The 119770-nt window shown below is 39.0% G+C and overlaps 2 protein-coding genes across 3 annotated transcripts; both read right to left on the reverse strand.

Moving 5' to 3' along the window:
* Window positions 1-10260: 10260 nt before the first annotated feature.
* On the reverse strand, window positions 10261-42874 carry rad18 (RAD18 E3 ubiquitin protein ligase). Of its 2 annotated transcripts, XM_014968036.2 has the most exons (13): window positions 42672-42869; window positions 40244-40322; window positions 39163-39224; window positions 38317-38387; window positions 33537-33943; window positions 32087-32186; window positions 30706-30893; window positions 28570-28640; window positions 28190-28250; window positions 19822-19953; window positions 19022-19148; window positions 16238-16282; window positions 10261-10488 (listed from the first exon to the last, which is right to left on the reverse strand). In XM_014968036.2, the coding sequence occupies exons 1-13, from the start codon at window positions 42720-42722 to the stop codon at window positions 10401-10403; spliced, it is 1482 nt and encodes a 493-aa protein (XP_014823522.2). In that variant the 5' UTR covers window positions 42723-42869; the 3' UTR covers window positions 10261-10400. The 2 variants fall into 2 exon arrangements, with proteins under 2 accessions (XP_014823522.2, XP_087861718.1); XM_088005592.1 differs by lacking the exon at window positions 16238-16282 and having other exon boundaries at window positions 42672-42874.
* Window positions 42875-51957: 9083 nt separating this feature from the next.
* srgap3 (SLIT-ROBO Rho GTPase activating protein 3) lies at window positions 51958-115804 on the reverse strand. Its single transcript, XM_014968034.2, has 22 exons — window positions 115164-115804; window positions 97613-97808; window positions 86533-86695; window positions 82372-82434; window positions 75189-75374; window positions 73633-73761; window positions 69663-69884; window positions 69457-69558; window positions 68696-68893; window positions 68403-68487; window positions 65950-65977; window positions 64995-65097; window positions 63312-63372; window positions 62682-62759; window positions 62444-62578; window positions 61795-61900; window positions 60729-60956; window positions 60497-60570; window positions 58228-58408; window positions 57981-58124; window positions 57570-57888; window positions 51958-57255 (listed from the first exon to the last, which is right to left on the reverse strand). Exons 1-22 carry the CDS (start codon window positions 115225-115227, stop codon window positions 56809-56811), a joined length of 3312 nt encoding a protein of 1103 aa, XP_014823520.2. The 5' UTR covers window positions 115228-115804; the 3' UTR covers window positions 51958-56808.
* Window positions 115805-119770: the final 3966 nt, after the last annotated feature.

Below are 119770 nucleotides of genomic sequence, written 5' to 3' on the forward strand. Positions count from 1 at the left end.
CACCAGCAAGTCGAGAACCACCAAAAAGTGGAGAACCACCAAAAAGTGGGGAGCCACCAGACAGTCGAGAGCCACCAGACAGTCGGGAGCCACCAGACAGTCGGGAGCCACCAGAATGTCGGGAGCAACCAGACAGTCGGGAGCCACAAGACAGTCGGGAGCCACCAGACAGTCGGGTGCCACCAGACAGTCGGGTGCCACCAGACAGTCGAGATCCACCAGACAGTCAGGAGCAATGAGACAGTCGGGAGCCACCAGACAGACGGGAGCCACCAGAGAGTCGGGTGCCACCAGAGAGTTGAGGGCCACCAGAGAATCAAGGGCCACCAGTGAGCCACCAACGAGTCAAGAGCCACTAGCGACTTAAGAGCCACCAGCGAGCCACCAGTGACTCAAGAGTCACCAGTGAGTCGGGAGCCACCAGAGAGTCGGGAGCCACCAGAGAGTCGAGAGCCACAAGAGTCGAGAGCCACCAGAGAGTCATTAGTCAGCAGCAAAGCGTTAGTAAGCAGCAAGGCGTTAGTCAGCAGCAAGGCGTTAGCCAGCACCAATTCAAGAGTAACCAAAAAATCGGGAACCACCGGCGAGTCGGGAACCACAGACGAGTCGAGAGTCACCAGACAGTCAAGAGTCACTAAAAGGTCGAGAGTCACCAAAAGGTCGAGAGTCACCAAAAGGTCGAGAACCTCCAAAATGTCGAGAACCACCAAAAAGTCAAGAACAACCAAAAAGTCGAGAACCAACACAGACGGGAGCCACCAGACAGTCGAGAACCACCAGACAGTGAGAGCCACCAGACAGTCGGGAGCCAACAGACAATCGGGAGCCACCGGCGAGTCGGGAACCACCCGCGAGTCGGGAACCACCAATGAGTCTTAGCCAGCAGCAAGTCAAGAACCACCAGAAAGTCAAGAGCCACCAATGAGTGAAGAGCCAGCAGCAAGTCGTTAGCCACCAGACAGTCGAGAACCACCAGACAGTGAGAACCACCAGATAGTGAGAACCACCAGCGAGTGGGGAGCCAGCAGCGACTCGGGAAGCCAGCAGCGACTCGGGAAGCCAGCAGCGACTCGAGAAGCCAGCAGCGACTCGGGAAGCCAGCAGCGACTCGGGAAGCCAGCAGCGACTCGAGAAGCCAGCAGCGACTCGGGAAGCCAGCAGCGACTCGAGAAGCCAGCAGCGAGTCGAGAAGCCAGCAGCGACTCGTGAAGCCAGCAGCGACTCGGGAAGCCAGCAGCGACTCGGGAAGCCAGCAGCGACTCGAGAAGCCAGCAGCGACTCGGGAAGCCAGCAGCGACTCGTGAAGCCAGTAGCGAGTCGAGAAGCCAGCAGCGACTCGTGAAGCCAGCAGCGACTCGTGAAGCCAGCAGCAAGTCGTGAAGCCAGCAGCGAGTCGTGAGCCAGCAGCGACTCGGGAAGCCAGCAGCGACTCGTAAAGCCAGCAGCGACTCGTGAAGCCAGCAGCGAGTCGAGAAGCCAACAGCGAGTCGAGAAGCCAGCATCGAGTCGAGAAGCCAGCAGCGACTCGTGAAGCCAGCAGCGAGTCGGGAAGCCAGCAGCGAGTCGGGAAGCCAGCAGCGAGTCAGGAAGCCACCAGAGAGTCGGGAGCCACCAGAGAGTCATTAGTCAGCAGCATGGCGTTAGCCAGCACCAAGTCAAGAGTAACCAAAAAATCGGGAACCACCGGTGAGTCGGAAACCACAGACGAGTCGAGAGTCACTAAAAGGTCGAGAGTCACCAAAAGGTCGAGAGTCACCAAAAGGCCGAGAACCACCAAAAAGTCAAGAACCACCAAAAAGTTGAGAACCAACACAGCCTGGAGCCACCAGACAGTCGAGAACCACCAGACAGTGAGAGCCACCAGACAGTGAGAGCCACCAGACAGTCGGGAGCCACCAGACAGTCGGGAGCCACCGGCGAGTCGGGAACCACCCGCGAGTCGGGAACCACCCGTGAGTCAAGAGCCACCAATGAGTCTTAGCCAGCAGCAAGTCAAGAAACACCAGAAAGTCAAGAGCCACCAATGAGTGAAGAGCCAGCAGCAAGTCGTTAGCCAGCAGCAAGTCGAGAACCACCAGACAGTGAGAACCACCAGACAGTGAGAACCACCAGCGAGTCGGGAGCCAGCAGCAACTCGGGAAGCCAGCAGCGACTCGGGAAGCCAGCAGCGACTCGAGAAGCCAGCAGCGACTCGGGAAGCCAGCAGCGACTCGTGAAGCCAGCAGCGACTCGTGAAGCCAGCAGTGAGTCGAGAAGCCAGCAGCGACTCGTGAAGCCAGCAGCGAGTCGAGAAGCCAGCAGCAAGTCGAGAAGCCAGCAGCGACTCGTGAAGCCAGCAGCGACTCATGAAGCCAGCAGCGACTCGGCAGCCAGCAGCGAGTCGGGAAGCCAGCAGCGAGTCGGGAAGCCAGCAGCGACTCGTGAAGCCAGCAGCGACTCGTGAAGCCAGCAGCGACACTGGAGCCAGCAGCGAGTCGGGAAGCCAGCAGCAAGTCGGGAGCCACCAGACAGTCGGGAGCAACCAGACAGTCGGGAGCCACCAGACAGTCGAGAGTCACCAGACAGTCAAGGGCCACCAGAGAGTCGAGGGCCACCATAGAGTCGAGGGCCACCAGAGAGCCACCAACGAGTCAAGAGCCACTAGCAACTTGAGAGCCACCAGCGAGCCACCAGTGACTCAAGAGTCACCAGCGAGTCGGGAGCCACCAGAGAGTCGGGAGCCACCAGAGAGTCGAGAGCCACCAGAGTCGAGAGCCACCAAAGAGTCGTTAGTCAGCAGCAAGGCGTTAGTCAGCAGCAAGGCGTTAGCCAGCGCCAAGTAAAGAGTAACCAAAAAATCGGGAACCACCGGCGAGTCGGGAACCACAGGCGAGTCGAGAGTCACCAGACAGTCGAGAGTCACCAAAAGGTCGAGAACCACCAAAAAGTCGAGAACCACCAGACAGTCGAAAACCACCAGTCGAGAGCCACCAGACAGTCGAGAGCCACCAGACAGTCGAGAGCCACCAGACAGTCGAGAACCACCAGACAGATGGGAGCCACCAGACAATCGGGAGCCACCGGCGAGTCGGGAGCCACCCGTGAGTCGGGAGCCACCAATGAGTCAAGAGCCACCAGCAAGTCGAGAACCACCAGAAAGTCGAGAGCCACCAATGAGTCAAGAGCCAGCAGCAAGTCGTTAGCCAGCAGCAAGTCGAGAACCACCAGACAGTCGAGGACCACCAGACAGTCGAGAACCACCAGAAAGTGAGAACCACCAGCGAGTGGGGAGCCAGCAGCGACTCGGGAAGCCAGCAGCGACTTGGGAAGCCAGCAGCGACTCGGGAAGCCAGCAGCGACTCGGGAAGCCAGCAGAGAGTCGAGAGCCAGCAAAGAGTCGAGAGCCAGCACCAGTTTTGTAGACCAATCCAGTGGAACTAGAATATCCAGTCTGGCAGAAAATATCTGAGAGTTCCCGACTGGTACATGGTCCATAAAACTGTACCTGCCCACTTACCTACTCTCAGAAGTGATGCTGGCTCCTGGCTCTCCTGTTCTGCCAGCCTTTCCTGAAGCAGAGCATTTTCATTCAGCAGCTCTGCATTCTGCTTGGTCACGTTCTTGATGTTTTGACGATTGCTCTGCTGTGTGCTGCGCAGATTGTCCAGCTCTGCCCAAAGATCGTCTAGCTCTCTAGCCTGATGATGTACCGTCTCCTCTGCCGTTTTCAGCTCCGTCCTTAGATCCTGGACTTCTTCTCTCAGACGTCCTTGGGCCTGTTCTAATGCCTGCGTTTCTTTTCTGTTGTCCTGATATTGGCGCTCTTTCTGATCCAGCTCTCGACAAATGGACACCAGCTGCCCACGGAGAGCGTTGTTCTGGCTTTCCAGTATGTCATATTGTGCTTGCAGGCGACTAGGCCTGCAAGCCCGAGACTTTAAGTCCTCGATTTTTCTCCGGAGGTTTTCAACGGTTTGTTTGAGTTCCTGGTTTTCCTTTTCTAGTGTTCTCTCCATCTTTTTCATAAATGTTTTTCTGAGCAATGCTGTCAAAGTCTTCACTGAAAGTAAGTGTTCTTCTGACAAATACAGCAACTGAGTTGGCATAAAGGGAGTCATCAGTGATGTCACAGAGCATGAGTGACATCACTGGTACATCAAAGCCACTAGAAGCCTGTTGTGTGTGGGTGTGTGTTCTGTATTTGATGCCTTGTGGGACCATTTTACTGGCATACAGGGGCGCGGGCTGTCTGTTCCTCTTCCGTGCATCAGAGCTCACTCTGCAGCCATGTAGTGATGGCTTATTTTGACACAGACGAACAAAACTACTACAAACACTGCACACACGCTCACGAACTCCAACTAATACACTTATCGTCTAAAAAACTCATCCGAAACACTCCTAGTAAAATCCAAAGCGTCACTGCACTATTCCATATTTTTCTTCCGTTACCGTTAATGCGGCTCGTACCGCTGCGTGCCCACCCACAAAAGTGGTATCAAAATGTGTGTCGTAATCCCGGCATTGGAGCTATTATTTTTATTGTGGATCGGAGTTACGATGGCGACGTAAAAAGCTAAAAACGAGCGGAATTTCCAACTGCCGAAACGCAGAGTGTAACTGACACCAACTGCCGCTTTTTTAGAGTGAGAAACAGGGTGGAATTTTGACCCCAAAATAATCGTTCTCATGCATGCAAAAATTGCTCTATTTGTATGAAAGTCGGTCATGACATTGATACGAATGCCTGCTCTGGTAAAATGTTGAGCAGCAAGGCAGTTCATTAACATCAGCACAAACATTAGCATTTCACTGCCACCCACTAGTGCACTTCCTTGCACACATTAGCATTTTACCTAAAATAAGCTTTTAGCCAATTTATTTACTTATTAGCCATGTTTAGAATACTGATTGGACTGAGTCAATGGGTGACAACATGGTAGTGATACCCCACACTACCATGTGGTATCACTACCACATGGTAGTGATACCACATGGTATCACTACCACTGTGGTATCACTACCATGATACCACAGTGATATGTGGTATCATATATCACTGGGTGTCATATATGATGTCAATGGGTGTTGTCACCCATTGACAACACCCATGTTGTCAATGGGTGACAACATGGTAGTGATACCCCACATTCTACTGATACCATTCATGCTATTATTAGCATTTTGGCTAATTTTACCGTATGCAACATACTGAATGGTACAAGTACAGCTTAGTCCACATGCTTCTGACTCTCCACAGGTTATTGACTACATTGAAGCTTTATTTAGCATTAAGGCTAATTTTTAGCATCGGAACGCTGGGTCCAAACCGACGGGCACACTTTGGCAGGCCCCTTAAAATTTCTGCAGGAATTTTCTAGTTTTTATTTAGTGTGCTTTCCCACAGACAAAATCTCTACATGCTGCATATTGAACAGTGCACTATTCAATGGCCTTTTAATTTTTCTTCTCAAACAGATACTAACATATAATAGAGCATGTGGTTTACAGGTCTAACATTTTCTTGAGCCAACGTTAGGCTGTGTAGGAGCCACAGAAAATACAAAGGAAAATGTTTGGGTCTTTTTAACTTTTGTAAAAAAAAAATTTAAAAAAAGGCAAAAAAACCTAACATGTTAAATAATACACTAAAGAATTTAAATTCCAAAAGAGTGGCAGTTGTAATTGCTGTGAAAAGCATTTTCACAAACAAATCACAGGGCTGATTTTGATTTTTCCATCAAAATTTTAGATCTTTGTTTGTTAAAAACTTTTGTTAAAAATGTTTTCTTTCAACTTCAGCAATATGCTGTGCTTTGTGTTAGTCTACCAGAATAAAACTGAGATCTAAGGTTATAAGGTTACAAAAGCTCATGGATTGTAAGTGTTGTTGCCAGGCTGTGTCAGATTAACCACCATGCTGCAGATTTCTGCAGCTCTTTTCATGTGTTCATTTGTACTCAGCTGCACATCCCTCAGATCATGAACACAATATTTCAAATCTAATAACCGCACATAAATGTTTCTATTAAAATCATAGCAATGTAGCATTGTTAATATAGTTAATCTTGCTTTTTATATTTAGTTTTTTACATTTTGGAACCTTAGTGTGTACTTAAATATATCTGGTGCTGCTGTTGCACCTGAATTTTCCCTCTGTGGGACAATAAAGCTGCTTTCTATTCTATCTTTATTGAAAGGTTCTGCTTCAGCTTGTGTCTCTTAATGGATGGACAAACAGCATGTAATTATGGGATGCCTTTGTGACCAAGATGCAGCCATCAAATGGTGGCCTTTGATTGCATTGTGAGTGAAGTTCAAAGGATGCTGCAGCATTATTGTAAGTAAATGGGATCTGCATCGTGCGGTACGACTGCTGGTACCGTCCATGTCTACCAGACAACAAACATATAGGTAGTAGGAAGTGGTCCACTGACCAATCAGTGCAGCACTTGTACTCTTGTGGAAAAAAGTAAAAGGAATAACAAATAAAACCAAACACATTAGAATGATCAGAAAACAAGCAAATTGAAATGTTTTGTTAAAAATGAAAATACTTCAAGAAATTATAGGCAGCAAGAAAAAACACCAGATAGCAGATTGTCATAATCAAACATTATAGAGACAAAGTGTTTTGCATATGTTTACAGAGTTTTTGTTGTGGTCTGCAAAAAAGGCCCAGTCTGCACTTCATAGATTACACGCCTGCACTGATTATCCAGCTGATTGGTTTGAAATGGAGGCTTGTATTTGAGACAGATGCTCAGACTTGTTTTGAGATAAGCCAAATATGCTACAAGGTAAACATAATGCAAATGTGTTTATGGTGATGCAGATAAATTAGAGACCAAGCCTGCACAATGAACAAGTCCTACAGTTTTTCTTTCCCAGAAAGAAAATATCTCTCTTCAGGTTGGACTTTGGGTCTTAACTATGCTTAGAAGTTCAGTGTACAACACATAAAATACAAAGTTTAGGTTAACTTTTTATTTTTACACTATTTTAAGAAATTTTTTTATTTTTTATTTGCATTTGCTTTCATTTTTATGCAAACTTAGCTCTTTGCACTCATGAGATTTTCCCAAAAGTAAAATTATTTACAGTTAAAAATTAACATTGTGCCATTACCAATAAAGTTTTTTTTTTTTTTTTTCCAGTTACCAGGCAACCCAGCAGTGTGGCCATTTGAGATTTTATCTCTGTATTAGTATAAATAATTTGACTGAACATTTATTCCATGCTATATTCAAAACTTGGAAATAATTTTACTTTTGAGAAAAGAAAATGAAAAGTCCTAATTTCGTTTTTATGACCTTTAAAAGCTTGAGCCATGACAAGCCAAGCTCATACAGTTATACTGTTTAAATCTTTGTTTATGAATGAATTACTTAATGTCATATTTTGGAGTTGGGAGTGTTAGTTTTTTGTCATCTTTAAATATTAATTTAAACTGTGTGGACTGTTTTAAAAACAAGGCTCATTTTATTGTGAATATCTTTAGAAAGGGTCAAACTTTCACATACAAGGTGAAACGTTAACATCTTAACGTGGCTCCCGCTCTTAATCCGCACACAGCCAGACCCGTACATGTAATTCAAATTGCTGACAGGTAACAGTAAATGAAAAATAAAATAAAAATCATGGGCCAGAAGTTTTCAACAAAAGTTGTGGTCAAGCAAAGCTGTCCATCAAATTAGCTGTGATGTGCGTTTTGGATCATTGTGCAGCTGGAACAACCAGTTGTGTCAATACTTTTACTGTTGATTTGATGTGTGTAAACCAACCAGTCTCACTAATTCTGCCAATTATTGTGATTTAAAAAAAGGCAGCCAAGATTATTACAGACACTTGCTTTTTGAATTCTTGTTTTTAGATAAAAAAAAAAAGTTGTGTAATTGTTCCAAATTAGAAAAAAAGATAAATGAAATAAATCATTACAAAGCCCCTAAATGATCAAATATATGCCCTTAATGGATGGATTTAAACTTCTCTGCAGTAAGAATTCACACAGAGGGGTTCATCGGGGTCATCATAAGAAATATTTTTTCTTTTCCAAACATTTTTGCAAGAGGGTGAAAGCAGAAATTCCTGTTTTGCTTCAAGCTGTCAAAACGTATGTATATATACAGATTTGGACAGTGTGCAATTTGTTGTTTCCAACTATGACATAAAATGATATCTTGGAGGTTTAATTTCACATTTCAAGCCAAAGTAAACACAGCGCAAAAGAGAATAGTCAGCACAACAAAGAAAACATCTACCTCATTCCAATTCCAGAGGGAAAACATATTCATGTCCAACTGAAGGGAAAAAAAGCAGCCGTGTCCTTCCTTTTTTCTTTCCTCAAGGAAATTATAAACCCGTAAACCAGGTTTACTGTGTGCAGAAAGCAGCTGTTTTCTATGAAGATGGGTGGGTTAAAAATGCCTCCACAGTGCTGTAAAAGACTAATTGATCAGTTATCACCGAGTTCCTTTAAATCAAGATTAAAAACCCATTTGTTTAGTTACTTGTGGACCATAATAAATGAAACATTGACCAACATATGTATTGACCATTTCAACAATGGCACTTGATAAAATGTCTGTTACTGGTTTTCACTGTTGAAGGTATGATGCGTTTATGATGTTTTTATGTTTTCATGATGTAAAACACTTAACTTCCTTTTTGCTGAAATGTGCAATATTATCTCAAAGACTTGACTGCGGCTGTTACTTTAAGGTGTGACTAAACCAGTTCCCAGGTTACGGGCAATTGCTTTTTCCAGACGGTTCCATATAGATTTGGATTTTACCTCCTCCATACTAAACACCTTAATTTAAACAATGGATTTCGTATGAACTTACATCATCTTTGTCTGGTGTTTACATTTGTTTGAGGATCTTATACTCTTAGGTGAGACAAACATACAAAAAAAAAAAAAAACAGAAATCACAAAAGGGGCATGCACTTATTATCACCCGTTTACAGTCTGAGTTTAAAGAAAGATCTTGCAGATGAGTGAAGGAACACTCTGCTCCGAGGATTAATGATCTCCCGAATCACACCGAATCCTCACCAAGACAAAGATTGGTCACCCTTTCTTTGAAAGTAACGGAGGGGGGTCAAGGTTCTCACGAAAAGCTGAAGTTTGAGTGAATATAATGCATGTTTAGACACTGTAAACCAGAGATTTATGAGACTCATGTTGGACGAGTGATAAGATGTCCTCTTCACCAATACCACCCAGACGCAGACAGATAAGGTGACTTTGACACAGATGCACTCTATGGATCTCTCCCAAACAGTGAGCCATGTTGGATTGATGAGATCTCCTCCTGCTGCACAGCTGGTCAAATCGAACCTTTATCAAAAGCAATTTAGTCTCGTCTTGTGGATTTCACTGAAGAGTTACAGTGCGTCTTAAAACGGCAAAGACAAAATGTGCCACAGTGCAGGAAGAAACGACTCACTAGCAATAGGAATGAGGAGTGTGGGGTTTGTTCCTTGTTCATATTAAGAGTCCACAGATATTTTCGTGTCTGCTTTATCTGAGGAGAATCACAGCAGTCTGATCGGCCATACGCCTGACTGCAGGCTAGCTCTGTTTTCAATCAGGGTCGGCTCCCAGAAGACTTCCTGCCAAATCTCCTGTGCACGCACTCATAAACACTCCCTCCGCTTCTTAAGTGTTTACACTCTGCCTTGTCCTAACTTGGGGTTTCCACAAGCGTGGGGTTTATTGAATTAAACCAACCCTAGTTTCTTCCTGTTCAATAAAAACAATCAATTTCAAAAGGTGCAGATTTGCTGTAAACTTTCAAATTGCAGATGGCACTGAAACTGCGTTCGGCGCAGCTCCTCTGTGGAGACATAGAAGATGGAGGTCAAAGATTAGCAAACAGACTGACATTCAGCAATTCAGTGCAAGAAAGAAAAAAAAATGGAAATGTGCCTTTTGGAAAAATACTTGGTGTTCCTTCAGTTTTATTTGGGTTTAGGCTGCAATTTACAGTGGTATAAACTATGGATTAAATGGGGGAAGAAAAAGACAACTTCAGTGGAATAAAACTTCACCAGAAATCTTTTTTTTTTTTCCCCCCAGAGGAAAGCTGGGAGTAGAAACGTCTTAAATTTGCATGAGTCTAATCTTTAACCAGCGTTGCGTCGATTTGAAGCAACAAACTAAACCTGCAGCACGTAAAAAGTATTTCCACTTCAAGTGCTGTTTCCACAGTTCCCGGTTTTGAATAAACAGTGAAATACAAATATTACCTCAATACTGAACACATGACAACAAAATATGATAAAATGCGATAGAATTTATTTCAAAGTAATTACAAAGTAAACCATAACATATGAACAGGAAGGAAATCTTTGAAATGTGCTAATCCTTTCAAATGAATGAGAACCTCACTAACACTGCGTCTTGGCCTGACCCTTCATGTTTTACGCTGCCGTTTTCCCGTGTCGGGTGACATTTCGGTGTTGCTGGACGGTCGCTTCTTTGCTGAAGACGTCACCGTGTCTCTGTGAAAGAACACAATCGGAGAGGGACAGGTTGTTTTATTTAAAAAAGACAAAAGTGAAATGATATACAGCAGCACAAACTTTAATGTGTTTCATTTGGGGTTCAGGGTAAATAGCCACGCAAAGTAGTTTAGAAATGTGAAGAAAATAAAAATGATTTAAAAAAATGACAGTTTTCAAAATGTTTAATGAAAGAAAGAAAACCTTAAAGTATTGTTATTTGTACTTTGTCTTTGAGTAAATATTTTGGAGGAACCCTTTTCGTTGCCATTACAGCTTTGCGTTTTTTAGGGCATCTTTGTTTTCAAGGCACTAACATTTCCCCCCATTTGTCTTTGCTAAATAGCTCAAGCTCATTCAAGATTATCAAGCAGTGCATAAAAGCCACAATATTACAGTTTCACAAATCCCAACCCCGTCAATTGATTAAAATAATTCATCAAAATTAACTATGTTTTGCAGCTGTAGCGCCAACATTTCATTGATGCAAACTAAATAAATGTACAGAAAAGCACATTTTTGATGTGACTTTTGACTTTTTAAAATAAATTGTAAAATATTAGAGAGCCTAAACAAGAACAATTTGTTCTATCTTTATAGTGAGGCATGTTTCCTGTTCACTAACTGTGCACCTCAATGAACACTTGCCTCTTAGCCTTTGAACACAATCAGTACCACAAAAGCTCAAGGCAATAGATTTCCTGGTAGCCCTTCTTATCGGTTGTCAGGGTTCAGAACTTAATGGCTGTGATTTAAGTTAGCTCAATAAAAAAGGCAGTAAGAGACTTTCTAAATCTGTCATTTGCTTTTCTCGCATTTTAATCACTTCAGAGAATCAGTTTTTCTCTGCAGACCATTGCCTTTTCAATAGTTTAGGTTTAACAAGCGTATCAACGTAATTAGGATGCAAAGCAGATGGACAAGTGGAAGACAAATAAAGGTTCTGCCTTCAGTCTCCCCCATGTTCATTTAGTTAATTAATGCTAGAAGCTCATTTACTTTGATTAAATATAGTACAGATTCTGCAGACTGTTTGACTACAGGAAAAACAAAGGAATATGGAAAGCCTGTTCAACAAATGACTCGGCTGCAAAAGACATGAACATTAAGTTTTCTTCAACAGCTGACAACTCTCCGCTATGCTTCCTCACACCATCACCTTTTTTTAAATTGCTGTGCATGTGAAGCAATTAACCCTGAACATATTTAGCACGTTTTGTGGATTATGATGTCATGTAACGTATGTGTCTTTGGCTTTTGATGTACCACTGTTGCTTGTAGTGCATTTATTTTTGGCTGAAATTTTAAACGTTACCACATGTTACTGCATTAAGGTAGAGTAAGTACATTCTTGGCATGAGCCGCAGTTTCATTTATTTCAATCAACAGGTAATGATTGCCCGATCGTTTAGGGCTGATGGTTAACATTCTCGCCACGAAGAAGCAAAAGGATAATGACTGGAAGGGCGCCCGCTTTCAAAACAATACGGAAATTGGCACTTCGCCAAGCAACAACAGAATCATGTGAGTGTGTGTTGAAATTCATAGAGGTAAACCAGTCTCAGTTCAGGTGACAGAAGTAAAAAAACAATACTCTTCAGCAAGACATGATGGTGGCTCCTGAGTTCAAAACCACTGCTCTAGGCAGCACACCTGAGTGATGAAATAATTAGCCAAATTAATCATTAAGTGGATCCGACTATCCTTCCATTGGACCCATTTCAAGCATTCTGCATACAGTGGTGAGAGAACCTTCATCCCTGTAGAATGAGTGTCTGCATAGTAAGCAATGAAGAAATGTTATAATAGACTCTGCAGTGATATTATAGTAGACCGTAGCTAATTGTGTCATGTTATCAGGCATAACATGATAACACCTCGATCATTGGACATCTTAATGGGTTTCAAATATTAAGTAGCAAGTGAACATTATGTCCCTAATGTTTATCTGTAAGAAGTGGAAATGAGCAAACGTATGAGTGAATCTAATGAGGGGCTACTTGTGATCGGTTACTGAGTAGTCAGAACATCTACAAAGTGACAGCTCTAGTGGGGTGTTCAAAATCTTTCAAAAGTGGTGCAAGGAAAGGCTTGTGGTAAACTAGTGACAGGCTGATCAATACACATGAAGCAGTGAAGACTGATCTACTCCAATTCACCACACGAGCTGCTATTGCTTAAACTGCTGAATCAATCAATCAAAGTTTATTGTATAGCACATTTCAGCAGCAACGCAGTTCAAAGTGCCTAACATCATGAAGTTAAAGTTGGTTTGTCAGAATGCACAGAGCATCACATCTGGTTTCACTCAAACTGGACTCTTTGACTCCCCCGGCCCAAAACGCAACATTCAACACGTTTTAGAAAAGGTAACATAAAATTTCCGTGTCTGAATAATAATTTTGCCGGTGAATGTAAGATTTTTGCAAAGTCTAACTAATCAAGCCACAAAACAACAAGTAAAACTGATTATGGTTACATAGAGAAGTGAAGTTTACAACACTGGGAATCTTAAAACAACCAACCTTCATATTTCTTTGCTAAAATAAAAGAAATTAGGGATTTTATAAGAATACAACTATTTTCCAGTGGCATAACATGTACACTGTGAGAAAATCTTAAGAGTTAATTGCCTAACTTGCTTTTATGCACTCTTACCTGCTCAATCAAATTCTATTGTCAGAAGACACATGTGGACCTGGCATACATTGCCTTTAAATAAAAGACTTTTTCTGATTTTCCTTACCAGGTCCATGCAAAGAGGGACGCCGGTGGGCTCCGAAGCCCAGTGGCTGCGTCAAGTTACAGATCTATTACTAGCTCAACTTCGACTTTCACCAATCTTCTCCTAAAATAAATCTTCAGATAACATGGCATAGAAAACCACAAGGGACCCATAAAAGCAGTGTTTCACTTGTTGAGTCCCTTTCAGCTGCACATGAGGGGTTCTCTGTGCAGCTGATTCTATTATAGATGTATACAGAACCCCCCAGCCTTATGTAATGTATTTAAACCCTTTTCTTTCAGTTCTCTGGATGGGAAAAACAATTCCGGCAAAGGAATTTTCGTCAGAACACCAGGTGTTAGCGGTAAAAGTTCGGTTAGGCATCCAAGTGGGGAGCGTTACTGGTGGGTCAAAGGCAGAGGACGGAGCTAAAGCTGTATTTCATAAAAAGAAAATTCATTTTCCGGATGGTTTCAAAAGTACTCTTTAAATCACGAGTCTATAAAACTGATGAGGCATTCCAAGACCCACAGTACTGGTCAATTATGAGTGCTTTCTGGTCATATGGGAACTCGTTGAAACAAACCTAAAATCCACGAAACAGCTTTGCTACCTCAACATCGGTAGGAAACTGCGAAAAATAAAAGTCAGATTTCAAAACGTCTTTGTCCTGTTTGTGTTTTGCCCACTTCATTTTAGATAAGTGTCAAACAGCAGCACAGCCAACCCCAAAGAAGACGTGACGGAACCGTGTGTGTGCGCTGAAAACAACACCTCCCCGCTAATACGAGGATATGATTCAGTGTCCTTGATCGTGGTTCGCAAGCGAATGAGCTCCAGGTCGGCGCAGTTATTTATTTGTGTCCTTTGGGGGTGAGCAGATGTGTGACGGTCTTATTGCACTGTCAAAATCCTTTGATTGAAATGACAGCAGTCTAGCAGGAATATAAATGATAAAAAAAAATACATATCAATGTATTGAGAGGAATAAACAAAGCTCGGTGATTATTTGACCATGAAGACACATGATTTCTTTTTTTTTACATGTATCATCAACATAACTTAAAGTAGATAAATGAATAAAATAATGTTTTAAAAAATGGCTGTCACAAGAAAATGAATATGGAGACTGAAAACCTGTCCAATATTTTTCAACAACCTGTTGACAGGTGTGGCTTGTCAGGTTATAGTGAAGCTCGAGGACTCTGTATGGGAAGCTGGGGATCTACAAAGCTTTCACTCTGCAAGGCTCCGAGTGGGCCGCAAATCAGTTGGGCTGCAAAGGGGCAACATGCATTCAATGACTGAAGCTACTGAAAAAGCCACAAGGCAGACTTGACTCATGGCTTCTTGCTGCTGGACAGGGTTTTCAATCTCCCTTTGTCAGGTCACCTTGGACAGAACAGCCCGATACGAAGAAGCCAAAAAAAAAAAAAAAAACATGACCCAGGAAGATTACTGATGGCATCAGGGTGTGTTTCACACATGCCTCTAGTCTAACAAGAAGATTTTTCTGTAGAAAAAACACCAACAGAAATGATAGATGTCATATATGTATATCCCTGTTCACTTAAGTGGCATTAAATCAAGTGTGTTGGTTTAAAATCCACACTGTGATCAGTAAAATGCAGAGGTGCTAACATTGATTTCTGCTCCATCATGCCATCATATTCAGTATTCTCTTCAGAGTTTTGGCTGCCATCATGCCAACAGCTGATATTGAGTTTCACTTAATAAAAAAAAAAAAAACTGTTTCAAAGATAGACAGCATTAATTTCCTACTGTTGAACTCGGTGATTTAGCTCCACAAATTATACTAGAATATATTGCTAATAAAATGGTATCCTTTAAAATGATCATTTCATTTATTGCACAAACTCGATTGCACACTGAAAATTGGAAAAAGGTGGATTTCTGTGTATGGTGAAACGATGCTGTGGTGCTTTTGTACACGTTTTGCATTATTACCGTGTTTGAAGACACACCAAAAAGTAATTTTCAGTTTTCAGGCAGAAGACAAAATAGTTGCTTTTCACTACTTCAGAGAGTTCAAGATCCCATTCTGATCAAACTGAGGTCCGAAATCATAGGACGTGCCCAGGACACCAAGGAGGCGTCAAGGTACCAATATGAAAAGTAAAGTCTAAATTTTAAAGACACTGTGAGTGGAGATCAGCAACAGTTACAGAAAAGCTTTATTGGCAAGGTCTGCGATATTGTACTCCTCTATTGTGGTTGGAAAGGCATTTTTCTAATTCTCTAAGTCAAAAATCTGAATTTGATCTATGCTTTAGAGGTTTTAAACCATTTTCTGCAACTGCAGAACACATAAATGCATGCCAAGTTAAATTAAAAGCACAGAGATTTGATTTAGTGTGGAGCATTTAAGATAACTGACAGTCTGGAGATGTGCTGCATACCCTGAGAGAATTCACTTCACCATCTCCATGCTGAGGAGCAAACAAGACAGACATTTATCCCATATAGGCTTTGTTTTTATTCAATAAATGCCAACAAGCAAGAAACAAGAATGCTACGTAGACGGCAAAATTTCAAGAACTCAATGTGAAAATTTTCTAAAACAGTAGCATTATTCAAATGTAGTATGTTCTCTCTCCCCCCCTGCCCCCCCTGAGAAGGAAAAGTACATCAGACTTTAACGCATTATTACAACAAGGTTGACATGGATTTCATAAAAGTGAAACTTTTTTTTTTTGGTTAAAAGAATATTATTTGCACATTAATTTCAACTGAAAATGCCTATTTAACCCATCAATTGTTTCTATGAGTAGAAAGATTTCAAAACATCCAAAAGTTGCAGCAACCAATGCTCAGGCACTGCTTTTGCTTTCTGTGAAGCGAAGGAGCTCGCTTTGGGTGAAATTCTGCTCCAACATTTATGCTTTCCAAATGCTAGACTGAAAAGCAAAGTCACAGGCAGCAGCAAGCGTTTCTCAGCAACTATCCTGCTGAAACATGTCTACATTTATTAAAGAAAGATGAATAACTAAAGGAGCCACTTACTCAATGTTTATGGAAGATTCTGGGCCGAAAATATCTGAAATAGAACTGAGAAGGGAGAAAGAGGAAAGAGAGACAGAGAACAATATGATTTAATTTACCAGCTCTCACTTGCTGCCTTGGAACAGAAAAAAAATAATGATCCGACTTCCACCTAAATCGCTCTAATCTATGAATCATAGCAAATCTTTTTACACCCAGGTGGGTTTTTGTCCCCCCACCGAGGGTCTGACGTGTCCAACTGACCTATTCATCACAGGCAACGCCATATTACCCACAGTCTGTGCAAAACGTCAGAAAGAACTTGCAGTGATATGAAAAGGAAAACCTTGTCATGGCCTTGTTCTAATCTGCTCTTTGGGGTGACTTTGTTCCATCACACACACATCTCCAAAGTCAGCCAAGTGTCGTGTTAATGCCTGTTTTCACAACTGTTGACAGCACAGCTCAAGTACAGGAGATGGGCCTGAGGACTAGACTGTCTTAATTAGAGGTGGAACCATATGTCACAAATGTATCATTATTACTATAACGCTCTACAACATATTCATCTCAAAGAACTTCCAGGACTGTATTAAGTGCAGCTTAGCTTCACTTAGGCGCTCTATACTTCGTCTTTAATATAGTTAGTGGCACTTACTGAAAGTGAAAGTGGTCAAGTCATAAAGTAACTACGACAGAGTAGTTTCAACACCACAACAGCAGATGTCAGGAAGAAGCAACTTTTTCAATGAGATCTTTTTGAGATGAAAATATATATATTTTTGTCTGTTTCCAATAGCTGGACAAACTAATGATCATCACCTAAGTTTGCAATGAACTGAAAGCAGATAGCATTAACCCCTTATTATTTATCTCAAATCATATAGTTATTGTTACATATTTTTGCATATTTTCCCCATTATCAATCAAGCCCTAGTGTCGTCCAGTTTTAAGCAGAAAAGGTGTGTTGGTCACAATATTATTTTTAATAATGACAGAATATTTCTAGCTGATGATTATATTTTGAACAAAATTAATTAATAATTTAACCTATCATGGAGTAAGACTTTAATTTTGAAGTCTCATCTGGTCAATGAGAGATTCTGACTTTTAATTTGAAAAATATTTAAACCGTTTATCTGAAAGGCCAACATAATCCCTTATTCATGACTGGTTTAGTTCCTTTGGTAATAGGGAACCTACTATTAATCTATTATTATCTAACCTATAAAAGACTTTGACTTTTTTTTTTTTTTTTAAAGTAGCAAGAACTTTTTTTGAAAGCCCAAATAAATATTTTGTTGGTCTGGGCTCAATAGGATTGTAACACCACCCAAAATGTCTGGCTCAAACAATCATAAGACGGATTATTATTTTGAAGTGTATTTTCCAACTCTGCTTTTTAAAGATACATTAATCCTATTTTCATCATAATTGGTTTAAGTCCTTAGGGAATTTTAATTCTAACGTAACATGTCCTTTTAGATTTAACCGCTGCAGTTTATTTATTTGTTTTTATAGCTTTACATGACCTCGCCCCTTCCTCCCTGTCCAACGTGCTGCTGCACCATTACATTAATGGCAAATGGCCTGGACTCGTACGGTTCTTAATCAAGTCCAGAGGACCCCAAAGAACTTCACGCTCCGTTCAGTGATTCACCCATTCACACACTGATTATATATCCTGGTGCCACAACTTGCTCACTCAGGTCAGCTGACCAGCTGCTCCTGACAGCATCTAAAACAAAACTGAGTCTTGGGGGTGAGGGGTGTGCTTCTGCAGTGACCGTTCCTAAAATGAGGAATGACTTACTGCTGCACATCAGAGAGGATAAATCACTGTTATTAAATCACTTCTTACAACGCATTGCTTTGCCTTGGCTTTTGAGAACCAACGAGATCTTGATTTTAGTTTGTTCTTAGTTTATTACAATATTTATTGCATATCTTGCTATATCTTTTTTTCTATTTTAGTATTCTGCTTCTGTGTCTTTATAATGGCATCTTATTTCTATTATGTATTCTGTACAGAACATTTCTCCTCCTTATGTAGTAGAAAGTGTTTTATAAATAAAGTTCAATGGACTTTAAGGACATTTAAGGTAAACTTTAAATAGCAGATTTGTTTAATTGCTGCAGCACTTAGTTGAAACAAGAGGCAATAACTATTAGTTGAATAGTTTGGTACATGCTGATCTGGTCTGTAAATTGGGGCTTTAATTATCTTTGATTATTGTGATTACCTTCTGAGTTCAGATGAAATAATTGCATTGCTTCACTGTAGCACTTTGCATTGCTGATTAGAGAACAAATGATGGAGCTAATTGGTTCAGACGTCTAGAACTTGTCTGTACATCTTGCCTTTGCCTTAAATTAACTGTAAAGTGGTTGATAAGCAGAAACACACAAGGTTTGCTGTTTTTCAAAACCATAATCTTACAGTCCAACGCTTTAAGTGGAAATATTTGCACACAGACTAGACATGATTTATTTTACTTATAATAATGAGTCTGTAAAGTAGTACAGTGTATGCATGAATAATTCTAATTAAACACCACAATTCTTATAAGAGCAATAACAGTAATTAATTTGATTTTTATAATTTGTAGTATTTCTGTTTTGAAATAAAAGTAATCTGATTATGGGATAGATCATACGATTTGTCTGTTTTTATAACAAAATACCCTGAAACAATGCTAATTTTGTTTAGACTCATCAAACCATGAGAATCATAAATAAGCAACGGAAACAGTTAAGTCAAGTTAGGATATCAAAATGTATTCTAATTATTAAGTGATTTCTCACCTGCTGATGGACACGTCGCTAAAGCTGGGGCTGGATGGCAACTCCATTCCTCTTGCAAACGAATCCTCATCATTTTCTTCATCTTCAACCTTTATCACTACAGAATTGTTTGTGTCTCCAACGTGAACTGCACAAAATAGAAAACACACATTTTCATTACATATTTTCAGGTATGTAACTCATGATCTAGCATGTTTTTTATTTTGGCCACAAAAAGGTCAGTTTTAATGTTGACTTATTTATCCAGGGTTCCACTAAGTGAAGTTGTTCACAGAACTTACGGTGATTTCTGATCTGGCATGTGAGTCAACTGTTTTTGTGCTTGAATATTATTCTTTCTTTATTTCCATTAGCAACAGGTTTTAGCAAGTCTGTGTGTTTTAAGACCAATTTTACTATACAAGCATTCTCCTGACGGAGCTGGTACAGGATAAGGTCAAAGGAGCAGACAGGTGGACAGATCTCTATTGCGGATTTGTAAGAAAGACTGAATAAATACTCTAAAATGTTTTTATTAGGCTGTTCTGAACTAGAACAGCCTGCCAGCACATTTCCAGAACATGAGTTATAACAGCAACAATCTGGAGTTTTAGGACCTTTTAAGACCCAGTAAAAATCCTGTGGATGTTGTGTTGGGAACAGGGCTTTGTTATTTAAGAGAGTGCACTTATGCTTTCCATTGCTTGTCTCAAAGCGAAAAATTATGTAAGAGGTGTTTTTGTAATTAGTAAGTTTCAACTGGAATAAGCCAACTGCTAGCTGACGGTTCAAAGGATCAATATTTATCACTGATGTAATACCAGAAGAATGTGAAGCTTGGGTCTCTCCTTTCTCCACCTTCACTTCCTGCTTCACATGGGCTTGTTTGGCGGTCTGCAGTCGGCCTCGGACCTGTGCAATTAGCCGGAAGAAGTCACCACTGTGCTGCTTCCCTGTGGACAAAGGATATACAGGTGCTGGTCATAAAATTAGAATATTGTGATAAAGTTCATTATTTTCCATAATGTCATGATAAAAATTAAATTGTCATATATTTTAGATTCATTGCACACCAACTGAAATATTTCTGGTCTTTTATTGTTTTAATTTTGATGATTTTGGCAAACAGCTCATGAAAACCCAAAATCCCTGTCTCAAAAAATTAGAATATTATGAAAAGGTTCTCTGAACGAGCAATAAAAATAATCATCTGAATCAACAAAGTAACTCTAAACACCTGAAAAAGATTCCTGAGGCCTTTAAAAACTCCCAGCCTGGTTCATTACTCAAAACCGCAATCATGGGTCAGACTGCTGACCTGACTGCTGTCCAGAAGGCCATCACTGACATCCTCAAGCAAGAGGGTGAGAAACGGAAAGAAATTTCTGAACGAATCGGCTGTTTGCAGAGTGTTATATCAAGGCACCTCAGTGGGAAGTCAGTAGGAAGGAAAAAGTGTGGAAGAAAACGCTGCACAACGAGAAGAGGTGACCGGACCCTGAGGAAGATTGTGGAGAAGGGCCGATTCCAGACCAAATTAAATTTTCATCTCCATAAAACTTTTCAGCAGATGGAAGCATGAAGTGCTCCAAAATCTTCTGATAGCTGCTGCATTGATCCTGCCCTTGATAAAACCCAGTGGACCAACACCAGCAGCTGACATGGCACCCAGACCATCACTGACTGTGGGTACTTGACACTGGACTTCTGGCATTTTGGAATTTCCTTCTCCCCAGTCTTCCTCCAGAGTCTGGCACTTTGATTTCCGAATGACATGCAAAGTTTGCTTTCATCCAAAAAAAGTACTTTGGACCACTGAACAACAGTGGTCCAAAGTGCTGCTTCTCTGTAGCCCAGGTCAGGCGCTTCTGCCGCTGTTTCTGGTTCAAAAGTGGCTTGACCTTTGACCTGGGGAATGCGGCACCTGTAGCCCATTTCCTGCACACGCCTGTGCACAGTGGCTCTGGATGTTTCTACTCCAGACTCAGTCCACTGCTTCCCCCAAGGTCTGGAATCGGCCCTTCTCCACAATCTTCCTCAGGGTCCGGTCACCTCTTCTCGTTGTGTAGCGTTTTCTGCCACACTTTTTCCTTCCTACTGACTTCCCACTGAGGTGCCTTGATATAACACTCTGCAAACAGCCGATTCGTTCAGAAATTTCTTTCCGTTTCTCACCCTCTTGCTTGAGGATGTCAGTGATGGCCTTCTGGACAGCAGTCAGGTCAGCAGTCTGACCCATGATTGCGGTTTTGAGTAATGAACCAGGCTGGGAGTTTTTAAAGGCCTCAGGAATCTTTTTCAGGTGTTTAGAGTTACTTTGTTGATTCAGATGATTATTTTTATTGCTCGTTCAGAGAACCTTTTCATAATATTCTAATTTTTTGAGACAGGGATTTTGGGTTTTCATGAGCTGTTTGCCAAAATCATCAAAATTAAAACAATAAAAGACCTGAAATATTTCAGTTGGTGTGCAATGAATCTAAAATATATGACAATTTAATTTTTATCATGACATTATGGAAAATAATGAACTTTATCACAATATTCTAATTTTATGACCAGCACCTGTATTAAAGAGCCACATAAATACCTGTGAGCATTATGTTACAGTAACATGCCTTGTCTTTGTGTGCTATAAACTTAATGGATTTCAATAATTGAAGTGGAAGCCATGTGGCTGAGTTGCACCGCCTGGTAAAGAGTGGACTAAAACCGCACACCAAGGTGCATTAAAGAAAATAATACATTGTAGCAGACAACTGTAAAACTTAAACTAATACAGAGTACCGTATTTTCCGCACTATAAGGCGCACCGGATTATAAGGCGCACCTTCAATGAATGGCCTATTTTAGGACTTTTTTCATACATTAGGCGCACCGCATTATAAGGCGCATAGAATAGACGCTTCATACTCTATTATTACACATCCACATTAATAAAGAAATGGTCCCCGAGTACTTTATATAGTAGGCTGGCCCAGTCGTTGTTTCACTCACGGTGTTGGTGTTGCGATATTGTGCCCAACTGCTTTCTGGGTAACACAGACCAACCGACACGCTGCCGCTGCAGTCTCTGTCTCTCTTCCCCTGCCCCTCCCCCCCTTTAAATGTATTATCAAACTTTATTAACAAACCAGTGTTCTGACAACTATCCCAGCATGCACCGCGCACTACTTCTTCTACGGGGGAAAAAGAAGTTGGCGGCTGCTTACCGTAGTGGACCAACTACGTAAGCAGCCTACTGCATGTCTGTGTAAACATGACGTCTTTCATTTCGATCTGAGTTAATTAGCGTAGCATTTCTGCCGGATTTTCACAACATATCAGCCACGACAATGGACAGGGGAACCAACAAGTTCATGTCATCTTTTTTGGACGACATCAAGGTGTTTGAGCCACTGGATGCCTCCAACATTGTGCGCGTCACAGCTAAAAGCTACCGATAGATGAGGAAAACAGCAGATCCTCACACCCTCAGCATAAATATAGCTGTGGACAAGATCACTGATGCCTATTGTTCTTGCAAGGCTGGGTAAGTCGGCATTCATGGTTTTGATGGTCCACAATGTACATTAGCATATGTTTACTACTGTAGCTTGTGTTTGTGAGACGGTCACGCACGTGGTAGCTGCACTGTGACCTAAAATGGGCATTAGCCAATGAAACGCGGCCCCTGTGGTAAGGTCCGTTGCTGGACCTGTTGTGGCTCAATATTGGTCCATATATAAGGCGCACCGGATTATAAGGCGCACTGTTGGCTTTTGAGGAAATTGAAGGTTTTTAGGTGCGTCTTATAGTGCGGAAAATACGGTAATATAAATGTGGACTCATATTTCAATGCGAGACTACTATCTGCAAAACATCAGTTCAGTTGGATTAATATTGATTTTCTTTTTTTTTAATATTCAAAGGGTTGGAAAGGTAGAAAGATTGATTTTTCTTCAATTTCAGACAGAAAATACTGATGCAAATCACAACAGAGCATTGTGGAAGATTTCTTCCACTTTTGCATTTTTGTCCAAAGTAAACGTTTCACATTAGACTAATTTGAACATAAGACAAACGTAACCTGAGAAAATACAAAAGTTTAATAGATGATTTAAACAAACGTTTTTAAGATGATTTCAACTATTAAGGGAAAAAGCTGTCCAAACCAATCTATGCCTGTGCAAAACGGTAACTAGCTGTTAAACCTGATTTTACTGAAATGATGTGTGAGCTTCATGCCAGGTGCAATGGTGCACATACATTTCAGAAAGTTCCAATTTTGTCTCAATATTTTCAAAAGGGTCTCTCCCATGAATGCCATCTTGCCATCCCCTGCCTAGTTTTAAATCACTGACCTTAGACAAATGAGGCCTACAGCGTTTAGATGATTGTCTGGTTTACTTTGCGATCTCTTGGATGCGTCATTAAGCCTCTCTTGGAGTAAGTTTGATAGGTCAGCCACTCCTGAGAAGGTTTACCACCGTTTTATGTTTTGTGTATAAAGGCTCTCAAGGTGTTTCATTCGGGTTCAAAAGCTTCAGTAGTGTGTCTATTACCCTTTCCAGACAAACTGATATAAATGACTTTGTTTTTATTCATTTCATGGCATGGCGTGTGGCTTTTTGTGATCTTTTAATCTACTTTATAGGTTTTTTTTTTTCCAAGTGATATCATCACTTTACAGGTCTGACAGTGATCAGGTGTAAGTGTGGCTCGTGAAATCCATCTCAGTTTTGCAAAAATAGATAAATAATGAGTTTTTAAAAAATAGTGATTTAAGACCAAAATTATTACTTTTTCACCGGAAGCCAGGGTGGTTTCGATCACTTTTGTCCTAATAAATTAAATCCTCATTTGAAAGCCACTTTCTATTTTTCACTGATTATTGAATATAAAAATTGTTTCATGATTTGAAACATTTAAGTGTGACAAAAAATAGAATAAATATGTAATGTGGAAAATACTTTTTCAAAGTGCTGTATACAGTGTCAGGATACTTTCTTTTTCATGGTGTAGGGAAAACAACTTCCCCAAATGGAGAATGAAGGCAATTGATGCTATACAGGCATCTGTCAAAGATGCCTCTGTGATGCTTTCCAAATAAGTTATTCCGGTCATGTTTCACCAGGAAAAGACCCTGGGGCAAAACAACAACACACTATGAGATTAGGTCTCACCGGCTGGGGAGTGTCATGATTTCCTCTGCTGGAGAAGCCCGAGTCCGTCTGCAGGATCCATATAATGCTCGTTCAAGTTCAATTATATCAGATTTGACCACTGGCATAAAACCTTTTCCTTTTAATTAAATGTATTTTTATACACTGTTGGTAAACTAATGTTTAAATAAATTAAAATAAACAGATTTGTATATTTTTTTTTATTTTATAAGTTCTAAAGTGACAAGATAGAGCAGCATTTCTATGAACAGACTGAATCTCTCTGGCCTGTCACAGTAGAAGACTACATGGCAGCATGGGTAAAAGGGAAGTACTACAGCTGTCTAAACTACTTAAGCATTTATAAGTCACATTCTTCATTTTTTTTTACGTGTACTTTCTGACCTTCCAGTGCAGCCTTTGGAAACTCATCAACACTGACATCTGATGTGAGAGGAAGGTCTAGAAACAGCAGCTGTTGGGCGCTTTTCTAGCTAGAATTAGTTGTGGAAAGTTGATCAAATGACGACTGCTGGCTGTGATATGCAGGGAAGCATGCCAATTAGCAACACATCATCCTTACAGAACGGTTACTGGATTAAATGATTTACTGGGGGAATGGTGTCTTTGTGCCCCAGTGCTGCCAAAACAACCATGATCAGTCAAAGAAATGGACCCGCGAAGATATTGTGACTCCACAACTGCAGAGCAAGAGACAGTAACAGAGAGCTAGCCATACAGTAGCTGCGCTGATACAAAGAGCGAGAAAGACGTGGTTTTGAGTTGTTTCTCCCTGTGCTGTGGAGCACAGCACTAAATTAATAATATCTTTATGTCTAAGTTTGATTGAGATAACGGAATTATTCTGTGGCGGCGGCGCGTCTATGGATGGCATGTAAAGTAATAATAGCCTTTTTGCCCTCCAGCATTGTACGCATGCGCGAAATTTCCTTACGTAAACAATAACATGCAGGGGGTCTAGATTTATAAATCCGATTATAATTAAGTGGGTGCCTCACCAGCCATGAATCTCACCGCACGTCACTGATATTTGTATTTGGTTTTCGTTGTAAGATAATTTTCTCCAAAAATAAGCAGGTCAGACTAAAAAAAGTCTGCAACGTCCTGATGGGTTTTGTGTTTGCATGAGTATATGCTACTTTCACATTCTTATTTGCTCGCTCACCGTTCCCCACGCCAGGAGAGTGACTCATCCACATCCTCCTCTGATAAATCAAGAGGTTATCACACCAGAGCAGCTATAAATAGAACCCACCTCCTGTGAGTCACATTCATTTCTCAAACACTTTTAAAGTTAGCTCTATAAAATTATTTTCAACAAGCTCTTTATCCAACTATGTCAACATGACTTGAACTGTGATTAGGATTATGTCCTCTGATACGGAACAAAAAAATCTGTCATTACATGTGGTTTAAGCCAGTAATCTAGACATGCATGGTCACAAAAACGTAGGAAACACACTTTCTATTTCATCACCTCTAGATGTCAAATAATACCTATTCATCTGCAGTACCGAGTTTGGTACTGCACTGATAAAGGGTATCGCTCCAGACAGAGGCTTTCTACACTGATTAAAAGTTTGGATACGGTTGTGTTACAATGGTTCCCGTCTCAGACGTGAAATGATTTTATATCAGGAACAAGCACGCATTCAAAGGAACAGCGTACATCTCTGCTGTATTAATATGCTGCACTTTATTCCACACAAAACAGCACCCTGCTGATTACGAGAATCTTTTTGTGCTACAACGGATGAGGGAGGGGTTTGTTTTCCAGATGAACAAGCCGACTGGACAAGCACTGACACTTATAAAAGCTTAGACTTTCAGGAAACTGTCAAAGAACGATTCGATGTTGAAATACAGCAGATCTCCTCGACCACTTTGGCCCAGTCCGGTGCCCTGACAACAAACTAACAGCTTGCAACCAAAGTAATATCACCTAATGGCATTTTTCAGAAGTAGCTTCTACAAATAAGATGAACATGACATTTTATGATCAATTTTTGACGATCAATTCTCAACGTAGAAAGTTTGAATATCAGACCCGTAACAATAAAAAAAAAACACAAAAAGGAGAGCGTACCTGAAGTGACCAAAATTGAATCCCAGCTCATTTTGACTCTTGAGCCATTAGATGGTAAATAACCAGGTTTTAAAAAGTCTGTTTAGTCCTGTGATTCTCAAAGAGTAAGGTGTCACAACAAGAGGAGTTAACAAGCCTTCTGGATATTTACTTTTTTTCCCTCTGATTTTTTTCTTCAAATGTGTCAACCCGAATTTGTTTTAGAAATATACATTCACCAAATTAGTGTTTCCACGGTGACAGGCACAACCTGGAAAAGCTCAAGTACCTAGCAGAGCCTTTGTCCAGCCACAGCGCAGGAGGAGTTTATTTTCTTGACAGTATTGGAGCAAACATTGCTATCTCTCATGAAAGGGCTCAGGTACCTGGTCTTTCTGTGTGATGATCACAGTGTATTGTTGTGTGACGCAGTATAAATGTCATGAATGCACAGAGAGACATTTGCATCAGTGTAGTGAAATCGTGGGTTTCATTCGTTTCTTTGCACAAATAAATCACATTAATTGTAATGTTTTTAAGATACAACACATTTTTTACCTCTGGTTTTTAATACGTAGAGGCTCGTTTGCTTCTTCATTTCAAAGAGAAGAATTTTAAAACACCACTTCTTATTTTCTGAAATAAAACTTATTTTTTCCAAGATCACTGATAGTGTTTCAAACCTATGCTAATTTAGTTAAGTTCTTAATTAATCTCACACATTTTTCAGATAGACTCACTTTATGCCAAAATAGAGGCACTTCAAATGAATACCGCATTGCTCAGCACTGATTTCCTCCCCCTTTTTTCTGTAAAAAGAAAAAGATTTTTCTGTTTTTGTTTGTTGGAGGGCTTGGAAAAAAGAAAACTGTCCTGTGGCCCCAACCAATAAAGTTTGAGAACTAATGTTTAAGACGAATATTCATCATAAGGACAGTTGGGGCATTTTATGGAATTATTTGTCTGTATTTCTAATGAAAGTGTATTTACTAGCTTTACCCATTTATCCAAATTGATTCACAGAATATGTGTACTGCCTGTTGCTGGCTGAGGTATAATCCAGTTCTCGAGATAAGTCAAGAGTCTCGTCTATGCCAATGTGTAATAGGGTTTTCCAACCCAAGTCAAATGAGTTGGTAACGCTACTTGTCGTCCCTTGCAGACAGAAAGTTGATGTCGGCAAGCAGCACTGCATAAATATAATAAAAGTAGGGCCTAAATTAAGAAAAACACAAGTACATGTATCCCTGTACTTTTTCTTAATGTTACTGATTACAAAGCTTGTTAAAAGAAAACCAGAATCCACTTAAATCTATATTGACAGGTCAAATCTTTCAATAAATTTGAAGGCTGAAAATTTGCCACAAAACCACTGATTGATGAAAGTCTGGTTCACGCCGTCTCCACACTTTTTGAATGAGACTGACTGAGAATGTAAAACCTGCATTGACATTTTAACAAAGAAGACAGCAGCTCCTCATCCCTCAAGATGTTCTCACAGCCACCTGTGTACTCTCCACCATTTCTTGAGTCACTTTGTCTTTATAGAATCACCCAAAGGCTGCAGCGTTTCCCATGGTGTTTGAAGACGACAAATTGAAAACAAAAAGACAAAACTGGTTGATTTACGTAGCTGCTGGCAGCTCGCTCTCACAGAAGGGCTTTAGGGAACCAAAATTAATAAACGCTAAATATCTCAAAAAGACATGCTTATCAGGAACTGTGGCACGCGGCAGCCTGCAGGTTACTATTATACCATCCACATCCATAGCTCACAGCCTCCTGTGAGATAGAAGTGGAGGGTAAACTCCACAGCTGGTAAAAGAAAAGGATGCAACAGGCTTGTATAAGTAGGTGCAGCAGTATTTAAAATCTTCAGTTTAAAAGAAACTACTTGGGTGTAAAACTAGCCAAAGGCGTCACAACAGAGAGAAAAAGAAAAAAAAAAACAGCACTTACTATAATTTGAATGCATCTCCTCAATCTCTTCCTCAGACTGATTCTTTGTGAAAACCATGACCTGCGAATCAATAAGGTGACAGGAACGTTTATGAAAACAAAGTGGAAGGCAAAGTCTTTGTAAAATGTTAAAACTGTCAGTAACGGCAAACTTTTAATTACACCTTTTAAGGTATAAAAGGGTTTGTTTTTTTTCTGAAATGGGAACAAATAAATGTTTCACAAATTCTGAATTTGCAACTAAAATGCCATGTTTTTCTTCAGTGATAAAAACACTCAATTGCCTTTACAGCTAGGATTACCAACTCTTATGAAAAAAGTAAGAAAACCCGCAAAATGAATAACAGATCTTCAGCTCTCTTTGGTAAATAAATACTTACAGGTTTAGATTTCTCCTGCATCTGACTTCTCATCTTCTCATTGGCCTCCACCTCTCTAGCAATCTCTTCAACTGTTGACAGCACAGAAAAAAATCTTTGAATCACCAGTATTATAAAATGCAGGGGTGATCAATGATGTTACAGTGCAAACAAAAGAAACAACCAGTGGGAGCAGTGCCTTGCAAAATAATTCGTATTCCATTTGGTACAATAACAAACTTCACAATGTTTTAAAGGGATTTTATTAAACAGACTCAAAGAAATAAAAAAAAAAATTGAAATGGCAAGAGAAGATTTTTTCTGTTATTGAGCATCTGAAAGGTGTGGCATGCATACCATCTTTAAACCTAACCACTGGAGAAGGTTGAGTTTCTAGATTAGAGTTCAAAACCAAGAATTCACCGTCTCTCAACCAATCAATGCTCTGAGAAAATAAAAATGCAAACAAGAAGGCGGGGCCATGACCAGCGTCTCATCGTTTTCTCCTCCTCAACAGGCAACATCCCTTATGTCCAACTGTGAGCAGAAAACATTTTAGAGTAATCGCAGAATTGATACTTAGCTTAAATAGAGACAAATTACTCTAGGATGCGTCTGTCAGAAGAAGGCTATAAATTAATGTCAACTGCGTCTCTGAATTAAAACTTACTACCTCTGAAATGATCTCATCCTCTAAGAAGAATGTCTGATCACAATGCATACCGTAGTACCCTCAAACTGCTACACACCGAGTCTGGACAGCAGAAAATGACATTTACAATATCAACCTACTGAAGTGAATCCTTTTTATCTTTGTAAGTTAATTAATGCAAAAAAAAAAAAAAAAAAAAGAATTCATAACAGCTGGAATTCTTGCAAATGGTAGGTGCTTTCATGGTCTAATACTTTAATTGATATTCATAACCATATTAATATATTCAATCACTGTTTCTTTTTTTTAATTACAGCCATCCTTTCTTCCTGCCTTACTGTGGTTAGTCCTCTGATTCTATTTGCACCTTTTTTGCAGGTATACAAAGTGACTTCAGGTTGACCACCTTCACAGAATGAATTAAGCTTCTTCCTCCACATCACAGCCACTAAAGCCACAGCTCTCAAGGAAATGCTTGAAACGTCAAACTTGTGTGTTTTAGTTCATTTTTATTCAGTACCTCCTGGAGAGAAACAAAAACGAAAATGGTGCTCATGACTGAAACGTAAGACCTACACAAAAGTAAAACAATCACTTCAACAAATGATGACTCCCCGGAGAAAATGTTCTCATCGTTTTTAAACAATATTCTTCAAGTGCATTCCCATGTCTTTGGAAGTAGCGCCCTTTAAACAAGTATTCCAGGCATTCCTGGTTGATCTGTTCAAACAATTACATACAAATATAGACAAAATATGAAAGTGGAGTCATCAAACTGTTCATTAAGGGATAGAGAGGTAAAAGCAAAAGACCCCGTGATGATGCAGGCTGAGCCTAGAGTGTAATTATCCACAGTGAAATAAGACCTGTACTGACGGGGGCTGGAAGGGAACTCAGTGAGGAAGAAGTTATTACTCCAACAGCAGCAGAAAAAAAGGCCAATTTACAGTTTGTAGTTAAGGACAAAGTTCTTATTATTTGGAGACACTTCCTGTGGTCTAATGAAACCAACACTGCAGTGTTTGGCCATAATGAATATTTGGAGAACAAAGGGGGGAATGTTGCCAGCATGAGCACACCTACTCAGTTGTGAAGTGCAGAGGTGGCAGCTGCCTACCGACCTGACTCAACAAAGTGCAAATGCAGTACAAGCGAATATTAAGCAAATTTATTTCTCATTTTTGTTATTGTATTTTAGATCTTGTGAATCTGCAGGCTTTGAACTTGTCTGTCACTTTGCTGTTGGCACACCTGCATTTCCCCACTGAGGGACAATAAAGGATATTTCTATTATGTTGTAAAAAAAAAACAAAAAGGATCTTGCTCATCATTCTGCCATTTTGCAAATAGAAATAATTTTTATAATCCTAACTGACCTAATGTAAAAAATTTTATTATTTGATGTCAAAGGACAAAAAAAAAGAAATGTCAATGTGTATTTTCATACATACAGTACTTGTAATTATCTGGTTTCAGATGTATTTACAAAGACAAGGCTGTCTCACCTGATTTAGGCTTCAGGGAGTCGCACTGCGAGTTGTACAAGTGGACAAACTCTTTGTGTCTTTTGATCAGCTGGTCCCGAGAACCCTGCATTGACAGATGGCAGTCCTTCAACCTCCTCTTCAGATCCTGCACTGAAAGGAGATTGTACACCAGCTTTGCCATCGGACGCATGGTCGTGCCTTGAGAGCTGCAGGAGACAAATGAACAGTTTATGCACAGGAATAAAAAGTTATTATGCAGTTCTTCCTAGGATGGACAAGTTAATTACTGATATTAGAACAACAATGAAAATGCAAGGTTAATCAAATACACCACATATATTAAAATTATATTGTCGAATGATTATAGATAAATAAGACACCTGCCGTTAGTTATGATAAAGCAGTGGGTACACTGCTGCACTAACCGAAGCACATTGATGCCTTACAAATCAACAATCAAAATGGTTTCAAGGGCAGCTTTGAAAAAGATCAATCACTTTAATAAAGTCACACATTGCATATCGATGCAGCCTGCAGCCAAGATGAGGTCCGTGACATTAAATGCTTTTTACAGGCAGAGACGGTTTGCAAATATAAGATAATCATTTACCCTAACATCACCCAGAACAAAGAGACACTAAAGGGACAGAAGAGATTTAAAGCAGAACTCCAGCAAGAATGAAAATGAGAGCCCAGAAGTTTTGACTCATTTGTTGCCAAAGTCAGACAGGTGACATTAGTAACCACTGGTTCAAAATCAATAAGAGTGCTTTACAACTGAGGCCAATGCAGGTGGGACAAAAATGCTATTTTATTCCATCATAATAAAATAGGTTGATCATAATTTCAACCTTTAATGTCACTAATAAGGCAGAAAACACAACATGATTCAGCACATTAAAGCACACAGCAGGTTTTTATCAGGTAACCTTAGCTTTAAATGTCGTTTTGTTATCCAACTTATATCGAGTTCAAGTAAATACAGAAATAAAGCAGTATTGTTCACAAATAAGTCTTTTAAAATTAATGAATCTTAGCCTTATTTTTATTAAAAAGTATGTTTCTACAGAATTTGGTTTGTCATTTTTTGTCAAATCCTGCCGTTTCATCTATATTTTTGCTTAGGAATTTGCATCAAATTCAAAATAAAGGTAAATAAATGTTTTAAGGTAACTTTTTTTATATATATAATTATTAATAATTATTTTAGGAATTGACAAACTTCTACCGACAGGCTGCATCACAGTGTGGTACTGGAACAGCACCAGTCAGAGCCGGAAAGCACAACAGAATGTCGTGAGATGGGTAGAGGACATCAGCAGTTAAAAAGGAGCCGTCATCCGTTTTGCTTCCATTAAGTTTATGAAATTATTAAAGTATAATAACTTGACTCCTTTACCTCCTTAGGCTTTCCTTCTTTTCCCCGCTGGAAAGACACGTGTCCAGATGTTTGTTGATAAAGTGCTGCGTCACACTAACAGAGCACACAGGACACTCAACTGGAAAACAAAATAAAAAAAAGGTTAGGATGAAGGCTTTGTTAGCATCTTAATCGACACTCAACACTAATTAATCATTTTAGATTCTTTACTGCCAGGCTTAATGTGACTGCAGAGCATAATGAATCTTAACTCGGTGCCAGCCTATTATGTTGTCACAGCAAACTGCATTGCTGACCATACTCATTCAAAAGGGTTAATACGTGAAATTACTTATCATAACCACCAGAGAACCGTGATTAATGATTCTAATCATCAACTACACGTCAGAAAAACAGCAATACTTACAGGGGAACAGTAAATAATAAGATGTCTCCTTAATTACAAGACGTTATATTTTCACTTAGCAAAAGCATATAACCACTTAAAAACTCACAACTCATGAAAATTCATACATCACATCTAAAGTCAAAAGAATAAAACTGCAATCAGCTTGACTGAAATTTCTGAAATATAGCAGAAATAGGAATTTACATTTAGAGCTGCACAACACACTGAACTGCACTCATGGAGATGAAATGAATGCAATATTTGGTAAGTTTCAGTGTCTTGGGCCGTGAATTCAAACTATTTATTTACCATCATTATATTGGTACCTTTTGAATGGTCATTATCTTTCCATGCCATGCCTGCTTTTCTAAAACTGTGCAGGAATATTCATGATCATGTGAAATTTGATTCATCACTGCAAAGCTTAAACAGCAAAGCTGACATCAGCTCAACATGGCAAGAAAACCAGTTTAGAAATCATCTAAAGTAGGACTGTTCAAACCTGAAAGATTGTTTAAAAGAAATCATCAAATCAGTCAAAGATCAGGATTGGGGAATCTGACTGACATTGCTGCATTTTTAGTAAAAACAAAAACAAAACATCTACCAACACAGTATACCTTGATGCACTGTTTTTAATTGTGCTTTGATGCATAAATGCAAATAATCTTAAAACTCAAATTTTCTATTATATTTAAAACTATGTTCTATATTAAAAAGACTGCTGCACATTTTCTCTTGGATGCCTTATGTTTAGGAACAAAAGAGAAAATACAATCTGCAGGAAACTGGTATTGACCAGAAAAAGCCTGATCAGTACATCTTTAAAAAAAAAATGAATAAAGTGTAATCATCTTCTTTCCTGGAAGTTTAAAGACCTGTAGCTTCTCTCTCGTCCTCAGGGCTACGCATGGGATCATTATGTGCTGCTGTATCACAGCTCCAAATGTGCCTTTCCATTCCTCGTTTTTTCCTCATTTCATTCAGTGGCAAGAGAGGCAGAAAATGATATAAAAAGGAGCAAAAAAAAAAAAAAGCAGCTAAAAAGGGCAACATGCTCCAAAGCTAAAATGGCTGCACCTTTGATTACGGGCTTTCCATCTTTTGATGGCGATGAGGAATGTGCCATCTCCAACCCAGGAGTCAGACAAGACGTGACCTGCTGTTTCAGGGACATCAGGACCTTGATGGACGGTTCCTCCACATCCACCGGTTCCTCCTTCACAACCGCTGACATTTGAGCTTTTCCAGAATGTAGGTCAGAGCCCTTTGCTCTACAGCTCGGTGTTCTCTGCACTTCTCCCCGATGAACATCCTGATGAGTTTCTTTACCGTGAGGTGTTCTGGCCTTCTTTTGGAAAAAGTGACTTAAAATGGAACTGCCAGACCTCTGGCTGTTCTCCCTGGGAGTTTTGCATTTGGTAGCGGAAGCTGGGGTCGTTGGCGATATTGGAGGAGATTCAAAGTTAGCTTTTAACAACTGCTCCCTAGGGGGAAAAAAATAACAAAAGCAAAGCAAATAAAAAGTTAAATATTAAACAAAAAATAGATATACATATGTATAGTTCATGCAGGGAAACAAACATACATTAAGCATATTGAGCACATCTAAAAGAACCTATATCCACCAGTACCTGCTTGTGTGACATTTGAGAGCACTTTAAGGAAATCTGCCGGAGCTCAGTTATTCTATGGCTCGTCTGCAGAGCTAAAAAAGGAGACACTTTGGCCACCGTCTTGGAAAAGTGGAAAGCAAACAAACTGCAGCGGGGCCATCGCTTGGCAATAAAACGAACTCAATGAGGTGTGTGATGTTCTGCTTTCCATATCTAAAACTCCTTGGTGCTTACTGTTTCCATTAGGGCAGGTTCATGCTCACGCATGTGTGTTACCAGAGACAGGCGCACACACACACACACACACACACACACACACACACACACACAACCAGTGTGATGGGGGGAACAGGCTCCTCCCCTGACACTTTTCCTGGTAGCATTCATCCTTAACACTTCACACACACAGACAGGTAGAGTCTACAACAGTCACAACAGAAACCAAAATCAAAATGAGTGATTAGTTGTTAATCTTATAAATTCCTTTCATACCTCCCTGCAGTACATCTAATGATGAATTCACTGTTACCAGTTGTGTTTTTAACCATAAAAACTATAAATCACTTAAAAGTTATGCAGCATTGTATTTACTCAGTTTAGTGCTCAAACACCAAAGGCTGTTCCTTCGTAGCGTCAGAAAACATCAGTTCGTTAAACTACAGTCTCAATGACACTTAAAGGCCGATGATGTTATTGCTGATGTGTCGTTAAGGGCACAAACAACTACAATCCATTTTTAAACATGTAAAACTAAAAAGAACAAACAATTTACTGTCTTCAAAATTGATACCGCTTTTAGCTTTATATTTTCAGAGATAGGCGTCTCATCAGTAAAAATTCCTGTTGGAATAAAAATAATTTTAAATCAAAATCTACCAGAGGCATCACATTTTCACTTTATTTGCTAAACTTTAATTTTTTTTTTTTAAATAAACACAACTTCAATTACATTATTTTGCTACTGTGAAGACTGAAGACAAATTAATACATTTTACAACTTTTTGGAATTTTTAACAAGGTAGTATGTTTTTTTTGTTTTTTTCATTTATTAATATGACTGTGGTGGAGACCAGGTAATCCATGTTTTTTTGAAATAAATGATCTTAAATATGATGTGAACTTATTAAAAATGTAATCTATGTTTAGATCAGCCTCAACTCATTTCTTTCCTGATAAAATATGACCACATCTATAATTCATTAGTGAGCAGCAGAAAGGAGAGCATGAAGCTCAGAAGTATCTGCAGTGTCTGCAACCTGCTGTTAAATTATACAATTGCCCTTATAGGGGCAGAAATCAAAAATCAAAAAAAGAAAGAAAACAAGTCAAATTGTCAGACGTGAATCAAGTTTTCCCTCGACAGCAACAACTGAACATTTAAGTTTTTCACTCACAACCAAACCGATTCTTCTGAGTGTGCAGTGCGGAATAATTGCCGTAAATTACAAGTGCATCATGAACGTTTCAGAAAAATATGTTTTATAAAATGCATTTGAGAAAACCTCATCTCTTAGCGAGCAGAAACTTGCACAATTCTGATTTAAAAAATGGCAACTTCAGAGCAAATTGGCCGACTGTCTGCTCTAGTCCTTTCATTTCTATTAGGAATCTCTATACGGATGCAAAAATAGATGTAAAAAAAAAAAATTAATCGATAAAACTTCAACTCAACTTAAACTGTCTACACATTGGTAAGTGTGTAGAGACAGTAGGCTTAAATACATCTTAAAAGTGCCTCAATTAGTTAAGTTTGGTGGAAATTAAACACATTTACCAGCAAAGTTCAAAACCAGTTTACAAGTAAACTAATATGAGGAGAGACTGTATGATGAGTGGTAGCTATAGCTATGTATTAATGAACCACTGTGGTAGCCGCTGACTGTTCGGCTTCTGCTTTAATGCCAGTAAATTATGGTCATCATCCAAAAACTACCTAATGCAGTATTTTCACACTGAGAGGCCGATCCCTGAACATATACAACTCCACAAAACAGGTGTTTGAAATAATTGTCCTAAAACATGTTCTGCACTGATGGGTTCCTACTGCAGGCAAAAACTAGAACCCATAGAAAGGGCAGTGTGGCCCCAAACCGTGTACGCTTTCAGCACCTGGCGTTCCCACATGGTCTAATGTTCAAGCATTTAAAAAAAGAAGTCAGACTCTGCTTAGCTTGCGAGGTTAGATGAGATCGGACGCTCTGAATAGGTGAGAAACCCGCCGACTTTCCCACTTGGAGTTGTTACTTTTCAGGATCTTTCTGTACATTTTAACTTTTGACTAAAATAATACAGATAATAACTCTGTTTGAATCAATTATGCTGTACCAATGGAGAGATTTTGTTATTATTTATTTATCGTTTTTATGATGTTCAGGGTGTACCCAGTCTCTTGCCCGATGACCACAAGAGGTATCTACAAGCCCCACCAAAATCCAGGAAGGAAGAAAGGATGGATGAACACTTTTCCTCTTTTTTTTTTTTAAGTTTTGAATATTTTGGTGCCATTACATTATTTTCAGTTTTGTCTTTTGTCTCTTTTCCTCAAACATAAGAATGAGGAGAATGAAATAAATAAAAGCGCTCTCGGTTACAGGGTCTGAAAGCCACATCATATTATAATACCGATCTAGAACTATGTCTACATAAAAACAGCACTTTATTACGACTGGGCCACTTACAAGAAATTTCCCCTCGCAGATGCCCAGAGCCGGACAACAGGAAATTAAACTCTGGAGCAAAGAACGGCAGCGTAACCCACTTATTCATAACAGCGATGACGATCAGAGGTTCTGCTGTTGGCGGTGAAACCCTTCATCGCGTCGATGGTGTGACATGATTGATGGAGGAGACGAATATTGCAGCTTATTGACAGATAATAGCACTCAAGCGTTCTGTCAGCCGTTCAGCCAAAACAGTGAAGACAATATTAAAGACACAGTTTCAAAGATCAGTATGAGAATTCCTCCCCCTCAAGAGAGAAGAGCTCATTTGTGAGCTCATCCAGTCGAAATAAGACGAGTCATTTGTTTTATTTCTAGTAAAAAATAATTTATGATCTTAAACCTGAAGAATAACATCAACATCAGGCCTTATGTTGCTGGAAACAACTTTACTTTTGTGCTCATAATGTCACACTGCATGTAAGCAGGCCAGCATTTATCAGTTTGTCCATGACAGGCAGTGAATGAAAGCAGGTGGAAAGCTGCACCCATGAGGCAGGTGTCAACTATAACAAGACGATCTGGTCTCAGGCTATTTTTTTTCTTTCTCCTTACACCGTCTACACACCACTTGGGAAAAACTCGACTTTAAAAGAACTGCAGAGCTTCCTGTAACCCAGCTCGGACACTGCTACCACTGTTTGTACCCTGATGTAATAAAAAACAAAAATAAATCTACAAAACACTCAAGTGTGTGTAAAGGTATATTACACAGAACATGACAACATGACCTCAGCTGAGGGGAACAAATTCCCAATGGATTTACAAACAAATTACAAAGATTACACAAAACCAATAACAGCTTTTATTTCCTAAAGTGCTGGTACCTTGGGGAGACACCGAGACATCCCATCAATAACTGTGTAATTCCATGAAATCACCATGGCAATCATTTTTCCTCCCAGGTTTTAGAAGCATTAAAAACAAATAGAAGACATATTGAGGCAATGCATTCACGTTGGCAGTAAAGTCAGCCTGATTTCCTGCTCTGCTGCTGGTATTTCTGCTAGCTTGCCTCTAAAGAAGTGACTCTTGACACACACCGACTCCACAAACATTTTGAATGACGGGAACTGATGACAGGGGAATTTTAAAGCAAATTTATATTTATATATATATATATATATATATATATATATATATATATATATATATATATATATATATATATATATATATAGTTGAATAAGCTTAGCTTTGCTCCATTGTTCTCTCCTCCCATCCAGTGGGTGAGTGTCCCCTAATCTGAGCTAGCCCACCGGTTACCCACCCCTCCGAAGGAAGAAGTAAAATAAATCTCTCCAGAAATAAAGAACTAAGCCACGTCTGGCTGAAACAATATGCATTGTTTTGATCCTTGCTCCCTAACTGAGCAGGCTCTGTCAGAGAAAAAAACACTAAAAAAAACAGGAAAGAATAATTTACTTTGACGATGCTGTGTGCAACCCTGCAGTTTTAGTTGCAAAGAAAGCTTCATCTTTCTCTAGACGTGACAGTTACTATTTGACACAAGCGGTTCCTCACCTCGCAGCTTGAAAGTTAACGACCAAGTCATCCAACAGGCGGTTGTTTCGTAAGTCCTGTTCTGTCATTTGCTAAAAGAGAGATGAAAAATGCAGCATTAAAAACACGTCATTATTGGAGTTACAATTTTGATATTTCACTCATAGAAAATTAGGACAACTTAAAAGTTGCATTTATTTCTTTAATTTAAATCAAAAAAGTGAAACTCATTATATGGATTCATTACACAGAGTGATATACGTCAAGTCCTTTTCTTTTCCATCATTTTGATGCTCATTATGATCACTGTGGAAGCTACGCGCTGAACCTCAAACAACGAGGATTCAGGGTCTCTCCATCCTACCTTCCACCTCTGAGACCTTGATTCCAAATGAAATGCAAATTTACTTTCATCTAGTGGCTCCTGAAGCGCTGTCTCCACGTTGTGAATCTTCTTCACATTTTTTTTTTTTTTGAACAAGCTTTGCATCGCAATCTTCTCAAGGCTGTAGTTATTCCTCATGCTTGTGCATTTTTTCCTACCACGTTTTCCCCTCAGTTCAACTTTCCATTAATATGTCTGCATGCAGCACTCTGAACAGTGCACTTCATTAGCGTTCGCATTCTGTGGCGTACCCTTCATTCAACGGGTCTCAAAGACTGTTGATTGAACAAACTAGAAATCCCCCGTAACGACAAGATTAAGAGAAAGAAGTGATTGAAATGAGTGACTGTCGAATAAATCTGGGTTATTACTCAGTTTCACTTCCTGAATCAAATTAATGAATTAAATGAAGTATTCGAATATATTTAAATTTATTGCGATGCACGTAACTGACAAAATGTCTAATTCGTGTCGATACTTACCGAGTTGCAAACTGGACAGAGCAGCTTGTAGGACAAAAACTTTCTGATGCACAAAGAGCAAACTGGAAAATGAAAAACAAACAGACCTGTACTTATTCTAAAAGCAAATAGATCCACTTTTGTTTAAATTGTTTCAATTAATATAGGTAAAAGAAAAATTATATATATATATATATATATATATATATATATATATATATATATATAGTTTTTTGTTCTGTTTGAGTCGTTTTCTCTGTGTTGTTGTGCAACACAGAGACTCAAACATTTCAGCACAGTAGCTGAGGAAAGTAGCATAGCAGCATAGCATTCAGCATAGTAGCTGAATTTGTTGCAGAAAAGGACTTTCTGATTTGGACAATAAACATCTGGTCACCTGTCTGTTTTTCCCAGACAGCAAACCCTCCTGTCCTGTTGTGCTTTTCCAACTCTGGTTTTGTCTGACCTTTGTCAGACAAGATGCTAGAAAATGGGAGCATCTCTATGACAGACAGTGACGTGTCTCCCCCTTCAGCGTTTGGTGCTTCAAACCTAATTATAGTGCAGTGAGTCATTCAGATAAAAAGTGTGTCACAGCATGAGCAGGAGCTGCTGGGAGACGGAGCATAGAGGAATGGTCAATGAGCCCCATCTTTGTTTGCTCCACAGTTATAGCAGAAGACTGAATGCAGCTGCATCTGCAAAAGGCGAGCTGTACAGCAGGACTGCCGACAAGTGTATCACCGGTGATGTTTTATGTCACTTTTTCCCCACTGTGCAAATACAGTCAAATGAAAGGTTGCTTTATGTTCAAAATTATGATAGTGAACTTATAGATTGTTTATATTAGGACTTTATAAACATTTTCACTATGAATGCCAGTGTTTTGTGGGCAACAATAATAACAAAGGTAAACCAGAAGTGACTGATTTGACTTATTGTCGTGAAGTGAAACTAAATGAACAAAGTAAGGCTACTCCCTTCCAATTTACTTCTCTAAGCCAGTGCTCCAAAAAAGGCCCAAGGATCCAATTAAAATGCTATTAAGAATGTTTCAAGTTGCACTAATATCCACATTTTTCAGATTCGGCATAAGACTTACAATTGTGCGAGCACTTAGTCATCATTGTAATGTTGAGGAAATCAAAGCAAATTGGACAACGTAGCAGGGTATCAACCGTCTGTGGACAAAAACATCAAAGTCGTGATTAATGGGGTAAATAAGATGAAGCATTTTCCAGGCAGATAAAGTCATTGCATAACACAGTCAAGTAACTATGTTACCTTCAGTTGTTATATCCTACACACATCAAACGTAACTTGGAAGACATTAGATTTCACAATTTGATGTTTTTAAATTGGCCTCGGTTTGCTTAAGAAGCTCCGACTCTTTCTGACATGTCATCACAACAACCATTACGCTGTGTATAACTGTTCTTAAGAGGGTTGGATTGAGAAATACTTTGTTTTTTAACATAAACAGGCGCACAGTTCCACCAGGTGTTTGCCAATTGCTGCTGCTGCTGCAGCTGCATATAAACAATCATGCCTGTAATAAACACCCTTGAAAAGTTAAACCCTGCTTCAAGCTCTTGTCAGGCCAATATTGATTTGCTGATGTGTTAGCGACTGAAAAAGGCGGAAGATTTGAGTTTCGATAAACTTAATGAGCAGAGAAAAATATTCGGACTGTGTGGGACCCTTTCTGTCACTACAAGATGGATTTATACATTTTTATGTAAATGTCGAAAAGGTATTACTTTACTTGATGGCTAATTTAATGTATAATAAATCACTAATATTTACTTAAAAATTAAAACCGTTTCAGTTCACGCAAAAACAGCTGTATGAAATCAAAACATCCTCCTGTGGAGTAACTTGAAGTTAGTGATGGATTAAGAGAATTAATTCAAATAATTAACAAATTAAAAACCACAACTTAGATTTATTTACATAGCGTACAATTACAAGAGATGACATCTCAACTCAAACCACTTCACCTGGCAAACACATCCAATGCACGTCCAGTTATACAACATGAACACTGGTCCAAATTTGGGTTAAAAAAATCAATCCGGCTGATTTTATTAAATCCATTCACATAATTGCATTCAGATCCAACCACATCCTAATTACTGTACAGTAAAATCAGATTGTTTTATCACACAGTGCAAATTGATTAAATGTTATCTGGAAGAGGGTCAAGTTGATTGCCTTAAGTCACTGACTGTGCAGCAATTCAGCATCAGGTGCATGAGACACCAGTGGGGAGGAGGCACTGCCTTTCAACTGGAAGAAATCTCCAACAAAACACAAGCTCACTGTGCCTCGTTTACCAAAAGCTGGTGGAGCTCTAGATGCATAACTCATCATAGGAAAACCTCCACTTCTTATCAGTTAAGATTCAGAGTGCGAACAAAAAGGTTTTGATAAATGTGGCTGATGGAAAACAGTCATAAATTAAAGCCCCAAACCCTATTTATTCGTAGGTTCAATGGCCATCCCAAACTTTTTTACACTAAAAACTCTGAAAATGTTATGAAATTATTTGTTCTTTTCAAAGCATACTTGCAAAAACAATAAGCATTTTAGAGTTACACATTGCAAGGTGGCTGAAATCCTTAAGGCAGCTCATCAAGTGCACCAAATTGAAACATCCAATTTCTGTCAAATAGCATTTTTTTTTTTTTACAGTTCCACAACTGAATAAAGTATTTTTGTCCTTAGGCTGACAATCAACAAGACACGTTTTGGCTCATATAACAATATTTAAAATTATTAAATTTAACATTGAACTGTTTGAAACTAAAATATAAAATGTCAGCAGTAATTGACATCAGAGTTTCACAAATGAAACAAAACCTCTTCAAAAATGTTACCGGGCTCACATGCTTTTTGTGTTTTTTCTGTAATTCCAGTGTTTTTAATGGGTGGGAATTGCCATAAAAATCACTTTTTTAAATCATGGTTTGACTGTATTATGTAAAAACTTGGGTAGAAGTGAACTATATGGAAATGGTGCTGAATCTTATTATAAGGCTGCATTGGAATGAAACGAGTGGATCTGAATTCAATTACATTATAAGATTTGTTTGTTTCATCGGCGTTTGTTGTGAAATAACCTAAATTGAAAAACATCGATCGTTAGCATTCTCTTGATAACTGTTCAGTCACGTCAGCGTTAGGTTTTATGCTGTTTCAAAAATGAACGTTAATAGCCGTTAAAGTAAATACATGAACTGTGATTTATGTCAACATTAACGCGCTGTCGTTATGAATATAGGCTAACAAAATATCAATTATTACTGATTGGTTACTTCTAGAACCAAACATCTGAGCGGAAATGTTTTGGAGATTTTTAATGTTTTTTTTGTTGTTGTTTGTTTTGTTTGTTTATTAGTTGGTTTTTTTCTTCTTCTTCTTCGTCGAATTGCTTAATAAACCTAACGTTCTGAGAGGGTACACAGCTAATACGGCTAGTTTTGAAATCAAAACACGAATATATCAGCACAGACAACGCCTTGACTTACTTTTAAACACGCAAGACTGAGCGGCAAATCCTCTTCAATGTGCTGGGCCATCTCTCTGTGAGAAATTATATAGTTCTCGGGAAAGATTTAAGAAAGTTAGCTCTTCTACTGTTTTCGTTCGACAAGCTCCCGCCCTGAGAGACGCAAACTGACGTCAATAAACAACTTCCGCCACTGGTGCTACATTCACGGCCAGTGGGGCATCTCAAATTCACAGAAAAACGCCACACACCCAGTTGATACTCATCAAACTCAGTTTTATATTTTACACGTTTTTGTATTTCGGAACGGGCTCCCTGGGTTAACATATTATTCAATATCTTAATGCAAGATTTGAACACGAGATCAGCAGTTCAATTATAGGACTGTGAAAGTGCAATTTACGTTGCCTATTCTATAAATTTAGCTATTGTAATGTTGGTATCACTTGCTGTGACAATTAACTCACCTGCCGAAGCCAGTGCCATAGAGTGTTATGCATCAACATAGCATAACATGAGTTTAGGATGATTAGTAATGTGAAATTTTCCCTGCGACGAGTTTGAGGTTTGTAGTTCTTTAATTGTTATTTAAGAATCTGCTATTATTACTGATTTTTTTACTCAGTTTCACTAGTCATAATGGAGAACCATTATGACTTTTCTTTTTACCCATTTTACCTTGATAATATCCTTTTTCTTTTTTTTTTTCTTTTTTATGAGGGATTGTTATATGAGCCATTCATCATAATGCTCTAACAGCAAAACTTCATTGATTCTGTTGGGTTAAAAAACAGAAGGGATGTCATTTCCGAGCCCAATCTGAATGTCTGAGGATGGAAATGTTGTATTCCAGAGCCACTGAATTTGATTGCTGGCCATGTTGTGACAGCATTCATACTCTCATTTGATTTGTTAAAGAGACAGCTGAACCTGGATGACATTAAAATGAAATAGAAGTATAAAGCATGTGATGAAACAAGTTCCAAGCTGACCATCAAAAACATATTCTATGCTTCCATGACTTTAGGAGTTGTCTCAAGTTCCCCTTTCTGGATCTGGAAAAGTCATTAAATCAGTTTCTCTCTTAACCTGTAAAATGCTCTAGCAAATTTAAATAAACCAACTTTTTGCTAACATAAAAAACTGGAGTTGAGTTGGATCTTAGTTTTTTTGGTGGATTCCTACATGCCTTATTGAACTGAGACATCCTGGTAGTTCTCAACAAAGTGTGAAACTGCCAGGGTAAAAAATCCCCTCCTAAGACTGATAACTCAGCCATGGTTTATGACTGAGCTGCTGACCGAAGTGGGAGACAGATTTCCAAGCATTTTGGGGTCTCATTCACGAATGAGGTTAGACAACATGATAAATCCAAATGATCTATGCAGATATCTTTGACTGTTTGACTGTGAAGTTTGTTTCCAGCTGCAAAACCCCTCCTCCGACCAGTGCGAGAACAAACTCGTAGCCCCTGAGCCACCGTTAAGGAGCAGCTGGGAAACCAGTATTTGCCTGATGGTCATTCTTACTGGTGAGGTCAAGCCAAGAGATTTTCGGTTAGTCAGTGCACTACATGGTTATTTTTGCGAGACTAATTCTTGATTCACTGTCTGAGTTCACTGTGTCCTTGGTTATTGAAGTCATTGCTTTAATCAGTCATCTCTGATTCCAATCATCAAGATCTTCTGAGGAAGTCATCCTCACATGTGATTGGACCTCCAGTGCTGCTCTATTATCTAAAAACAACTACCTGCCTGCTTGTTCTCTTATGACATCTCTTAAGTCATCTTCCTCTCACACCTCGCTCAACCAGTAATTGTCAGGAATCTCCACCCTCCTTTTCTCCAGAGACCTATCCTAGAAACTAAGCTCTCCAACTTAATTAGTTAAAACTTTCATCCATTCATCTGCTTCCTGACTCTAATCTGTCCTCTTCAGATGTCACAGAAGCCTGGATCCAGAAGCGCCTCTTAATATCTACCAATCTCTAAATAAACTTCCCAGCTTCTTAATTCTGGGTCGTGAGTGTAGTTCTCCATTTGGGTCAAAACTTTCAGCATCATGACATCAGGGTTGAGCCATGCGTACAACTCTGATGTTTATACATCATTATAAATACATCACCCTGACCTGATGTTTCAGTCTAAAATATCTTCTTTTTTTCTTCAGTCACGTACAGCGCTGAAAGGCATTAAATCATTTCTATAAAAATAATGAGACTTTTTAAGATAAGCTTAAGTGGACTTTGCAGAACGGCTAGATTAAGTTTATTGCTTTGTAAGTACTGAGCCATCAGATAAAATGCTGACCTTGACTGTGAAATCCCTGCATCGGTTCTTTGATTTCACCAATTAGCTGTGAGGGGAAAAAAGAGCCGATGTGGTCCAACTGCTTACTGACACTTTTTAGCTTGTGTTGGCCTTACTGACTCCACTTTCATTGATCATGTATCCTTAACAAGGCACTTAGACTTTCTCTGTTTGATTTATGGAGTCAGTTGTTTTCAATGCTTGAGTTGGATTTAAAGTGGCTTTTTAATTCTCAGTGTCCTTCATGAGAATGACTGTGAAGAACTATGAATCACCTGTAAAATCTTGTCACCATTGTTATTTGTAGTTCAATGTTTCCGTGCTTCTGCTTGTGAGGTGAGCATATTTTTGGATGGTGTAGACATTTACCAGAAGGTACATTTATAAAACCTTAGAATAGACCAAAAGTAAAGTGTTTGAGTGAGAGGTAGCATTTGGTTTTACAGTAACAGTTGTCTGTGAAAACATAAAAATATATTCTGTTTCTCATTAATACTTACATAAAGCAGAATTAAAATACTTATAAAACTCCTAACTTCCTGTAAAAATACTTGAGAATTTTAGGCATCATGTTAAACTAAATAGCTCAAATAAGAAACTAAACACACAAAAACACCACTAAGCATTAGGATGTAAACCTCTTCATATGTCAGTCACTTTTCATGAAGGAAAGCACTCTCACTCCTGCACATCCCCTTCATAGTCAGACCTACAAGATCTCTGTCACGCTGTCAGCACTGAGGAATACGCCTGCAGCAACTCTGAACCAATTATTTAGCCTTCAGGGAGAAGCACTGCATCACTCACTGACCGTTGGTACAGTTGTTCGGCATTTATCAGACAAAATGGGACTGAAAGTGGTGAATGGATACAATAACGTGCTGTCTTTTACTAAATACACATTATTATTATTATTATTATTATTATTATTATTATTATTATTATTATTATTATTATTATTATTATTATTATTATTATTATTATATTTAATACTATGCATTATTTTTCTTTATGTAGAATTACAGTACGACAGCAATGTAAAAAAAAAAATAAAATTCCAGCATTAGTCTACTTTCAGGGCAGCTTCATCATTTCAACTGACCTTAGACTGGATGGAAATTTTATCATTCAGATTTTTCTTTCCTTTATGTGATTATGTCTAACTTCCATTTTCTTTTATAAGATGCTTTGTTTTTAATGCGCATAACATGCTTTACATCTATTTCGTGTGTGTTTGGGTGTATGTGGGGAGGGCAGGGGAGGTTGTTTTGTCTGTCCATTGTGTTTTTTTTTCCATTAAAAAGCTTTCAGTTACTCTGTATGCGAATCCAGCCGAACTTGCCTTCCCTTCCCTGACTTTCAAGTAAAACTGAAATGTACAGCTATGACCATAGAAATGTCACTTGTATTCTGGAAAAGCACTTCATGGAGGAGACAAAGACTCTTCTAACTATAACCATGATTCAATTTTAAATGTATCCATCCAAGTCTCTTCCAAGCTTTTGTGATGAGACAAAGGCTTGCGGAAGTCAAATTAAAGCTTTAAAAACGCCATATTCAGTCACATCACATAAACTCAGCAAAAAACCGCTTTGCTTCAGCGTTTGAGCTGGAGTCTGACCAGCCTCTGTTTATTTTCATTGGCCTGTAGAGACACTGATGGGTTTGGACAATAGGAGTGTTTATCCATTGGTTACTCAGCCAAGCAGACTTATATTAGCTAGATGACATAATGTGTTGAATTCCTGTGTGATTAGACTCCAGGTTGCAAATTTACTGGTATTGTGTTACAGATTAAACCCATTTCCAAGTATTCTTCAATAAATTTGCCAGTCCAGAGTTTCCAAACAGTTTTTGTAGCGTTGACCCTGTGTGTTTACCAGTTCAAAATGCCTCATTTAATGTCTTTTGGTATTTTGATGATTTTATTATTATACCTTTTTTTGTTTGTTTTCAAGTCTCTGTTTATTCAATTGGAAAATAAGATTACAATGATCCAGACCAGTGACTGTGTGGTTGGATAATGCACTTTCCAAAAAAAAAAAGAAAAAAAAAAAGACTGTAGAGTGGAATCCTTTTGGTCTATGTGGAGGTCAATCCTTAAAAAGGGAAACTGGCGGAGTGCTTAATCTGATCGGGATATAAATTTTATGCTTACTTTTTATTTTAATTTATTAAACCTGTGACTCCTTGAAGCATTTTCTTTAAATTGTGGCATTCATGCAAACTTAGACAAAGTCTAAAACCAATCCAGTGGATTTTTAAAAGTTTGTACTTATAAAGAATAGATGATGAATAAAAATAAAGACCACCTTTAATTCCAAATGCACGGTGTGTGTGTACGTTCAGTAGTTTTGTACCTGAGTCACAACTTTTTTAAGTCTATATACTATGTCCTTACTTTTTTCTTTTTGTCTGATGTGATATATGTTCACAGATCACATCTTTGTACAACTCTATCATTAGCACACAGAAAACAAAATTCTCATGCATAACAAATCAAGCCAGTAAAATAAGTGATTCATCACAAACTGTCCGATCAGTATGAGCGCTGTGTGGATCACAGAGGAGCCCTCTTATCCCCTCCATCACTCAGTCTCCTCCCATCAGACAGGAGATACAAAGTCCCACTGGCAAGAAACGTGATATACAAAAAAAAAAAAAAAAAAAATCATTCATTCAATTGCATTACTCTTACTATAAGTGCATATGTTTGTTTGTTTTTTGTTTTTGTTTTTTTTCCTTCTATTTATTCTGGAAGATTTATTGACCAATTGTCCAATTTCTGTTACGTTTGTTGCCAGACATTTGTTCTTTATTCTATCTACGAACAAGGCATGACTGAGATATTAATAAGAAACCTTGTTAAGGTTTTCTACACCCACGTGTATTATCTTGATGTGGAGCCAACCATCCATAAGAATATAACATGGAATGTTTTTTGCACAGCATTGGTTTTTTTTTTTCTTTTTTTTTTACCTGACCATGTAGCTGCTGTGCAACAGCATTTGTGCTGATTTTTAGATATGGGAAAGTAACTCTGTCGAATCACAACACAGGCAGCAAAACATTAAGAATTTATCAGAACTGCAAACATGGATACTAAAAAGCTGAAATGTGGTATTGTCATGCTTCAAATTCAGTCCATGATTTAATAGTCGAGTTTGCTTGACAAGGTGTCACAGTCCGGTACCGTGCTTGGCCTTATCAGCGGTATGCTATTGTTTCTTCCCGACTGGTCTGTCTGTATCTAATGAGACCCTTAGCACTGAGTCATCTAACCCTGTGTTGCCCAGTGCACAAGGCCAAACCTGCTTGGCATCTTAACAATGGTGGCCAACATGGAGAATTAGAGAAAACAGATGAAGTCAGAAGTAAGAAATAGTAGCATTGCAGCCTTGTATTTAAAGATGCTGTGGAATGAGAACTATACACGTTCCTTTTCCTTAGTTTGTCATGTTATATGACTTTTTATTTTATAGTCATATTCAATAGAAGTACCTTTTGAAAATAGCCTTCGGGCAGGTAGTAAACATACTTTTCATTAAGCTCACCTGTCTTTATGGTGAGTGTTATTGTTTTTATTGGTCTGATGTTATATTTTTATTTCAGATTAACTGAAATAAAGACTTGAAACAAGTCTGTCAAATGAATCTGATTTGTTACACTTTGTGAAATAAGTTACTGAAATACATGAACTCTGGAATTCATTTATGACTACAACTGAAGTATGAAAGTTGGATAAATATATATATATATATATATATATATATATATATATATATATATATTAGGTCTGAAAGAGCTTGATGACGTTTGCAAGGTTCTGATCTTATATTCCAATTGGCCATGAAGATTTAGCCGTGCTGAACCAAATGAAGCTTGTCAGCTGCCACATCAGTGAATTCTGAGAAAATGATTATGCTGCTTGAGTTTTTTTCTTCTTTATACAAAAGCTCTGCCCACCGCTTGAAGGTTAGGAAAGTTTGAACATTACAAGAATAAAGCAAGAGTTGAAATAAGTCCTAAAGGAAAACAGTTACGAAACAGAATAAAATGTATAATTTTATCATCATGGCCAAAAATCTGTGCCTCAGTCCAGCTGTGTCATGATGTCACACAGTGTTTCTGTATTCTGCGCTGCCTATACACCATGAGTGTCTTCCATGCAGTTTAATCCTTATAAATATTTGAGCTCATCTTGTGCCGTACGTAGCATATTGTATGTTTCCTTCTCTGGCTGAAAGTTTGCACAACAGTGACGACACACGCCAACTTGTCTGTGACTTACTGTCCTCAAGCTTAGTTTATTATGCATGCAGTATGAACAGGACCTGCTGCACCGCTGCACTTCAAAGATTCAGGCATGACTGGAAATGTCACAGAATTTGGAGCTTTTGCCATTCTTCAGTGACCTTGAAAACCTTTTGATGGAGTTTGGCTAAATGCATTGCCACGGAGCAATTTGATTCAAATATGCGCATAAACAGAAGCTTAACATTGGAACACATCAAAGATACGTCCATTGTTCTCAGTGCAGCGTCTGCTGGACTGGATTCCACTCAGATCTTTGTTTGATACCCCGAGACTTCTAAATATGAGAAAAAAAATCTAATTTTGACTTTTTTTACCTAGACTATCGTCTGGAGAGTCTCTGCTTTGATCCCAGCATGTCAAGTATCCAATGAAAACAAGTAATTTCAGTCCAAACTCTGAAAAAAACGATAGTTTTCTAAAAAGTACAAGTTTCTAAATTAAGAGAGAACCATTTGCATCATTGTAACTCTGAATAATAAAAAATTCTAATAAATCTTCCAAGGTTTAATATTAGTCCTCAAGATATTTAAACCGGAGAGGAACAAAGAGCCACTGAAGGCTCAAACAAGAAGCTATAATAATTTTGCTGGTTCTTTGACTCTTGGAAAGCGTTAACGTGTTATTGATGTCCTGACTTTCCTTTGTGCATTAATTACAATGAAATATATCCTCAATTAAGCCATCAGAGAGAACTTTGTAACTTATTTTTCTTATTTCTCACTTTTTCTGGTTGACCACAAGAACAATTAAAAACATTTGTGAAAATAATTGCATCAAAATAAGTTCTTCTAGTGTTTATCTAAGCTAATATGTTTCTGTTATAAAAATGAGACTTTTGAGGCAGTTCCACTTTAATAGGAAAGCACAACAATTTGTTGATGAACACCTGTAACAGCACCGTCTAGAAATATCTGACAAAAAAACAACACAGATTGGATTGTTTTCCTGATAAAAAAACAAAAAAAACATTTTAACTGCGAATCTGTGTGTGTGGGTGCAACCTCTTTAACACACTGATATAATATTAAAGTCTGACTCTACAATTTCACATATATTTAATGCACAGGACTTTTGAGAATATGATTGCGTAAGACCCTTCAGTGAAATACCTTCCAGGCTGATGAAAAATGTGAACCCAGATGCTTGTTTTACATGTTCCTGTTGAGCAGCTGTTTCTCAGGTGGAACAAATTGAATTTTGTTTATGCCCTGCTCTGCTGGTGTGAGGCTCTTTTCCAATAGATTAGAAAGCCAATTCCACACAGAGATGTAATCAGTTAATTTATGCAAATGCTGTTGCAAAACTGAAGGTATAGCCATATCCACCTCGCTTTCAGCGAACCTTTAAAGAGTAAAATGAAAAGTGACGAGCAGTTTAACGCTGATAGTCACGAACCATTTCTCTGTTGCAGTTTCTCCATCATGTGGCCAAAGGATGAACTACAAAACATAGTTTTGAACATAAATATAATGAGAATTTTAGACAAGAGTGATCACAGTTTCTGAAAAAAAAAAAAAAAAAAAAAAAAACTCTTGCAATGTGGTTTCATCTCTCTTTAGGGTGATATTAAAAATACATCAGAGGAGAATGAAAAAAAAAAGTTTGACTTGTCTGAATTTTCCAAAGACACAAAACTCTGCAGAGGCAACATGAAAAAAAATTAAATGTGATCGTTACTTTAGAACTTTTAATAAGCTACTTGTAATCACATGTTCAGCGAATGAGATGAGTTTGGAAATGTGGAGACGCCTCTATGCTGAAGTTATATAAAGAATTCAGGTTGTGTGCCATCTTCAGCTGTAATGTGTATTCACTTAGGAAATGCATTACACAGAAGACCAAAGCTTGAAAAGGGAGAACAAAAAGCATTTCTAATGAGAGTTTATTAAAGTTTAATAACTTAGAAAAAGAAAAGAAAAGAAAACACAGTTATGTCAGTAGAGTTAGCTGGGAGATCCTGCAGATATTAGACCAAGACTAAAAAATGTTATCCTGAAAGAGGCTTTAAGAAAGACAATAATAGATGGAAAAAAATGACTAAAAGCATTCCTAGTGAATTAGATGGAAGACATCGGAGTCTTAAAAAAAGTAAAAGTCTGCCTGGATACTTTACCAAAGACCTGGCACAACTTTGCTCTTTTTAAAGGATAATGTCCCCTCTATCAATGTGAAGATCTCGTGTGAAGAATATAGAGGGAAGACGCATTTTATGGATCTGATTGGAAACTTGAAGGCTGAAGTCTTTCATGACCACTTTTGAAAAAGAGGAATTGAAAATGGTCACAAAATTGCTAAAAGAGCAAATGGCTATTCTTAATTTAGGAGAGATGACTAATGTGAGATGCACCAGAGTTCAAAGACATTTATATCTAACTTCCCTTAAATGTAGCAATTAATAAATAATTCATTTTACCTTTGCCATAATCTAAATGTTAATGGTGAAAGTGATAAAAAACTAAACTTAGAAGTACAATAAAATATAGTAATTTGTTTTAATAATTCAATTCAAAAGGTGAAACTATATAATGTACATTTAACGTGTGTATTTTTATTTTTTTTGAACATTTTGTTGTTTTTTTGTTTGACAACTGAACATAACTTTTAAGCACTAGGACTTTTGGCACCCAATTAATTTTCTAGATCCACAAAAAAAAGAAAAGACCCTCAGTCAGAAACAGATCACAGAGGTTTATGGTTTTATTTCGACACAGGAGTTTTCAACATCCGGTCAGTGGGATCAAGTACACTACGTTACAGGTTTCAACCAACCAGACACTCATCAACAAACAGCATCACCAGACAAACAGGTAAAGGAGAAGGTAAAACAGTGTGACAGTAGTTCACACACCAGTCCCATACGGGGCCTCGCTCTGCTCTTTGACTCTGATGCCCATCTTTTTGAACCACAGGTACATCACATCACATGTATAGGGAAAATGAGAGCCTTGTAGCGAACGCACAACAGAAGTCTGAATCGTTTCAGCCGTTGCCAACAACACCACAACAACTTATCTTTAAAAGGACAGGAGCTAATGGCTCAACTTCAGCACAGCCAGATCACAGAGTAAATAATAGTAGAAAAAAAAAAGAAACATTCAAGATTAATCTTTTAATTTTTACTGGTAGTTCATGTTTACAGCAGTTATTTTTTTCAGCTTACCCTGGATTCACACAAGTCTAGATGAGCTTTTTTTGTTTGTTTTGTTTTGTTTTTTAATGAATCCTCCATGATTCATTGTGGCTTGATAGCTGAGTAGCAATAAGAAGTAGGACAAAAGAAAACGTCACTTTGAAATAACATGGCAACCAATAGGCAACGTATTACAGTATAAAAGTAAAAAAAGGAATAAAAAGCTGAATTCTAATAAAAAAATTATATTGTGCACAAAAGGCACTCAAATGTTGTGTTCTACTTACACATAAATAAAGACAAAGTGTTAAATATGCTTCATTCATGTAATCATATACTTTAAGAAACTTCTCCTCATGGATTTAAAAAGATCTGAAATACAATATTAAATGAAAACAATAAAAACATCTTGGATCAGTTTAAGCGTCATATTAGATTCAGATAATTCCCACCATGCCCTTGATGACTTGACAGCTGGTTTACTACACAGAGTGATACCAGTAAGAACCAGAAGAGGGCGCTTTGTGTCTTTGAAACACCATTGAGTTTAGCTTTAGAAGATCATTCTTCTTGACAACAACGCCACAGAAACACCAATACATCCTGTTATGAGAGTTGAAAAGTGAAATTTACATCCAGCAAATATTTTCAGTCTGCATGGTGTATCTGTGGTCGAACTGTGAAATAACTACCCAGTTTAGGATCTGAGTTAGGTGTAATCATCACCCAAATCTATGGAAAGCTAAAAGTGCCAAAATCCAACAAGTAAATCATTTGTGAATCAAATATGTATGTATGTATGAATGTGTAAAAAGCATTTAAAAAACAATTAATTAATGAATTTATATAATAAGTAAACTGTGCATCTGAACTCATAATCCATATTTCCTGTTCTACAGTTTCTAATGAAATAATTAAAATCATTATCTGGGCTCTTCAAATAGACAATAACATTTAATTGATTAGCCTACAGACCAATTTCATTGCAGGTCAATCACCTTGTCCATAACACTGAAATAATTAAATTAGCTTTAAATATCTTACTTAATGATTAGCACAACTACATCATTATTTCATAAAAATTAATGAACATTTAGTCATCTACTCTGTATAGTTTAGTCTAAATGATTACAATGATATATATCTCTTTTATGACTTACTTTTTGAATTGTGGCACTTTTAGGACTGTTTCCCATTCACTAAAGCAACTGCAGCAACATTTTATTCAACTGAATATTTTCAACCCTGCAAAAAAAAAGGAACTTTTTAGTCCAGATGGACTCAATCTGTGCATTTCACCATGAAAGGGCACCACAACACAGTCACTGAGTCTGATATCATGAGCATTACAGCGCAAAACATGCAGAACTGAGCAGGCTCTTTGGGTTGCAGGTTACAAGGTCTCTGGACTACATGAGTCAAAAGACAGAAGTTACAGCAGATATAAACACTGAAATATTGTGATGTGGATCAAATCCAGCAATAGAAAAATTGGAGTGGCGTTAACTCTGAGCATTACTGTCAGGAATAATAAACACAAGGCTTGAAGTAAATAGCATAGTCTGCTAACACCAGACTATGCTATTTATAAAAAAATAGAAACTTCTCACATTTATCAGGATTATGGAGGTCCAAAATGCTATAAAGTAGTAAATAAATAAATCATTAGATGTTTTTGTAATATATAGGTTATAGCTGAAAACATAACATTGGAAATGATTACATGTAATACATGAATAAATGTGTCTACAAATATTTAAAAGGCAGTAATTAATACCAAATAAAATACCATTTTAAAGAAAATCACACACACACACGCGCGCGCACACACACGCACACACATATATATATGATTGGTGAGCCTGCAGAGTAAGTCCTTTTTAATTAGTTTAACAGGACCAATGGTAGCTCTGACCACTACAGCAAATAGCCATGAAAAAACAATAAATAGTGAGATAGTTATTTTATTTTATAAAATACATATATTTGGGACACTCTTAATTACACATGTTTAAAATGATCAATGTAGCTCTTTCCATTTTTTTAATTTACTATTGATACAATTCTGAAACAATTTAATGATTTATTTATTTAATCAATTTTGGCAAATTTTGACCTCCATACTAGATTTTACTGTAGAAATTTAAATTTGAAAAAGAACCTTAAAAAAAGATGTGGTAACTAAAAACATAAAATAAAATAAGCTTTTAATATGTAACAATCTAGATGAAAATGGTGTCAAGATAGAAAATATTTTAAGCAACATAAACAACAAAAAAAATCCTTTATTCAGCCGTTGCTCTTTAATGCTATTTCCAAACACACTCTAATTACAGAGTACATTGTAGAAGACCTAAACTGTATTTTACTATCAAATAATTTCCTTGTGATTTACTGAAAATAATACAAATGTCTTTTTAAGATCTAAGCGCAGGTCACCCCATCTTTGTTTTGTTTTGTTTTAACCTGTACACGATAAAACACAAATCACTAGCTCTATATTCTGTACAAGTTCCCTACAGGATTCCTTCATTAGGTGGTTTGTTCATTTTCTGGATTTCATATACATCAAATGAGAACAAACCGTGGACAGGGCCGTGTTCAGTCTGCTCTGTCCAACCATGCATTATGGGGGGAAAATATTTTGTTCTAGTACCATGGCACTGATTTGTCAAGTTTCTTCATGCCAAGATGCTTCATCTGCTGCAGTGTTGCCACACTCATGCCAATTTTTAAATCCAACCTATAAAAATAACAAGGCTTCCCCCCCCCCTAGAAATGTTGGATACTTTAAGCTTGTTGTATTTTTTCCATCATAGTGATTAGTATATAGAAGTTTCTACAATGGTTAACAAGCTCCATCCAAAGTTTCCCCTTTGTTCTCCTTTCCACGCATGCAGAAATAAATGTCACCCTGGTGTCACATTGTTCTTGTACTAAAACCAGAAAACATAACGATGTTAGGTAGGTTTGTACAAGTGCATCTCAATAACTAAGAACATCATTGAAAAGAAAATATATTAATTGAATTTCATTTGAGAATTGAAAGTACAACAGACGTTCATTACGCACAAAGTTATACATTTGAAATGTTAATTTTTTATCATTTTGAAAATTATGGTTTACAGCTAGTAAAAACCTGAACTTTAGTTTCTCAAAAAAATTTTATATTACATGTGAAGCATAAAATGTTTTTAACAATGTGTTCAATCCTTTAAAATCAAGCTTCAGATTAATATCTTGGACAGTTTGGCAACAGGCAGTGCAGCCAGCCTTCAGAAGGAGGGAATGCAATACCATTTAATTAATACAGAAGATAAAGGTATCCAAGCATATTATTAGAAAGTTAAGTGGAAGGAAAAGGTAATGGAAGGAAACATACTAAGTTATTTGAGGCCCAGTGTGAGGTTTTGTCAGTCAGTGGTGATAAGTGGATAAGTGACGCAGTTTGGAGCACATCACGTTTCTCTCTGCTGAGAAACTTTATAGATCTGATTATTCAAATTGCAAGCAGGACTGGAAACCTGCCGAAAGTATGGATACCTGCTTTGATAGTCCAGGCACCACTTGCTTGATTAGCCAACTAATTCTTCAGGCCCAAATGCTACAATGAATATCAAGAAGAATGAGGGATCCAAAATGGATATTCACTAACTTTATAGCAGGATAATATTCCTGGATTAAAATATATATCTTTTTTCCAAAGGTGATGTTGTAATTTGTGAGAAACTGAACATTGGGGTTTTTATGAGCTGTATGTCACAACCACGCTAAGAAATGAACAGAAACAAACAACTGTGTGTGATGAATTCATCCCTCTGTGTGTAATGAATTAATACGATTCAGTTTTTCAAACGATTATTAAGATAAATTGCATTTTTAAAGATACTCTAATTTATCAAGATGCACCTGTCAGCAGAGACATAAGGTCTGAGCCCTGGACGGTAAACAAAGGATGTGTTTTAGTGGTTTGACACTCGTCCACGTGACGTGTTTTCATACAGGAGAGATGGAAAACATCAGCTGGACTGGATGTCACGAGTGGAAATCATATATATATATATATATATATATATATATATATATATTTTTTTTTTTTTTTTTTTTTTCCACTCAAGTATTGCTTCAATGGCCTTCAACAAATCTCTGAAACGAGAGCATGGCCATAGATTTCTGTTGAAGCTGAGGTATAACTGAAGTTTACAGAGTCTTTTACACAGTAGGTCAAGTTTCAAAGAGCTGTACGACATTAAACCCCTACAGCATCGTCTGCTGCTTTGTCACCATGGTAACCCGGAGACTCCTGTACAGTGAGGACAATACTTTTCTCTACTTTAAGGAATATTTTTCTTGTTTTGATCATCATCTTTTTCTCCCTTTTAGAACAGATTCCACCTCTGCTACATGCCGCCAGTCTTGTCCCCGGCGTCACCTGAAACATTCACATTGGACCCTGAAGCTGAGCTGTTACTGGGAAACAGTTTTTCAGTGGGAGTCACGGCGGGACTGCCAACCCCCGAAGAGCTGGAGCTGCTCGAGCGGTGCTGCGTCGGAGCGGAGCGTGCCGGTCTCATGGCCGGCGGGCGCAGCTGGGCCCCGGCCAGCCGGGCGGACAGGGCGGGCTTGAAGGTGGTCATCATCTCAGAGGTGGAGCTGCTGCTGCGCCGCATGGCTGCGTCCGGGTCACGGATCATGATGGTGTGAAGCGGGCTGCCGGGCTCTGAGCTCGCCGGGTTCTTCATTGGCTCCAGGGTGTCCAGGACCACATCGGGGGCCTGCTTCACGGTGTTCTGGCGCTCCAGCTCCCGCAGCTCGTGGAGTGCAGTGCTCATGGTCTTCTCAATGTCCTGAAAAAGAGACAGAGAGAAAATTTGATATTCAAGACGGTTTTAAAGCCCCTTAAAAACAGAAGGACTCTGTTAAGTTTAATTTATGTACTGCAGGTCATATTCACACTACTTACATTAAAACAACAAAGGTTTACTACAGTGTCCAGAAAAGTATTCATACCCCTTGATTTCTCTTTTTTTAAGAGAGACCCCAGGTGCACGCCATCCTTCCAGATTTTGATTTGTTAACGTCATGTACAAACACTAATAAGCTACTGAAGATGAAAGTTTGTTGCTACAAGGTAAAAAATGTGTTACGGACAAAGTCTTACCTCAGCCAGGGCCTCGGTCTCCAGTGTTTTGTGGTCCCCCAGGCTGCTGTGGCGGGTGGCCCCTGGCACTGGTCTCAGTGGGTGGCCCTCTGGATAGGCCTTCCTATCTGGATAGTTAATACTACCTGCACTACCAAAAGTGCCAAGACGCCGTTTTTCTGGACTTTCCATGCGAGCCTTGCTAATGGATATTTTATGAGGACTGCTGGGACAGGCGGCGGCACGCGGCGGAGTGTCGGGCACTCTGGTCGGGCTGTGGGTCTCCGCTCCGCCGCTACGACGGCGCGGGACTGCAGCGCCGTCTGACCGTAGCCTGACCCTGGAGAGGAGAAGCCAGACAAATCAATTAGAAACACTGCAGCATATTTCAGACCGTTAGAACTTAAAAAGTGGCTTTTATATTTTTGTCACCTCCCCATGACTCCTCCGAAGTTGTAATCTGCCGGCTGCTCACACGGCGATGGGATGTCATTTTTGGAGGAACCCTCCAGTAACGGTCCACTGCTGGCTTCACTGTCTGCTTTCTGGCTGAGATTATCGGAGAAGGCATCGTCCCTGAAACAGCAGAGTCAGATCTGTTCAGCGGACCTTCGTCAACGCCCTGCAAAATCCCTTTTCAAACATAACCACTGCTAAAACCGATGACGTTGTTACGTACAAGTCTTGCACAACAATATACTGATGGGGGATGAGTCCGTCCACGCCGTTGTGACGACCCTCCCACCAGTCCTCAGAGGCCCTGTGATACAGAAGCAGAGACGCTCCCTTCTTGAAGGACAGCTCCCGGGGACTGCGTCCTGTGTAGTCGAACTTGGCAATGGCTTCAATTTGTTCGACCTCTGAAAACACACACGAGCAAAATTACATGAGATATTTTTCAGAAAATGAAGCAACATGATTAGAGACATACTGGCTTTTTTTTTTTTTTAAGCCAAGAGGCAAAAATTGGCCTATGTGTACCATTCATAGTTCTGCCCCATTTTGGTTCTTTTCTCTGTTTTCAAACCAATCGTACTCTGTTATCACAGCCAAGAGTCTTCTTACTGCTCAAGGAGCAATTTATAATTTCAAAATGAAAATCACGGCATGTTCAGGACATCTATTCTTCAAAGTCTTCCATGCAAACAAAGACAAAAACACAACAGTTCTATTTTTCTAGTGTGCACTCCTGTCTCCTTTCATGGGGCATGTATGGTCCAGGCTTTATGCTGAAAATCTGGATTATTATAAGGAGGAATCCATGGCAGAGTGAGGTGCATTGACTCTAATGAAATAGTTACACATTTGTAAAAGCACTGACATTGGTGAGCAATATCCAAGTTTTTCTTCACTTCAGTTTGTGTGCAATTTAGTTATCAGACCACAATTACTGAACAAGCGAATTTGCTTTTTTTTTCCACATTTGTGTTCCTTTAATCCAACATATTTGTCTATATTGTTTTACAAACATAAGAAAGTCTGATAAAATTGCACAATTTACTTCATATTGCAGAAAATATGTGTCTATTTTGATCTTATTTTTAATTATTATATGATATAACACTGTTAATTTACCCACAGAGGGAATAATAATCTAAAAAAGTGCCCTGCAGTGTCTTAAACAGGCCAGCAGGGGTCAGTCAAGGGGAACTGTTCAACAGCGGTCATATGTGAGCAGGAAAAACACAATTTATGAGGAAAACGCCCAGAAAGTTTGATGTTCTTAACCCACCAGAGATGGATGTTTGAGCTGCCATTTGAGGCAAAATGGAACAGAGCTATAGTTCAAATGCAACCTAAATTAAAAGACTGAGGCTACCCTCATCACTGCCGGGGATTCGCTCCCAATTAACATGAGCCTGTTTTGCTTTCATGAAAAATGAGCTACTGCCAGAGGACACTAAAAACTGTTATGTATGAAGGGCAACCAGAAAAACTTTGCTTCCTTTTTTCAAGTGAGAACAAGAAAAAAAAAACTGCATAGGGTCAGCACTTTCTAACACCCTCACAAAAAAAAAAAAACCCGGCATCTACAAAGCTGAAATTTTAAGAGACAGCACTGAGGGAGAGATCCCTCGGTGTATAAGCAACACTGTGGCTCCTGTGCCTGCCCCGGTTATGTATTCAAAGCTCAGAGGACGAGCGAGGAAACACTATACAAAGGAGAATGTCCCGAGAGAATCGCTGAATAACACCGAACAAAGAGTCGGCGCAGAGAGGGGGGAGGCACGCGCTCACATACACACAGCAACACAGATCAAAAAGACTACACTGCATGCCAGCACTGTTTACTCAAGTTGCTGTTAGCTTCAAACATCACCTTAAGCCTTTTTGCCTTCAGAAGCTGCTGCAGCTCAGACTGCACATACTCAAGAGTGGAAATATAGTCGATGCAACCAGCCTGTCTGCACTTTGAGGTATTTTGAGCCAAAAAGTCTGTAAGGGTGTTCTCTCGTCTAAAATAAATGTGTGTACAGTGCCTCCCGCATTTATTGGCCCCACTGGTAAATATGTGTAAAACACATTATAACAAACTCATCTTTTATTGCAGTAGCAGAGCGTCACATGGGAAGAATCAGTTGTTTTTTTTTGTTTTGTTTTGTAGTTTAATTTTTTGTTTTATTATTATTTTCTTTTTGCAAATTTACTAGGGTTAGTCATTTGTTTAACCCTTATTTGCCAAAAAAAAATAAAAAATACAGCACTCAGGATTCTACAGCATTTCACAGGTTTGGAAAAGACAGTGAGAGGAAACTGTGACCATTTTCCCTCTTGGCCTTTTCTCAATGTTTCTTCACTCCACATGTTTTCTACTGGATTTAGGTCGAAGGACTGAGATCGGCTCATTGTATTGTAGAGGCTTTTGTTTCAAATGCCATTAAAACTGAAAGGACTCACATTCAATAATGCTAATGCTTTGCTATTTAACACCTCAACAGTGTGTTTACCTTCATCACTAGTGTGTGGCTCAGTCCCATTATCAGCTTCATCGATGGTCCCTGGCTCACTGTGAGGACTGTCACTACACAAAGAAATGTGAAGTGAAATTTCATCACTAGTTACACAGCAAAAACTATTTCCATGCACCAACTGAAATAATAAATCTTGCTCACAAATAGGAGAATAGGAAAATTACTCTAATTTTCAATGGGTTTATCCCCGGGTCACGGCGCCACTCACCAGTACTCTTCCCCGCCCGTCATGCACTTCTCGTAGACCGGCCCGTCCAGCTCACGCTGATTTGGGAAGATGACTTCATTGTTGATGATGATGGTCTTGATGACTTCGTTGACATGCGCCTGACACGCCACGGGGTCCTGGCCGTCCGGGATGGGCATCAGAGTGGGGCCGAAGCAGATGGCTAAATTGTAGGGATCCATCATGTTTTCATCGCTGTACTGGGAAAGACTGAGGAGCAAGAAAGCAGAGGTTGTTGATCCCGCCTGCATGTGGCTGATTTGTGATATTGTTGAAGAGAGCAGCACTTTATTTTTTAAACATATAGCAAGAGAGATTGCTATAAGTGGATGAAAAGAATCTGCTGAAAGAAGAAAGAAATGTCTGTAAATTGAGGATAATGTTTAATTTGGAGTTGTTGGGAAAGATCAGAAATTTTCTATGAAAGGGACAGTGATAAAAGATAAATCTTGCAACGGGACTTTGTTTCAAAGGAACACAGTTTAACATGCTTCATTCCACAGCCGTGACATTTGCTTTAAAAGCGTTTGCAATCACCCAACATATTGAAATCCACTTATACATCTTCCACTGCAGAGTAACCCTGTTTAACCAAATCTTTCAGTGGAGCAACAGGAAACCATAATCAGTCTTTGCACATTGTTAGCAGGCTAAGTGTGGGCAGAAACAGTGCAGCTGGAATCGCTCCAACAGAGCATAATATAAAGTCAGTGTCTTTGATCTGCAGGCAGCAAGTAAAGGTAGCATTAATAACATCCGTTATTAGAGGAATATTACCCCGCTGCAGACAGATATGAGTTTTCAGAGCTGTACATAACTTCTCAAACACATGTAAGATTGCATATCTAGCATATCAAGTCTCCTTCCTTTACTTGCAATCTATTTGGTGTTTGCGCATCACAGAGGAGAATTACATTTGCATGCAAAATAAGGCACAAGATTCAGTGTGGTCTCCTCTGTAGAGATTATGCGAAGCACAGACTCATCTTTGCATGCTGTTTGTTACAGAGGAGGAGGTGTGAGTTGAGGTTTAAGGACTAGAACTCACTGATTGAGAAATGCAAAAAGGTATCTCATGACGATTATGACTGTCCGAGGAAGAGTGACGACTATCTGCTGGATGTGATGGGCTCTCTCCGCTTCTGACTCCAGCTCTGAAACAGCAGAAAGTAAAAAAAAAAAGATGGCAAACATCAATTAAAAATAATTTGACTTTGACATGGCCACTTGCTGAGAAAAAGCACATTGAATGATTTTCCAGAAACATGTAATTACTACAAATGTTTATGTTAAAACTATAGAGATTTTTTTTTAGTTCCCAGTTCTTATTTATTAATTAATTAATTGATTATTATTATTTTTTAAATGATCAGCCCTGTCAGTGTAGTCTGGAAATAATCTAAGATCAGAAGTGAATGATGGGATTGGAAATAGAGTATATAAATGTGAATATTTCCCACATATTTTTTCATTTCTTTTTTCATGTTTACCCAGACCTGGAAATACTTCTGGTAAATGTGTATCAAGCTATTCTTATCAGCCTGGTTGTCTGAGGCACATCACAGACACACGGTGGTATGATTAGGTCCATGTCGGGTACGGCACAGTCTTATTTCTAAGAAAACGTAAGGTGTCAATTTTCCTTTTTTCCATCTTGTGAAAATCCCATCTTGTTTAAGTCTTTTCTGCTGACTCACTGATGGTGGAAATGAAATCCAGGAAACGCTCCTTCGGGAAGAGTGGGTTCTCCAGCCCTCTGAAATACAGCTTCAGCACTCCTGCCACTGAGTTAATATCGTGGTCATTCTGGTCGTCAATCAGTGGGTCCTCACCTAAAAGAGAACAAAATCTGATGAGCCATACTTCGGACTGAATTGGTTTGTCCCATTTAAGTGCTCTGGACATAGACACTGGGAACGCAGAAGATGGACTCACCTCTTTCAAATGAGTTTTTGATGTCGTTGACTTCCACCTGTGATCCTGGCACGCGAAATATCCCCTGCTGCTGCAACCCTGGGAGAAATCCAAACCAGATTCCACTGATTTAGAACTAGGCTGGCTGTCACTATCTTGAAACCACATCGCCAGCTTCATGACAGAGCTTTGGAAACGTATAACACGGGGCAGGAAATGTAATCTAGTCGTAAAGAGAGAGATACGTATTTTTTCCAGGCAAGGGCCCCCTCAGTGAGCCGGCAGCATGTGGTTTTAGTTAGAGGCTTCTAATCAGTTTTCTGTAGTTTCATTAGGTCCAGATCCAGAGCAGAGGCCTGCAGGCCACAGCAACGAGCTGAAGACAGATGTGAAGGTAGACAGGGAGGAAGTCTAAAGAGGTTAGGGGGGCGGACCGAACCCGACGAAACGAAGACCAGTTGGAGACTCGAAACTCTGTGTGTGATCTGTTGTCAAGTTGCAGTCAGCCAGCTGAGAGCTTCAAAGAGCGTGCCAGTCAGTTCTTGTCCGTTGTAAAAGTTAAACAGGAGCACAACGAACTTATTTTATAGTTTCGTTTTACTGCCTTTTTGCTCTGAGGAAACGGCGATAAAAGCACAAAGCGAAACTTACCGTACAGGTTGATGTATCTGACGCAGCTTTCAACAACTAGCGGAATCGGTTGGCCCGAGTCCTGAAACGTCGTGAGACAAAAGATAAATATATGCATATAAAAGACACGTTCAATCTTATGAACAATGTAAATAATGATTCTTGTTGCATGTGCAGTGGCGTGCAAAAGCTTTCATTCCCCTTGGCCATCGCAAAGTCGTCCTCAATTGGGAAGCAGAAGTAAGAGGATATGTGGTTTTAATTTGTTTTTACAAATACAAATTTTAAAAGGTGTGGTACACGTAAGCATTCAGCGCCCTGAGCCAATACTTGCATCTTATTTGACCCAGAGAGCTTTTTACACATGTTGGCAAACTGCAAACAGAATTTCTTGCATGTTTCTTTCAACAAGGACTTTCTTCTTGCCTCTATTTCAAAAAGGCCAAATGTGTGGAGAGCTAAGCTACAAGTTATTCTTTTTCACTTCTGGTTAACGCTCTGCTTGCTTGACTTGTTGGATGCTGATGTGTTGGTAGGTTTGCTGGTATACTCTTTTGTCTTTCAAACAATAGAATGCATGGCGCTTTGTAAGATATTAAAACCTAAGTTATTGTTTTATAACCCTACTTTCTCCCTGTGTTCCTTCAAGATTCTGTTTGTTCACTAATGTTCTTGAATAAATCACAGAGTTCTTTAACAATTAGGTGATTTCTGAGTGTAACTGACTGCATTTAGGAGCACCACAGTAAAGGGGCTAAGTTCATGTATGACAGACTGGATGTTTATTTGAAAAGAAATTAGAAAACCTCTTATGGTTTTTTTCTCCATCTCTATTCGTTCAATCACATCAAATCTGTATAAAATGCATTCATGTTTTTGGCTGTGGCATAAAAATGTAAGTGAGTTCAAGGGGCATGAGAGGGATATGAAAACTTTGGCAAGCACTGTACCAGAGCCATCTGGCATGCATATCAATCTCTAACTGTGCAATATGTAAATCACAACAAGTAGAACATGTTTTATTAGATAACAGAAGGAAAGCAACAAAAAAAACAAAAAAAAACTGAAGTTGTACTAAATATTTTTCAAGTGCAGCACAGCAGAGGAATGTGAGTAAGTACTATAAGTACAGCATTAGTCTGGTGTCCCTTGCAGCCAGAACTACATTCTCTAATAACAGTGATACCTGAATACGAGTTCGGGCATTCCTTCTTCCTCTGGGAAAGAAAGCAGCAAAGCAGAGGAAGAAGAGACACAGAAACCACAGGGTTAGAAGAAAAGCTCAGATTGTTATTGACCCTGCTGCGGGTAAAGGGCGGTTAAACACAGGGAGTCACAATGGGACGCTACAGAGTGCAGTCAGGACTGGGTGCAGAAAGGGGACAGAGCAAAGATGCTGTTCTCTCCTGTATCTCAGTCATCACAGGCTGACTGGGTTTAGACAGGAAGCTGAAGACTCTAAATTGTTCTGCAGGGAAATAAAGGGACGATTGATAGCCGGTGTGTCCATATATACCAGCAGGACTATGGAAGGAAGGAGCAATTAGAGGTTAAACCAGGGTGTTATGACCAAAAGGCAGCTGGAAAAGGGAGGAGCGGAAAGCTACATTTTGTGAGAGAATAACAGTGAAGGTTCTGGCTGCGTTCCCTCAGATCCTGCAGGGTTGCTCAGTCATACAACACCACCACCACCACCAGGGGTACCTTGATGAAGGTCTCCATATTGCCGTTAAACAGTTTATGGTTAAACATGGAGCGTGGCCTAGGTTTCCGCATTTTCTGTGGTTTAGGGGGGAGGGTGGGCGGCCTAGGAATAATTGACAAGGGGGACAAAAATACCACAATGTGAAAAGGTAGAAAGCATAATAAAAACATGCAGACATAATTGCTAATCAAAAGCTATAAACATATAAAACTTTCACTTAAATTTGACCTTTAAACTGAAAAAAACAAAAACAAAAACAAGAATTTGGCTTAGCAAAATACTTTAAAACAATTACATTACAATTATATAACATAGATATTTTACAGTTGATTCTGTACATTGTGATTAAAAATTAAAACTTCAAATTAGGAAGATAAATAATAAATAAGGTTGTCATATCACTGTTAGAATTATAGGGTTCATACACATTTCCTCATCAAATTTCCAAAAAAATCTCCATTCGATGGATGGATGGATGGATGGATGGATGGATGGATGGATGGATGGATGGATGGATGGATGGATGGATGGATGGATGGATGGATGGATGGATGGATGGATGGATGGATGGATGGATGGATGGATGGAAACACACAAATGGTTTCATAGATGGTATTTCAATTTTGGTAAAAAAGGAAAATCTTTTAGGGAAGGGATACAAGGTAAAATGCCTAAAAACAAAATTGTTTTTAAAGTAATTAAATAATCACATCTTTGTAGGGACCCAAAGATGTGAAAAATAGTCTTGAATGAGTTGGAACCTTTTATTATTATTATTATTAATTGAGTGAAATCCAGAAAAAAAAATTAAATGTGTAAAAATATCACAAGCAAAAAAAGACAAAAAGACAGTAAATTAAACATTTTGAGAAAAAAATGGTTTAAACCACTTGTTTTTGTACAGGAGCACAGCAGTTCACAGCAGTAAAGCTGAGACTGGGACCAACATCTTACCTCGTCGTTCCACACTCGGCTCTTTCCCCTGAGGAAGAAACAAAGGAGGAACTTGTCATATTCTTGTGTCTTTATGTTACACATTATGCAGAGTCCAATCAGTGTACACTGTCCCACTAACGGATTTCAAAACAGACAGAATCACCGCTGAAGACAAGATAAATAGAGCTGCGCTAACACCATCCAAGGGACAAAGCCGGTAAACAGTCGTCGGGCCCCAGGGGACACAAGAGGCCCCCCTAAAACTGTCTCTGACGACACAGGGGTGGCTGCAGTGTGTGCAGGCTGTGGAGGGAGGGGTCCATCTGCGGTGACATTGAATCATGTCTGTACTGCTTCACCGAGCCTTTTGTTGTGGCTTTCCAGCAGCACAGGCACAGATTGATTCCCCACAAATAACCTCGCTTCATTCATTTGACAAAAGATTGGAACAGAAATGTGTTTTAGAAGTGAGGAGAACATTATGACACCCCAGCCCTCATAGCTGGGGACTCCCTTTAGGCAAAACAACTTCTGTGAGATGGTTCTTGTTGCGCTACACCAGCATCTGACATCAGCCTGAGAAAAGTCTGATCCTCATTTCAGCCATGAGACGTTTCAGTGGTTCCTTACTTTCAAGTCGACCGACATTTTAGAAGGATAAAGGTCTGGACTTGCCCCAGGACTTTTCATTTCAGATCAAAATGAAGCGAAACCGGACCTTTCAACATGACGATGACATAAAACAGCATCAAATCTATCAAAGAGTAACAGAGAATTAAACTACGTTTCAGCTTCAACTGTTTTACAGGCGGTTTTATATTTTATTCAAGCTGCATGTGATACGCGGTAGATTTCCATGTTGTTTGGAGAGACTCAAATAATATTTGAGTCTCTCCACCTCCATGCTTCACTGTGAGGTTCTTCTCCTGGATTTCTGCAGTCGGTCTAAGCCAAACATGTTTCCTGTTATCTATCCTGGTGTCTTGATGATTCAACTTTAGACTCCTCTCTCCAAATAACGTTAATTCAGAAGTCCTGGTCTTTGCCCATGTTCCAAGTGGCACTTTGTTTTTCTTAGAGAGCAAAGGTAAACTTAAACCTGATGCTTTTCTAATCAAGAGCCTGCTGACATTTTACCATTTTTGGAGACTTATTTTAGCATCGTAAGGTCTGCTTTCAACATGAACGTGTCTGAAATGTTTGGAAGAGTCGGTAGCCTTCAAAACTTTAAACTTCGACACACACAAACATCCACGAAGAGAAAGCCGTCTCCACTTTTAAACAGCTCACCTCAAAATTAAAGACCTGTTCAAGCGTTAGAAATAGTAATCAACTTTTGACAAGACAAAAACAGACGCTGAATGACCACTTGCGAAACTTAGGTTGAGATAAATACATGCATATATATATTTAGGAACAGAACGACTTGGTGCCAGACCTTGATATTATGTTTTTATTAACACACACAGCAAGATGTAAACGCCATGTGGCACTAACCAGTTTCATCCCGTTCCCTCTGTCATCCTGACACCACCCACGCACAATCACAAACACCCTGTTCTGAGCGCGAGGCAGCCAGCTAATGAGCACGACTCGACCGTGATTTATCGACTAAATAATTAAACATGGGTTGTACCTTTTTGGGCACCATATGGTCTGCTCCTGCGCTCTCTCAGCTGCTCCACTGTGGACACTTGACCACAGAATAAAGTGTTTATGAGTGTAAAAGAGACTATGATATTTTTGCTAGCATGGAACCAACCAACGGGCAATTTGAGGTCATAAATGAACAGGTCCTGAGTGTGAAACACATGAGAAATATGTGTGAGTTCGTGTGAGCAATTCGAGATCTCAGCTGGTCATTTTCGTATTAGGCGCACCCCTGATGGAGGAGCAGCTGCAGAAACGGGCCCCCAGTTTGATCCGGCTGATTGATTGGGTGTAAAGCTGTTCATCACGACTGAGGTGACAAGGAGGCCCCGGGGGAAATAGGTGGAGCCAAGGTAATCTCTTCGCCTTACAGCCTGGAAATGGAAACCCTCGCAGTGACTAGCGAGTATATTCACTAAACGGATAACACTCTAACCAGCAGAGATAGCACAACGAGGAATGAACACCTCAAGGTAAGTGTGGTCTGTTTCCTGAGTGACATAAGTCCCTTTGAAACTCACTTCTCTTTTCTGTTCCCTGCTGCCTTTCAAAGAATGTCTTTTGTGGAAATGCAAACAAACAAGTTGATTGGCCTCCATGTTAACGAAGAGTAGAAAGACCTCAGATAAATCAGCATAATCTCACAGCAAAAACCTGAATATATTTATGCAGTGGAGAAAAACCCTTGTTTTTAAAATTAATGTGGGTATAATTATATGTACCCCTCAATGAATGTAACCAAAATGTTTTTTATCTTTTTTTTTAAAAAAAATAAATAAATAAATAAACAAACAAGTTTGATAAATAAAAAGTCTATTTACCTTCTCCCAGCGTCTGCTTCAGTAAGTCATGCTTCGCCTGCAGTTTGATGATGAGGTTACTGCCATTCAGGTACTCCTTAAATTTCTAGGAGGGGAGAGACGGAAGCGAAATGAGTTAAAGGAGTCAAACGGAGTTAATCTATCATAAAAGTTAAACAGTTCAGGATCAAAGAAACGGCAGAAATGTCATTTATTGCAGCTCCAAGTCTATTTTCAGAGCATGTGGAAGAGCAGAGTGACGCTCACAGCGGGCCGACGCTCATTAGGAAGCAGACGGCTCGACACAGACTCACCGAAAAGTAGAAGGTTTCGGTCTCTTGCTGATTTGACCTCCTCTTGGCTATGTTGAGCTTGCTCATGTATGACTCAGAGGCCACAGACTTGATGGACTCAGTGGAGCGACTGTGCTGAAAGGCATCTGACACGTCAAAGTCCTCCACTGTCAGCATGTCCTGGAGCGTTTGCATGGTTGCATCCAAGGTCTTCCTCACCTGGATACCAGCAGAGTGTGGGAAGGAGTGAAGATAACAAAATGTCTTTTGTTTTTTTTTGTTTTTTTAAATCAGCGGTTCAAGTAACTGTTTTGAATTCTGATTTGATGATAACAAATCAGCCTAGAGTGACCTGAATTAGGTAGATTAGAACATAATCAAGGCATAAATTGAGAGCATCCTGCAGGCCCATATTAGACTATGATGAACCACAATGTTTTTGACATGACGAAGAGGCTTTTTGATTAATAAATGTCGTTCCCAGTAATGGCGCGGCTGTTCAATTTTCTCTGTTAATACAACATGAGAAGATGAGGCTCCAGAGTCATTAGCACCTCTGTTTACATCGCTCTGCTCTTTATAAAAGAAAACCTTGGCTTCTTGACAAAACAGCCAGTCTCAGGGACATATAGGGCTCGACTCCTGCAGAGCTGAGGGAACTGGGGAGTAATTGCAAAGAGAACAGATGGCGATGTAGATATTCTGCTTGGTGTTTTACCCTTCAGCGGTGTGACAGTCTAGGGAAAATCAGAAGCATTCACACAAATCTCATAAATCCTTACTTCTTCGTTCTCGATCTTCAGTGTTGCTAACCGAGACTGCAGCTGGTGGTAGCGCATCAGGAGCTCGGTTTGCACCGGCTGCTGGGCGCTGACCTGGCACACCTGAGGAGGACAAACGGGTTGGGTTACGCAGAACAACCTGAAGTGTTCAGAGTTACCTTAGAAAAAGCCAGATCCAGGGAATGAAAGCGTTTACATCCTCTCACCTCATCCCCCATGTGCGGCAGGTATTCAAAGCGCATCGGGGGGCAGAACACCTGGTTATGCATATCCATGATCTTGTGCTTATCGCTGCGAGAGTCCAGGTTGTCCACCGCATTCTCAATGATATCCAGTCCCTCGTGGCGCGACGTCTCCAGGTTGTACTCTGCCGACAAGTATGTCCTGAAGGTGCGCGCCAAGCTGGCATGGTAGCCAAGATCACAGCACTTTGAAAGAAAAAATATAAAGGACAAATGGCAATAAAAATTACAATTAGCCATCTTTAAGAGGGACTGCAAAGGAATAGCTTCTTAGCAGAGTTTCAACAACGTGAGAAGTTAAAATGCTGTGTCTTCAGCTTGTTTAGGTGTTTAGGCAGGAACAGATTGGTCGCTGTAATGATATATGCAGTTACATTCTCAAAAGCACTAGGATTTTCTGTTGTAAGGATTCTTAAGGTTTATTGCAATGAACTGCGTTATTCCCATAAGAACAGAATAAAACAAAGTCATAATGTTGTGTATATATAGCAGATACTTAAACACTTCTATTCTGTTTAGACAAAAATGATTTAGAACCATGTACTTTTTTCCGAAATTGTAATATTTTAATCACACAATGATAATCTCATAATGCAAAAATACATTAAAGGCTTCCTCCCTATGACAGCATAGAAAGCCCTTGTGCAGTGCTGTACATTACTCAGAGCACCTCAGAGTGTATGTTCGAGCCCCTTTAATTGACTAAATGCCTAATCATGCCCTGCTACATGGTAATGCTTAAAAATAGAAGAATTACAGGAGCTGGCACTGCGCTACACGAGGGATAATTACAGAGTCTTATCACACAGAGCTGTATGAAGTAACCTAATTAGGCAGAGGATGCTACTGACGACGGTTAAAGGGAGCTAGGGGCAGCTGACAGCACTGTAAATCACCAAGTAAACACTCTTTAAAACTCTTTAGCGCTGAGGAAGTTGTCTCGCCCCCTTCTGCACAAGCATCATTTCGACTCTCTGTCAAGTCGACTCAGTAGACCCAACTCTAAGGGGAGTAAATTGGCCGTTTTTCTTAAAACAAGCAAACACACTGAGAATGTGTGCATACAAATCCAGAAGCAGCTGGGAGCAGAAGACGACTGAGGAAGCTTAAACACCGTGGAACATTCGAGCCGCATTTAGTTGTGTCTACGGTCTTTAAGTTGAATGAATTTAGCGGGTTTTAGATTTTGAACCTAAAATGTATGAGTTTGCGAAAGATAAATTCAGTTGTGTTAACTTGTTATTAATTTTGTCAAACCTCCAAGAGTTGAATAAACTAGAGTTTCTAGGTTAGCAAATAAAAAAAGGCAATTTTTGTGTCCTGAGATGGGAGTGCATTACGTTGATCTGACTCTTGACTTTTATTAAGGCAAATGTTTATTTTAATCCAATTTTCAGTTTGGAAAAGCTTGAGGACAACGTCCTGTTCACACTAAATGAGCCGAATTCATTGTGATGTTAAATAAAATTCATTATCAGATCAGAAATGTTGATTGCGTATTTTGAAACAAGAATTTTGAAACAAGAATTTAAATTATGTAAAATAAGTACTTATTTTAGCTTGATAATGTGAGTAAAAAATAACACAGAAATGTGTAAACTTTAACTAGGGTGAGGGCAGTTTTTTTTTTTTCCTTTCATATTGTGAAATGATTATTTGGTTTAAATTGCAACACTAAGTTAAAACTCACAATTCAAGATTAATGAGCTAGCAGAAGTCAAAACTTGCTTCTTGTTGTTAAATCAACTTCATGAACTTTAATTTACGAGTTAAAGCAAAATCAAATTTCTTTGACTGAAATTGCATTTTCAATGCAGCAGGTCGACTTTCATTTTCAAGTTAAACCACCTTCAAATGTCTCACAGTGAATCCAAGCCCTGTCGGTGTCTCTCGTTCTCATCACTGTTTTACATGCAAAGCAATTTAAGCTCGTTTGATTTACAACATTAATTTTCAAGATATTCTGATACCCACATCTGCTACTCATCAGCTGAATTTGAACAACCTATATTTCCTGTAACAAAATTTTGCCTCCATGAGGTAAATAACCAAGTCCAAGTGAACAATGTCTCGCTGTGACTGAGATATGACAAACAATGCATTTTTTTTCTCACTTACTGTGGTGGAAAGATAAGTGAGGATTAGTTTAAATAGATGCACTTCACCAGGATTTGCAATGTCATGGACCATTTAGTGTCCAGAAACCAGATCCACAGCAGCAGCCACACAATGAGGCAAAAGGGCAAACGCTCTCAAAATGTTCATCTATCATCTTTAGATTATTAAGTGACTGCAAATAGCTTCCTGCAAGTTTTTTTAATAAGATGTGCTCACTGAAACATGGCAAACTAAACTGATTGGACTGTAAGCTGACTTGAAATATGAGGAGCTGCAGTACTGGGAAAAATATTTCATCTGATTGAAATTTCATTTTTTTTTTTGTTGCACATAAATGTTTAAAATAATGAAACAAATGTCAGCGTCAGGCAAAAATGTACCAGTGTAACCACAAAAAGAAGAGTTCAAATGATGTGGTTAATCAGTGATGATATGCAGAGGGGCAGTTCTACTTTCAACGCAGCCCAACGTTGTTTTAGACAGATTTCTTACTTTGGAGACTAATTTTTTTTTCTTTTTTTGTTGTTCTGGTTGTCTTTGTCTGATTAAAAAGAAATTGTTTGACAGTGTGAAATAGTTTAGTGTGACAAAAAAGTAAAAACTGAAACTTTTGCAGAACTGTATGCAAAAATGATATGTGGAAAAACAAAAACAACCTTTCTACAATATATCATATCATCATATCATAGTTTTAAATGAATAAACTGCCACATAACATCAAATCAAAGCCCATATATGATAGTTTTAAATTTTCCTTATCAGATGTAATCCCAGACTCTTTACATTGATCAGCTCTACGTCTGCTTGTTTTTTTCATTTCTGCTAAACCAATATTTTCTTTTTACTCAAGGAAAGAGTTCATCAAGAACCCTTTTCAGTTTTCATCTTCCATTTTCTTTTCCAGTCAGATCTCCAAAACATAATCGCGTACTCATTTTATTGAAGCAATCAAAAGCAAAATTAGTTTAAACAAATTATCCATTGTAATAAGTACCGCATAACAGAACAAAGTGGCAGACAATAAACAGTTTCACTCACTTCCTTATGACTGTTGTGAAACAAATTAAGACTGTGGCAAAAGGCCACAAACTCTGTAATTGAAGGGGAAACTTTGATAAGTAATGGAATTAATGAATCCATTTTGCACCTCACTGCAAAAAGGTGCACTGTGTGCAAAGACAAAGTAAGAATGTGTTCATTAAAAAGGAATGTTTTTCTTTTTCAATTCCCATTAATGTTCCTCTGGTCCCTCAGCGCCGAGCAACCGGAGCCAATCAGACGAACAGCTTCAAGCATACATTAAGAGCTGAGCGGCCATTTTGAACACTGGTGAAGAGTTTATTACAGCGCTGTTACCTTACGGTTAAGACACCTCTGCATCAAATCTGCCTCTGAATCATTTGTATGTCCCTGAATTTTACTCTGCAAGAACTCCTAGAAGCAACTAATGAACAACATGACAGAGACAGACAGAACAAATAACATTTTGTCGACACCGACGAAGCCTCATTAATCTATCAGTGAGAAACACGCTTACACACCACTGTCGAAGTAGAACAAATGCATTGCGTCAACTGTCGACAGCCACCGAAAGTTAGTGTCAAGGATTGTTACGCAGCAATTAATATTGAAGAAATGGCAGCATCTTCGTTTACCGAGGCCAGCAGAGCAGCTTGGAAAAAACAAACAGCAAACAGGCTGAGAGGGAATGAGACATGAGAGCAGATGGCGAGAAAAGTGACAGTGCTGCAGAGAAAAATCAACACCAGAGGTCCCGGCTGAGAGAGACAAACACATGCTCCGAGCGCATACTTACGTCAATCATGTCGGAGACGTCGTGGATGTAATATTTTGCCACCACCGCATTGGTTGCTGCCAGGTTCAACAAATAGTCATTCCTGGCTTTTGTGCATTTCAGCTTATTCTCTGAGTACTTGGCTTGCCTCTGAGGAGGAGAGAAGAGAAACAAGAGGGGCAGGTGAATGGAAAGTGCAGCTAAGTTGAGCCATGGAGGAGTCTTCCTGTACACCAAGGAAACAGTGGCCTCTGGATGAAGAGACAGGTAGCGATGGCCTAGAAATTTTGAAGGAAGGCTAAAAAGAATCTGCCTCCAGACAGTATTATGTTTAGGAAAACCGAGCTGGATTTGCATTTTGTTAATATTATTCCTCTCTACAGGTTTCCCACTGAAGGGATTCCTGTGGTTGCACCGAACCGGTAAAGGAACTTGGCTTGGCAACTTATCACAGTTGTCAATTTTAAATATTACTGAACAGCTTTATAAATCCCTGCATGACAGAAGTGTTGACATTTTGAGATTTGCTTTCTAGAATTTCACTGAATGGTAACCTGAGATAGCAATGGGAAACTTTATCTCGCAACAGAGCTGCACAACTGTGTGGCTCAAACAATGCATCATTTTTCTCTGTTCTACTTTGTGCTGCTCCATCACCTAAAATCTTAATAAAACACCTTGATATTTGAGGATGCAATGTGGCTAAAAGTAGGGTGTGTTTTTTTTCATGGCACTCTAGCTGAATATTTATCAAGTATATTTGTTTACCAACTGATTGGACTTTCAGTGCTTTAATTGTTTGGCAGATTAAAGTTACGCACTTCTCAATCAAATCAGAAAAAAGAAAAAAGCCTCGTCTTCTTTATTGGTTTTGTACATTTCCTGATTCACTCGAGTTTTCTATTTCCAATTTCAAAAAGCTATTGTGCGCACAGAAGGAAGGAAAAAATGAGTAACTCTCCTCCTTCCTTTGCATTCAACCCACTTCCATGCAGAGTAATAAGAGACGGGCTTGCAGTCGAGACAAAAAAAAAAAAAAAAAAAAAAAAGATGAATCCTCATTGCGACTCTGTGTTATAAATAGTCTGGAGCCTCCAGAGCAGGTGGAGTCACTGAAGTTCACAGGCTAAGGAGAAGTTTTGATTTCCTGCTCCTCAGAGATAATAGGAGTTTCTCTATTTGCATAAAGAAATTCAGGAGTAAGCTCAGAATATAAAACGCCTGGTCGCATCTGAAGGACAGAGGGCTCAAGAGAACAAGAGCCCGGCAAGTCTGGCAGAGAAAGCGGAAATCTGCATAAGCGGGAGAGGGAGTTGGGTTATTGGTGGGTTCGGATCTGGCTGAAGACCCCAGACTGCTCCTACGACTGTCTGATGTTAAATTGCTTCCTCTCGCTGCAAGACTTTTTCTCTCCAAATTTTCCAGCTCAAACTATAAACATTTAAAATTGATGAGACTTTCCTCAAGGGTTTCTCAAGCCGAAGTCCTGAGTGGAGAGTTTAAAAATGTATATAGCACACATGGATCCAGTGCAAGGGATAATTACACAACACTCTCCTCTTCTTACACACGCTTACCTTTTCTTTCATCTTCTCAATCTTCCTGGCGGAGCTGCGCCGCGGCTGGCGGTCTTCGTGGCGCAGGAGGTTGACGTTAAGATCTCCGGACTTGCTGAACTGCTTTTCCTCCTGCTTTTCTGCATCTTTCAGCTTGCTCTCAGCGCTGATGCTCTCTGTGTGGTACATGTGGTACGTCTTCATCACCTGGAGGCAGACAGAAAAAGACATTCTTCCAGTTATGCAAGTAGAGTCCAGATGATCATCCGCTCTCAAGTAAGAGATGTTGAAAATGACTCCACAATTCACCATTTTACAAAAAATAAAATAAAATAAATAAAAAACATGTATGTAAATACTTAGTGGTTGTGTGCCACTAAGTATCTTGAATTCAGAGTGCACTAATCTAAGTATTTTAATCACCTTTTCAAGTTTTGTTTGGTTTTATTGCCCAAATTCAGTTACTGAGTAACTGAGATCTTCAGTAGAGAAAAAACACAGAATGATGAATAAAATGCTTCTCTTACAAAGTTGTTTATCTTTTTAGATGAATCAAGAAATGTAGAATTGAAAAGTTTTTCAGCAATATTTGCCAACAGCCTGAGACAAAGGGTCGTCTTGTATTTTTCCCTCGCGGGTGGAATATGTTGGGACCATTGCACACAAACTAACACAAGCTGACATGGATTAATACATGTCACTCGAGCATTAAAACCGAAATTCACAACACACCAATATGTGCCTGTCCTCATTTACACATGAGCCACACTTGTGCAATGAATTGCAACAGTGTTATTGTTGGTTTGAAGCCTCCTTATCTTAGCCTGCGGCATGAATAAGAAAAAAAAAAAAAATCTTTAAAGGAAATATCATCTCTGTTCCAGAGTTCATGATTTTGAGAGTTTACTTTGATTTTTGCCTTTTCGTTGATGCCTGGTGGATCTGTTTGAGACGTCAATATCCCAGAAAACACAGATGACTCAACCGGAGGATTATTTAATTGGATACAGGGTTGTTTACAGTTTTGTCCCACTTGTCAAATCTCCAATTTACCATCTCACCCCCAGCTCTTTTCTCACTTTTTGTAAGTGCTGATGTTGTTTTACATGTTTTGTTACTTTGATCTCTTCTAACACAAAATATACCTCTTCCTCAAGACTTAAAAAAGAAAAATCATCACTAGACTAGACAGAAGTGCCCTTAATACGTCTTAACCTGTCCCAGATGCTTCTGGAGAGACTCTCCTCTTCAATCTTTAAGCCTCATAAAGGAAAGTCCAGATGTGAGAGAGGCATCTTCCATCAGCTCCAGTGGACACAATTTACTATGAACACCTCAAGATGGTTGACAGTCAATATAAACAATCATCTAACAGCTGGATACCTTTCATCTGGAAGCTGCAGATACGTTTTTTTTTTTTTTTTTTGTTGGGTTACACAACTGTAATTTACAACTACTTCCTCTTTCATGTCAGTTGTGTATGAAAATGCAGCTTAAGGTCGATGACACTTCAGCACAGAGTTTTTACACATCCGATCAGTCAGGATACGTGATGTGATCTCAGTCAAAGCCAGACTGCGACTGATTTATTGGTAAGTCCAAAAGGTTTTCCAGTTAAGCATTGGCAAACATATGCACTGCCAAAGGACTTTATGCAGTTGCATAACAACGACCCAAAAATGATGTTACTTAAGCCAATGTTATGCTCAGTCATAATAATTCAGGTGTAATAACCAAACAATTGAAACTGAAGAAATTATGTAAAACTATTTTTTTGCAGAATACAATTTATTAAAAGAGCTTTTTCCTTGGTGAAGAAAAAAATTGGACAGGGGTGTCCAATTTTTTTCTTCACCAAGGAAAATATTATCTTTCACAGAAAATGGTGAATATTACATACAGGTTTATCAGAGCAGCCACATATTTTTGTAACACTTTGCACAACATTTTGAGCGATATACATTGCTGTTGTAAGTTTGATTACGGTAAATTTTTCTAAAATTTGTTAAACCTCCAGTTGTCACTGAGTCTCTTATCTACAACACCCGCAGCAGTAAGACTGAGTAATTTGCAGCAATGTTTTTGCTTTAGCTGTCTCTACAAAAAGTGTGTGTGTGCTTGAGTCCTGTGACAACAGCCAAGGGCTACCTAGTCTCTAAGCTGCGATTTAAAAGACGGTGAAATAAAAGGCTGAAGATTTTCTTAATGTGCAAAGATTTTTTTCTTAAGCTAAAGCAAAAACCAAAGTGGATGTTCTAAAACATGCATTGCCCAGATTGGATAAAGTCACTAGATGTAAGGATATAATAATAACAACAACAACAAAACTATTAAAACTCTCTCTATAGATATAAAGGGCAATACAAAGGAGGACAAAATACTTTATTCAGAACCACTTCGATACATCCACCATAGAAATTCACAGCCTGGTTAAAAATATGTTTTACTACAACATCTTATCTTCAAGTCATCTGCTGCAATTACATCACTATCCCTGCATAATGAGGTGTAAAAAGCTGCGGTAGAATGATGACCTAACCTGGGAATATGCTGCCTCTCACCTAATGGAGACTTAATGTTCATAACTTGGAAATAAACGACATACTGTTAATTAATACACTGCAGTAAAAATATGCTTGCCTCCCTACACAGCTCATTTGTTTCTACCCGTTTTTGCCTTTTGACAATCTCAGAAGTTTGAGATTGTCAAACTAATTTTAGTATCAGATAACCAGAGTTAATTAAATAAACAAATTTGAAACGAAGGTTTTATTTATTAATGGTTAGGGTTGGTATGTATGTCTGTATGTACAGCAGCTCAGGGTTTCCCTCAGTGTATTATAAGCCTGGCGGGCCACCAGGCAAAGCGATGTTTGTTTATTTGAGTTTTTTAAAATGTTTGCATTTTTAAGACTCTGTAGTTGGTGTTCAGATATGAATTTTCCAAACTCCCTGTAACACATAATTATCAAGTGACATTTTCAAATTTCCTGTCAATTTTAAACATTTTTAACTCAAAAACACAGCGTGCCGCTGGATGTCACTGCTCAGTCCAAACCACCAGGCTTATCTAAGGGAAACCTTGGCAGCTTTAACACTTCTTAAAATTGTCTTCAGTGTAATCATTATAAATGATGTGTCTGTTCAATAATGGTAAAAAAATCTCTATAAAAGTTGGAGCAGTTCATGGAAGAGGACTGCATAACACAATCTGCCTAACAGGCCTACCAGTTTCACCAAATTCACAGAAAATAAATGAAGCTCAGTGTAGCTTTACTGGACTGAAACAGAAACAATGAATGAGGAACATCACAAACCAAAAGAGTAAAGCTACATCAAAACCTGACGCTGCAGTTGTTGACAAAAGAACACCTGTATGTGAGACAGACGTGGAGATATGAGACACAAGGTGGCGGATCCGAGAGATAAGAGGAGCTGAGTCTTTATTGATCCCAGGAGGAAATGTTGTCGGCACGGCAGGATATTAATTCAGGTAGAAACCAGGAGAGCAATATTTCTCTGATCTCTGCTGATGACACCAGCAATAGGAAGTGCCGACTCATGACTTTCCCTCATTTTCTCAACTCAGAGCCAGTGCTAATATCAAGTTCAATGTTTCTTTTACTTCAGAGAAAAGTAAACAGCCACTGGGGTCGACATGTACATTACAGAAAGCCAATTCTCAAGGTTTTTTTTTTTCCAGTTTTATGATGCAAAGCATTAAGAGATACACGGATATTATAAAATATAATAATGGATTAAGAAGTTCTTTGGAATGTAATTTGTTCAGCTAAATGGACTTCAGAGAAGTAAAGTGTGCAGACAAAATGAAGAACATGACCCAAAAACTTGGAAATACTTAACAACTCTGACTGAGAGTTTGACAAAAATGAAAAGACAGAAGACCATAAGCACAATCCCTTTGCATCAAGTGTAAAAAATGAAAAAGAAAAAGTTTTAAAAAGTATTTTGTGCAAAATGTCCTGGCTTCTGCACGGAAACGATTCATTTCAACGACAGACAGGGTTTGTTGATGTAGCGTTTCTTTCTCCATCTGAGCTGCAAAGTTTTACGTAACTCCCACAAAGTGTGTCACAATTAAAAGGAATGAGGCTCCATGAGGATGCTTAATTTTCTGCCAGATCTTAGCAGAGGCCAAGTAGATCTTTATAAGAGGGGCCATCTGAGTTTTATTACACTTTCTGAAGGAGGAAAATGGAGAAGGTAAATCCGTAATTAAAATATATATATATACTGAGTGAGTAGTTTTTTTTTACAAGTTCTCTACAACTTGTCTGAGCGGCCAACGTACAGCGAGCAGAGCAGCCTCGTACAATTAAAGCGACTAAAATAAGCTTGTTGAGAGCACACGCATCTGATATTCAAACCCACAGATGACTCGATCGGGGAAAGTTGCCAATGCTACCCTTTGATATTTTTGACTCTTATCACACTGCTAAGATGAATAAGTCACATAAGTCAGCTCTGCCCCGTCTTCTGTTTAACCTCAGGGGGCAGAAGATTGCTGAATTTGCTTGGAGCTCGTCCAGTTTTAGGCACTAAGCCTCTCTCAGTAAAAACCCATCAGAGCAGAAAAAGTGCCCTGTGCTCTTATCCTTGTGCTACAGTTAACATTGTGTGGATTCCCCTGCAGAAAACTCCACTGTTTGCATGCTAATGTTCAACGATGCTAGATTTGAGAACAGTGTCTCTGCAAAAATATGTAAGGCACTTCACATGATCTAACAAAACAATGTGATTTTGTTTTTTTTTTGTCTGTTGTAAAATGATGATATAATACCACAGCATGTTAGGCACTAAAATAAATAGAGAAAAAAAAATATGTATATATCTGATTGCTCCTGTTAATGTTGTTGATAAACTATGGAGATCTGATATGTGACTATTTTTCTACGGTATTAAGACAATAAATTACCTATTGTATGAAAGATCCAGAAGTTAAATCTGTCAAGTAAATACAGATCTATCCGTAAAGTTATTTCACAGGCCCTCTGATGTAACACAGTAGTTACAGGATACAAGAGAGCAACTTGCAGCTGATAGAAGTTAAACATGTTACAAGGAAGAAGGGCAAAATACAAAGATGCATCTTTAAATTGACTGGTAAACCATACAAAAGCTCTCACATGCTATTCTAACAACACTACTGTGATTCCCAGCCCTGTTCTGTATGTGTTAGATGTGTCTCTCTGCTCCAGGACACCTAATTGAAATGATTGCATGACCTTCTCTCCATGCCATCAGTGCTGCTGAAACCTGCTAATCACCACTGCAAGGAGACAATTGTAACATAAGGTGTCCAGAGTCAGACCTCAAGAACCTGCATATGTTTTTCTTCTCTCCCTGAAAACACCTGAATCAAAAGATGGTTCAGTGATTGGGAACCACTGAGCGAGAAGAAGCACAAAAGGCGCTAGAAGTTTCTGGAACTATTATCTGCATGATCATATTGACTGTTCATCTAGGCTTTCATAGCTGACAGAAGTCACAAGATAACAGAAAGCTGAATTTATTGCAGCAATTTTCTTCTTTTGTGCAATTTGTCTGACATGGAGCATGCTGGATTTGTAAACATATATTTGGAAAATCTCAGGTAAATTACTTGTGAGCTCAGCGAATCCAGTAAATTCAAGTGTGATACCATGCGAGGATGCCACCAGTGCAATTAAATTTCCGACCGCAGGTCACACTCAAAGTGAAGGATCGTGGAAAACCACAGAGCAGGGTCAGCAGATGCTAAGGTATCAGTGTGAAGAGATTGAGAAATGTATGAAAGTTAAAAGATACAAACCTCTAATGCTTTGTATGAGCTTTAAATCAGTTTAAGAACGGTGTGCACAGAGATTCAAGGTGTTGGGTTCTATGGCCACATAGCTGCATCCAAACTTACAACATCAAGTGCAACGTAAACCGTTGAATGCAGTGGTGTAAAGCAGGTCACAGTTGAACTCCATAGCAGTGGAGACAAGTTATCTGCAGTGTTGAATCATGTCTCTCCATCTGGCAATCCAAGATGAGACTGAAATGTGCAGTTGGGAGGAGAAGGGAAACTTGTCTGACTGCATTGCAGCAAGTCTCGTAGCAAGTATGGTGCAGAGTGGATTATGGTGTGGATTCATCCCCTTAGATCCAGTGAGAGGATCTAACACATCTGGTACTGCAGTTAGGTGATTTTAGGAAGACAAGGCATTGCAAATATTGCTATACTACCATGTCAATGTTCTAAAATGTCCTCTCTGCTCATTGTGATCACCAAGATTTGTATGGACAGTGAGAGTCCATCCAACAGGGCAAGCATTTATAGACGACCGGAGTTTTATTGTGAAATATCAGACTACATAACATTGCATCCAAGCAGCTCCTTGTTATTGACATTGCTATGATACAAGCAACACATATGATGTCAATAAGAGGAGGTAGTATTTCACAAAATCCATTAACTTTCTTCACATTTAGACCCACATAAATGGGCTTTAGATAGACGACAAGATAGCAAATGGTGTGACTTCATGAAGGCGTTTCTTCAGCCCAGCATCCTGAAGTTGGTATGAGCTCATGGTCCATCCAGATGTGGATGTGATTACAGCTCACAAACTGTGCCACATGTTCCTTTAAGTCATTCACAACTACCTGATCCCTCTGCTGCTCTTCGTCATCGTCATTCATCATCAGCTCGTTCTGTTGGTGTATGTTCTTAGTCATCCAGGAAATGGAAATCTTAACCGTTTAAACTGAAGGCAACCGGACTTCTTCTCATCAACTCAGTTGTACAAATCCAATACAGAAGAGATTTTAGTGAAACAAAATGGAAGGAAAAACTTCCTTGCTATATCAAAGTTTAATAATCAATTTGCTTAAAAATCAATGACCTACAACAACTTCTGCAACTATAATCAAGACAAAAGGCAGAAAGTTTTCAACAAAGTTAGCATTCTTACAGCAAAGCATGTGTTTGCTTTTTAGTTAAAGGATTTTCTAAAAGGCAACAAGAGCAATAGCATGATCGGCGGAGCCCTCAATAATGCACAGAAATATAAAGTACAGAAGTAAAAATGAAAAAAATAAAATGGAAAATAGGACAAGACGTCAGAAAGATCAAGTGAGGATGAAAAACTTCGCCCTGGTACAGAGATGAGATGAGGTGTGAGAGATCAATCTGCGGGAGATGCAGTCTATTACTCACAGTGTAAAGTTCATTTGTCACCTTCACCAGCTCCTCGTGCATCTGGATCCCAATTTCTTTGCTCTGGAAAACAACAAGACGGGAAAAAGGTTTGTCAGTCGTGACCTGATGGAACAAGCACACTCGACTGTCTCAAAGGTATGACTTCGGCGAGTCAAACGGCATTCACTACAGCAGGTTTAATGTCTGTAGCTAGATCAGAGAAGTCAACAATAATTCATTTGAGCAATGACTCAGCTCAGATTCTCCTTAAAAAACTGCGGCCTTGATCCGCAGGCAAGTCAACAACCATTCACATCTTGAAACGGGACCAGAACAAGTATCATCCTGACTTTATTAGGAAGCACTTCAGTGGCCTAAAAGGGACACGATGTTGGGTTATGTGATCATAGGCACCATTAGTGTGATTGTTCTTACTGCAATTTAAAAGCCTGACTCTCTTAACCCATGTTGAAAACTGAAGAATCAAGTACAGAACTGATAATAGCAGCTTATGAGGCAGCTCAAATCTGCATAGCATGTCGCAAAATCCAACGTTTGTGCTAATATATGACATGGGACTGAACCGATAGAAAAACATCCTCATCACGGAGCTCACATTGTGTTGCTAAGATCCCATCAAAGTTTGTTTTCCTCTGTTTCTTAGAGGAAAACAGAAATGGGACAAGATGAAAGCAAGATCAGAGACTATTGCAGGCGAGGCTGGAATAGTCTTTGCAGTCAGTTTGCAGGATGGTCTGACTGCAGACCCTACACTGAACTCAATGCGAGGAGGAGGAGGAGGAGGAGGAGGAGGAGGAGGAGGAGGAGAAGGAGGTGGAGGAGGAGGAGGAGGAGAGCTTTACTGACCATCCAAACGTCTAAATCCCCTTTAAAAACACCCAAACACAAACTCTCAAAAATAACAGTGGTCATAACTTTTGACACTCATCCACGCTGATGTGCTAGCAATCAAACCACACAGCAAGTTTAGCGTTCTCCCGCTAGCTTGCTTGGTGGGAGATTTACCTGTCACATTGAAAATAGTAATGGTTTGTGTAGGAGCAATGGAAAGCCTTTATTTGACGTGTGAAAATGCACAAACAGCAGGACAGATCAGTGTGACTGTCAGACCTGACGAAAGCATCGCCTCTGCAAACATATCAAGAAAATCAGCTTGTTCTGATGTGATGTAAATTAGCTCTCTTATTTGGCACTGTTTAATAACCAACTTTTTTATTTTATTTTTTTACATGAAGTATATTTTAAAACACATACAGTGGAGACCACAGATAAAAACAACCAAAGGAAAGAACATAAATCATACTTGTCCATGTACTTTATTTATAAGCATTAATTTATGAATAATCAGAAGGCATTTGTATACAAATTACAAATTGTTGCCCACTTTTTCCCCCAACCTCTTCTCACCACCAAACCTCCATTGCTTTGCACACTAAATCTTTCTTTAGAAGAATTATAATTGTATTAGAGGACTCATTTCCACCTCTGCAAACAAAATTTATACTGAACAATAAAATACAAAATTACTTTGTTATGTTATGTTAAGAAATCTTTCAAATTCCATAAATAATTTTAAAGCATAACCGCAAAACCATTTTCAGCAGTCAAAGCCATGACTAAATGCATTCACTGAGCAATGCTTTTTAATTTTTACACAGGGGAAACAGGAATCTGTTGCAAAAACAGATGAGTAATACCTGCCCAAACCACAACCAGAGAGATACATTCAAAAGAAGGTGAAAGTTGTTCACACCTGGCTTGGAAATAACTGAACCTGCTAGGTCTGAAATTAGCAGATCCTTATTTTAACGTGCACATGAAATTTGTAACAAAAAAAAAAAAAAAAAGTGGTTGCAGAATTGGGCAATGTATCTGGAGTGCAAGCATTAAGCTGTGTTCAAGTAAGCTTTTCTGAACTCGATAAACATGATGCATCCTCTGAGGGCGCGAGCAGCTGGTGAGCAGCATCTGTATGCATCAATGGCTCTGAGCTGAGACAGACTGCAGCATGCACTGCAGAGGTTTATGAGCAGGGAGGGTTCACGCAGCAAGCCAACAACCATGATGCAACACACACTTAGAGCCGTGACAGGTGGGATGTAATAGCCTGCAAACACATATTTTTTATTAGAGGCGTAATCTGACATGTGTAGCTGCACAGAAGCTTCACATTGTATTATCTTTTAAATTTTTGTAAGTGAGACAAAAGAAGCAAACAGGTGCGACATAAAGCCTTCACAACTGTGATCAAAGGCACAGTTAGCCAATAAAATTAGAAAATTAAAAACACCTCTGTGAATTCCCCGTAAGATTTAATCTCATTCAGACTAGGGTTTTGGATAATTACAAACTGAACTAGTGACAGTAAAATAAGGCAACTGATTAAAAAGTGGATACCAGGTTGCAACAACTGGAGTCAATCATCTACAAAAGTCGGAAAATCCTTTCTTTCTTTCTTTCTTTCTTTATTTCATTCTTTCTTTCTTTCCTTCTTTCTTTCTTTCTTTCTTTCTTTCTTTCTTTCTTTCTTTCCTTCTTTATTTCATTCTTTCTTTCTTTCTTTCTTTCTTTCTTTTTTTAATGACTACAGGCTAGTTTACGATTGTGTTTCAAGGCGACAATTATTCATGTTTATGTATAACAAAATGTTTTCAGAGTGGTTTATCTTCATGGACAGAATCAGAAAATAACAAGCAGAAAAACAGTAAAATCAAAAACTTTCAGTTTTAAGAAAAACACATTTCCTAAACTAAATATAGTCAATTATTTGTTTTTTAAACAATTATTTTAATTGTTTAAAATATATTTAAACAATCTTTTATTGCTTAATTATACATTGTGGAAAAACAGTTTTTTTCACAGAGAAAAAATTAGTTTTTCTCTGTGATTTTTGTACAGTAAAGCTGTGCGATCTTGCTGATTTAAAAATGCAGATTTTGTTTACTTGGCAAAAACAATTTACTGTTCACCTTAAACACATCATAAAAATGTTTTTCATAACCAAATAAACTATTCTTTTAGTTTGAATAAAACCAGAATGTAATTATTTGGCCTAAACTCAAAGCTTTATTAACCTGACAGGCACTGCTAATCACCTGGCTAACACCGTCCCTACAGTGAAGAGTAGTGGTGGCAGCATCATACTGTGGGGTTGATTTTCTGCATCAGGAACGTCATGACTAGTCTCCATAAAAAACATAAATAAAAGTAAAACTTATTTTTAAAACAGTTCTCTAAAGAACTGTTTTGCTGGATATTTCCAGAATATTATAAGTAGATTTTTAAAAAGAAAATCCCAAGTCTATTTTGCAATAAGCCTGTAGTTAAACAAAAAAAAAAAAAAGAAAGAAAGAAAGACAAAGGACTGTTGTGTGAACAGTTTCCAGGGTCATTAACCTTAGTACCCAGTTTGGGACCAAAATGGTTAATGGCAATGAAAACTAAATGTTTGTTTAAAGTTATTTATTTTTGTGTAATATATCTGCCAACTATAGCTGCAGCCGAGCCACCCATTCATCCTCTCATATGTGGAAACAGATGTCTAAACCTGGTTTGGTTTTTCTCCCTTTTCAGGTCTGGAAAGGTGTCGACACACATATCTGAGTTTTAACCTACAGGAAAGCCCGCAAGGTGAAAACATCATTCTGGTGTTTGGATAAGACTCAAGTTATTCCTGCTATGTGCTGACGGTCAGCCAGATGTTGCTCACACTCAGAGGGGATGTTGCTCACATTCAGAGGGGACGTAGAGCTTAGGATGATAAGGAAGAACTTTTTTTTGTATCCCTAAACGGCTTTTAAGGCTCTATATAGACCATGAAAACATCAGGTAGGTTACAAACACTGGACATGTTCACTGTCAGTCTCCAAAGCCAAACATACATCAACAAAACCAGACAAAAACAAGTTTTACAGTACACACTTTAAATGTCTGCAAATGGGTTTAAGTGTCACAAAAACTCACTCAGCTACACATGAGCCAGCATCTGTGTGTAGAATATTCAAATAATAGGCACATGAACAGCATGACATTGAGGACAACAGTTTCTAAAAGCAAATGCTCAAAGTTAACTAGCTGTGCTTCATGTCTTCTTTTGTAGTCAAACATGTTTGTGCCCTTGCAGCACACTAAGATCAATGAGGTGACGGTTTCACTGACCTTCTTGAACAGGCGGATGACGTCCTCGCTGATCTGAGCCAAGCGCACGATGACGTTGTTGGTGTAGATGTCGCTCAGGGTGGCATGGTCTCGGCTCTCGCGCCTTGTCTGGTTCAGCAACAGATACCAGCAGTTTACGGAGGACAGCAAGTGCTGGTCTTTCCTGGAGTGATAACAACAGCAATACACGGGTGTCAGCGTATCCATAAGAATGAAACCCGGAGCGACTAAGTGAACCTTAGTGGGAATTGTAATATCAAGATAAATAACCTCAACTTTAAGGAATGTTTTCCCTTTTCAACAAACTGCATCATGGTTAGCAAAGGATACATTTTTAATGCTGGTGACCGTAATAATCCAGAGAGTCAAGAGCATTATTGCTGCATAATCAGTTTGCCTTGGGTGGTTTCAAATAGAGGGAGCAAGGTGCATTTATATCTATCCACACAGATGCAAACACGTGACCAATTCAGACCTGTCTCATCCACGTAGGGGTCTTAATCAATCAAACAACCCTGGGGGAGGGGCACAGACAAAACAGAGCAGGGGGGAAATGAGAGTGAAGGAGGAAGAGAACCAGGACTGGGTGGGGAACTGGGTTTTACTGTGACGAGAAACGGATAAGCACCACCAACATCAAAGGCATCCTCTGCAGAGAGCTTTCATGATGCTGATCACATTGAATGAAGCTGATAAGTGGCAAATATAGTGGGTTCATTTTTATACCTAAGTGAGCAAAGATACAAAAACCATATCATCACACAGATCACACACATCACACATCACACAGAAAACACATATCAGGGTTTTTCTTTTCGGCGATTTTACATTTTCATTAAGTGGTTTTGAGCTCTTAGACAGCTGAAAAAACAGATGCTGTTGTTGTGCCCTCAGTGATACCACACATATGGATAATAGCAATGCATGATGGGTAGAATCCTAGGTCTATTTTTGCCATATCGTTAAAAGCCACATGCATATATTTATACTTAATTTTCACAAGTAATTGAACCTACAATTGTGTTGAATGTCTGTTTTATAATATATTTACGACCAATGACAAAAAAAAAAAAAAAAACATTTTCACTTTTCTGCAAGATTCACCAACTTCACAGTTCTTGTTAAGTAGTAGAAGACAGCTGGTATTTCAAAAGACCAGAAGAAATCTTATGTTTTTTGAACAATAACAATATTTGTTGTTAATCTGTTGCTAAGAGACGAGCGCATTTTCTGGTAACTAAGTGTCAGGAAGTAAACATCTGATTTTTACTTTTGCTAAATTTACCAGCTGTAAATTTCGTGTGTATAAGCAGATAAGCAGTATTTCAAAAGAGCTTATGTTTTATAAACAAAAATATTACCTGTCTGGGTGTTTTTTTTCTTGTAATGAACTGCCACGAAGTATAAATCAGATTTTTACTTTTGTGTTGAATATCTGTTTTATAATTACCAACAATGACAAAAAAAAAACAAAAACTTTTCACTTTCCTGCAAAATTAGTAGAAGATCAGAAGAAATGTTATGTTTTTTGAAAAATAATATTTGTTGTTAATCTGTTGCTAAGAGACGAGCGTGTTTTCTGGTAACGAAGTGCCACGAAGTAAATATCTGATTTTTACTTTTGCAAAATTTACCAACTGTAAATTGCTCGTGTCTCTGCAGGTAAGCAGCATTTGAAAAGAGCCTATATTTTATAAACAATAATATTACTTACTAATTTAGTATTAAGAGATTAGCGGTTTTTTTCTGATAGCGAACTGCCACAAAGTATAAATCAGATTTTTACTTTTGTGTTGAATATCTGTTTTATAATAAATTTACAACCAATGACAAAAAAAAATAAATCACTTTTCTGAAAAATTCAGCAACTGCACAGTTGTTGTTAAGTAGTAGAAGACAGCTGGTATTTCAAAAAACCAGAAGAAATCTTATGTTTTTTGAACAATAACAATATTTGTTGTTAATCTGTTGCTAAGAGACGAGCGCATTTTTCTGGTAACTAACTAAGTGCCAGGAAGTAAACATTTGATTTTTACTTTTGCAAAATTTACCAACTGCACAGTTCTTGTTAGGTAATATAATATTAGTAGTATTTCAAAAGAGCAGAAGAAATCTTATGGGGGTTTTTTAACAATAACAATATTTGTTGTGAATAGGTTGCTAGGAGATGATGAACCAGAGAGATGCTGAACCAGAAAAAATCAGTAAACATCTGACTTTTACTTTTTTTAAAGTAAAAATCAGAAGGCAATGCTTTAACATTAACACAAACAGCTGTGAACTTCTCCCCACTAACAGTAGCCTTTTCCATAAAATAAGCTTTTTAGCTTTTTTTGTATTCATTAGCCATGTTTAGCACACTGAATGGAGGAAGTCAATGTAAGACAACATGCTAGCGATATTCCACATGCCACTGGAAGTATTTAGGCTACCATTAGCATTTTGGCTAATTTTATCTAATGTGCTAATTTTAACATACTGAATGGAGTAAATCCATATTACTCAACATGCTTGTGACTCTCCACATGCTATTGAGTACATTGCAGCTTACTTTAGCATTGATGCTAATTTTTAGCATCAGAAAGCTGGGTTCCAACTGATGGGCACACTTTGGCAGGCCCTAAAGTGTGCCTTTACACTTCTTCAGAAATGTTCTAGTTTGTTGTTGCTCCTCCTGCTTCAATCTCTTAAAAACACAAGATGTGTGTATCAATTAAAGTACCATCATGAGCTTATTAGCTGTTCAATACAAGTTTTCCTTTACACTAAGTGCAGGTTGTCTCTAAAAGACAGGCATTGATTTATCCTTTAGGATGCTGCTCTTTTATCAAACATCTATGGTAAAGTTATGTAAATAATATATAACGGTATTTATCTAGCATTTACAAACCACTTATCCAATATTTCAAAGACACTATGTGTGTCTTTAATGATTAATACTTAATACTTAATACTTAGTAAAAACAAACAAAGAAAAAGACAAGTGAGTATAAAAACAGAAACATATTCAACGTGGTGGTTGAATGAGAATAAAGTTGAGGAATGAGAAAGCCTGAAATGTGAAGAGTGCAAATGCTTCATATGGAGGACAAAAGCTGTGAAGACTTGAAAGAAACAGAGGACACAAAATCTGTTGTTCCCTCGCTGCTGCCCTCATTTCACAGAAACGAGGAGCAGAGGGCCGTTAATTAGGCCGGAGTGCTTCACCAGCAGCGTCTCTGGGAGCCGAGTCTGTTAACACTGTACTAATTGTAGCTCTTTGGCTTGTTTTATGGCACTGACACAGACCAGTTTCTATGTCTTCAGGGGACTGTCAATCACAAAAGACAACCTGCACCACAAATTATTTTCTTTGTGCTTCCCTCCATCTTCCTACAAAGGACCTGCAGATTGCATGGCGCCCTCTGATAACCAAGATATATCACTAACAAGTAGAAAAGGCCAAACGCTGAGCTGAAAGGTTTCCGTTAAAGTTTGGGGTGAAGAAGGAAGTTACACACAGTCTTTTTGCTTCCACTGCATCGTTCTCACCCAATGGTAATTGACCACAGTGTCTTGCAAAACTCTTTTTCCCATTTTGTCATGTTACGAGTAACTTGGGGAGTTTTCACACCTCATAGTCTGGGAAACTCAGTTCAATTGGGGACCAAAATTACAACATTTGTTACATTTTCAGCTGCTGCTGTTCACTTTCCCACTGCACTGTGTCAAACGAGCCAAAGCCTTTGAAAAACCTGTTTACCTCCTTGTCTGTGAAGGCGCTGCACGAAGACCCACTGGAGAAAACATGAAAACCGCAAAAAAAAAAAAAAAAGACAAGGAGCGCAACTTCCTTCTTCTACAAATCTAAACCAAAATGAAGTGGCATCAGATTTTAGTGGTTGTAGGATTTCTCTACTATCTTTGGTAAAAGACCACAATCTATTTCTCCTCTTAGTGCTAGACACATGTTTTGGTTGTATTTATCCAGAAACCCTGCACTGTAGTCACTTCCTGTTTTTGGAGCGCTCTCCGGTCCGCCTGGCATTCACACGAGCATTCAACTCTGGTTGAAGTGAGCCAGAGTTCACTTCAACCCAGCAGAGACATAGCTTTTTAGGCGGACCAAAGTTCACCGTTTTGGTGCTCACACCTCCCCAAACGAACGGGCTTTCTAGGCAAACAAACTAGAGATCGATTAAAGCAGACTAAACAGGGCTGGGATTTTATCTGATACAGCTGAGCTGTGAAGGGTTCGCAGATTTAGCAGAGAACATTAGAAATGTTTGCTGTGTTCCTCAGTCCAGGGGAAAACATGTGTAAAGCAGAGTTAGGTTTTTAAAACAATATGCCAAGCTTTAAGCATCTGACACAAAACCGTTCAGTTTGACAATGGCACAAATCGCCAAGCCATTAAACTCTATGTGACAAAGCAATAATACTTTGATCAACATAGAACGATTCATAAATGCTTACATTTTCTGGATGAGGACTAAACTCTAAAGTTGAAACACATTCCAATAATCCCTCCACACAATGATAAACAAAACAGAAGTTTTCCCTCATACTGCACGCAACCAACATCAGTGAGAGTCATAAAACAGGGTCATTGCTTTACTTATAATTGTACTGAATTCCACCATCCAGTCCCTCAGAGCCTGTGATGCGTCTGAGCCAGGATTTCCAGAAGGAAGTCTGTATTTATCAACTCAGGACTCCGCTCTGTGCAGCCTTTAATCTCTTCCACACTGCCTCGCTTCCACTTCTCCATAAAACAGTCAAAGAAAAAGGGAGAAAAAGAGACAAATAGCTTCAAAAGACAAGGAGGAGGCACATGCTCGAGCTTTGGGAATAAAGTTCACTTTGGCTCCATTTTACGCGTTCTTTGTTATTCTACATTGACACACCAGTCACCATTTCAGTCTTTTCTATTAAGAGTTTCATGATTTGACATCGCACAGCTGTACAGACATGCAGGCCAAAGCAGGGCACCATCGGTGAAGACGAGATGGGGATTTGAAAAGATCCCCATCTTAAAACCAGCTTGTTTTATGCTGGTTTGCATAAAACAAGCTCTGCAAACCAGCTGATCTATTCATCGTCTGTGAGCTGACATCTGCCAGCTGGGCTCGTCAACCTGACAAGAGCCGATCAAGCACCGGCTCCTCTGTTCAAACAAACAAAGCCTGGTGAGATATAGCTCCACCTCTTACCCTCTGCCCTGCAGGCCACCAGAAAGGAGACGTACTTCAAGAACATAGTTGCACTCAGTGGGTATAAAGCTGTACAAGCAGCTCAGTATTGGTGTTTGAAGCACCATCCAACAGCAGCAAACGTCATTCTACAATGTTACAGCGTAACTAACGGGGATAACAGCTCCAAGAAGCTCTTCAAACCATTCCCTGATAAATACGACGTACAGAGAAACATCAATTCGGTGGGAAAAGGACCACATACCAGAAAAGAAACAACCAAAAGCCAAAAATTCAATATAAGTTTTTATTCACTTATCATCACAGACATGAAAGCCACATTAAACTGGTGCTTTTAATTATGCTATTGAAGCCTTAATTTTCTGGGTAGTAATTTGGATGTTTAATATTTTTGTGAAACAAGCACTGGGTGAACAATTTGGATTTATTGAGCAGTCTCGATTTCGCATGCATACATATATGCTAAAATATATAGCTATACCCCTAAAGGTATTCAACTGAGTGTCTCTTATGCATTTGTAGCCATTAACAACCTTCTGGAATAGGTGGATAGGTGCCCACTCTCATCAGAAGAATAGGCAGAGTTAGGACATAGCTTTTAATTAAAGGTTAGTTTACTTTTTTCCTGCTTTTTCTGCTCCAAAATGTTTACATGTTTTGGATCATTGTCAATTAGAACCCCTAATTGTGCCCAAATTTCCCTTTCCGGGGAGGAGGGCGTCAGAAAGGTGGTTCGCCCAGGCCCTTCTCCAAAAACTTCCTCTTCATGCTTGATTGAACTGTGTACCTTCCTACATAGCAAAACTAAAAGACTTCTGCAGAAAAGTTTAGGGTTACATGAGACAAGCATTGAGCGACCTGACCACAATCACAAGAACTGTGTTCAAAAAAGTCAAGAAGAGACGTTAAGACACAAGAACATTGTGCAAACTGTTAAACATGGTGTTGGTAGGATTATGCTTAGTCTTTCCATCTACCAGTGGGTGAAATAATGAAGAAAGATGTCACTGCTTCCAAGTTCTTCAACTTCATCATCTGCATCAACAGTTAAACAAAACATCTTTGACATATTTGGGTTTACTTTGGAGCCACCAGTTTAAATGAATTCTACTAGTTCTACCAAAAGAGTGGTCAAAATCCTTGAAGAACTAACTTTATGTAGGTATATGAACCTTAAATGTATATTTATAACTCTTTGCAAATTAGGGAAAACCAACAACATAATCAGACTTGTGCACCGAGTTTTTTATTTTATTTTTGAAGGCATATCACGTGCTGCATTTTCACAACTCTGCCTTGTTTACACACTGAAAACTATGGATTCAGCTATAGAAAACAAAAACCGTCGCACAGGGCCGCACGTTCTCCTGAAGTATTAGGTTTCATTGTTGCAAGTGAGGCTAAGTGGGATAGAGCAAAATGATTCCTGGCTGGTTTTGCTGCGGTGTGGCTATGGCTGCAGTAGCTGTAAATCACAAGAAGCTACAGCTTGCTAATGAATCAGCAGGGGAAAGGCTTCAGCCAACACACTGTAGGCCTGGATCCAGGACATACGCAAGTCCATCCTGGTTGGGATGACTCCGCTGTGCTGTTTTATTGTTTTGTCCCCTTAAAATCATTTAATTACTGAGCATAAAAACACAGCTACATGCATAAAATAGGATGTAATGACAGCCACTGTACGAGGAAGGCTGTGGTCAAAACTATTTTCCCGTTAATGTACATGGAGACGGAGATAAAGCTTTATTAAAAAGCAGTAAATTCAAAACAAAACTCTGAAAATTAAAGTGTCAGAATTTAAGGCTTTGCATTTCTTTCCGATGATACATACGGCTTGTTTTGGGTTTTCTGCCAGTTCTGATTGGACAAACACAAGTGGTTTTCAAGTCTGGGCTTGTGATTATCCTAACTACTCCTAAGTAGAAAGAAAACCACAGCAAAGGGTGTGTCACAGCTGATTGCAAGCATCGAGAGTCCACACAAGGTGAAACGTTGCTTTGCATGTTTTTTTGTTTTTTTTTGCTTTTTGTCACAGTGTGAAAAGTTCACACACACTGTGCAGAAAGGAATCAGTTATTGAAACAGAGGTCATAACCATGTGGAAAATAAGGAAGTGTGCCTGTAATATATGCAAACGTGGCAAAAATGGAAGGTAATAATCCTTTTCAGTCTTAATTTTACAGTCTTGGCAATTTGATCCAGTTCAATATGCACTGGTTACAAATGAAATATAGCTCCAGATTAAATCTGAACATAATGGCCTCCCCTCAGATTTACTCTCAAAAGCCTTAAAATAAATGAATTTTTGATTGCTCTGACATAAAACTGAAGAATCTACTGCTGCTCTGTGAAATTGATCTTGAGATATTACTACCTCCTTTTTACCTCGTTCTACCGTCCTGCTCGGTGTGAGCAAGTTAAGTCAAATATTGTCTTGAAGTCATTCAATGTAAAGACGGAAATACATCTACTTAACTCCATGGTTCGCTTGTCTTTCCTATTTTGATGAGTTGCTAAGAGGAATTATGTTCACAGAGCCACACAAAAAATATTCACAGAACATTTTTATCTTTAGTGACATTACAACCATGAACCAATAAGTAATTTATTGTTTTGTGATAGATCAACACAGTGCAGAATGATGAAGGAGAAGTAAAGGGATTTAGGGTTTTTATTTTCATCATTTAATAAAAATCTTAAAAATGTGACCTAAGTCAATTCTTTATAAACCATTCTCAACAATCTCCGCCGCAAGTATTTCAGGGTACATTTGGTCATTTAGTGAAAAACATTTGTGCATGTTTTTTTTTGTTTGTTTTTTTTTTATTTTACATATTTGCTCAAGTTCAGTCAGTATTTTTCAAGTCTCGCCACAAATTCTTAATGAAATCAGTGAATTCAGTGAAAGCTCAAATCCATTCATCTTTTTTTACTAAATTCATTTTGAAGAAGTCTACTAGATGCAGGCCTGGAGTTTGATTGGTTTATGCTAATATGCTTTGATCTAAACCATTCTATTGCAGCACTGGTGCCATGTTTGTCTTTATTTTCTAACTTGGAGATGAACCTCTGCTGCAGCGTTAAGTATTTTCCAACCTCTAACATGTTTTTTCTTCCATCGTTTCCATCCACTTCACCATGAACTCTGAGCAGCTGCCTTGTCTCTGCTGAAAACAAGCATTCACAAGGCATGATGCTGCCAGTATCACATTTCTCAGTGAGCATCATGTATTTAGGGGGATCTGTACATTTAGTCTTTCACCACATAAAGTTTCATTTTGATCCCATGTGACCAGAGCGCTTTCTTCCACGTGTTTGCAGGATAAGTTCTTGCACCCAACCTGCAGATATTTGCACCTCCTCCAGAGCTAAAGTGTAGCGGCATTTTCTACGTTTTTTTTTTTTTTTTTTTTTTTTTGTGAAGATAAATAATAAAAAAAAGTCAGCAGTGAGACTGATTGTCTCCAGAGCTGCCAAATGATAATCTGTATGTTAGAAAATGTGGATGTGTCTGACGCTCATGAAAACTATGATCTTGGATTTAGAAAGTTTTATTTAAACATGTCATTTTAGGTTTGCTTTTCTGACAAATCCCTTGCCGATTGAAGAAGATAATCTGCAGACTCCAGCAGTTCACTACAGAGACGCATCAACTGCAGGACGTTTATATCTACTATAAGTCAAGCCTTTATTCCTTAAAACCGTCTGGGATCAATTATCCCAGTACATCACTGTGAATTTCACACAAACAGCAGCAGTCTGCTTGTAATTTCTCCACACATGAGCTCATAAAGGATGAACCAAAAGTCAGCGGGCAGATGTTCTGTGGTCAGATGAGTTTACATCTGCATCAGCATGCTTTTGGCAAGCACACATGTCAGGGCTCCGGGTGCCAAAGAGAAAAGACCAACACAAGCTCATTAAAACACCATCAATGAATGCATAGGCTGTGTGACGCAATTGATGCAAAGGTTTACGTTGGATTCTTTGAGAGCACACAGACTTCTATGAAGGCTATTCTTAGCAGAACAAATCCTGCATAACTTACAGAATTATAGTGCGCATTAGATCTGTCTCCTCATAGAAATGCGCGCTGCATCATGAGGAACACAATCAGACACCACAACCACACAATGCTGAGTAGCTGAAAGCTCGCCTCAAGAAAATGGACACAAGATCTCCTTTCAAAACTGCAGCAGTTGGTATTCTCAGTTCCTAAATGATATAAATATGTGATTCAAAGGAAGTCTGATGTAACACAGCGTTAAACACGTTTGACCTGAAAGTTTTTCTGAGTTTCTAACATCAAAGTTAAGATCAGCTCAGATGTTTTTGATGAATTGAAGTCAGTTGGAAAAGGTGAAGAGTCTCTATTTTTGATATTTTGTTTTTAAAATGTAAGATGCAGAAGTAATTACAAAATTCATACTTGTATGTTGTTACTTTTCAGAAATATTTTTAACTTTCTGAATGCATAAGTTTAGAAATTATCCATCCAGCTGATATTAACTTAAATTGCCCAGGCTAAGTTAATTATTTTGAAAAGGTGTATTTATGTTTGCTTGTTTGTTTCTGTTAGGGGATATTTAGATGCCATAATAAAACACCATTTTCAAATCTTTCCAATTAATCTGTCGGTTGTTTTAAACATCCCGTTTCATAATTGCTTATGTTAATCTGTAACTCTATTAACTTCACTCCAGAAGGTCAAAACCACAACGTCTCTTCACATTAGCAACTTTCAAAGAGGATTTAAAAAACAAAACAAAACAAAAAAGATGAACACCTAAAGTCCTGCAGCATTAATTAAAAAAAAATAAATAAATAAAAACTCCAAGCAGACACTACGGCAATGTAATGCCGGCACAGATTCAGACCGGAGAACTGCTGCCAGTACACAGCTGCCCCGGCGCTCCCGTTAGCAGACTGAGCTAAGCTCTTCTGCTTGCCGTAGGTATTTGATTTGGAGAGCAGCGGAGCTTAATTTCATGCCCTGCGTGAGCCATGTCGCCGAGAGTTGGTGGGAAATTCTGGGCAAATGATGCCAGATTTCTACACTTGCATGTGTTTTTGTAATTTTCGGGCGGAGGAATAAAAATGGGTGAGGTCTTAGAAAATCAGATTTAAATCATGCAACATTCAGAAACAGTTTTTGCCCATTTAAGTTTCTATTCAGTGAGTTATTTGTTCAAGGCATGAGAAATAGGGAAATAATGTATAGAAAAATATATATAATAACATGCAATTTTTTTTTTTTAATTATAGTAAAATACTGAGCACAACAACTCCCATACAGGGTGTTGCCTCTGCTCCTGTGATTATTATTGTGGAAAAGTTTGAAAAATATATTTTTATTATGACTCTTAAAAATAATCTGAATAAATAAAAGAATAAATAACTACAAATAAATCAGAATAAGGTAAAATCAGCGCATCAAAGATTTTCACATTCTGGGAATCAGAAACTGGGCACAAAATTCTCATCGGTCTGTGTGTATAATTAACCCTCCATCCTTAGATTTTTAAAAAGTCCAGAATGTATTAGAAACATATTCTTGAATACAATTTCTTATGAATGTTCATTGTTTTCTGACTTAATATTTAGCATATTTAGACAACCTCATGATGCAAATACCCAGTTTTTTCTTCTTTTTTTAGAGAATAAAACACATAAAGCTTTAAACTGAATGGAGAGGAAGCAATAGATTCTAGAAACAGGCTTAAAGTGCACAGTACTTTATTGAAACAAAGTACTGCTTCAAAAATAGTGTTAAAAAAAATATGACAAATCGTTAATTTCCCACTAAACAAACCAAAAAAAAAAAAAAAAAACATTGCTGTTACAATGGCAGATGTAATGCATTTTGTCCTGCTGAGGGGAAAACTCACTTAAACTGCTGATGCTCCCTGGAGCTGCGGATCTTTGAGGAGAATCTCTCAGCCAGCTTCTCCAGGCTGCGAGAGTATTCCAGTTCGATCTCAGCTTTGCGTCGGAAGAACTCCTGCAGGTCCTGCAGCAGCTGGATACGAGACTCCGACTGCTGCTCCAAGCATTTAAACTGCTCCACGAGCTGGTTACGGATCTCTGTTCGTCATAAAACAACACAGAAATGACATTATTAGACAATTTAAACAGAAAAACGACCGCACTGAGAACTAAAGCCATACTTGAAGACTGTGTTGGAGAGGATTTGTTTCCAGAGCACATTTAGATGATATGAAGAAGTAACACTGAATACAGTAATGCAATTAAACATATTAGTAAGAAGAAAAATAATGAATAAAGTAAAATGTGTTCCAAAGCAAATATGTATCACTGTAAAGCAGCGAGAACATAGAAAACCAACCCCTTAACTAATTAAAATTTGGCCTTGTAAAAGATTAAACTGAATAAATTGAATAAAAGGATTAGCAACACATTTTCTTTTTGTCAGATTTGACACGACTCTGCAAGAAGTCAGAGATGTAAACAGGAGCAGACCAACACAAGGCTTTAAAAGTGAGGACTAAACAAAATATGACTAACACATTAAGTCAAGTCAAATTTATTACTATAGCAAATTTCAGCGACAAGGCAGTTCAAAGTTTAGATCATAAAAAAAACACACATCATTCATCAATTATGAAAGAAGCTACAAACGGTATATTTTGTCGAATGCGGTCATTAAAATCATCAAGCAAGTACAGATGGGGGGTAAAACATGTTTTCTGTTTCCTGTTTCTGCAGCATTCCAGACTGACTGCAGAGCATCTTCTTATTTAAACATATATAAATGCTGCTGCAATAATCCAGGTCTTAATAGCTAAACTATGCACAATCAGATCGGCAGTGTCAGTAAGGAGTTCAGTCTTTTCTGCATTAAACTGCAGATAGGAGTTACGTAACCATTGTTTGTTGCTGATCAGAGACCGTTTCTGACATGCAGTGGACTTAAATTAGCAATAAATCTGAATAACATCTGAATAAAGGTCGCACGAAACATCAGGGGGAAGAATATGTATGAACCCGGTACTCCACATCTACATTAAGAGATTAACTGGTTTGCAAAAAAAGTAAAAAAAAAAAAAAAAAGCATATTCTGACAATAAGGTGTGGGGAAAACTTCGCTAGATTCTCCTACAGTAAACCACAGACTGCCAATGAAAAATATCATGACCACTAGATTCAAATAAACCTGTCAGATGTTTGAATTCAAAACCCATTCAAGGTTCATCAGCATGCCACTGTTTTCTAGTCAGTGGTGTTTATGGACACTAGACTGAAATCTGTTACAACTCACAGTTAATCCAAAAAAGGGAGACGTTTGTTATAAATATGCCAAACCAGAACTGGACTTTGTTTTTCACGTTTCCACAACAGGATGTTTTAAAAAGCTGGAGAACACGCCTGCTAAAACAGAAAAGTGCTACATATCTCTGCAGCACAAGAGATATTCAAGTGGGAGTCATTTGTAAAGGTCTTGGACAAGAAATGTGTATGATAAATAAAACAGCAAACAGCGCAAGGCTCTAATATGATCAAGAAGGGGCCTTTCTGAATCTCAAAAGTTCACTTTGATCTTCAGGTATCAAAGACATGCATGTTATAAAGAGTCTGCTCCATGCAGAAGCAAGTAGGATGACCTGCATCAGTGACTTCTCATAACTGTCCCTGTGGATTTATCAGACTGATCTAATGAGAAGGTAATGCACTCCCACACTCGGAAAAGGAGACGAGTCACATTTCTCTTCAAGAGGAGCCTGACGCTACGGGGCAGAGCGAGGATCCTTCGTGCCTGTGGGAGCCACGAGCAGAACCTGATTCCGCTTTATAGTGCTGTCATCAGCAGCAACGATGCCTCAACTCATGAACAGAGACAGACCTATCCCACAGAGAGAGAGAGGGAGAGAGAAAAGAGAACGATGAGGCAGATCTACCAGAAACAGAACGGTGTTACTTCACAGAAGGAAGGAAGCCTCCAGGTCTGATAAGAGAAATGTTTCCAATCTGATCTGGGTTTCTAAATTAAACGTACAAGTAGAACTGTATGAAAACGAAATATACATGCACTAACTGTTTTTCCTCTTTCAATTCTCCCTTTTATATCTCCGTGAGGCAGCGGATTTACACAGACAAAAAAAAAACAGCTTAGTGGTTATTTGTTTGCAAATATTCTTTGTGCCCTAAACTCCACCTTCATGTGCTATGTTTGTCTTTAACAAGTCTGCCTTAAATTGTGCGACAACACCAAAAGCAACTTGAACTTCGTAATGAGAGTCACATCATGTTGCGACACCCTTCTGTTGCAGAGTGAGTCACTGCAAGTAACAGCCTAAAAAAAAAAACAACAAAAAAAAAAAGACAAGGCTGATTTTTGCCAGGCAGAGGAGCCGCTAGCCGAATGATAAAACCACAGAGACTGTGTTTTTGTGCTGTTGCATGTGCAATTTGGTCAGAGCTAAGCCCTCATCATAGATATGTGATGAGGAAACGGTGCCATTGTGCAGCAGCAGCCTCTGTGATGTCGTGCCGCCTCTGGCTTCAGCCCTAAACGCTGAACTCCACTCTGTGGTTAACCATTGTTCCTGCCCTCCTCTTTATCCAGGGGCCTCCTTTTCTCCCACCGTCTCAAAGAGCTGAAAGCTGGGCTTAAAGTGGAAGCTCGGAACCAGACACCACTTTACTACGCCGGTACTCTCAGGACTCGTGGTGCCAGACGCGCCGTTGTGTTTCCCCCCGTTTTGTGTTCTTTCTTCCAGGAGAAAAGGCGAAGCGAGCGAGCAAAAGAGGACCGCCTGAGGAAAACGTGACACCGATATGCATGAGTGACAGGATTTAGTTCTGAAAACATTCTTTCTAAAAAGGCAACTCTGAACCACAAGCTGCATTCTCACTTTTAAACGACACAATTGAAGAAAGAAATAGGTCACGCACACGCACGCACACGCACTCAACAGAAGTGTGCCCGTTGCTCTCAGAGACCATGAGCAATCGGAGAATTATTCCCCAGCTATTCGAGAAGCCTCATTCGCTGCGGCTCATTCAAAGAGAGCGACCCCTCTGTGCTTCTGTTCGGTCTTTGAAGAGAAGAAATGTTGTGGAAGTATGTCAGTGGTTAAATTGATTATGCATGTTTATCTTGTTGAACACCATCAAAGCAGGTTCTGTCGTTCTTTTTGTCCATTCAGGGGAGGAAGATTTACTGCTTTGCTTAATGGTCTCTGCAAAGAAAATGAACGAGTAGAGGGAGATTCAACAAGGCTAATGTAAATGCAGCTGTCAGAATAATTCAGATTCAGTGAAAGTGACGGGTTGCATTATTGCGTACAAGATATTTTGTAAATCTGCCTTAGGCTGCCTTCTTCAATTTTCAACAAGAATTATCTTAATGAAGTGTAAAATTAGATTGGACTTCTATAAAAATAAAAAATAAAAAATCAAAGAATTAAAGGACAGATAAATCATGTGGATTCAATACAGCTGATCCGAATCAAAGTCAATTATAGATAAAGGCAGATTCATTTTGACAGAAGTCAACTAATCGAAATCTAGAAATCGCACCGTTTCTTCAGGTCAGTGACCCCATCATACCAAAACGTAGCTGGTGGACAGCAAGTTGTTGCTGCGGTAACAAACACGCCGCTGCCTTCAGCAGGGGTGAGGCCTGCAGCATGAAGCCAGAGGAAGCAGTGGCGTCCAAGCTGGCCATTCACGCTGCGTCACTGAGGGAGTTAGCGGCTCTGCATAAGGAAGACGAGCCGAAATCAGTTTTCACTATAAACTCCACAGCGGTTGTTTATGTGGAAAACAGCTCCTACTACTTGACTTGCAGAGAGGCTTCAGGAGTTTGGCTCAGTGTGGAGCTTGAATAGTGTGTGCAGAAGCGAACGTCCTGCAGCCACGTGACCAAGGGTTGATTGTTAGACTTCAGTTCGACCATGAGAGCCTTTAAGACGTCAGCAGACATTAGAAACGTCTCATATTGGCTGCCGGGTTAATCTCCTGTAGTTAGTTAGTGTTGGATTAGAAAGAGTTGGTCGTCTTTTTGAAATGTTACACTTGCTCTATGGGGAATACACACAGAGAAAGTTATTTATGCTAATAAAGATAAACTGTTAACAATCCTAAATGAGAGAAATTGTTAATTTGTCCTGTGTAGTTAAAACAAATTAATAAAGGAGTGTGGCATCATAGTTATTTCTTTTAAATCAAAGTTATCTGGACTAGACATTTTATTTGTTTTGACATGGTTTTATTTTTAATCTGTGTAAATACCTGAAGATTTAACTATTTTGTGCATTTTCAGTTTTTCAGAGAGACCGATGTGTTTTTTTTTAAAGAACTGTTTGCATTTTATAATTAATATAAATCTATTTTTAGTTTGAAAATAATTTACAAAAACTAGCTTGTTATTCATAGTTCCTAGTAACTGGAAACTTAGACGATGAGAGGTCCACCAACACATTGTTTGTTTGTTTGTTTGTTTGTTTGTTTGTTTTTTTGGATAAATAAAATATTCTTAAATTTTTATTTAAAATTTTTATTTAAATTAGTAAATTGAAAAAGTCTTAATCTCACATCAGCAGGTCAAACGTTTCCAAAATCCATCGGAAATTTGCCACAAATCTCTGATTCATGCATTTCTTCTTAAAATAACTTGGTCATCTGGAGCAGCTCGTGTAAGATTAGCATTTCAAATGGTGCTTCTGATTATTCTATTAAATAAGTGACAGAAAAATCCTCACACCTCCAGTTTGGAAAGGGATCATCTGGGCAATCAACCATAAACATGACTCATCAAAGTCAACGCGAGTTACGTTACGCCTTTAATGTTTCTGCTTTGTTGGGTCTTGTCATCTCCAAACAGCAATGCAGCCATCTGCTGTGTTTTTTGTGTGGGCTCTTTTCTTTAATAGAAACAGGGACGGATGTGACAAGAGGCCGACCAGAGGTGGGTGTGTGGGGGGCAAGACCATCTGAAATATGATTCACAGTCTAGTGGGATCACACAAATGAGGGACGCACTTCTGTCTGGATAAATTCTCCTTTCACAACCTTTGTAACAACCTAATTAGAACAAGGCCACCACACAGACTATGATGATTGCTGGTGTAGCTGAGCATGAATTGCATCTTTTCTGAGAGAAAAGCATCTTTGTGTATTATGAAAGAACTATTTTATTTTGTTTTCCGGTTCCTTGCTCCAAAATAGCACTTATGTACACAAGCACAAACATGATATCTAAAATAAACTGCAGTCTATTGGTTTAAAAGAAACAGCAATTAGAATGTTGTTAATGTTTAACATAATCCATACTATAAATGTGTTATATGGAGCATTCATGAAACCCGGCAAAGTTTTTTTTTTTTTGTCTTTGTGTGTAAAATGCATGAACACTGCTTTGCCCACACCAACAACATCTAATACTAATCAGTTCATTTACTCTGCTATAAGTGTTACTTTTACAAAAGTCTGCAAAATCTTTATTTATTTTTTTTTAATTACACTCCTAAATTATTTGCAATGCTACTTTGCATTCATGACAGGAGATGGTGTGATGAGGCAAAATAATTTTGTTGAACACTAATATGTGCTGTTTTCTTCTTATCCGAGATCAGTTTGTGAAAGCAACAGAACCAAGGTGAAACCCCAGACATTCCTCTCCAGCTCAGTCTGGAGAATCACCAGGGATTCCCAGGCAAGAACGGATCTAAAATCTCTGCAGCAAGTTATGGATGTGGAAGCAGCAGCTGTACTCCACCCTGCTCCGCGATGACTGACCCAGGAAACAAAAGCTTCTTCTACGCAGGCGTGTCTTTAGCCAGTTCTTTCACAGTCCACCCCGACCAGATTCAGCTCTACTTAAAGATCCTGTGCAGTTCCTCCCTGGTTTTTCAGAACCACCTCAGGTGTTACGAGCGATTTCATTGGCAACGTGGCAGCAGACTGCATTCGTTGACTAGCGACTGGGAATCTGAGACGAGACGGTGAATAGAAAATCAATAATCCCGTGGTCAAACCCTTGACATCCAAACTTTTTCACAAACTGTAGCAGAAGAGTGCATGCAGGGTCAACTGGACGATTAAACAGGATGACCAAATGTAACACTTTCACTAAAACTTGCAATCAAAAGATAATTTTATGGTAAAGCAAAACTTTTCTGCACCGAAATTAAATAAGTGTCACATGGAAAGATGTAAATTATAGTTTTATAGTGAGTAAATTATGAGATCTAGGTCTTTAAAACATCTGTGTCACCTACATGTGACAGTATCACAATCCTAATCATCATCATCATCATCTACACCTGCTCCATGAAGATAATTTTTTATGTACATCGATCAGCACGTGGATCCTCATAGGACAGTAACAGGAAAACCTCTAAAAACAATAGCAGGATGTCAGACATGCATGAACTTTGACCCGTCCAGGCAAAATCCTGTGCTGAACCACATTCTGGGGGGAATTATAATAAATTTCATAAAACAAGATTCAAATGTAATAAAGCTCCTTTGTTAAATGTCTGAAGTATCGAGATCTAAGTGAGATTGACTGCAACAGCTTAACCTGATGCCTGACACATTTTTACGTGATTCTTAGTTAGCCTTTCAAATATGCAGTGAGATCGTTTTTTTTTTTCTTTTGCAGTCTTTGTGTAGCACAGTCATCTGGTTGAGAGCATCTGCATTCGAGACTTCCTCTAGCTGCTCCGCCTGACTTCCTGTTGGCTCCCCAGCAAGAGAATGGCACCAAAATTATTACCAGATGCAGAGCTCCGGTGCTTTTCAAGTTCTTACTGGAGTTGCCTCGAGAGTGGTGTCGGCGGGGCAGTTAACGCTCTGACTTAGTGAAGGTCGGAGGTTCAATGCCCAGCACCTTTCGGCTGTGATTGTTGGTCACTGACCCTGGAGGGGAACGGCATTCTGACCAACCTCGACTTCCTAACGAGCTGTGATAAACCAGACAACAACCGGTTCGATGCAGTTCATCTAAATGAAAGTTAATTAACAGGGAATGAATACAAATCCATGTCACAATATATTTTTTTTTCATAAAAGACATTAGTAATTTTTTTTTTCCCACTTCACTATGATCTGCTGCTTTTTATTAAAACATTCAGACTCAAAGGTTTAAATGGAAGCCTTATATTTACCATGTTAAAATCCATTTATGCTCACAATGTGTCAGCATCTGTTCATGTCTCAAATCTTTTGTTTAGCCATTTCATTTTTGCTTAGCCTTTTAAGTCGACCATGCATTATGTTTGCATTTTATTACTGAAAAAGAAGTCCACAATTATTTTTGAAAATGGGTGACCCTGATCTTCAGAGTACCTTCTCCTTGGAGGTAACTGCGGGATGGGATCAGCATTTAAAGTGTCACAATGTCACCGTGCAGCAAGAGGAGCACACAAAAACAGACAAAAGCAACTACAAGCCAAATTTCTCCAACCTAATCCCCGACTCCGGCTCTGCAGCATTTCGGTTCTACACTTCAGAGCCAAATTTATGTGAAAAGAAGACGCACAGAAGAAAGCAGCCCTTATCCAGACCTCAGTTCACTCTGTCTGCCCCTTATACTTAGTCTCAGAATACAAGTCCCCGTGCTGAACAAATCCCCCTGCTTCTCTGTTCAGCTTTAATCCTCTAATGATTAGCACAATTTTGGATTCATGGGGCCGTGCAGCTGATGTCGCTGTGAGTTCTTCGCCTGTCTGCATCAAACCGGGTCTCTCTCTTTAGCCCAGGCTGCTGCGGCACGTGTGCTCAAAGATAAGAGAACTTTAGATGAGCCCAATCAATAGCTGGGAAGAGATGAACCGGTCGAGCGTCTTAGAGCAAGATGTCAGCCGTCAGTTTCTGTGTTGGTCCTCCTAATTATCAGCTGGTTTATTGGATTTTCCACTGGATGTTCTGTCCACTAAACTAAAAATCAATCCAGACTGAAAGAAAAAACCCAACAGATCAGATTGACTTGTGCATCATTTTGACTTGCCCCAAGCTCGCCTCTCCTCAAAGATCCTCTTTGTATTGAAATTGAATACTACCAAGACAAATAGCATCGACTGCAATGGTAATAAAAAGGCAAAAGGCAGGAAGCTTGTCTGTCTCTGTTAAGCCGCATTGAAGAGGGCCATTTCATCACCATATATGGTTAAATCCAGGCATAAACCTACCCGGCTTTCAATCATTTGCCGTATCCAGCATCCGGCTACGCAGGACCAGGCTGCAAAGTGTCTCCATGGCAACATGGGCGTAAACCAGTCTCAGGGGAGAAGCCTATTGGAGGAAAGGGTTAAATCTGGTGGACGTGGAGAGGTGGCACGCTGAGTGAGGTGGGGTGAGCTGGACGCGATTTAAGTTTATCAGAATGCAGCAGCATCTGATTACAGCAGTAAAACAGTCTTTTCCCCTGAACAGCATTGATTGAGCTAAATTAGAATAAAATACCAATTTGCATGCAGTAGAACAGAGACAACTAATGTTTTAGGGGTTCGAATAAATATTTTATTTGTGTGAGCCTTTGAAACAACTTGCACAAGTTCTAGAAGCAGAAAAGATTTCACCTCGCCTAAAATTGAAACAAGGAAAAGACCAAGATGACAGAACCGCCATTGCCATTTGTCAAGCCTCTGTAGTGCCACTTATTTTCTGGCTTCAATTTAGTCAGGGAATCATATTCTGACTTCAGAAAACGATACATTATCTGAGTATCTTTCTAACTCCATACCTCTGTTCGCAAAGCTGTACATCGACGCCGTTGCAGCATATTTAAAATGCGTTAGCCAAACAAATGCAATCGCCATCAAAGTTAAAATAAAATATGAGTTAACCTCTTAAATGTCACAGTTTTGAGCCTCTTAGACTGTGCCACTTTGGATCCTATTTCTATACTCCGGAGTGTACAAGAGGGATTTGTGAGCTGCAAATAGGTGGACTGTTTAATTATCTAAAGTCTTCTGTGGGACATGCGAAGATAAAGTTAATCCAGCAGTTCTGGAGCTTGAAATATTACCACTTAACTAATTGCTTCATCAGGTGGCGAGCTTGGAGAGGCTTTCTGCATTTTCTTTTTTCGCTGAGCATTCTTGTTGTATCTGTTGCTATGGTTACGGTGCCTGTACGTTCTCTCGGAAGATTTGAATTTGAACAGATGAGTAAGTAGTGTTGTCACAGGCAGTTTTATTTTCTGAAAACAGAAGAGGGAGAAATAAAATCTCCTTTGGCGTCAAAGCAGACTTGCCGAGCAGCACGCTTTGCAGGGGGGGAGCGATAATTCCCCTATAGTCCATGTATGGACACATTTGGAAACACAGTTTTACACATTTCTAATGCAATGCCTGTTACTTTCTCTTCTCCTTGACCTTGGAATGCTGGCGGCACGAATGTGAGCCATACTCAGCAACATCTCTGTTACAAAACGACGAACACGGCGAGTACAAAAAAAAAACATCTGCCTGATTGGCCGTCAATTTTTAACGACTACTTTTCTACCTTTGTGTAGCAGCTAGCTGTGCTGAAGACAGTTTTCATGTAAACGGCCACAGTGGGGGGTAAATTTGGTTTCATTTGAACTTAACTGCAGATGTCTCACACACAGATATATTGATTTAACTTTTTACAACGTCAAAGTGTGTCTTCCATTATGATGATTATTAATCACCAAGCGACTTCAGAAGCGATGGCTAATCAAAACTTAAACTATTGCTTTTGCTTATTTCCTGCAACAAACACCTGTGCTGCAGTGCAAACTTTACCTTGTGCACATAAACGGGAACAAGTGTCGATTCATTTGAAACTGGACATTTTTGTTCACGCCATTGCTTATAAAAAAAAAAAAACGTTTTTGCATTTGGTTGATGTTGGTGTAAAGGAGCTGCTGCTCTCCTTTAAGGTATGACAGAAAGATTAAAATATAGAATGTGTTAACAGGAAATGAGTCTGTGTTTAAATATCAGGATGACACTGATGTCCTCGTTGACTGTAACCTTTTTGAGGGCCGCTTAAAGTTACCTTTCAACTTCCCTAGAAAAACTGTCCACCTTTAAGACACACTCTAAATGACGCTCTATTTTTATCACTAACGTTCTTGTCACTCAGGTTGTGGACATGTTAATCTCATTTTCACAGGTTTATTTTTTGGCTTTACTATACGTTTCTGGCTGTAAAACAGAGAGACAAGAGCAGATAACCATCAGTGTTGATGCAAATATCAAACTTATACAGGTTCCTCGCTTTAGAAATGCAGTGGTGGCAATAAAAGAGAAGTGGAGAGAGAGTAATTTTGGGTTTTACGAATCTATTACAGGTTTAAACTGAAAAATATGTCAAACTGCCTCTGATCCATTTCCAGTTTCCCAGTACACAGGCAGTCTCTTACTGGACTGGAGCTAAAAGGGTCACTTTTACAGGAAATGCTGATATATATATTTTTTAAACAAATTGAATGACTCAAATGAGAAGTGAACACTTGGACTGACTGGCACTGAGTAGCCATGAAAATGAAGCTGTTTGTCTGCTTTCAAAGGCCTTTCTTAGCTTCATTAATGCCAACACATGAATTGAGGAACTATTCAAACACTGTTAAATGATAAATAACGCTCGACAGAGCTGCATTTTCTTGAAAGGCTAATTATATCTAGAGAACTTGTGAAACAGACAGAACAACGTCTCTGTTAATCAAGTCGCAGCTGCATTCATCACACTGAGCTTTGAGACGCCAAATAAAAGCTGATTCTGAACTCTGAAGCAAAACAGACAGAGTTGGATGATACCGTACACGAGCATGACAACTCAAAAATGTTTTGTAAAAGGTAAAATAAGGTTGTGTATTTTAAAGACGCTCCGCTCTGAATTTTCTAGGCCAATTTTTAGGTTTTTCAAAGCTTCAACCAGCTGGCTGATTGTCTGTACCCGCTTTTCTTGCAGGGTTGTGGGGGGCCTGGTGCTATCTCCAGCTTTAATTGGGTAAGAGGTGGGGTACACTCTTTACGGGGAAACAGAACGACACACAACAGAGCCGTGAACACACACACACACACACACACCTACACGGAGAGCAATTTAGAGACACTAATTAACTTAAGAGTCATAGTTTTGCACTGTGCGGGAGGGAAACTGAACATTAAATACATTTTTTGAAGCCTTCCTGCTGTAAATGGTCGTTATTATTATTTATATTAGCAGCAGGATGACATACGGCGTGAAGTAAAAGGATATTATGAACAGTTCGCTAGTGATGAGACATGATACACTGTTTCATATGCATCTAAGAAAACATTTAGGTCTCCCTTTGTATTTGTAATGTTTGATTTTATGTCTGCTCTGTTTAAAGTTTAAAACAATAAACTACATAAAAATGACAAGATGAAAGAAAAAAGCGGAATACATTAGCGGCGTGTATGGTTGGTTGATTTCTGTGCATATTTATTGGTTGTTATTAATACATTTATGCAAGCCGACATTTGAATTCACATTTTTATCTCCTCTGCAAAATGTTTAAAGGTTATCAAGGCTTCAATAGTGAATGAAGACATCTTGATATAATCCTTTTTTAAAAGTCCAATAAATACAAATAAATGACAGTATTTCACTGACTGATACCGACTTCTGTGCTGCTGAAAACTTAGATAGTTTTTAGGTAATAAATAATTTGTTAAATATTAGTATATTTGCTCTACAAAAATGAATAATGAATGAAACATTAGAATCCCATTAATTATTTTATGTTTTAGGTGCTACAGTCTTCTCTAAACCAATTTAAAAAACACCAACTACATGGAGCCATTGGACCACCGTCCACTGACTATTAAGGCTTCCAGATAAAATAAATGTACCATAATTAATTTGTAGCACAGGACTATGAATTAATTGAATAATTATCGAAATAATTATAAATCTTTTTTTTACTTAAAATCATGATGGATGATTTGAGTATGATGCACATTTATTAGGGCATTTAATAAATTTCTGGCACATTCTGGTAAACAATTACTAACACAGTGGACCTTGTTATTCAAAGGACTAAAACATCATGAATGATTGCTAATAGCCAAAAATCTGTGAATATTTGAGACCGCTTTCAAAAACGCCTATCACTGCTTATTTTAAAAGTTCAAACACCACATTAATTTTTTATTTAATAACTTGGGGAATTCGTGAAATAAATTGCAAGAGGGAAGTTGTTGATGGGGTCTAACAGATTAGTTGGACCCCAGTCTGTTTTAGTGCAACTCGTTAAAGTTTATGCTTTGCCTGCTGCAGCCTTCTGTCTCTGCAACGAGAGGTGAAATCCACCCCAAACCAGTCATTGCATTTACAACATGTTCCTATTTGCATGTTGAAAACTGACTTACCCATCTTCCACTTAGCTATCACTTGACACTTTTAGATTAAAAAAACATGAAGCTTAGAGAAGCAAAAGAAGAATAACATATAACTTAGATGGAAATATTAGGAAGCAGATTTACCAATGCCCCAATCTCCAGCTTTGTCATGTTTTAATAACTCACTGCAGTTTCACACAAACCAAAGCAGCCCAGAGAGGAGGTGAATTTATTGGGCCGTACAATAAACAAGCTGTCCCACTCAAGATTAATGCCCTAACAGCAAATTAATTAAATTTCCTTTGCCAATGTTCACTTAGTCTGCAGCAGGTTTGCCCAACAAGCAGGAAGCCGGAGGATCCACATTAAATGACTCAGCGTGACCAACTCCTCTGCTCTCTGTCTGTTCCTGCACAGCAACTTCCTGCTGCCTGGCACGACCTCAACGACCAACTAACCAAAAACCCAGAGCTCAGCTAACACTGGACCAAAGTTACTACCAAAAGCATTAGCATCCCTGGAATATTTTCAAATTAATGCACTTTGTATGACAGAACAACGCAATGTAGCGTACAATGCTGAAGTAGAAAAAAAACAACTAGATTTTTCAACTTTCTACAAATGTGGAGATCAAACACACTGTGTTTGTTTTTTTATTTATTTTGAAGGGACCCTTTACTTCGACACTAATAAATAAAATCCTGTGCAACCAAATGTCTTCTGATGTTGCCTATTGGTACCTACATGTCACTTAATCTCAGTTTGAAGCCAGTTATTCTGTGAAGGCATCAGAGGTTTGTCAGACAATTATTGAACTGACAAAATAGCATCATGAAGACCAGCAGAAACAGCAGACAGGTCAGGGATAAAGTGGAAGAAGGTCAGATTAGACTGAAGTGCTACATGATACATACATGATATGCTCTTTCTGTGGCAGAGGCGAATAATGCTCACCCCCTGAAAACACTATCACAGTAAAACATGATGATGGCAACATTATGAGTGTAAAAACACTGCTTTTCTGTGGGTTTTTTTTTTTTTTTACTTCTCTTTGTAAATGTAAGCAGTAAAAGTTCAAAAGGAAGCCTTAACACAGAGGTATTAAAATTTTACCTCCTGTTCATTTGAAGTGTGCATTTTTGACTTAAGGTCTCATAACTTTGTACAGCTGGAGGACACTGATAATTTTTCATGAGTTGTTTCATGTCTTAATTTACCAACTCAAGGTAGTTCTTTGGAAGAACAAGTAGCCCGGATAAGATCATTTTAAAACTGTAAGCTCACATTTTGTCAAATTACAAGCACAAACATCGTATTTAATTGGGATTTTATGTCTCGGATGAACAGGAAATAGCAAACAATTGCAGGAAAACGATATTTGGTTTTCAAAAAGTATGGTATACCCCCTTTACTTCCATACTACTACATTGAATACCATCCAACCAAATACCTTCGGACGGCAGCTTATGCTATTCTAAGTGTGGTGCAGAACTGACACAGGTGATGGTGTATCACCCTGATCACACCATCATCTTCACATCGTCTTCATAAAAAATGATGGCAGCAGCTTCAAGCTGTGGTGACAGGGAAGCTGCTCAGAGCTAACGGGAAGATGGACAGAGGTAAGTACAAAACAGTCCTCGTTGAAAAACCGAGAACCGAGGTTCACCTTCCAGCAGGATAACAAGTCCAAACATACAACCCAACTTCGAGGAATGCTTTAGATCAAAGCCCATTCATGTGTTTGGATCTAAATCAAATCAAAAACACTGAATTAAATATGACTGAGCTTGAGTTATTTGGCGAATGAGAAAAGGCATCAATATAAAACTGTTAATGAACTTACAGTTTTATTTAAGCATCATTTTAAGCACATTTTTCTTCTCTTTTGAGACTAGGCTCTGTTTGTTGTTGGTGTAATTCAAAATAAATTCTGAAAAAATACATTGAATGTACACTGTATGTCTGTAAAATGGCAAAATATCAAAACGCAGATATAGATACTTTTGCAAGACAGTGTAAATTATTTAATTGAACGTAAATGCGATTTTAAATAATCTGAAGCAATAAAAAAAAACAGAATCACTCCATCATTTGCATGTAAAACACCATAAGAAAAACACTATTATGTGAAAACAGCAGATGAAAACAGGAGGGGTGAAGTTTTACTGAACTCCATCCAGGGGACAGAATCAGTGATTAATTGCTGTGTGGGATTCAGGAAACGCAGCCAACAGATCCTGCAGTTAATTAAGTCAATTTAAAGTGCAGCAAAAGGAAAAAGAAAAAAACTAAACACCATACCAGTTGAATAAAACAAGTCCTGCTGAAACAGACATTTAGGTGTTTGACTATTCAGGCTTAAAGCGTAGTGATAAATCACCGAGCTCTACTTCTTATCCATTTTTTTAAAAACATTTAAAGCACATATGTGTATATAATAATGAGGGAGCATAGCTTTACAGACACAGATTTTATCGTAAATGTCAAGCAGCTGCTGTTAGTTTAGCCCACTTCACAAGCTTCCTGTAAAACTTGGCAAAAAGGAGGAGGCAGCGCCGCAGTCCAGCAACCACATGGTGGTGAGCTACAAAACAGAGTCCAGGCTCCTCAGCCACTCTGTCTCTCCCTCCCCGTTCAGGCCTGGAGCCCTCCTCTATTGACATGCAAATGAAAGATCAGCCAGCTGAACAGCTTGAACAAAGTGGACACCCTCACCCAGGCTCCTTAAGAGTCTCTGCTTACGCAGCCGGTCTCGGGGGTCGTCAGGAATTCATCGGTGGCAGGGGGTTAAAATTTTAGCACAGCGGTTTGCAGCTCTATATGGGGAGAGGGTTATATTTCACGTCATGTGCAAGCTTGCGGACTCGAACAAGTCTATTATTTGCCCCTGACAAATGCACTAACAGTTTTTTATCCTTTGTTGTATCGCTGAAACCAGCTATTTTTCTGTCAGTTGTCTATTAAAGCGCATATATAATAAAGCACCCCCGCCGCCTTGTTATGACCTAATCAGTGACACTCGGATGATATGGCCCCATCTGCCATGTTGACTGCACATTAACCATAAAGTAATAACTCACAATGAGACAGGTGCAATTCCCAATCTGAATATCATTATGGCTCACTCACTGCCTGCTCCGGCTCGTAACGTCGCCTTTGTGTTTGTGAGGTGGCGGCAGTGGAGAGCAAGGGCGCTCTGTGTGCCCGCGGGCCGTATACAACATGCCAGCTGTGAATGAGAAACAAGCAGCAGTCTGCGTGAATTAACGTCTGCGGTTTGAAGGGGTGCTGCCTAACGAAAAAGGAGGCTGCAAGCGGGGCCCGGATACGTGACACGGGAGCAGTTCAGCCACAATACCGCTGGATCTGAGCTGAATAAATGACGCCTGAGTCACTAGAAACGGCCTGCAGAAGGGCAGGAAGCAAGACGGGATAGATGAGCAGTGACACGTTTACACAAATCTCTTTTTTTTTTTTAAAACACAAAGAAAGGTGGCTCAGTTATAGCTTCAGTGGAGAGTGAATGGGCAGAGCTCTCGACCCTTAAATTTTTAAATATTTGTTTAAGAGGAACACTTGCAAGAGGTGATCGAAGTTGTTCTCGCAAATCCACTCAAAAATGTAAATGTTTTCTCAGTTAGCATAAGTTTAATGCCACAATGACCACCGTAATGTCCAGTTTTGGCATTCCAGTACAGGTATGGGCTGGTTGAGAATCTTACTAAACGTGAGTAAAGAAATAAATAATAAAACTTCCAAAGCACCTTGAACTTCCCTGCTGCTGCTGAAATGTGCTTTACAAATAAACATGAATTGACTTGACTTGATCCTGTTATTTACACATGATTTAAAAAGCAGCAAAACCTTAAAAAATATAAGACATGATTATCGGAGTTACGATAATGTAGTAAACATTTATACAAAGAATTAAGAAAAAAAAACAATAAATTTACACGAAGCAATAGTTTTCAAGTGCTAAGGGCAAATAATATTATAACGTTTCACAATGCTTTTCAGTGGCAGAAATCCCAGACGGAGCAATGAAGTGATATTATAATCGAGCGGAACAAGTAAAAACCGAGCTGGAAAGTCAAATTGTTCCATCATATAACATGAACAAGGTAGTAAAATGTGTTCATGTGTGTTTATATGTGTTTATCGCTTACTGAACCCAAAGTTAAATAACAGTGTGTAGCCGCTTTGCTTTCAGCCATGTGACCAGCAGAAATTTTTAATCCATAACTTTTTAAGACTTACACTAACTTTATGGAGCGTCCCTGAATAAATATAAACAGGCATTCCTTTTTTCTTGACCCTATAACGGCTGATGTTTTTTTAACACGCGATGTTTCCAAACAGTGAATATAATGTCTTCTTGCAACTGAAGATAATGTGTAGTTGGCTTATTTTCAGCCAGCTGGCTGGCAATGTGCAGTAACAAACAGTGTAGGGGCAATGATACAGCCAAAGGAAATATCAGTCGCTGCAGGGATGGTGGAAAATGTTGTCCATTTTGAAACAGTTACTGTGCTAAACCTTGGTTTGCTTTGATACCCATGGAGAACTGATGATGCATCAGCTTATTGTGGGAGCATAAATGTGTCAAAGGCTGAGGGTGGAGGTAACCCAAGCAAATGGGATTCATGGGAAGGAACCAGCCATCCATTATGATTGCAATAATTAGCATTTTATGTCACTGCATGTGTGCATTTAATTTGTTTGCCCCAATTTTTCCATCAAGCAAAAACAGCAAGCCAAATCCAGACTGACAGAAGAAAAGATCGCAAACCAGACCACCATCCTGCAGTCATTTCCACACAGGGATCATTTCACCCAGCAACAAAGCGTGCAAAGCCACCTTCAACCCACATGCACACGTCCACCCCACCGGCTGATGGTGAATTAGTGAAAGGAGAAGGAGACATGGAAATATAGCTACGATTTTTTTTTTTTTTTTTTTTTTTTTTGCACTCTTAAGGCATGCCAGCGAATTCAGTGGCTGTCGCGGATTACCTGTCACCTGACTGCTGGAGCGGTCTGTCAGCGCTTTACAGTACAAAGGTGGTGCCACTTCAGCCCGTCATTAGAAAGCACCGAGCGAGGACTCAGTAACACCGGATTCCTCACGCACCTTTCACTTGGGTCTCGTACTCCGCTATGATCTCCTTATCCTTCTTGGTTTTCGTGGATGACATGGCTCCTCAGGCTTCAGGGTGAGACCCCCGATGATCGAGGACTCTCTTCGGTGTCGATCTCCCCCTCCGACTTGCAGGACTGCGGCGCGTTTCCTCCGTTTTTCTCTTTTCCTTTTTTTATTTTAACCCCCCTTCTTGTGGCCTCTAAAAAGGCAAAGGAGGGCTTTTCGCTATTGTAGTCCTGCAGTCCTGAAATCAGTGTACACACAGCACTTGATCATCGGTCCAGTCAATACTGCATGTTTCTGTTTGTTTGTTTGTTTGTTTTCCTGCTTTCTCCTCCTGCTTCGAGTCCACTTAAAGGCTTTCAGCGGGAAAAACAAAAAGAGCTTCCGACTTCAACAAGAACATGATGAGGAGGATGAGCGGAGCTAGAAGGTCTCAGGCAGTCAGGCAGGTCCTTCTGTGGCACGAATCATCAGACATGCGTACGAGCAGCGAGACAACACACACACACACACACACACACGCACACACACACACACAGATGAGGCTGACAAACTGCGCTGCAGGGAAACAGGAATTTTAAAAGATCATCACGTGAGCCTCCTTGCATTGCCAACCAGCTCCCCTTCCCCTCTCCTCCCCGCGCCCTCTCCCCTCCTGCACCCACGCACGCATTTGCATCACTTCAGAGGACATAACATTATGACTTACCACCGATTTCCTGAAGCCTCCCCTGGTCATATGCACCACTTTCACATGCATTTGTCACCCTTTGACTAACTGCGAGTGCCCCCCCCCCCCCCCCCTCAAACATCCCTGCATTGGGCAATTAGTGTAATTAAATGTAACAATAACATTAATTATCCTAGATGGTTGAGTAAAAGCTTTCTCTGTGCTCTTCACTGCCATGGAAACCTTGCATTTATTGTCCCAAGCATTACAAACTACAGATTTAAAGGGGACTTTGAGGGGAGGGAATTCACATGATGAAGCGACACAAATTAGACTAAAACTGTCATCTTAAAAATGCAAATAAAAATCTGAGTGGTGTGCATTTCAACCACAACAGTTTGAGGATTTTTGGACATTCGTCCTTGCAAAGTTGCTAAACCTTATTCACATTAGATGGAGGAGCGAGGACAGTCACTGAAAAAGTATTCACCGCGGGATGTTTTACTCTTCTTATTGCTTTTACAAATCAATCGAGATAAACAAAACTGGCCTTCTTTAACAACAACAAACAACTTTAATATCAAATAGAAGACTGGTTTCTACAAAATAATAATTGAATAAAAAATATGTGACACATAATGAGGGATTGCATGAGCATATTCATCCCTTGAAGTCAGTATTTAGTTGAGGCACGTTGAAGCACGCCCTGATGTGCCTCAAATCAAGGCTCATTAGAACGGTGCGATTTTACTCCTTGCTGTTCAAGCTTTGTCAGGTTACGTGGAGACTGGCTGCGAACAACCCTTTACGAGACCAGCTGCAAATCAGATTGAGGTCTGGACTTTGACTGAGCCACTCCAGAACATCCACCTTGTTGCCTAAGCTATTCCTGTGTAGCTTTAGCTAGAAAATAAACGTTCTCTGAAGCCATAGTCCTCTTGCATTCATTTTCTTTACATTTGTTTCTACCCTTACAAGCCCTCCAAGACCTGGTGCTGAGAAGCAATCCCACAGCATGATGCTGCTACCACCATGCTTTGCAATAGGCATGGTGTGTTTACGCTGATGTGCAGTGTTTGATGTCCGCCAAACATGACACCTCCTTAATGGTCAAAAAGCTCCAATCATCTTTCTCCCATTTGACCATTTAGTCTCTGACTGACTCCAGTTGGACTTTGATATGAGTTTTCTTCAACAGCAGCTTTCACATTAAAGCTTTGAAATCTACTACATTAAATGTAATAAAAGGGTAAAGTAAAGCATCCGAGGGGTTGATTACTTTTCACAGACACTCTACGTTCATCAGTGTTCAAGCTGTGCTGCATATTCTCTGTTGAGATAGTTCTGGACTTTGACTGGACCATCCTAAAACATGGATATTGTTCAAAGTAAACCATCATTATTACAGCTCTGGGTGCAGTAAACCGCCGCCTCAGTCCTCCCCTCCCTCCACCCATCCTTCCTTAAACTTTTCCCTACTGAAGAAAACTATCCCCACTGCATAATGCTGCCACCTCCAGATTTCATCTTGGTGTTGGTGTGTACTTGGTAATGTGAGGTTAGTTTTCAACCACACTTGTAGAGCAAGAAGTTTGACACCTTCTTCCGTTAGCATAACTGCCTAAGTTCTATTTTTTAAAATGGGACTTAGGCAGTTATGCTATTAGGCTGACAATATGTTTTCTATATTCCCTGAATTACATCTTAGAGCTTTTCTTTTAACAACTTGTATCTTGCCACTCTGTGTAAAGGTCAGATTTGACTTTACTAGTCTTCCAACACAGAGATTCACCCCTGAGCTGTGAATCTCTGTTACTATGGGTCCATCTACTTCTTTGAACTACGTGAATAATTACAAATGTAACTAATTATTCAATTATTTATTTTGTAATTCAATGCGGTGTGGCTGGACCTCCACATTTACAGTGCTGTCCTCTTATTGTGGTTTGAGTATTTGAAGAAGGGATTCAAAATAAAACAAGATTTTCACAGTTTTAAACATGAATTGGGAGTAATCTGTATGTCAGTCAGTTAAATCAAGTACATGCAAAAAGCATTTCTTACTAGCATTTTTAGCTTTACAAAAAAGGCATAGCAGACTTGGCATCTATTTGCAAGTTTTTAAGATGAAAGATTAATTTTGCATTCAGCACAAAGTTAACAGAGACGATCTGAATGCATGTCATGAAAAAAAAAGAAGGCCTTTGCAAAGCAACATGGTGATTGAGACAGGTCTTCCTCTACCCCCACTGGCAGATAGTGTCATCTGGATGATGCTTCGCCATTTTTTCGGGGGGGGAGCGCAGAGGAGTAGGTGAGGGGAGGAGGTGACACTGTGTTTGTTATCTGTCACCTTAGCTATTCTCAGCTCAAAAGGAGCAGGCTGTTAACTCACATCCTGTGTCGGTGGAAAATGGCATACTGACACACACCGAGATGTTTGTGTATCACTTATATCTGCAGCTCAAGAGGGAAAGTAAAAGAAAAAGACACTTGGGGAGAAATGTATGTACATATACCCACATGTTCAGTACATTATGCCACTGTAAGTTCAAACTACTATACTCATTATTACAAATTAAAATGTTCAATTATGATTACATCAAAAATAATTATGCAATAGGCATTTTTGGCAATCTATAATTAATACAGCAGCCAACAATTATGAAAACGAACTCAAAACATGGAGGTTGTACATTGCACATAAGTGCAGTTCATTAAACAACTGAGAACAACAGAGCTTCTGTTATATGTTCATTTAGGTTTACAGTTTATTCCCACATTCAGGTCACCAGCATAATTGAAAAAAAAAAAAAAAAAAGAATTGTGGTGTTATTTCTAATCTTCTCACCTCACAGGATATTTTCTGGCTATTAAAGTTTGAATGAATCTCTTCTCTTGGAGTAAAAAATGATGAATTTTGAATGGCCTCTGGCATCGTGAATTGTCTGCTCTGTCCGTGACAGAGGATTAGAGACAAAAGTCTCGTCTTGTGTTTGTCTGCATGAATCACACAGCAGCCTGCGCAGTCTTTGTGTGTATCTCTGTGGTTCCAGCGGTGAGCCGTAAGTTGTTTGTCAGACTTTGTGTATCGGAAACACGTCTGGCCCGCCAAGACGGGCAGAGAGGACATGTCACTTGTGACAGAGGCCGGTGTGACTGCATTCTGGTTTTGTTTGTGTTTACCACTCTGACGTTCTCGTTCCGCGTGGCTTAGATCTTCTGAGGAGCTGAAAATAACCTCGCACAACAGATGAAACAGACAAGCTTCAAATTACAGCTCCTGTGTTTGACTTTGTCCTGAGATAGAAACTGAAATTTTCATTGTTGCTGAGTTTTGGAAAAAAAAAAAAAGCAGTTGCTGTTGCCATGGCTACAGATATTGTACATCACATCCTGCTGGACTGTAACAGTGATTTTACACGGACTGCATGACTGAGACTTTGAGCGAAGGAGCTCCTCCAAAGGTGTTGATGCAACTAATAGAAGTTGTCGATGCTGTAATTGCACCTTCTTTAATTTGAAATATCTACCGGGGATCCTGACACAGCCAGCATGTCATGATCTGATGACTGCGTGTGAAGAAAGGAGGAGAGATTTCCAAGCACCTATTGGACATGTAGCTGGGCTGTGATAACAGGAATTCAATAACAAACATGGGACGGGTATGTGCTGCTGTATCACTGCTGTGAACTGTATTACTTAGTTTCTTAAGAATCAGTACTACAGCACAGAAGACAAGATGCTGACACAAGCTCAGTGCTGATCTCAGCTGTATTACCGTCTATTACTGGAGGATTTTATTGAGGAATGAGACTGGAAGAATTAGGAATTAATTCATAACTTTCTCACAAAAACAAATTTAAAATTCAGTAAAAAAAAAAATGTAAAAAAATCTACATATGATATGGATGATGTCAGCATT

This window comes from Poecilia mexicana, unplaced genomic scaffold, assembly GCF_051168715.1.
Source record: "Poecilia mexicana isolate PSO_F unplaced genomic scaffold, ASM5116871v1 scaffold_5, whole genome shotgun sequence".
Taxonomy (NCBI): Eukaryota; Metazoa; Chordata; class Actinopteri; order Cyprinodontiformes; family Poeciliidae; genus Poecilia; species Poecilia mexicana.

What these genes read in the sequence shown, in the direction of transcription:
- srgap3 (XM_014968034.2), bottom strand. Translation starts at nt 115,227, where the DNA reads ATGTCATCCACGAAAACCAAGAAGGATAAGGAGATCATAGCGGAGTAC. An exon ending in TTGAGAAGATGAAAGAAAAG is followed by an intron (nt 73,762 to 75,188) that starts GTAAGCGTGTGT and finishes TCTCCTCCTCAG; the next exon opens with AGGCAAGCCAAGTACTCAGA. An exon ending in TGCCGCACATGGGGGATGAG is followed by an intron (nt 69,559 to 69,662) that starts GTGAGAGGATGT and finishes TGTCCTCCTCAG; the next exon opens with GTGTGCCAGGTCAGCGCCCA.
- rad18 (XM_014968036.2), bottom strand. Translation starts at nt 42,722, where the DNA reads ATGGCCCAGCACATTGAAGAGGATTTGCCGCTCAGTCTTGCGTGTTTA. An exon ending in TGCAGGAGAAATCTAAACCT is followed by an intron (nt 28,251 to 28,569) that starts GTAAGTATTTAT and finishes ATTGATTCGCAG; the next exon opens with GTCATGGTTTTCACAAAGAA. An exon ending in AGCGACGTGTCCATCAGCAG is followed by an intron (nt 16,283 to 19,021) that starts GTGAGAAATCAC and finishes CTCCCTTCTCAG; the next exon opens with TTCTATTTCAGATATTTTCG.